This window comes from Leucoraja erinacea, chromosome 1, assembly GCF_028641065.1.
Source record: "Leucoraja erinacea ecotype New England chromosome 1, Leri_hhj_1, whole genome shotgun sequence".
Lineage (NCBI taxonomy): Eukaryota > Metazoa > Chordata > Chondrichthyes > Rajiformes > Rajidae > Leucoraja > Leucoraja erinaceus.
Window position 1 is genome coordinate 31,367,013 of NC_073377.1, and position 144,179 is coordinate 31,511,191.

The following is a 144,179-nucleotide window of genomic DNA, read 5'->3' on the forward strand; positions in this document are numbered from 1 at the left end:
GCACTGCTTGTGTTCATCTACTGTAAATAAACTGGCTGTGCTTTGTGAGAAAATTTATATTTATTTTTGTATTTATATCTATCACTTTCATCTGCAAATTTGTTTTCTCTTCTCTCTGGTCCACTTTTCACAAAGACCGACACACGCCAAAACAAAATATCTGGTTGGTCCCGTTATACTGTCCTATATAGGATGTCAATACATAGCCTGAATGATGGTTGCTGCACACAACATATTGAAGTGTGACTACAATAAAAGCTCTTTGCCAATTCATTTGATGCATCTAAAAAGTAGAATGTAAATTTCTAAAATGCTTTTAGAGTCATACAGCATGGAAACAGACCCTTTGGCCCATCTAGCCTCTGCTGACCCACGTGCCCCATCTACTGTATATTAATGCCATAAGATCATGTGATAGGAGCCAAATTAGGTCATTCGTCTCATCGTCTACTCTGCCATTCATTCAAGGGTGATCTGTCTCCCCCTCCCAACCCCATTCTCCTGCCTTCTCTCCATAACCTCTGACACCCGTGCTAATCAAGAATCTATCTATCTCTGCCTTAAATATATCCACTGACTTTGCCTCCACAGCCTTCTGTGGCAAAGAATTCCACAAATTCACCACCCCCTGATTAAATAAATTCTTCCTCATCTCCTTCCTAAAAGAACTCCCTTTAATTCCCACTAGCCTGAGTTTGGCCCATATCACTCTAAACATTTTTATTGACGTAAATGTAAGGGATTAGAATAATTTTGTTGAACTTCTGTTACTATACTGAATACAGTTATTTTTTATGTTTCAGCCAGAAGCAGCGAGAGTGAGTATTTGCTGGAAGTAGGTGAGTCAGAGAGAAAGAAGATTTAAAAAGAGTGCCAAAGGCCCAGGTTCGAGTAATTTACAAATTAGTCTTAAAGTAGTTGATTAGGTTAGAGGTAAAGAAGTGCACATGTAGCGGAGCAGCCTTGTTGGGAGCTGCCTTGTTGTGGTGAAGTGCCTTGGTGAGTAGAGCGTGAGTCTTTGGCTCGAGAGTCGTCAGCGAGGAGGCTGAGGCGAGGAGGCTACACTTGATCAAAATTTGTGATTTGTGATTTTTGCCCACTGATGAAATGGCAGGCAAGTTGGTACAGTGTGTTTCCTGCAGCATGTGGGAAGTCAGGGACACCGCTGGTGCTTCTGAAAACGACACCTGTAGAAATTGCGTCCAGGTGCAGCTCCTGAAATAATGTTTTAGGGAACTGGAGAAGCAGCTGGATGACCTCAGGGCTATCTGGGAAAATGAGAGTTTCCTGGACAAGACTTTCAGTGAGGTTGTCACACCAAGGATACCAGAGGAGCGAAGGTGGGTGACTATGAGAAAGAGGAGTAAACGTGGAGTGCAGGAGACCCCGGTTGCTGTACCTAATGAAAACAGGTAGACCCTCTTGGGAGCTGTCGGGGCAGAGGACAGTTCCAGACCGAGCGGCGGACAGGTCGGTGGCTCTAATCCTGGCGATGAGACTCGACCGGTGAGACTGACGTCAGGCAGTGCCATAGTGGTGGGTGACTGGGTTCCATTCCTGAGATCTGTTTGTACCCATAATGTAGCTGTTTGCTGTGAACCGAGTTCTCACATGGCTAAAAAATGCCTGTATCCCTGCAACAGACCACACATCCACCCTGCCAGTCTCCCAAACATCTGTTCCTATGTCTGGGCTGTACATAAGTTGGGCATTCATAAGCTATGTTCAAAAATATCATATTTCATGGTGTGCTTAACCATGTCACTCCCATGCTGGATGGTAAAATGCCACTTATTATGGTCTGAGTAATGGCCTGTCTCACTTACGCGACTTTGTAGATGCCTACAGGAAACTATGAGGTCGCCACAAAGATGCCACATGTTCGCTGGAGGTTGCCGGGGTGTCATCTGCAAAATGGTGAGTAGTTCCCGAATTCTCGTAACTAGTCGCCGCTTCATTCTGGTCGCCATGTTGAAAAATTAGTGGCAACCAGAATTTTGGTGCCATGGAGAGTAGCAAGAATTCTCGTGACGTAGGTGCAGTGGTGGTGGGTCACCAGGAGGTCATAGATTGTCGTAGGCTGTCGCCGGGGCTGACCGGTGAATTTCATTGGCTCATTGTGAAAAAAAACATAAACAGTTGTTTTTAGAACCAAAGATAACCGACCAGTAATGTTAATGTCGGCCGAGCTTCACAGCCATGTATCTCTGGCTGCTTAAAAGTTGTCACCACTCCCTTCCTTCTCTCCCCTTCTCCCCACTTCTCCCCCCCCCTCCCCCCCTCCCCCCCCTCTTTTAAAGGAATTAAATGAACCTTCCCGTTCACTGTGTTTTCACCGTCTTTATTACAGCGCCAACCTTCCTGTTCATCGTGGTGTCTATATCACATTTGCTTTGCACCATGTGAATGCTCCCCCCGCTTGCCCTGTCCCCCACCTGCATAACTGGCTGGTGAAAGAAGCCTTGTGTGTATTATGTGTGTGTGTGTGTTCCACTCTGATAGTCACTGTTCCAGTCGCCGTTCCAGTCGCCGGTTTTTCAGCGACGTGCTACGACTTGACAGTCATCGGAAGCCGCCTGAAAAATCGCCTTAGTGGGATAGACCCATTAGATAAAACTTCACATGTGAAGCCAAAAGCAAACGTTATTGCATTGGGACGATACAGACAAATTAATAGGGAGACAGAGTCAGAAAAGGGGTCCTGAATTGAAATGTTATCTCTCCATTTCCGTCCATAGATTTAATGGAAGGAAAGGCAAAAGGTTTTTAATCCATAACTTTAAGGACTCTATATCCTCCATTTAGTCACTGCCAGCTGTTTCATCAATTACAAGTCTGCTTGTCAAACATTATAAGCCTTGTTTGTCGTCAACTAAAGGAATATTATGATGGGAAACACGTAGATTGGTATAATGCCATGGTCTGTTGCCATGAGCTGATGGTCAAGTTAATTTATCATTCCTTTCAAAACCTCACAACACAATCCATTGCACGTATTATCATGATGCTGCCATGCTGCAGTGCAGTAGGATAAAATGGATTAAGTTTTCTAGGTTTGCCAATTGAACTTCCAATCCATCTCTCATCTACACAGTCTCAAAGTTCAGGTCAAATTGCTTTCAGATCAATGGCAAGACTTTATAAAGGTGGTTCAATTAAATTCTAATTGCAATAAAAATTGAATAAGAAAATTAGAGTAAAATGAGCAAAGGAGATTAAACATGTCCATTTCTATTGTTCTATCTACAATCAAGGCAGTATCACAGAAAGCATACTCCCAAGAAACTAAATATAATGAAGGGTTTCATTGTATACTCAATATATATACACACGTGACACATGTAAGGAATAAACAAAATACACATGTTTTAGCAATTGTCTGTTTCTTATAGATTCATTACAATTTTCGTTTTACTCAAATTTGCAATGGAGATGTGAAGAATGAAGCTCACTGGTAAAGAAAAGGAGTATCAATGTTGTGTCAAGCAAAAATGCTTCCGTGTGAGCCTGCTGCAATTGTGACCAAAGGAGTAGTTTGAAGTGTCAACAGACAATTCTTCAGAGAAAATAAAAAGAGAAGCAATTGAGACCAAAAGCAATTGTAAAATGTATTTGTTAATAACATCTAACACATTTGAAATTAATGAACCAGATGTTTGAATGATAGTAAAGCTGAGGAATGAGATATTTTGTGAATATTCATTAGAATTAGAAGTGTATATTGCTTAATTCCTGCAAGAGATAGACAAGACCAATGTGATTATGAGTGTATTCTATAAGTGACACGTGATTCTGGTGAGAGCAGACACCCTCCACAGAAGTGGATATAAAGCACAAAGAAAAAGAAAACCAAAAGGCTTAGGAGACCTCCAGAGATAAAACCTCTAAATTAAACTGGAAAGAGTGCAGAGAAGATACAGTATATGAGGATGTTGCCAGAACTTGAAGGCCTGAGCTACAAGGAGATGTTGGGCACTAGAACACAAGTGGATGAGGGATGATCTTATAGAGGTGATAGGGTGAGTGCACAGTGTATTTTACCCAGAGTAGGGGGATCAAGAACCAGGACACATAGGTTGAAGGTGAGAAGGGAAAGATTTAATAGGAACTTGAGAAAAACTTCTTCACACAGAAGGTGGTGGATATATGAAACAAGCTGCCTGAGGAGGTCATTAAGGCAGGTACTATAACAACATATAAAAGTCATCAGGAAAGTACATAGCTAGGAGAGGTTTAGAGGGATATAGGCCATGTGGGGGTAGGTAAGACTAGTGTAGATGGGCTATCTAGATCAGCATTGGCAAATTGAACCGGTGACGAAGAGCCTGGTTTCATGTTGTATGACTCCATGACTCTAAGGAGAGTTTAAACAAAATGTTTGCAGTTTATTAAACCGGATCTTCTCAACTTGTGGAGCCCAAGAGACCTGGAGGCAATTGTTGTGCACCGCAGACATCAACAAATCCCACAATCCATTCCCCAAAGGGATGGCAGCTTTGAAGTAACAATTACAGTCCGCAGCCTTTATTATATATTAATTGAATTACTCCCAGACTCTAAATAATGTGAACAAGCAAATCAGTCTTATTTACTTAAAAAAGAAAATAGTGCAGGTCAGGAAAATATGTAAATCAGCAAAGAAACAAATATTCCAAGGATGCTGAAGTTAAAAACAAAACATCAGTTAGCAAGCTTTGGTAAATTACAGAATATTTCTCCTACTCATCCACCATTTCAATGTAGTTTCATTTAGTTGTTTAGACAGGCCTTGAGTTGAACAGGTACTTTGGATCTGTTTTCACTAAGGAGGGCACAAACAATCTTCCTGATATAGTAGTGGCCAGAAGATTTGGGGTGACAGAGGAACTGAAGGAAATCCACATTAGGCAGGAAATGGTGTTGGATAGACTGATGGGACTGAAGGCTGATAAATCCCCAGGGCCTGATGGTCTGCATCCCAAGGTACTTAAGTAAGTGGCTCTAGAAATCGTGGATGCATTGGTGATAATTTTCCAATGTTCTCTAGACTCAGGATCAGTTCCTTTTGATTGGAGGGTAGCTAATGTTATCCCACTTTTTAAGAAAGATGGGAGAGAGAAAACGGGGAATTATAGACCAGTTTGCCTGACTTCAGTGGTGGGGAAGATGCTGGAATCAATTATAAAAGATAAGATAGTCGCACATTTGGATGGCAGTAACAGGATCGGTCCGAGTCAGCATGGATTTACGAAGAGGAAATCATGCTTGACTAATCTTCTGGAATTTTTTGAAGATGTCACTAGGAAAATGGGCAAGGGAGAGCCAGTGGATATAGTATACCTGGACTTTCAGAAAGCATTTGATAAGGTCCCACATCAGAGATTAGTGGTCAAAATTAGGGCACATGGCATTGGGGGTAGAGTGCTGACATAGATAGAGAAGTGGTTGGCAGACAGGAAACAAAGAGTAGGGATTAACGGGTCCCTTTCCGAATGGCAGGCAGTGACTAGTGGGTTACCACAAGGCTCGGTGCTGGGACCTCAGCTATTTACAATATACATCAATGATTTGGATGAAGGATTCAAAGTAACATTAGCAAATTTGCAGAGACACAAAGCCGGGTGGCAGTGTGAACTGTGAGGAGGATGCTATGAGAATGCAGGGTGACTTGGATAGGTTGGGGGAGTGGGCAGATGCATGGCAGATTAAGTTTAATGTGGATAAAAGTGAGGTTATCCACTTTGGTAGCAAAAACAGGAAGGCAGGATACTATCTAAATGGCATCAAGTTGGGAAAAGGGGAAGTACAACGGGATCTGGTGGTCCTTGTACATCAGTCTATGAAAGTAAGCATGCAGGTACAGCAGGCAGTGAAGAAAGCGAATGGCATGTTGGCCTTTATCACAAGAGGAATCGAATATAGGAGCAAAGAGGTCCTTCTGCAGTTGTACAGAGCCCTAGTGAGAGCACACCTATGTGCAGTTTTGGCCCCCTAATTTGAGGAAGGGCATTCTTGCTATTGAGGGAGTGCAGCGTAGAGTACAAGGTTAATTCCTGGGATGGCGGGACTGTCATATGCTGAAAAAATGGAGCAGCTGGGCTTGTACACTCTGGAGTTTAGAAGGATGAGTGGGGTTCTCAGTGAAATATATAAGATTGGTAAGGGCTTGGACACACTAAAGGCAGGAAACATGTCCCTGATGTTGGGGGAGTCCAGAACCAGGGGCCACAGTTTAAGAATAAGGAGTAAGCCATTTAGAACGAAGATGAGGAAACACTTTTTATCACAGATAGTGGTGAGTCTGCAGAATTCTCTGCCTCAAAGGGCGGTGGAGGCCGGTTCTCTGGATGCTTTCAAGAGAGAGCTAGATAGGGCTCTTAAAGATAGCAGAGTCAGGGGATATGGGGAGAAGGCAGGAACGGGGTACTGATTGGGGATGATCAGCCATGATCGCATTGAAGGGCCAAATGGCCTACTCCTGCACCTATTGTCTATTGTCTATTTCGGCCCACAGAGTCCATACTGACCAACGATCCCCACACATTAACACTATCCTACCCACATTAGGAACAATTCTTTACATTTATACCCAGCCACTTAACCTACAAAGCTGTAGCTCTTTGGAAACTGAAGATCTTGTAGAAAACCCCGGTCATGGGGAGAACGTGAAAACTCCATACAGACACCACCCGTAGTCGGGATCGAACCTGTGTCTCTGATGCTATAAGCTCTGTAAGGCAGCAACTCTACTGCTTCGCCACTGTGTGATGTGAATAGTATGAAATAAACAAGGTGCATATGTTTTAATTTCTCTGTATCTGGTGTGATTCATTATGTTCCTGACACTATATGCAGTTAGAATAAGAACTCACACAATACCGTAATAGAATTTAAAAGTCTGAGCAATAATCTCACCCTGTGGTATAAGGCAGTGACATCAATGAAGTGGGTCTTTCTTCTTCTGATGGAGATGCTGTACCCTACGAGACATTAGCTGAAGTAATATTTTAGTTAGAATATCATTAAAGGCCAAACAGAATTACTGCAGAGAACTTTATTTATCAGGAAGAAATTAATGATTCTAAAACAATTTCTTAGTCCCAAGATACCTCTACTATACTGATCTCTTGTTGGAAAATTACTTTCCTTCATCATCACCGTGAAAATGAACATTGGAGTGTTCATCTGGGAAAAGAGCTATCCATGAGATAATTAGAAGCATAATGTAAAACATGTTGTGTATTGCATCTTTGTTAAACTGAGGGAAAAAGGGAAATTAAACTAAACAAAAGAATCCAGAGGAAGAAAATAAAACGTTTGGCCCATCATTATCTTTGCATAAGGCTGTCCCAATTCTTTTGTTCCACTGTGAATGACATTGTTCTAGTCTGAAGAAGGGCCCTGATCCAACTAGCATCTGCAGTTCCTTGTTTCTACATTTTAACTGCTCCACTGTGAAATCTTCTCAAGGTATGTCCACTACAAGGTATGTCCACTTCTCAAAGTATGTCCACTTTTCAAGGTATGCCCACTCAAGGTATGTCCACTCAAGGTGTTTACGAAGGAACTGCAGATGCTGGAAAATCGAAGGTACACAAAAATGCTGGAGGAACTCAGCGGGTGCAGCAGCATCTATGGAGCGAAGGAAACTCAAGGTATGTCCATTCAAGGTATGTCCACTCAAGGTTTGTCCACTGTGAAATCTTCTCAATGCATGTCCACTTTGCTGTGAAACCCTCTCTCACTGCAGCCCTTCTGTGATTCTGCTGCTGCTAGGTTGTCTGAAGAAGGGTCCCGACCCAAAACATTGTCTCTCCAGGGATGCTGTCTGACCCATTGATTTAATCCAACATTTTGTGTTCTCCCTTGTTCCAATGCATTATACTAAGACAAACTGGCAACCTGAATTTTCAGGGAAGGACTTTTGTATCTCCATTCAAAGTTTTCAGCAACACTAGAGAAATCTGGAAAAATAAATGGAGCCTATCTACAGAGGTATGCTGAAGGTTTTGTTTGTAAGTAGTTCCAATTTATGTGTGTCCAGCACTGCATTGGTGGCATTATATATCATAGGCGTTGTTCATTATTCAGTTGGGTGATGATTTATTATAGTTTGAACAATTTATGCAATGCTTGCATTTGCAAAATTATTACACAAATTATTTAATGCTTGCATCGTTACTTCGTATTCCATCATAATCTGACATAATCCAAAATGGAAGTATAATGCTGGAAGGATAAGGGGTGAAATAGAATTGAAAATTATCCTGATACTCCGTTATTCCCAATTCTGATCCATGTTAAAATGATGATGTATAAAATGTGCTTGATCATAGCTACATTAATGTGTCTGTGCTGTAAGTTACAGGAGGGTGATTGTAATAATATCTCTGTAATATCTCTGTAGTGAGACAAAAAAATAGATTGAAGAGCAACATTAAGTTTTTTCAGGGATCAAGCATAAAAAAGAAGCACCTTTTTAATGTTCTGTCTTCCCTAATTTATCTGCAGTGGAAGCTTGGCTAATTTATGAGTGATTTATTTTCCTTAAACCATGTTATATATTATTTACACCATGATACACAATGTAATGCTATGTGGTGCTTTAGACATTTGAAAGTTGTTTGAAGCATTTTAAAATATTTTCAAGCAATTGCATCCCTGACACTGTTATGCATGGAGGTAGTGTACTTTTTGCACATTTTTCAGTGCCAATTGGCAATGGAGGCATGAAGTGCAAGACTTGAATGGATGGCAAATGAAACTTTGTTGCATTGTGCATTTTAATAAAGCAGCATATTTTTCAAAATGTCCTTTTCTTTGCAAACAAGGAACTTTAAGCATCTCCAAGGTAAGCAAAATGCATTGAGACATCCTGCATCAGTTTTGAGACTTCAGTGACTTTAGTCAACTCCTCTCTACAACTTTGTGGGACTTTAACATTCCATAGAAAATATCTACTTCTTGAGATAATGTACTGTGGCTGTGTCAAAATGTTATTACATTTGCAACGTTATACACTTACACATTATTATTTCTGCCACATTTGCCAGTCTCTTAACATTATTGTCTCATGCTAAAATGCCAAAATAATGCTGGGAGTTGCTTATGTGCATCTTAAATTATAAGCATCAGTGAGTTGCAAATTCCATTTCAAAATGCATTAAAAACTCCTCAGTGGAAAATGCATTACAAAAGATTCCACATTAACCTGCAGTACCTTTAAAAAATAAAAATTTAATGCCTCTCATATAATATTAGACACAAAGCCCTCTCTCCTGGCACCCAGCAGTGTTATTCTCTATCCAGAGAAACCTGTTAAAATAAATAATTCTTAACTATGGCATTATTATTAAATTTGTGTCCTTGGGCCAGAATGATAACTATGAAGGAATCCACACTTTAATCCAGCAGAACAAAAGTTATTCATAGTTATAGGGGGGGGAGGAGGTGACCTGAAAAGGGTTGATGATATGCAGGAGGCAGGAAGTGAAAGAGGGCACAGGAGTTGGTTCACAGGGGGTTGGGGGGTTGGGGTTGCAAGGCCTAGGTGTGGAAAGAAGTGCGTGCATGAGAAGATCTGGGGAGATCAGTAGTAGAGGGTTGTGTTGAGACCCTACTTCATACTGAGAGGCAGGGGAGAGGGGAACAAGAGATATGGAAGGGTAAGGTGTGAAAATGAGAGATCAAAGGGGACATTAATCCAGGAAAATGTAGAATAGATCATTGTTAGACAGGGGAAGCTGACAACGAGGCACACAACGTAAAATTTAATCAGGACAATCAAACCAGTCAGAGAACTAGGATAGGAGAGGGATGTTGTAGTGGCGGTTTTTACAACTTCTCAAAGTTCAACCTTTGATAGCCACTAATTTGTCGGAGATGATTAGAAAAGTAGTCTCACCGACTCCACGACACATTCAAAACAGCAAAGATGAATCTACCAGAAGTAGTTTCTTGATTAATAGCTTCTTTATTGTAGTAATACAAAACAATGAAATAACTCAAAAGTTTCTGTTCTTAATCGTCATTCCATTCATGTCATATAAATCATAAAAACCTCTTCTTGTAAAAGTACATTGTCTGATAACATATATATGCCCCAATCATGCTCGTGGTCATGGTAGAAAACTTTCATCCCATGGTCCCGACATCAAAGTGAAACTAATCCTCTGAGAGCCTGCGCCTGACTCATCTAGCCAAATATACACCCCAGACCACGTATGAAATCCCGCCTACGTGCGATGTTTGGTGGACTGTGTGGGGTGGGAGGACCTGTTGCTCCACCCGTGCAGCAGGTGGCTCCGCACAGGACAAAGGGAGATGTTTTGTATGTAGTTGATCCTGTCTGTAGACAGTGTGAGTGTGCAGTCAGATTCTGTGTTGTCAGCCATTTTGAGTTGCTGCCAGCATTGAGTAAAGCATTAAAGACTTCTGTTGTAAATTGAAGACTCTCATGTTTTGTGCAGACCTAGAAAACGAACACGGAAATGGTGTCATAAGTGGGATACTTCAGATTGCGTCCAAAGACCCAGATAAGAGCCTTTTTTTTTTTTGATTGAAAAAAAACCAGAAACTAACATGTCTCGGCAATTCGACCGTTTCAATCCCGAGGGAGAAAGGTGGTCATCGTATGTAATGCACGCTGAGTTTTATTTTGAAAGGATGGCAATTATGACTGACCAAAGGAAGTAGGCTCTCTTGTGTTCATCAATGTCTCCAGGAATTGTTGCATTGCTTCAAAATTTACTTACAGAAGAAATAACTGAAGCCTCATATGCTGAAATCACAACGGCTTTGTAGCTGCATTTCAAAGAAAGTCAAAATTTCCACGCAGCTCGCCTTGATTTCTACAGGACTGTGCAACAGGAGGAGCAACGGGAGTTCCCACCCCACACAGTCCACCAAACATCGCACAGATAAAGCAAATACTGATATCTCTTCAAAAGAGAACACTGAGGAAAACTCTGTTGATTCTGAGCCTTTAGCAAGAGTTGTGAAACGCTTGAAAAAAAAGAGTGAAGCGAGGGCCAGCTAAATGAAGTTGTTCAAACTGGAAAGGGGGAATGTGATGTTTGGTGGACAGTGTGGGGTGGGAGGACCCGTTGCTCCTCCCATGCCGCAGGTGGTGCTACACAGGACAAAGGGAGATGTTTTGTATATAGTTTATCCTGTTTGTAGACAGTGTGTGTGTGCAGTCATTTTGACTTGTCTTGCTGCCATCATTGAGTAAAGCATTAAAGACTTCTGTTGTAAATTGAAGACTCAAGTTTTGTGTAGACCTAGAAAACAAGCACAAAACCACGTTAACACAGGCAGATAATAACTAAAGGTAACTAGACATGACTATAATAAACTTACTTTAGCAATGTTACAAAATTTTGAGATTTAAAAAATCAAGTCTGCAATTTATCCCATCAGATAAAGCATAACAATAAGTTTAATTTGACACCTAATTCACTTTCATATCTCAAGTATTAAAAAAGTTATGACCATTTTCATACTCGGAAATTAGCATCTTGTTCCCTATTGATTTTCAATGGGCATTACAAAAAAGCTGTGATCTTGGATAGTCAAAAGCACATTTCTTAAGGAAAGATTAACATTTTTAAATAGCCTAAGTGTCCAAAGATTATTCACAAATAATTCACAATATAACATGACTTTTATATCTAATTTACATTAATTTATAGGCCAAATGGAAGGAATTTAGTGTTCAATTGCTGTAAATAAATGCCCATTTAAATCGGTTTTCTAGTGGGTTTCTGTGAACGCGCAGGTTTAGAATGTTGACAGCGCACTAGATTAGTGCCCTCAAATGCCGAGAAAAATACTGCGGGATATAAAAAGCCCAAAATGAGCTACTCGCTATAGAAAATTATAATTATAGGGTTATATACATGCCCCATTTAATGTAAAAATAAGGTACATACCTTTAATTGTTTGCTTTATAAAACCCTGGGGCTGCGAAAGCTTGCGAACTGAACGAGAGCTTTTAAATTTATTATATCTACTATTCGAGGCCTATAAAACTAATAATAGCTTTTGGGACCGGGTCTTGCAGCGATTATCCGTTAATGATTTACTAGGCTGAACATCTGCGATTGGAACAGCCTAGTAAAAATCGGGTTTTAAACCCGCCCCCTCCAAACAGCTCCAAAATCACACACAAGGGGTGGGGCAGATGCTCAGCCACGATTCAGGTAGGTTTTGTAACATACCTACTTACTTAAGCTTAATATCTCCAACAGATGTTTCTCTAATCTAAACTATACTAAAACTTAACTGAACTGAACTTAAGTTCGTTTTTTTCCCCATGGTAGGAAACAGATACTGAGGTACTAAATGTGATTGGAATTGTTGGTAAAAATCAAATATTTTACTTTATATTTTTTCAAACTTTCTAAACTAAAATAGTAAGATTAAACAAGAACTTACCAGTTTGAAGTTTGATCTGTATTTTATGAGGAGTTACAATGAGGGATTACGTGAAGAACCCGTTCAGCACGCATGCGCGGCATACTTCAAAGCAGCGGTGTGGAATCACAGATAGACACAGTTATTGAAGTAAACATAGTAAAGATAAGGAGACATCAGTTTATGAATTTGACCCATATTATTGAGGGTGGGAGCGGAGGGCACATAATCCCTCATCGTAACTCCTCATAAAATACAGATCAAACTTCAAACTGGTAAGTTCTCGTTTAATCTTACTATTTTACTTCGGAGTCACGTGAGTGATTCCGTGAAGATTTCAAAGCTCTGTGATTTCAAACCGTGTAACAGTTATTACTACATCACTGCCGAAGTCTTTGAGGGAGGAAGTGTGTTATCGTAACCAACCAATGAATCTGTTTGTAGAAAAACACAATGGTATTTTTTAACAATAACAACAAAGAAATTAAATTGTTCCCCTGGGCTTAAATTAAATATTTGCAGTCTGTAAAATCATTCCTGCAAATAAAACAGCTTTTGCCAACGGCTTATTATAAAATTTCTGAACGGTCTTACCCCCCACCATCCTGCTGTAGCCAGGATGTGGTTTATAGGCACGTACATTCTTTTAGCCATCGACGTGGATGCTGCCCTGGTGGAATGAACTTTGTACATGTTATTTTTTATCCCAGCAGCTTTTAGCACCTGCTTGAGCCATCTCGAAATGGCTCGTCACCCGACCATAAGGATTTTTATGACTGACCCACAAGGCTTTTCATCTTCCTCGAATATTTTGGTTGTGTCTCTGTAGGATAGTAGGGTCATGGCACATAACCATGTTTCTAGCGGGTAAGCCCGGAATTCCACGACTGGATTAGGTGTTCCTGGTCTGCTCTGTTTGATCATTCCCTGGATAACTACAGAGATCTGATCTGGAGCTGTGAGCATGGTGTCCAGTCGCAATAGGTGTAGTGACTGGACCCTCTGTGCAGCTACAAGTGCCATCAACATGAGTATTTTGAGCATAGATGGTTTCAGGTTGAGGGACCTGGCTGGTGGGCATCCCCTGAGGTATGTCAGGACCACACTGACATCCCATGTATGGGTGTACCTTGGTCTGGGGGGTTAGAGTTGTAAATACCCTTCATTAGTTTGACCACCAGCTGGTGGGACCCCATGGCTTGTTGTCCTGGAGCTGGTTTTAAATAGACAGGCAGGGCAATTCTAGCTGTTTTAATGGCTCTGTACCTGAAGCCCTTCATCGTGGTGAAGGTTCGCCAGGAATTCCAGTACGTTGGCAACTGTAGCGGTTGAGTAGGTGGTCCCTGTATCCAAGCAGTACTTCTCCCATTTTTTGATGCTGGACAAGTGCTGTTTTTTAGTGGATGTTCAGAGGGATGCTGACATGGTGTCGACAGTTTGTTATGATAATTCCAGTCCCAGAAGTGGTTTGTGCAGCATCTGCAACCCAGGAGTTTGATTTTCTCATGGCACGGGTGGCTTGTGCCCAAACTGGGTGTTAATAACTCTGGGTCACTGGGGAATACCATTGGAGTTCCAACAACCATGTCATGGAGTATTGGGAACCATGGCTGTGTAGGCCAGTCGGGTACTATCAAAATACCTGAAGCAGAGTCCATTTGTACTGTGCGTAGCCCCCGGCTGATGAGGCAGAAGGGAGGAAATGAATAGAAGAAAAATTTCCCCAATCCAGCACGAACCTGGTGATTTAGTCTAGATGCAAATAAATCGACATCTAGCGTGCCATATTGCTTGATAACTTTTGTGAAAATATATATTTTTGGGGTTTTAACATCCATTCGATGTTGTTATTAGATTTACGTGATCTGGTGTCTGCCACTGTATTTAGCTTACCTGGTAGGTAAGTTACTGATAGCCAAATATGTCTTTGGACACACCATTGCCAAATTGTATTGACCAACTTGTCGCATGATACCGATTTTATGCCGCCCATATGGTTAATGTAGGCCACCACCGTAGTATTATCTATTTATAACCGTACATGCAAGTGATGCATGTTTATGCATATGCTTTTAAACCATTAAAAGTCACCCAAACATCTCTAGATAATTAATGCCCAGTATAAGTGGTAATGATGATTCTGGGTTAGTCCATCTACTACTTGTGCTGGATATAAAGTTAGGTGCTCCCCAGTCTTGAGCACTGGCATCTGTTTGGATAACTGATGTAGGTTTAGTGATGATAATAGGCTGAACCTATGTCAAACGTTTTTTGCCCACCACTGTAGTTCTGATATTACTTCAGTGGGTAACTTCATGAAACAACCATAATGACCTGTATGTCGTTTTTGGTACAAAGGTCCAAATTATGTAGCTGGAAATGCTGCTACCATTATTCCAATTACTCTGTTACTTGTCGAGTAGTTGGTAGTTTGTTGACCATTAAATTGTTGTACGATTGTGCCAATTCAAGTATGTGTCTCTTGGCAATGTTACAGTCATGCAGACTGAATTAATTGTGAAGCCCAAGTAGTCCATGATAGAGGATGGCTTCAACTTAGATTTATCTGGATGTAAGACAACCCCAGGGTTTCGAATAACTGTTTGATAGCTGAACAGCTAACATAGTCAAATTCATGGTCTTGCCTACCATTTAGGATATCATCAAGATATGCCATGACAATATGTTTTTGTCTTCTGAATATTGCCAGAGCTGGTTTTAGTGTCTGGGTGACACTCTTGGGCTGATGTGAGCCCATTAGGTAACGCTTTAAACTGTTATAGCTGCCCCATCCAGTTAAATTTCAGGTATCTGCGATGATCCTTGAGAATGGTACTAAATGGTAAACGTCTTTAAGATGAATGCTTGCCATGAAGTATCCTTTGGAATTTAGTTGTTTGGCAGTAACAACTGGTTCCATTTTGAAATGTATATACTTAACAAACATATTTAGTGAAGTTAAGCCAATGATGATGGGACATCCGCCATCTGTGCGTTAGGCGGCGCGACTCTCGTCAGCAGCGGCCTCTGCAGCCCGTCCGTGTTTTTTATTATTTTTTGTCTATGTTTCTATGTAGTTTTTTGGTATTTTTTGTTGGGGTGTGTGTGTGGGGGGGGGCGGGTGGGGTGGGAGGAAGGGGGTAACTTTTAAATCTCTCCCTGCACGGGAGACCCGACCTTTTCTTGTCTCCGTTGTCGTTGGGGCTGCAACGAGGAGCGGCCTCCAACAGGAGAAGACCGGGGACTCTGGTGCCGACGACTCACCTCACCGTCGCGGAGCTGGCCGAGTCCAGAGTGGGTGGAGCGGTGGTGGAGCGCTGCTGCTGCTGCGGCCCGACCTCTGGAGATTCGGAGGCTGCAACTGCGGGTCTGGCGGACGGCGGCACCGGGAGCCCACGGGTCCCTGGATGGAGACCGCTTTTCAGGGCAATCGCCATCGCCAGCCGGGGGCTTTGACTTTGACTCCGGGGGGGGGGGGGGGGTGGGGGGGGGGGGGGGGGGGGGGGGGGGGGGGGGTGGAGAGTGCAGTGGAGAGATAAGTTTTTTTGGCCTTCCATCACAGCGATGTGATGGATGTTTATGTAAATTATGTTGTGTCTTGGGTCTATTTGTTTGTAATGTATGGCTGCAGAAACGGTATTTTGTTTGGACCTCAAGGGGTCCAAATGACAATTAAATTGAATCTTGAATCTTGATCTTGAATCTTTTTAGGGTTTAGTGAATATATTTGATACGAATTGCAAGGGTTCAGGTTTCCCCATGACACCCTTTGTAATTGGTCTCACCAGTTTAGCTTGTCCCTCTTGTTTCTTTAACGGAGAGAGTAAAAATATCCTCTGGGGTGAATGTTGACCTGGTGGCAATTTTTCTAGTATCAATTGTATTCACTAATGCCATTGAGTATATACTGATCACTCGTGATAGACTCCCATGTGTTGGTATGCTCTATATACTGGTAGGAACCAGACCCACCTACCTCCATGGTTATGGGTATTCTTCTGTTTCCTGCCGGTCCAACAAGTGTTGCACGTCGTCTGACGTGGCGGTGACGTTGGGAGGTGGCACATTTTCCATGGGGTCCACTCTGGGCCCTGGTCTAAAGAAGACTTTCGGTGATAGATGCGGACCCCGAGCTTTCATCAGTCCGATATGATAGACGTTGACTGATGGATGCGATGGGGTGCTGCTGCGTAGGAATTACTGTTTTTGGTTACTCGTCCCAGCCCTGCCCTCATGAGCCGAAAGTTTTGTAAAACCTCTTGCATGTCCTTCATATGCTTTGTGAGGTTTTTGCCACAGAGCAGTGGGTCTGGCTCAGTGGCTGGGGTCTTATGACTTGTTTACGAAGGTTGTGGTCATCTCCGTATTTGTCCATGGAACGAGGAAAAAACGATGTGATGGCTGTTGTCAGGCTTTTAACACCTCCTGCACATGGGGTTTCCACGTAGCTGTCCACCACACACCACACCTAGCAGCTCTTCCTGTTCCTCCACCCCTTGCATACTCCCGCGATCTTCAGCCATTGCCCCTGTTCTTGACCAGCCCAGTCCTGGTCACCAAAGCTATCCTCTGGAAAGGAGGAAGCAATGGATAGTGCACAAGGCACTGTGGAGGGAGAGCCTGACCCCCTCTGCGAGAGTGCCCCTCCTGGGGTGCACCTCGCTGGAGCTCCTGCTCCAAGAGCCGCTCCATGCCGCTCAGGCGACTGTCTCTCCCCCGCCTGGGTGGAGAGACGTCCCCGTCCGATAAGTCAGAGCCACCGGCCGGAAAGCCTCTTCCTTGGCTTTTACATCTAGCCCACTGCTCAGGCGCTAGCGGGGCTGTGCTCGGTCATGGTGTCGGGATAGCAGACCGCACGGTAAGCGGTCCTACCGCCTTGTTGCTGCCCCCGCGAGATGAAACGCTCCTCCGTGTAGTCGAGCGGGGGCAGGTCTGTGCCGGCGGCTGTCTCTCCTCCCGGGCGGGTGGAAAGGCGTCCCGTCCGATAAGTCGGAGCCATCGGCCGGACGCCTCCGTGGCGTTACTTCCAGCCCGCTGCTTAGGCGCTAGCGGGGCTGGACTCGGCGCGGTGTCGGGATAGCGGAGCGCCGGGTAAGCGGTCCTACCGCCTTGTTGCTGCCCCCCTCCAGATGGAACGCTCCTCCGTTGAGTTGAGCGGGGGACAGGTCTGTTCTGTTGCTGCCCCCGCGATGGAAACGCTCCTCCGTGGAGTCGAGCGGGGACAGGTCTGTTCTGTTGCTGCCTCCCCCAGATGGACGTACCTCCGTGGAGTCGAGCGGGGGACAGGTTTGTTGCAGAGCCTTTCTTCTCTGCCGGGCAGCAGAAGGCTCCCTGTGAAGGAAACCGACGTCAGCTTACCTGATGGTCCGTTCTTTCACCTCCATAGCGGGAGAGCCGGACTCCCGCTGTGTTGCTGTTGCTCTGCTGCACATAATGCCGCGCATGCGTGCTGAACGGGTTCTTCACGGAACCACTCACGTGACTCCGAAGTAAAATCTGGTTGGCAAAATACCACACTCCGTCCATGAAATATAATTATCTCACCTTCGCAGGTGAGTAAAATTCTATAATGTAATAACAATTTTGGCAATTTTACTATCTTGGCAGTAGAAATGCAAAGTTTATTAGGAACAGGTGCAAATAATCATTTGTGGCATCTTATTTTGTTACAGCAGGAACACAATTTCTGGACTTTGTAGTGAGAATATAGTGTGGTTTCCAAGTAGGAAACTGCCTGATAGAAAAAAAAAGATAAATCCCCAATGAGGAAATGTTACTGTTATTTGTCTTTAACAATTATATACCGGGCATGGTGGCGCAGCAGTAGAATTGCTGCTTTACAGCACCAGGGACCCAGGTTCAATCCTAATTACAGGTGCTGTCGGCACAGAGTTTGTACGTTCTCCCCGTAAGTTACATGGGTTTTCTCCAGGATCACCGGGTTCCTCCCACACTCCAAGGTTTGTAGTTTATTTGGCTTGGTACAATTGTAAATTGTTCCTAGTGTGTGCAGGATAGTGCTAGTGTGCGAGGATTGTTAGTCGGTGCGGACTCGGTAGGATGGAGGTCCTGTTTCCGCGCTATATCTTTAAAATTACAAACTAGCGAGCTGAAACATGACTTTGGAAGTTGCTAACTTATAAGAAAGAAGTAACTCCTGTCTCCAGTTAACTTTTCTGTCTCCTGAAGTGGCATTGCATACTGCATGGCTGATTCAAATGGGCCCACCATCATCTTCCAAGAGCTAATGGAGGCACCAAATGTGGATACCACAAGGATAGCAAATGGTCTCATACTAATTTTGTCACATCTCAAAGACAAATAAAAAGGAGATAAAAACTGAAAATGTTAGGGAAATAAATCAGCAGTTCAGGCAGCATTGGTGGAAAGTGAAACAAATGATTCAATGATTCCATGATACTTCATTGTCACATGTACCTAGGTACAGTGAAATGCTTTGTTTTGCATACAATCCTGTAAAACCATGTAGTAGACCTCACCTAGGCAATACACAAGTGTCGCCACAGTTCTGGTATCGAAAAGTTACAAAAGTTCACCGTAGAATCCTATTCTGCTGCTTGCTGCCGCTCGGTCTTGAGCATTGCTTTTCCAACACCCTTTCCAAATAATTAGTTTTGTTGGATGTGTGAAATCAGTTCTAAAGTCCCCTCAGATTTTCACAACTTTTGGTCAACCCGTGCATAACCCCTCATTAAAATTAAAATGTCACCCTTTCTCAAAATACTATCTATCTGCCAATGCATAGATGATTATAATCTGGCCTTCAATATTTTGTTCATCTGTTCAAATTGAACTTTCACCATTTTGGACAGATATCCAACCATTGTGAACTTTTCCTTCTGGTGAAGATGTTCTGATTTTTATGCTATTTCGTTCAGTTCTCTCACACTTCTGGGTTGAGTGGTGCCAACTTGATTATTGCTGCTGGTTACTCAGGGATCAGGTTGCCTTGGAGTTATATAACACTGATCCATTCTTGTTTATCAAATGAAACCCTACAGTCTTGATATTGATTTTTGGACCAATTTTATTGCAAAAAAAAATTGCAATATCCTTATAATGTTGGCCATGCCTGCTGTGAATCATTCATTGGAGCAACTTCCACAACATCAATGAAGGAAGCAGTCATAACTTTTAGTTTCTATCAATGTGAGTATCCTTCACAAGATTTCTGCCTCAATTTAACAAAAATAAAATCAAGAACAATGTAAGTCACATCTTTAATTTTAATTAGATTACTTTCAGATTTCTCCACCTCATTCACTAACTTTGTATCAAAAATGGATTGTAAACGTGAGTTGTGAAATAATTTAAGATTTTTCTTATGCATTAACTGCCCATTTTTCTGCCCTCCTCAACCTACTGCTCACCGCGTATTGAAAATGTCTATCAATGAGAACCATTGAGACTCCTTTTTGCCCAACTTAATGATTTTGTAAACAAAAAATTCCTGGAATCATCATTATTGATATAATCTGTCTTGAGTACAGATGCATATCAAAGCCATTGGCAAAGTAGAAATGAATCCGAATTAATCATCATGAAAGCAGTGAAGGCAGGAAATACTCACAGGGGTAGTATTCATAGAGACAGGACAGAGTTAATATTTCTAGACCATGATCCTTCATAAAAATGGAACGTGAGAGGCAAGTGTATTTAAGTAGCGGAGAAGGATACAGCAAATAAAATGGATATCAATGATAGGATAGAGATCTACACTGGCTCATTAAGAGGAAGAGGAGGAAAGAGAGAGAGAGGGGACAGTGAGGGGGAGGGAGAGAGGGAGAAGGAGGGAAAGGGACAAGGAGGCGAGGGAGAAGCGGAAGGAATGGGAGAGAAAGGGAGGGGGAAAGAGAGGGGGAGAGGGATATTGTAAATAAAATGGATATCTTGGAGGATAGAGACTTAAAGCCCTGTCCCATTGTAAGAGCTAAATCAGTTCTCCTGAGATTCCCCAGATTCGAACTCGGAGAATTACGGTAATAGCCGCTCGTAGGTACTCGGGGTTCTTGTGGACATTTCTCAACATATTGAAAAATCTTCACGAGTTTTCATGAGCTTACCACATTTCCCGAGTACCTGCCGTCAGCGTTATGAGCAGCTAAGAGACGTCCCGAGCTCCGACGTACCCACTACGTACATTCTACGTGCTTAACTTGAGTTCGATTTTTTTTTAAACTCGGGAGAGCTCTTGAATTACCTCGCACAGTGGGACAGGCCCTTTATGGTGGCTTGTTAAGAGGAGAGGGAAAGAGAGAGGGAGTGAAAGAGAAAGGGAGCGATAGAGAGGGGTGAAAGAGAAGGCAAGGGAGAAAGGAAAGGGAGGATGAGGGAAGGGAAGGGGAAGGGGAAAGGGGAGGGAGATGAGAGAGGAGGATGGCAGGGGGATGGGGAGAGGAAGGAGGTATCGGAGGGGGAGTGGGAGGAGGGAAGAGGGAACATTGAACATAGAACAGAACATATAACAGAGCAGCACAGGAACAGGCACTGGCTCACAATGTCCATACTGAATATGTTGCCAAGTGTTGTTACACTAACCACCACTGCTTGTGCGTGATCTATATCCCTCTATTCCCCGCCTATTCATGTGCCTATCTGAACAATGTTTAAATGCTGCTATCGTATCTGCCTCCCACCACCACCCCTGACAAAACGTTCCAGGTACCCACCACACAGTGTAAAAAAAACTTGTCACGCACATCTTTAAACTTTGGCTGTTTTACCTTAAAGCTGTGCCCTTTAGCCTTTCACATTTTCACTCTGGAAAAACGGTTCTCACAGTCTACCCAATCTGTGCTTCTCATAATTTTATATTCTTTTCTATATACACCGTGTATTTTTACATTATGGGAACAAAAGAGCACACTGGAATTGTGAGAGATAAGGGATGCAGCACTCATCATTTTACCTCATTACTACACACCATCCAGGGACCCAAAATGTCCTTGCAACTGAAACTGTACTTCTTCCATTCTGGTGTATTGCATTTAACACTATCACTGTGCTTTCTTCTGTACTGGCGATGCATAAGAAAAATTGTGTGACTGTTTTCAACAAGGCTGACCTTGATCTTTCTGTCTGTGTGATTAGTACAGGTATCAGAGGTTATGGGGTGAAGGCAGGAGAATGGGGTTAGGAGGGAGAGATAGATCAGCCATGATGGGTCGAAATACCTAATTCTACTCCTATAATTTATGACCTTATGACCTTATCTCTTTCATGCTCCATTCCATTCCCATCTAATCTTTCTGATTTTGTCTGTCTTGCTGCTCCAACATGCCTAATGTAAGCTTGAGAACAACATTACATCTTTTATCCGGTACATTGTTAAATATGTTAATTTCAGATACCCTGCCTTTCCTGTTTCTGAAAGAACTATGATTTGGCCTGTTTTTTTTTTCTTCTTTATTGAAGCTACTTGACCTGCTGAGGTTTCCCAACGCTCCTTTTGTTTCAGATTTTCAACAACTGATGTTTTCTATACCCCACAGTTTGCTCATGCTATTTTGTTCCTTTGTATTCTCTCTTTCTCTATTCTCTATTTTTCTTGAGTCATCTATTAACTAGATGGCATGGAAAACATTGGGTTACCTGGATAGTTCTGATCTCCGCCCTGTCACAGATATTCCCATAGTTGACCGCTCCTTTCCTCCTCTTAAACGTAAAGCATTCTTGTTTGCTAATTTTTCTAGTTATGAATTAGGCTAATTGATTGAAATATTTCTCTGTCACAGATGCCAGCTGACCTGCTGTTTTTTATTGGCACTTTCTTCTTTAATTTAGATTTCTCAATCATAATTTTCAATAATTAACGATTAGGTTATTGATGCTTCTGTTCATTGTGACAACATTCAATCTATTCAAACATCGACCAAAAGCTACAAACAATATGTAGTACTTTGCATATTCCATTTGTACTTTGTACATTTATCCACTGAAGGATAATGTTATCGATCATAAGATCATTGTGATAGGACTAGAATTAGGCCATTTGTCTACTCAAGTCTACTCTGCCATTCAATCATGGCTGATCTATCTCTCCCTCCTAATCCCATTCTCCTGCCTTCTCTCCATAACCTCTGACACACGTACTTATCAAGAATCTATTTATCTCTGCCTTAAATTTATCCACTGACTTTGCCTCCACAGCCTTCTGAGGCAAAGAATTCCACAGATTCACCATTATCTTTTCAAAATATGAGGTTCTCCCAGGCCTCAAGGTCCTGTCTTGATAAAAATATTTTAAACTGCTTCTCGTGTGCATTTATGAGGGCTTGACTTGTTAGATTATTGGGACCCATCCTATGTTATGCATTGAAACCGGAGGAGAAGTAGAAGCATCAAGGTGGGTTTGCAACCTTCCAATAAGATTTGTGTGATTTAGGTTCAGTCTCAAGCAATGGATATTGCCATGCCCAATGTTGTCTGAAATAAATAAACTACCACTCCAAAGGTCTGAGATTCTGAAACAGAAATCACCATTTCAGGTTTTCAAACAGGTTAGTTAACCGTGTCCCTTGCAGGATCCCATCTCTATGCTTCATGCCTGAATGAGTATTACCGCAACTTACACTGAAGAAGTTCAATGCCACGCAGCACATAGCATCCCTTCTGATAAACACCTCAACCTCCAACTAAAACATTAATTCAAGGAAACCTGTGGCTGCTGTACCTCCACAAGGAGGAATGTTCTCCAGAGATCCTGTCTGATCTGCTGAGTTACTCCGGCATCTTGTGTTCCATCCTATTTTATATATATATATATAGAGAGAGTACAGAGGAGATTTACTAGAATGTCGCCTGGGTTTCAACAACTAAGTTACAGAGATAGGTTGAATAAGTTAGGTCTTTATTCTCTGGAGCGCAGAAGGTTAAGGGGGGACTTGATAGAGGTCTTTAAAATGATGAGAGGGATAGACAGAGTTGATGTGGACAAGCTTTTCCCTTTGAGAATAGGGAAGATTCAAACAAGAGGACATGACTTCAGAATTAAGGGACAGACGTTTAGGGGTAATATGAGGGGGAACTTCTTTACTCAGAGAGTGGTAGCGGTGTGGAATGAGCTTCCAGTGGAAGTGGTGGAGGCAGGTTCATTGGCATCATTTAAAAATAAATTGGATAGGCATATGGATGAGAAGGGAATGGAGGGTTATGGTATGAGTGCAGGCAGGTGGGACTAAGGGGAAAAAAAGTTGTTCGGCACGGACTTGTAGGGCCGAGATGGCCTGTTTCCGTGCTGTATATGGTTATATGGTTATATGGTTATATATATATATATATATATATATATATATATATATATATATGTGTATATATATATATATGTGTGTGTGTGTATACTGTGTGTCTATATAAATATATACTCTATATAGAACCATAGAGTCATAGTGATAGATACAGTGTTGAAACAGGCCCTTTGGCCCAACTTGCTCACTCCTCATCCTCCTGCACACCTAGGAATAGAGACCCAGCCTACTCCACCCCTCCTTATAGCTCTGACTCTCTAGTCCTGGCAACATCCTCTTAAATCTTCTCTGAAACTTTTCAAGCTTGATAATATCTTTCCTATAACATGGTGCCCAGAACTGAACATAATATTCTAAATACGGTCTCACCAACATCTCATACAACAGCAACATTTTTCGTCTTCCATCATAGTGAGGAATGTGGAGGTGTCACTGTGGTGGATGTTTCTTAAAATGTATTTTGTGTGTTTTGTTACTTTTTATTGGTATGACTGTATGGCAAATCAAATTCCTCATATATGGTGCAAAACATACCTGGCTAATAAAGTATGATTATGATTATGACATGACCTTACAACTTCTATAGTTAGTTAAAACAAATGTAGGTCCCTTGCAGTCAGAAACAGGGGAGTTGATCATGGGGAACAAGGATATGGCGGACCAATTGAATAACTACTTTGGTTCCGTCTTCACTAAGGAAGACATAAATAATTTGCCGGAAATAGCAGGGGACCGCGGGTCAAAGGAGTTGGAGGAATTGAGTGAAATCCAGGTTAGCCGGGAAGTGGTGTTGGGTAAATTGAATGGATTAAAGACCGATAAATCCCCAGGGCCAGATAGGCTGCATCCCAGAGTACTTAAGGAATAAACTCCAGAAATAGTGGATGCATTAGTAATAATCTTTCAAAACTCTTTACATTCTGGAGTAGTTCCTGAAGATTGGCGGGTAGCAAACGTAACCCCACTTTTTAAGAAGGGAGCGAGAGAGAAAATGGGGAATTACAGACCAGTTAGTCTAACATCGGTAGTGGGGAAACTGCTAGAGTCAGTTATTAAAGATGGGATAGCAGCACATTTGGAAAGTGGTGAAATCATTGGACAAAGTCAGCATGGATTTACGAAAGGTAAATCATGTCTGACGAATCTTATAGAATTTTTCGAGGATGCAACTAGTAGCGTGGATAGGGGAGAACCAGTGGATGTGGTGTATCTGGACTTCCAGAAGGCTTTCGACAAGGTCCCACATAAGAAATTAGTATACAAACTTAAAGCACAAGGCATTGGGGGTTCAGTATTGATGTGGATAGAGAACTGGCTGGCAAACAGGAAGCAAAGAGTAGGAGTATACGGGTCCTTTTCACAATGGCAGGCAGTGACTAGTGGGATACCCCAAGGCTCAGTACTGGGACCCCAGCTATTTACAATATATATTAATGATCTGGATGAGGGAATTGAAGGCAATATCTCCAAGTTTGCGGATGACACTAAGCTGGGGGGCAGTGTTAGCTGTGAGGAGGATGCTAGGAGACTGCAGGGTGACTTGGATATAGGCTGGGTGAGTGGGCAAATGTTTGGCAGATGCAGTATAATGTGGATAAATGTGAGGTTATCCATTTTGGTGGCAAAAATAGGAAAGCAGACTATTATCTAAATGGTAGCCGATTGGGAAAGGGGGAGATGCAGCGAGACCTGGTATGTTAGCTTTCATTGCAAAAGGATTTGAGTATAGGAGCAGAGAGGTTCTACTGCAGTTGTACAGGGTCTTGGTGAGACCACACCTGGAGTACTGCGTACAGTTTTGGTCTCCAAATCTGAGGAAGGACATTATTGCCATAGAGGGAGTGCAGAGACGGTTCACCAGACTGATTCCTGGGATGTCAGGACTGTCTTATGAAGAAAGACTGGATAGACTTGGTTTATACTCTCTAAAATTTAGAAGATTGAGAGGGGATCTTATAGAAACTTACAAAATTCTTAAGGGGTTGGACAGGCTGGATGCAGGAAGATTGTTCCCGATGTTAGGGAAGTCCAGGACAAGGGGTCACAGCTTAAGGATAAAGGGGAAATCCTTTAAAACCGAGATGAGAAGAACTTTTTTCACGCAGAGAGTGGTGAATCTCTGGAACTCTCTGCCACAGAGGGTAGTTGAGGCCAGTTCATTGGCTATATTTAAGATGGAGTTAGATGTGGCCCTTGTGGCTAAGGGGATCAGGGGGTATGGAGAGAAGGCAGGTACGGGATACTGAGTTGGATGATCAGCCATGATCATATTGAATGGCGGTGCAGGCTCGAAGGGCCGAATGGCCTACTCCTGCACCTAATTTCTATGTTTCTATGTTTCTATACTCAATACTCTTACTGATGAAGGCCAGTATGGAAAAATCCTTTTTGATCACCTTATCTACCTGTAACTTGACCTTCAAGAAACCATGCAAATGCACTCCTAGATCCCTCTGCTCTTCAACACTCCCCAGAGGCCTACCATTCACTGTGTAAATCCTGCCCTTGTTAGACGTCCCAAAATGCAACATTTCACATTTCTCTATATTAAATCAACCATTCCTCAGCCCACCTGGCCAATTGATCAAGATCCTGCTGCAATTTTTCACAACCATCTTCACTACCTGCAAAACCAGCCACTTTTGTATCATCAACAAACTAGCTAATCTTACCCTGTATGTTTGCATCCAAATGATTGATGTAGATGACAAACAGTAAAGGGCCTAGCACCGACCCTGAGACGCACCACCATTCACACTACCCCTGAGTTGCTGCCTGTCTCGCTGAGTTAATTCAGCTTTTAATTCAGTGGTTTAAATCAGCATATACAGTTCCTTCTTACACTAGAAAAGTGCTTATTGCCAAACAAGGATCTTGCAACAATTCTCTGGACATTAGTTCCAGATAATAAAAATGTGTGGTACACTAAAAAGCTGGAGAAACTCAGCGGGTGCAGCAGCATCTATGGAGCGAAGGAGAAAGGCAACGTTTCGGGCTGAAACCCTTCTTCAGACATAAAAATGTGTGTATTGTTTTGAATGAGAATACACCAAATCCACCAATAAATGACATGAATGAGGTGGCTTCACTTCACCTGCCATGGCATATTATTTATCATGTGGTCTATAGCTTTCTAAACCTTAAAGAAAAGAAAATAGGTTTTAAGAGATGCTGGAGACAAGGAGATAAATACACTGAATTTCTATATAACTATATTGGTCAAACTCAGAGCCATTCAACTATTTAGAGTGAACTCGTGCTCACTGCACAGGGTAACTTAATTCCAAAAATTAACATTGCCTGATGAAAGGAAACATTTCCTCACCTGTAGCCTAATTCTATTTATTGGCACATGATGTTCATGCAATCAAGTCGTTGTTGGTACCATATGGACCAGATGAAATTCTTTAAAATTTGTTTAAGGACAATGTTCTACTTGCATAAAGTTGCTACATTGTTCAAAGTCTATGATGGGACCAACAAATCTTTAAATAGAACACCAATGTTGTGCCTCTCCTATTAGGCAGCTCATACTATACTCATATTATACCTACAAATTTTGATTCTATTGACTTCAGCATCTTTTATTACACTCCAAATTTCCATCTGACCATGAATATATTTCTCCCCTGGTACTTTCGACATGACCTGAAGTTTTAGCTTCTCAAAGAAACAATATTGCTTTTCAATATTGCTTTGCAGACAGAATCTCTGGAGAGTCTATCGATGTTCTCCAAAGATACCGCCTTTCCCGTTGAGTTACTCCAGCATTTTGTTTCTTTTTTTGTAAACAAGTATCTGCAGTTCCTTGTGTCTAAGTACTGCATTGCATTATTTGTCTTTCATTTTCCTGACAATACAACCAAACATTTTGTTACTTCTATTGCTAAAACTTCATGACACTGGTGATTGGATATCCACATGCTTAAACTCCTAAAGTCATTCTCATAAGAGCTTTGGGCAGTCAGTCCAATGCACTAAACATGTACTTGGTATTTCCCTAGCTTAGTTAAAAATGTAATTAGAGATACTTAAAGACAGTTGACACATTTAAGTGGATAGGTCGATCATTTAAATCTGTCATAGAGTCATACGGCGCAGAAACAGGCCCTTCAGCCCAACATGTTCATGCCAACCAAGATGCCAACTGGTCCAATTTGCCTAGATGGGGTATCTTAGTCAACATGGATGTTGGGCCGAAGGCCTGTTTCTGTGCTGTATGACTGTATGTTTATGTTGGCCTAAAATAGGACACCTTGATAGTGTCCTCTGGGATGTTCAAAGGAAAGACTCTGAAATCTCTGACTATGAATAAAATGATGGGGAAATACATTAAAATATGTTGGCAGTCCAGAATTTATTTTGCACCTCCTCCACCCTCACACAACTCACTAACTTCATCAACCACCACTAACTTCCATCCGGCACTCAAATACACAAGGACCATTTCCGACACTTCCCTACCATTTCTTGACCTCACTATCTCCATCGCAGGTGATAGACATTTGACCGACATCCACTATAAACCCACTGACTCCCATGGCTATATAGACTATGCTTCTTCCCACCCTGCTTCTTGTAAGAACTCCAACCCTGCCTCCCAATTCCTCCGTCTATGCCGCATCTGCTCCCAGGATGAGGTGTTCCACACCAGAACATCGAAATGTTCTAATTCTTCAGGGAATTCCTCTCCCCTACCATAGTTGAGGCTCTCACCAGGGTCTCTTCAATACCTCGCAACACTGCTCTCTCTCCCCATCCCCCCCACCCAGAACAAGGACAGAGTCCCCCTAGTCCTCACCTTCAACCCCACTAGCCGTCACATACAAAAAATAATCCTCCGTCATTTTCGCCACCTCCAACGTGACCCCACCACTCGCCACATATTCCCATCTCCCCCCCTGTCTGCTTTCCGCAAAGATCGCTCCCTCTGTAACTCCCTGGTCAATTCTTACCTTCCCACCCGCACCTCCTCCTCCCCGGGCATTTTCCCTTGCAACCGCAAGAAATGCAACACGTGTCACTTTACCTCCCCCCTCGACTCCATTCAAGGACCCAAGCAGTCGGTCCAGATGCGACAGAGGTTCACCTGCACCTCATCCAACCTCATCTATTGCACCCGCTGCTCTAGATGTCTGCTGATCAACATCGGTGAGATCAAGCATAGGCTTGGCGATCGTTTCGCCCAACACCTCAGCTCGGTCCACATTAACCAACCTGATCTCCTTTTGGCTCAGCACTTCAACTCCTCCTCCCATTCCAAATCCGACCTCTCTCTCCTGGGCCTCCTCCATGGCCAAAGTGAGCACCACCGGAAACTGGAGGAGCGGCACTTCATATTCTGCTTGGGCAATCTGCATCCCAGTGGTCTGAACATTGACTTCTCCAATTTCAGGTAGCCCTTGGTGTCTCCTCCCCTTCTCAGCTCTCCCTCAGCCCTCTGGCTCCTCCTCTTCCGTTCTTCTTCCCCCCCGCACCCTGCATCAGTCTGAAGAAGGGTTTTCGCCCGAAAAGTTGCCTATTTCCTTCGCTCCTTAGATGCTGCTGCACCCGCTGAGTTTCTCCAGCATTTTTGTCTACCTTCAATTTCCCAGCATATGCGGTTTCTTCTTCACCAGAATTTATTCTCCTCATCTGAGATCCCTAGAGTCACACAAATTTGAATCATTCACAAATCTGTGACTAATTCCTCAGATATCAGTATAAAAGTTATTAAAAATATAACTCCTAACTTTGTAACTTTTAACACCAATAGTACTGAAACCATATATTACACAATGTATTCTAAGTTAATAAAAGAACCACAATGACCACAATCTTTAAAGAAATGTCATCACAACTTTGCAGCAAAATGTTCCCAGGATACATGATAATTTCACTATATACTCTGTTTGCTTGTACCAGGAGTGACCATCAGGTTAATAGAAACATAGAAACATAGAAAATAGTTGCAGGAGTAGGCCATTCAGCCCTTCGAGCCTGCACCGCCATTCAATATGATCATGGCTGATCATCCAACTCAGTATCCTGTACCTGCCTTCTCTCCATACCCCCTGATCCATTTAGCCACAAGGGCCACATCTAACTCCCTCTTAAATATAGCCAATGAACTGGCCTCAACTACCTTCTGTGGCAGAGAATTCCAGAGATTCACTACTCTCTGTGTAAAAAATGTTTTTCTCATCTCAGTCCTAAAAGATGATTTTATCAAGGATATAAAATTCAAATGTGGGTGACCATCAATTCCACACCCTGGAGGTGTAGCTGGTGGGTTTCTAGTCTTCTCATTAATTAACCCAAAGCTGGATTAGGTATTATGAAGCGAGAATGAAAACAAAAAAACAATGCTTTTTCTCAGCATTGATGTTGGATATCATTCAGTTCCCACCACACAACACATTTACATCCATGTAGCTCTGACGTACATAGGGCATACTCCATCTGTTATTTACCTTGAAAACACACTCAAATTAACTTCAGAATTAACTAGCAGTGGTGCAGCAGTAGAGCTACTGCCGTACAGTGCCAGAGGCCTAGGTTTGATCATAACAAATCCTGTCTGTACAACATTTATATGTCCCCCCCTGTGACCACATGGGTTTTCTCTGGGTGCTTCGGTTTCCTCCCACATGGGTCTATGTGGACTCGTGGGTCTGAGCTACAGTGAGAGGTTGAGTAGGTTGGGACTCTATGCCTTGGAGTGCAGGAGGCTGAGCGGTGATCTTTGAAAAGTGTATAAAATCATGAGAGGAATAGATCAGGTAGATGCACAAAGTCACCCGCACAGAGTAGGGGAATCAAGGACCAAAGGGTGTAGATTTAAGGTGAAGTGGAAAAGGATTTATTTTGAATCTGAGGGGTAACTTTCTTTGCACACAGGGTGGTGGGTTTATAGAACAAGCTGCCAGAGGAGGTAGTTGAGGCAGGAACTATCGCAACATTTAAGAAACAGTTAGACAGGTATCTGGATAGGACAGGTTTGGAGGAATATGGTTAAAATGCAGTCAGGACAAGTATAGGCCTTGTCCAGGTCTTGCACACCGCTCTCTCCCATCTGGACAGCCAGAAGGGGGGCTACGTGAGGATGCTGTTCATAGGCTACAGTTCAGCCTTCAACACGATAGTCCCCACCAGTCTGGCCGGGAAGCTACTGGAATTGGGGCTCAACACCCCCCTGTGTGCCTGGGTCCTGGACTTTCTCACCGCCAGGCCCCAGGTAGTCAAGATGGGAGGGAATACATCAAAGTCCCTCACCCTGAGCACAGGATCGCCCCAGGGTTGCGTCCTCAGCCCCCTATTGTACTCCCTGTACACACATGACTGTGTGGCTAGGTTCAGCTCCAATTCAATAATTAAGTTTGCTGATGACACTGTGGTGGTGGGCCTGATCTCAGACAATGATGAGAAGACCTACCGGGAGGAGGTGGCTGATCTAGCACTCTGATGCCAGGAGAACAGCCTCCTCTTGAACATCAAAAAAACGAAGGAGCTGATCATGGACTTTAGGAGGGCACATCATCCGAGGACGTACACTCCATTGAGTATAAATGGGGATCTTGTGGATAGGGTGAACTGTTTTAAATATCTGGGAGTCCACATCTCTGAGGATATGACATGGTCATCACACGCCTCAGCACTGGTGAGTAAGGCAAGGCAGCGTCTTTACCACCTCAGGCAATTGAGGAAATTCAGAGTGTCTCCGAGGATCCTACAGTGCTTCTACGCAGCGGCGGTGGAAAGCATCTTGTCCGGGAACATTACCATCTGGTTCGGGAATTGCTCTGCCAAGGACAAGAAGGCTATGCAGAGAGTAGTGCGTTCGGCCGAACGCACTATGGGAACTTCACTCACCCCCCTGCAGGAACTATACAACAGGAGGTGCAACTCCAGAGCAAACAAAATCATGAGAGACCTCTTCCACCCCTGCAACGGACTGTTCCAGCCGCTACGGTCAGGCAAACGCCTCCGTTGCCATGCAGTGAGAACGGAGAGGTTGAGAAGGAGTTTCTTCCCAGAGGCAATTCGGACTGTAAACGCCTTTCTCACCAGGGACTAACTCTACAGAACGTTTTTCCTTCTATTATTTATTATGTAAAAGAATATGTGTGTTATGATTGTGTTTATAATTTGTTTGGTTGTTTTGTTGTTTGTCTTTTGCACAAAAGTCCGCGAGCATTGTCACTTTCATTTCACTGCACATCTCGTATGTGTATGTGACAAATAAACTTGACTTGACTTGACTTGACTATAGCTGGGTCATGTTGGCCAGTGTGAGCGTTGGGCCGAAGGGCCTGTTTCCACACTATATGACTCTATCCATGTCTATAATGCCTAGTTTATTTTAACTGAATGGTGCAAAGTTCCCTTCCAGTGAAAATAATTTCCAAAGATCATCTGCATCATAATCCAGAAATCCTCTAAGAAAAGGACATTGCAATAGGCTATGAGCCCACAAATAGTGTTACATAGAAACATAGAAACATAGAAAATAGGTGCAGTAGGCTATATGGCCCTTCCAGCCAGCACCACCATTCAAATATGATCATGGCTGATTATCTTAAATCAGTACCCCTATTCCTGCTTTTTTCCCCATCTCCCTTGATTCCTTTAGCCCCAAGAGCTAAATCTAACTTTCTCTAGAAAACATCCTGTGAATTGGCCTCCACTGCCCTCTGTGGCAGAGAATTCCACAGATTCACAACTAACTGGGTGAATATGTTTTTCCTCATCTCAGTCCTAAATGGCCTACCCCTTAGTTTTAAACTGTGACCCCTGGTTCTGGACTCCCCCAACATGGGAAACAATTTCCCTGCACCCAGCCTGTCTAATCCTTTAAGAATTTTATACGTTACCAATTAGTGGGACATTTCAAGCTAAACCGTACAGAAGTGTCATAAACAATAATTGAGTTCAGAAAGTCATAGTCACCTCTGTCATTGGTTAGTATGCTTTAAGAATGCAGTTTCCTGCAGTTGTTAGTTGGCTATATCAAAGTTAAGTAAATTCATTGGGATTGATTACCAGATAAGTATATTTATTGAGACTAGTATAGGGAGAATAGCACACTGAAACATACAGTTTGCCTCAGACAACACATGCCACACCTTTGATGGAATTTGGTGAGTGAAGTTCCCATATAGCATTCCATGAAAATGGTGACTAATTAACTGCTAAAAGCAAAGCTGGTATGTATATTTTTTAGAACCTCCAGGCAAATTCCAATTGTGTTCATTGGTAATTAGAAACACATTTGTGTGTTAAAACCAGTGTTAAAACAGGTGTGTCTGTCTTATTAACACAACAATCTTTTAATGCTTGTTTTAAACTGAAATTATCCCCTGACAATTCCAACATTTAGTACATAGGGTTAAATTGCAAAGATCATTAACAAAGGCCTTTCAGCTATAACACAGCACTAATTGCCTTGTTGATTGTAAATTTAGACTTGAAAAAGATATCTGATATTAATAATAGAAAATAAAACAGGCATATTCATATAGTGATTAAACACCTTAGAAAGCAGACAAGCCAACAGGTTAAGGAAGCAGTCTACTGAATAGATGAAAGTTTATGTCCTTGCAGTTAGCAATATTTCTGGAACTTATTTATATGTGTTGGCATAGTTGAGCTAATTGCCTCACCTTCTACTTGGATTATGAGGCTAACATTAAACTGTCTTCTTTAAAGGAGAGGATCATTACTCTTTAATCCGTGGCTGCTGGACAAATCCAGTAGTAAAATGTTTCAAAGAACTGTGCAGATAAGCTATCCATCAAAATTTGACATTTATTATCTTGAAAAAGATAAGATAGGTATAGTTTGTTTGAAGAAATAAGTTTTTTTAAATGTCTTATCGGAGATGAAGCAAAGAGGTAGAATAATTTTGGGAGAAAATTCTCAAATTCAGAGTTTAGACTGTTTCAGTACAGTAACTCAGCACTTAAACAAGGGTGTGCAGGCTCGTACTTTATTCCTTCGTGAGCAGAAGGCTGAGGTGATATAATAGAACAACATATTATATTCAAGAACAGCATTTAAAAGACATCTGGACAGCTACATGGATTGGAAAAGTTCAGAGGGATATGGATCAAATGTGAGCAAATTGGACTTGCATAGATGAGGAATGCTGATTGGTATGGACAAATTGGGCTAGATGGCCTGGTTCCATCCTGTACAACTCTATGACTATATCTCTGCTGAATACCTCTGGACACCTGATCATTGAAGCAACCGTATCTAGAACATATTTAGGCTCTACTGCCCAACCTGCGTGCCATCCCCCACATCCCCCCTCCTCTCCAAACCCACCACACTGCTTTCTATATTCTTGCCAAAAAATACCTCACATCATTTCAGATATAAATGAAAAAATATATATTACTGTAGTGACTTCCATGACCTTAAGACACCATAAAGCACCTTATAGATAATGATGTACTTCTGGAAGTATAATCGTGGGCAGCCGGGGCTATAAGCGGGCTGGGAGGCTGTGTGATCTGGGGCCAGGATCAGCAGCTGTCGTTAGGTCTGTCCACTATAACCAAAATCTGTAATAAAGAGGTCTGTTAAACTTAAGGTTTATTGCAATGTGAACGAGTGATCAATAGTCGGCATGGACTCAATGGGCCAAAAGGACTGTTTCCATGCTGTATCTCTAAACTAAACTAATCTAATATCCCACAAGGGCAGGATTCTCCATCACTGCAGTGTAATATTAGCCCGAACAACCGCGGTCAACCTTCTCTGCTGGTACGACCTTGGCAAGGCCATCAAAAAGGCAAAGAATGCTATCTGTGTGGAGTTTGCACGTTCTCCCTGTGACCCCGTGGATTGCCTCTTGGTGTTCCGGTTTCCTCCCACATCGCAAAGGTTTGTAGGTTAATCGGCCTCTGTAAATCACCCCTGGTGTTTAGGGAGTGAACGAGAAAGTGGGATAACATATTACAGTAAATCCTCTTTACAATGTACCATTGGAGGGGATATCAGTTACTACCTATTGTTCGCTATAACTGAGCAAGGTATTATTGTACATGTGCAGAGAAACATTAGCTCTAACATCTGCAGTCAAACTTCTCCGCTAGCACAACCTCAATGAGGACATCAAAAATACAAAGAGACACTTTACCTCCAAATTGGAGAGTGAGGACAGCCGTTCAGCAGCTATGGCAACTCATCACTTCTTACAAGGTGAAACAAGTTGTGCAGCAGCTCAAATAACAGCGAGGCATCACTCCCAGATCAGCTCAATGCATTCCACGCATGTCTCAAAAGGAACAACACTTGTGCCTTCTGGCATCCCCACAGTACTAAATGGCATGGTAACCTCAGTCACCGAGGCCTGAGCAGAGACCCAGTAGTACCTTGATAACAGGTTTGGTGGGGATAATAATGTTGAACGTTGAGCTGCGATGGTCCATTGCAGAGTAGAAAACCAATGAGAACGCATCATCCGTTGATCTGTTGTGGAGGTGGGAAAATTGTACTGGGTCCAGGTTCCTGCTGAGGTAAGAGTTAACATGCACCATAATCAACCTCCAAATGTATTTGATCACCACAGAGTCATTGAGGCATTTCATCTTGCTCTTCTGAGGCATCACTGTTATTGATGTCCTTTTAAACCAAGTGGGAACCTCAGAACTTAGTAATGGGAAGTTGTTGGCAATGCCAACGCCATTTAGTTCATGCAGGTTGTCAGAATGCGGCCAGGTACATCATCAGGTCCAGACACACTCTGAGGGCTTAGCCTCATAATAATAATAATAATAAATTTTATTTACGGGCGCCTTTCAAGAGTCTCAAGGACACCTTACAAAAATTTTGCAGGTAGAGGAAAAATATGTAAGGGGAATGAAATAAATAGTAGAGACATGACTAGTACACAAAGCAAAGACAGAATTCAATAAAAAACACAATAATAAGGCAATTAATGCACAGATGAAAAGGGAGGGAGATGTGGGGCTAAGGATAGGCAGAGGTGAAGAGATGGGTCTTGAGGCGGGACTGGAAGATGGTGAGGGACAAGGAATTGCGGATCAGTTGGGGGAGGGAGTTCCAGAGCCTGGGAGCTGCCCTGGAGAAGGCTCTGTCCCCTAAACTGCGGAAGTTGGACTTGTGGATGGAGAGGAGACCGGCTGATGTGGATCTGAGGGACCGTGAGGGTTGGTAGGGGGAGAGGAGGTCAGTGAGATATGGGGGGGGCAGATGGTGGAGGGCTTTGTAGGTGAGGATCAGGATTTTGTAGGTGATCCAGTGGGAGATGGGAAGCCAGTGAAGTTGTTTGAGGACTGGAGTGATGTGATGCCAGGATTTGGTGTGGGTGATGAGTCGGGCGGCTGCGTTCTGGACCAGTTGGAGTTGGTTGATGTAGGTGGAGCTGATGCCAAGGAGAAGTGAGTTGCAATAGTCCAGTCGGGAGGAGATGAAGGCATGGAGGAGTCTTTCAGCAGTGGGCGGTGTGAGAGAGGGTCTGAGTTTGGCGATGTTGCGGAGATGAAAGTAGGAGGTTTTAATGACATGGCGGATGTGAGGCTCAAGGGAGAGGGTGGAATCAAAGATCACGCCAAGGTTGCGGGCCTGGGGAGATGGGGAGACAGTGGTGCCGTCTTATCGCTGTTGAGTTTGAGGAAATGATGTTGCATCCAGGTTTTTATAGCTGACAAACAGGAGTTGATATGGGGAGGGGGGGGGGGGGGGGGGGGGGGGGGGGGGGGCGGGGGGATTTGGTGCCAAGGTAGATCTGGGTGTCATTAGCGTAACAGTGGAAGTCCAGGTTCAAGTGGCGGAGTATCTGACCAAGGGGGAGGATGTAGATGATGAAGAGGAGGGGGCCAAGTACGGAGCCTTGGGGAACGCCTTGAGTGACTGTGGCTGTAGCAGAGGTGTGGTTATGGAGAGAGATGAAGTGGGATCTGTTGGAAAGGTAGGAACGGAGCCAGCTGAGTGCAGAGTCTTCAATGCAGAGGTCTTTGAGTCTGGTGAGCAGGATGTTATGGAGGAGGAAGAGGATGTTGAGGGAACCAGTGTCAGCAGAGGTGAGGAGGTCGTTGAGGACTTTGAGGAGAGCAGTTTCTGTGCTATGGAGGGGGCGAAAGCCAGATTTGAGGGGTTCAAGTAGGTTATCCTCATGTCTACCTACCAATCAAAACTCCACACCTCCACCTATTACTCACCATGCATTGTTCCACCCCCATCTCTCTTACACCTTTCTCTCCCTACAACAATCAGTCTGAAGAAGCATCCCAACCCAAAATGTCTCTATTCATTCGATCCAGACGTGCTGCCTGACCCGTTGAGTACCTCCAACACTTTGTATCTTTCTCTGCATATAACCATTGGTTCTATGCTGCCATCTCTTAATAAACGTAATGCATTATTGGTGTAGTATTGGTCAAAGCTTAAAGAACATCCTTGCATAAGAAGTTCCAGCCAATAAATAAATATACCGTGTCATGGAGTGTATGAATTCCTACAATAAATAAACAAGAAAACAGGAAATTCTGGAAATGCCCAGCCATACAGGAAATACAGCATATTCATTTTTCTTTCCTTTAAATAGACAATAGACAATAGGCAATTGGTGCATGAGTAGACAATTCAGCCCTTCAAGCCAGCACAGCCATTCAATGTAATCATGGCTGATCATCCACAAACAATACCCCATTCCTACCTTCTCCCCATATCCCCTGACTCCGCAATCTTCGAGCCCTATCTAGCTCTCACTTGAAATTCTGCAGACTCACAACTTTCTGTGTGAAAAAGTGTTTCCTCATCTCCGTTCTAAATGCCTTACCCCTTATTATTAAACTGTGGCCCCTGGTTCTGGTCCCTCAACATCGGGAACATGTTTCCTGCCTCTCGCGTATCCAAACCCTTAATAATCTTATATGTTTCAATAATATCCCTCTCATCCTCACAAAGCCCAGCCGCTACATTTTCTTAGCATATGACAGTCCCGTCATCCCGGGAATCAACCTTGCGAACCTACGCTGCACACCCTCAATAGCACGAATGTCCTTCCTTAAATTTGGAGACCAAAATTGCACACAATATTCCAGGTGTGGTCTCACTAGGGCCCTGTACAACTGCAGAAGGACCTCTTTGCTCCTATGTTCATATCCTTTTGTTTTGAAGGCCAACATGCCATTTGCTTTGTTCACTGCCTGCTGTACTTGCATGATTATTTTCATTGACTGAAGAACAAGGACCCCCAGATCCCATTGCACTTCCCATTATCCCAACTTGACACAATACAATACAAAACAATACAATAAAATTTATTTGTCGTTTGGACCCCGTTGAGGTCCAAACGAAATGTTGTTTCTGCAGTCATACATACAAAACGAAAAAGACCCAAGACACAACACAATTTACACAAACATCCTTCACAGCGCATCTTCTCCTCGCTGTGAAGGAAGGCAAAAAAAACCATATCTCTCCCATGCACTCCCCTCTCCCCCCCATGTCAGAGTCAAAGACAGAGTCAAAGCCCCCAGCGGGCGATGTTAAATGTCCCACAGCCATTATAGCCACGCCAGGTGATGCAAGGCCAAGCACCGGGTCTTGGCGTTGGAGCCCCGGCGGGCTCTTGGTGTTGGAGCCCCCGGCGGGCGCTCACAAAGTCCCGCGGCAATTCTAATCCGCACGGGGCAGGGATGTAAGGCCCCGCTCCAGGTAATCTTCAATCCCGCAACTCGGGCGGGAGAAGTCGCCGTTGCGGAAGCCCCGAAAAGCGGTCTCCAACCAGGTACCCGCGGGCTCCCGGTATTTCAGTCCCCAGACCTGCGGTAGGAGCTTCCGAAACCCCGGGGGTCGGGCCACAGCAGCGTTCCACCACAGCTCCACCCGCTCCGGACTCGGCCAGCTCCGTGAACACCATTTACATAATAATCTTCCTTTCTGTTTTTGCCACCAAAAAGTGGATAACCTCACATTTATCCACATTAAACTGCATCTGCCATGCATCTGCCCACTCATCCAACCTGTCCAAGTCACCCTGCATTCTCACAGCATCCTCCTCACAGTTCACACTGCCATGCAGCTTTGTGTCATCTGCAAATTTGCTAATGTTACATAATCCCTTCATCTATATTGTGAATATATCTTGTAAATAGCTGCGGTCTCAGCACCGAGCCTTGCGGTACCCCACTAGTCACTGCCTGCCATTCTGAAAGGGACCCGTTCTTTGCTTCCTGTCTGCCAACCAATTTTGCCAACAAAAAATCTCACAGGGCTTGGTTTCATTATGTTTGGATAGAGATATGGTGGCCAAATGTTGCTTAATAAACAAATTAACCAGATCAGAGAAAAGTTAATTGATCTAGCGAAGGCTCTAAACGTTATTCCCTTATCATATATCTATGCACTGGACTGCAATCATGTATTGTCTTTCCACTAACTGGTTAGCACACAACAAAAGCTTTTCACTGTAACTCGGCACACGTGACAATAAACTAAACTGAACTGTAGGGCAGATAAGGTCAATGCAGGTTCATATTAGGTCGCAAGGTGCAAAGGACAGGGAGATACATTCATATTTTGTCACAAATATTAAACTAATGTGAGAATAATTGTTTCAAATAAATGATGTTGGAATGCGAGTAGAAACTGGCAGACAATACTGGAAGCACTTGACGAAAAACAAGTTTTTCCTCACTTCATTTCCAAAAAGTACAACTTGGCATGGATAAATTTATGAAAACACCAATAGCATTCGGCACTTTTATCATAGAGAACATGAAGTATAAGAGTAAAAATAATTAAAAAACATACACATCAATGCAAAAACACTGCAGGAGTGTTCTCAAAACTTAGAAATAAAAGTTACAATGAGGTTTAGTTGCTTAGCTTTAGGGAAAGATCATATCTTGGTATGGTTTGAATGTCTATATTCTATATTATCCAATTTATTTGCTATAAATTTTGAATGGTTTGTTTCTCAGTGTTATTGATACACAAGTTAGCAATAGGAGTATATCAATCAGCCTCCAGTGTACTCGGGTATTTAATAAGATTATCTAATATTTGTGTTGGTTTATTATTTTTACGTGTACGGAAATATAGTGAAAAGCTTTGTTTTGATCCAAACAAATCATAAGTTCATCAAGATAGGACAAGAGAGAAGAGGAAGCAGGATGCAAAATATAGTGTTGCAGCTACAGCAAAAAATAAGTTCAGGAACTGCAGTGAAGTAGATAGGGAAATCAGAAATTCATCCTGTGCACATGAGAGGTCCATTCAAGAGTCAGCAGGTCCATTTCAATATCACCAGGAAAGGAGCTGTTCTTAAATCTGGTGAAACATGCTTGCAAGTTTTGTATCTTCTTCCTGCTGGGGGAGGGGAGAAGAGAGAATGACTGGGTTGTGAGTGGTCCTGGTTTATGGTTGGCTGTTTTCCCAAGGCACCATGAAGTATGGATGGAGTAGATGCGGGAAAGCAATTTGCAACCCTCTGCAATTTGTTGCTGACTTGGGCAGATTAGTTGCTATATCAAACTATATTTCAGTACATGAAAAAATAATAAACTATATCAAACTATTGTGCATCTGTAGACATTGTCAAGAGTCATTGGAGATATGCCTGTATTTCCGTAGCCTTCTGAAGAAATAATGGGGTGGTAACTGTGGCATAGCAGTAGTGTTGCTCCCTGGCAGTGCCAGAGACCCAGGTTTGATTCTGATTCCAGGTGCTGTCTGTACAGAGTTTGTACGTTCTCCCCGTGACTGTGGGCTTTCTCCAGGACCTCCGGTTTCCTCCCACATTTCAAAGACATCCAGGTTTGTAGGTTGGTTGGCTTCAGTAAATATGTAAATTGACCTTAATGTGTAGGACAGTGTTGGTGTATGAGGATTTCTGGTCAGTGTGGACTCGGTTGGCCGAAGGGCCTGTTTTCCTACTGTATCTCTAAACTAAACTAAATATGCTTTCTTGGCCATGACATAATTATTGATAGACCAGGACAAATTGTTGGTGCCATTTACACCTCAGAACTTGAAGCTCTTGACAATCTCCACTACAATAGACAATAGACAATAGACAATAGGTGCAGGAGTAGGCCATTCAACCCTTCGAGCTAGCATCGCCATTCAATGTGATCATGGCTGATCATCCCCAATCTGTACCCCGTTCCTGTCTTCTCCCGATATCCCCTGACTCCACTATTTTTAAGAGCCCTATCTAGCTCTCTCTTGAAAGCATCCAGAGAACCTCCCTCCACTGCCCTCTGAGGCAGAGAATTCCACAGACTCACCACTCTCTGTGAGAAAAAGTGTCACCTCATCTCCGTTGTAAATGGCTTACTCCTTATTCTTAAATTGTGACCCCTGATTCTAGACTCTCCCAACATCCCCCAATAGTACCATTGATACTGACAGGGAAGTGAACTCCAGCCCAATTCCAGACTCAATGACCAGTTCATTTGTTTTGCTTAGGTTGATCGAGAAGTTGTTGTCTTGACATTTTAACCCCTGTTCCCATTTCCATAATGACCTTTCTGGCCTTGGTCTCTACCATTGCAAAAATGAGACCACACAAAACTGTAAGAACAGAGCATCATATTCCATTTGGGAAGTTTACAACCCAAAGTACAAATATTCAATTCTCCAGTTTCAAATAATAGCCTCCTACTTCTTCTCTCTTTTCCATGCCCCCCCCACCCCCCACGTTATTGTGCACCTATTTCAGCCAACATCTACCCTATGCAGTACACAGACCACAGTCTGTCCGTATCGGTGGAAATGTGTCAGCCTCGATAACCAATCAGCATGGGAGCACCTCAAGGCTGCATGCTCAGCCCCCTGCTGTACTCACTCTATACTCATGAATGCGTAGCTGGTCATAGTGCAAACTTCATCATCAAGTTCGCTGACGACACCACTGTTGTGGAATGTATCATTGATGGAGATGAGTCAGTGTATAATAGTGAGATCGACCGTTTGACCAAATGGTGCCAGCGCAATAACCTGGCTCTCAACACCAGCACAACCAAGGAACTGATTGTACACTTTGAAAGGGGTTGGATGGGGACCCATAGACTCATTTATATCAATGGGGCGATGGTGGAGAGGGTCAAGAGCTTCAAATTCCTGGGCGTGCACATCTCTGAAGATCTCTCCTGGTCCGAGAACACGGATGCAATTATAAAGAAAGCACGTCAGCGCCTCTACTTCCTGATAAGATTACGGAGAGTCGGTATGTCAAGGAGGACTCTCTTGAACTTCTACAGGTGCACAGTAGAGGTTGCATCATGGCTTGGTTTGGTAACTTGAGTGCCCAGGAGCAGAAAAGACCACAAAAAGTTGTAAACACTGCCCAGTCAATCATCGGCTCTGACCTCCCTACCATTGAGGGGATCTATCGCAGTCGCTGTCTGTGAGTCCTCCTGGTCAGGTGAATTTCTTTTGCTCTCCTTCCAGCACAAGCATATCCTCCTCTCCCTTTATACGCTATTTATTCAAAGGTATCAAAGGTATTTTATTAGTCACATTCACATACACCGAGGTGTAGTGAAGTGAAATGCTTTTTGCCATTTTGCAGCACACAAAAAAAGAATACAGACATAACACCAATGAGAGTCTTAAACACAAAGAACATCCCCCCACAATGGCTCCCACCATGAGGGAAGGCACAAAGTCCAGTCCCTAACCCCAGTTCACCCATAGTCAGGCCTATCCATCTTTCTTGCAATAACTGATTATATTTCACTAGCTTTCCTTATTATTTGCTGTGCCAACATACTTGCCTTCCGTGAATCACATTGTTTGGCCATGCAAATCCCTCTGCATCTCAGAGTTCAGTCATTACTGGACATTTTTCTGGAGGTATGGTGTGTGGTGTGGCACAGGAATGGTGCTAGGAACTGAGTTCTTCACAATTTGTTTAAATGACTTGAATGAAGGTGCCAAGATATTGTTTCTGAGATTGCTGATAACATGAAGATAGAAAGGAAATAAACCAAGTTGTGAAGAGAACATAAGAATACTACAATAGAACATACAGAGAGAGACATCAACTGGCAAATAGAACATGGAAGAGGAGAATGTAAACATTGCCATTTTGGCAAGAACATAAAGGTATCTCAATTGTGAATGATATGAGATGCAAAAGATTCTGGCTATTCTGGTTCATGACATGCAAAACAACTTTTATGTTGCCACCAAAATAAATTAGTAACGCAAATTGAAGTACTGACACTTTTGAAAAATATAAAAGTGGATAAGTCTCCAGGTTCAGACAGGATATTCCCTAGGACATTGAGGGAAGTTAGTGTAGAAATAGCCGGGGCTATGACAGAAATATCTCAAATGTCATTAGAAACGGGAATAGTCCCCGAGGATTGGCGTACTGCGCATGTTGTTCCATTGTTTAAAAAGGATTCTTAGAGTAAACCTAGCAATTATAGACCGGTTAGTTTGACTTCAGTGGTGGGCAAATTAATGGAAAAGATACTTGGAGATAATATATATAAGCATCTAGATAAACAGGGTCTGATTAAGAACAGTCAACATGGATTTGTGCCTGGAAGGTCATGTTTAACTAATCTTCTTGAATTTTTTGAAGAGGTTACTAGGGAAATTGACGAGGGTAAAGCAGTGGATGTTGTCTATATGGACTTTAGTAAGGCCTTTGACAAGGTTCCTCATGGAAGGTTGGTTAAGAAGGTTCAACTGTTGGGTGTAAATGCAGGAATAGCAAGATGGATTCAACAGTGGCTGAATGGGAGAAGCCAGAGGGTAATGGTGGATGGCTGTTTATCGGGTTGGAGGCAGGTGACTAGTGGGGTGCCTCAGGGATCTGTGTTGGGTCCTTTGTTGTTTGTCATGTACATCAATGATCTGGATGAAGGTGTGGTAAATTGGATTAGTAAGAATGCAGATGATACCAAGATAGGGGGTGTTGTGGATAATGAGGAGGATTTCCAAAGTCTACAGAGTGATTTAGGCCATTTGGAAAAATGGGCTGAAAGATGGCAGATGGAGTTTAATGCTGATAAATGTGAGGTGCTACACCTTGGCAGGACAAATCAAAATAGGACGTACATCGTAAATGGTAGGGAATTGAAGAATACAGTTGAACAGAGGGATCTGGGTATAACCGTGCATAGTTCCTTGAAGGTGGAATCTCATATAGATAGGGTGGTAAAGAAAGCTTTTGGTATGCTAGCCTTTATAAATCAGAGCATTGAGTATAGAAGCTGGGATGTAATGTTAAAATTGTACAAGGCATTAGTGAGACCAAATCTGGAGTATGGTGTACAATTTTGGTCGCCCAATTATAGGAAGGATGTCAACAAAATAGAGAGAGTACAGAAGAGATTTACTAGAATGTTGCCTAGGTTTCAACAACTAAGTTACAGAGATAGGTTGAATAAGTTAGGTCTTTATTCTCTGGAGCGCAGAACGTTAAGGGGGGACTTGATAGAGGTCATTAAAATGATGAGAGGGATAGACAGAGTTGATGTGGACAAGCTTTTCCCTTTGAGAATAGGGAAGATTCAAACGAGAGGACATGACTTCAGAATTAAGGGACAGAAGTTTAGGGGTAACATGAGGGGGAACTTCTTTACTCAGAGAGTGGTAGCGGTGTGGAATGAGCTTCCAGTGGAAGTGGTGGAGGCAGGTTCATTGGTATCATTTAAAAATAAATTGGATAGGCATATGGATGAGAAGGGAATGGAGGGTTATGGTATGAGTGCAGGCAGGTGGGACTAAGGGGAAAAAAAGTTGTTCGGCACGGACCTGTAGAGCCGAGATGGCCTGTTTCCGTGCTGTAATTGTTATATGGTAACCATATAACCATATAACAATTAAACAGGATATTTTAATTTATTGCAATTGGAATTGAATACTTAAATAAGACGGCAATGTGTTAGTTATAAAACATACCATAAAACAGGACAGCATAGGAATAGACCCTCTGATCCACAAAGTCTGTGCCAAACAAAATGCCAAGAAAAACTTTCAAGCTCTCTGCCAATCTACCTGAGGAGGGAACTGATCCCTGTATTTAGGACTTCAAGCAACATCACTAAAATGAATAATCTCGTCTTGACCAACTTGCTGATAGTGAAAGTCTGCTCATTACAACACAGAAAAGTAACGCACAGAAACACGATGAGGAGATAAACTAATTTAATCTGCCATTACATGATCCATCTCCCCCCTTTCCCTGCATATCCATTTTCTGATCTAAAAGCTTCTCAAATACCACTTTTACATCTGCCTCCAGCACCATCCCTGGCAGCGCATTCTAGGCACCCACCACATTCTGTGTAAAAAGCCTACATGTAAATCTCCTTTAAACTTTGCCCCTCTCAGCTTAAAGCTATGCCCTCTAGTCTTTGACATTTTCACCACCCAGGGATCCTTTGTAGTTCTGTATGCAGTTTTGAAGTCTTTAATTAGGGAAGGATGTTAATGCATTGGAAACAATTTAGAGAAGGTTGACAAGAATAATACAAAAAGGGTAGTCTTGTGAGGAAAGTTTGGACAGTCTAGAGCTTAGACCCACTGGAGCTTGGTAGAGTGAAAAGAGACCTGATTGAACCATACGAGATCCTGATCCTGAGGGATAAAACATCATCTTTTCATGATGGAGATGAGATAATGTTTTTTTCCTGGAGGAATTCATGAGTCTTTGGAACACTCATCCTCAAACAGCGGTGGATGTGGTTTGAAGATTTTCATAGCAGAAGTAAATCTGCTTGAAAGCATCATCTATCAAGCAGAGGAAACTCTGATCCTTGCATGTTTGCTCTTTGCATCTTCCCATATTTCCAACCTCCTTTAGACCTTTGTTCCAGGATCCATGTATTCCCCAAATATGCATCTCCTTATTTTTATGTTTAATTCCACAAACTACTTTGGGAGATTAAAAGTTTTTCATAAATGTAAGTTACGACATATGTTTCAGGTCTTCATGGTTTTCTTAAAATTGATGATTACTTCCCAAGCTTCTTCGTGGCCACAGTTTGGAAAGGAAAACAAATGATGCAAAACTTTTTGTGGAGTTAGTTTTGATTCAGCCACCCATGTTTTCCAGGATGGCCTTCGAGTCTTTCCAAAAAAGGTGATCACTCAATTTGGCATGGCTGCCCAATTTACCACTTTTATATATCAAAGACCAAAATAGTTGATTTCATATAGGAGTTGAAATATTGCTTGCATAAATATAAAATTATAGAACTGTTACATTACAGATGGCGGTCATTCAGTCCATTCAGTATGCTAGCTCCCTGTAGAATAATCATGTTTCCTCATTGTCCTGTTCTTTCTCCATATCTTTAAAAATTATTCCTACTCGTGCCTATCCATTCCATCATGAATGCCCTCATTGATTTTGCCTCCACCACCTCTACAAAATATGAATTCTAGATAATATCTACTCTCTGAGTTAAAAAATAAAATCCTTAACTTTATTTCCTAAAATGTTAAACGTGTCCCTTCCTTCATATCCTTTCCCAACCTGTGAAACAAGAAGAGCTTTCCTTTATGTACATTATCCTTAAATAAACAAATTATAATACATTGCATTGAGGAAGTAAAGACAGTGACTATTTAAATTACAGCTTGTAATATTTATCATTCATATTAATGTGCCAGTTTTCTGTATCTTGCACCACACAGGTAGTTATGCATGATAAGTTAATTCCATCAGTTTCCGCGCAGTGCTAACAATTAATCTGCATTCAAACCACTTCTGAAACGCAAATGGGAATACCTTGACATAATTGACACTGCACCTACCTGCGTTATTAACATTGATAGAAAGGCTTTTAATTAAAACATGCAAGATATCTGTTTTTCTTCATCATTAACAATGGCAAATTAGATTGTAAGAGAACATTGCTCTGAAGTACATGATTTTGTTATACAATTATTTTCGTGAGAAGAAGACATTTCATCCCTTTAGTTTTAAACTGATTTTCCACAATATACAATATATTAGACAATAAGAAAAACAAAACTGGGATTTACAGAGATATATTTTATTGCACAAAATCTCTCCTCTAGCCAGGAAGAAAGTGGAAGTGAGTGGTAAGTAATATACCTATACTGTTTTGGAAAGGTTTTGCAAACCACCAGCCGGCCAAAGATTATTAGTAAGAGTTACCATTTTTACTTGTTTTTCCAATTTGCTTTAATCCAATTTAGTGAAACACATAGACACTGAAAAACGAAAATGATGCATTAAAACATTGTTTAAAATACTTTGATTCTATGGTCAGATATCCTTCTTCATAGTAGTAGATAGCTAATCATTATTGGCTTTCTTGGACAATGTGACTTGCTTTGCAACAATGGGCAAAGATTTAATGAGGAGATGTGATGGTAGTTGGGTGCATGTATATACATGTGCATAAATATACATAAATATACATTAAATATAAATATACATGTTCACAAATAGCCATTCAGCCCCTTAAACTTGCTCCCCATTTCAAATGAATGACAGTAAATATACACAACACAACTCATTCATCACCTTCATTCCTTGGTGCATCTACACAACAGCCTTGAACATTTCTACCGTTTACAGTTTTTTGGCAGATCTCGTTCCAGCCTAGTGCAAAAAAAATACCTGCAGATTTAATTAAAAAAACGTTACTCTAATTTAAAAACCTTTAGTTCTTGTTCACGATTAACCCCCCTCCCCCGGAGGAAAACAACTCCCTTTATCCAATTGAATTGAGACTATTTATCACTTGAGTTGCCTTTGGCCATCTAAACTCAATGGAATACAAGCCACTTTTGAGGAACCTATTTCATAATTTAACCATTTAAATGCTTAATTTGTTTTGGTGGGTTCCAGACTCTAATCCTTCCAAGAGTAAATATGTTTGTAGAGTCTGATGCCTGAGACTGAATGCAATTCTCCAAATAGGTCTAATTGGGAATCTGTATACTTTTTTGTTCCTTCTCGTGCCTATCCAATCCATCATGAATAAAATAAAAACATATTTTTTATTTTCTCATAGATGAAGGTAACCCTTCCCATAAATTGGCCCATTGAGCCCTTCCCAGCTCTGATTTCTCACCATAGGTGAACTTTTCCAACAGTCCAATAAGGCCAACAGAGGAAGCACTCTCTCCTTTGAGTTAGAAAATCACAGAAATTCAAACCCTACTTCCTGGGGAACTTTTTTTTTTCGTCTCTTACCTTGTCGGATCGTATATCTTCCTTTTTCAGATCGTATCGCCGGTCGCTCTGCAGCCTAACATCGTGGAGTTGGAGGCCTCCTCGGACAGAGTTTGAGCCACACCACGGGACGTGGATTTAACATCGGAGCCGATCCCTTGCCTGGCATCGCTCCAACCGCGGCCTGCGAACTTTAAATCGAGAGCTCGCAGTCTCGAGAGTGGCAGAGTCAGGAGCTCCAATGACGCAGAGGTTCGACAAGCCCAAACCCTGAGTCCGATCGCCCGGCGCAGGGGAGCTGACATCCACCCCCCCCGATGCGGAAGCTGATTGCCCAGATGCGGGGAGCCCAAACGCCGCCGGCTACGGGAGTCAGGATCGTCCCGTCAATGGAAGGCTCGAGGCCCCCGATTGCGGGAGAACAAAGAAGGGAAGAGATTTAACTTTTTTTTCACCTTCCATCACAGTGAGAAATGTGGAGGAGTCATTGTGGTGGATGTTCATGTTAAAATTTATTTTGTGTGTTCCATTGCTTTTTATTTGTATGACTGGCTTGGCAAATGAAATTCCTTGTATGTTGAATAACATACTTGGCTAATAAAATATTGTTGTATTGTATTGTATTGACAAAGGCAAAGCCTTTTAGATGAATCACCAGTCCAAAGCCTGGTTTATGCTTTCAGTTGATGTAAACTATTCCATTCCATAACTCACAGATCTATCTCCAGGGAACCAGCTATCGTCTATCTGTCAAACTGTATTACTTGGGTTCTACTGTAAATCATTGCAGGTAAATCATTGATGGGGTGAAGGAAATAGGAGTGAGCACAGGAAGCCAAAGTTAGAGGAACTTGGAGAAGTGTTTTGAACAGAGAAAAAATCTGTGCATGAGAGACAAACTGTGGAGCAGAGGGTGACTGAAGAAAGGCAACGTTAATTAAATTGTACCATTTTAAATGTGTGCAGAACAGAGACATATGGAGTTATGCTAATGTATATTCTGGAAGGAAGCAAGCTAGCTTGCAAAAGCTATCAACAAAAACATAGCATTCTTGTGTTATTGAAAGCGCAAAATAGGTATTGCCTGAAAATGGTCACAGTCATAAATCCATGCTGTTTGATCTAATGTAAGGCAGCTGCATTGTTGAGAGGCTGCATGATATATTGTGAGTGAATAGCATCACTCATCAGCATGGGCAAAGTCAACAAATGCATTTCCACCAATTGCATTGCCAGAATCAGGCATGGTTCAATGTAACTCTCCTACCAAACTCAATCATTTGGATCTGGGACATAATCTTCATATATATACACACAATTTCGAATCTGATTTAGACTTATGCATAAGTCAGTTCAGTTCAATTTCAGTTTAGTTTATTGTCATGTGTACCGAGTTACAGTGAAAAGCTTTGAAAAGCTTTTGTTGCATGCTAACCAGTTAGCAGAAAGACAATACACGATTACAATCGACCCATTCACACTATATAAATTCACAGATTTGCATGCTCACACCTGTATCCCATTGATACTACAAATTATTGACTATAGAACTTGTGACATTATGTTACAAACATAGAACATACTACAGAGTACAACATAGGAACAGGCCCTTTGGTCAAAAGTTTCTGTGCCGAACATGATGCCCAGTTAAATTGATCTCATCTGCCTGTACATGATCCATACCCCTCCATTCCATGTACTTCCATGTGTCTATCCAAAACCTTATTTAATGCCACTATCGTGTCTACCTCGGCCATCGTCAATGGCACTGCATTCCAGGCCAAGTCAAGAACCTTGCATTTATAACAACGTTGCGATTTGGATCTTCAAAATTGGCGCCAAAACACGATGACCCTTGTGTGCAGTCTCAGTGTACTATTCCTATACACTTGTACTTAACTTGTACTTTACTGAACTGTATGCAAAAAAGGCATTTCACTGTACCTCGGTACATGTGGCAATAAAGTACCATTGGATCTGGAAAATTTGAGATTATCAAGATTAAGGATGTTAGAGGTGGGGTGTAAAGCACACATTTTCATTTAAATCCCTTTTGTCAATTGCCTGTGCAATCTCCCAGAGTCTACTTGATTGCCTTCAAGTGCCAGGTGTATATCTGGGCACATTTTCTGCATTGGCCAATGTCATATCCTCTTTTACACGCTTCAGTGTTGATGTGGAAGTAAATAATTGAGACATGGAGTTATTGATCCCAGTCACCACAACAGGCATCAGGTGTATATGGGGAACCGAAGTGAACAATGCAACTGGAATGGAATATGAGTCAAGCAGAGAGTCAAGAGTGTTTTATTGTCAATGGAACAATGTAATTTTTACTTGGCCCAGGCCATACTTTATAATAAGGATGTTTGTTGCATACCCAATGCTGGCAGGAACATTTGTCAATGCTGCTGAGCTGGAACAAGAATCATCCAGGTATAGGCTGTGAAAACCTAAGGCACAGGTCTCAGCATAAGGCAAATTATAGAACACATGCTGGCCAGGGAAAGTGAAAGGAAATATCAAGGCTGTGATGGCCTATAGAAGGCATGCTTGGCCAACAGCAATTATATCCAAAAATTAAAATGCTTCATTTAGCCCCTTCTGGCCATTCTACTGCCTGTTGCCAAATTTCTCTGGCAGCTTTGCCAGAGGGCAGACCTCCCCTTTAGTCAAAGTGAATAAAGTGATGTGGTGCAAGTGATGACATTGGCAATGACTTTCACAATTCAATTAGGCACCCATCTGTCATTGGGAAAGCTTTCCCCAACTTGAAAAGGAGAGAAGAGGGAATGGTACAGACTAAGAATGGCACACGTCAATAAGTCGACCGTAAACCTGCCCATAAATCATTCACACCTTGAGGAGAGTCAGATGATCAAAAGTGATTTTCACTGCTTTTGGAGAAATTCTGATTTGATTTCTCAATATCTTTATCTGTGTTTAATCCACTAAGGCCAGTAAAACATAGCTGGACATAAAGTACTGTTGCCTCAACTCTTATATATATCTTTTTAATTTAGTGAGTTCAAACCCCAACCATATTGAAACACTGACAGAGATTTATTATCTGATAACGTACAGATATTACACTCAAGTTATAAAGCATGATCTCAACAATGCCTCCGTCATGGAGTTCCCAGACCAGTCAGTATAGATAGTATGGGCTGTTATTTCTTCTCCGTTCCTTTGATGTTTGATGTCCTTTCAAAACCTTATACCCGTTGGGCTGATCAAAACATTAAACAGCAGTCAGTATAGATTTATTGGATTGATTGCAAAAATACAAACTCCCTTCCATTGACTCAATTTACACCTCAAGCTGTCTCGGCACGGCCACCAGCATTATCAAGGATGAGTCTCACTCTGTCCATTCCCTCCTCTTCCCTCTCCCATCAGGCAAGAGGAGTGGAAGTGCAAAAACATGCATGTCCAGATTCAAGAACAGTTTCTTCCCAGTTGCTATTGGGAAACTGAACCATCCTACCAACAACTAGAGAGCAGTCCTGAGCTTTTATCTGCCTCATTGGACTATCTTTAATCAGTCTTTACTGGACTTTATCTTGCACTAAACGTTATTCCCTTTATCATGTGTCTGTACACTGTGGATGGCTCGATTGTAATCATGTGTTGTCTTTTCGCTGATAGGTTAGCACGCACCAAAAACTTTTTCACTGTACCTCGGTAAACGTGATAATAAATTATACCAAAATAAAATAAACTAAGCTAAACTTTAATGAGGGTATTGATGAGGGTAAAGCAGTGGATGTTGTGTATATGGACTTCAGTAATGCCTTTGACAAGGTTCCTCATGGAAGGTTGGCTAAGAAGGTTCAATGGTTGGGTATTAATGGTGGAGTAGCAAGATGGATTCAACAGTGGCTGAATGGGAGATGCCAGAGAGTAATGGTGGATGGTTGTTTGTTAGGTTGGAGGCCAGTGACGAGTGGGGTGCCACAGGGATCTGTGTTGGGTCCACTGTTGTTTGTCATGTACATCAATGATCTGGATGATGGTGTGGTAAATTGGATTAGTAAGTATGCAGATGATACTAGGATAGGTGGGGTTGTGGATAATGAAGTAGATTTTCAAAGTCTACAGAGAGATTTATGCCAGTTGGAAGAGTGGGCTGAAAGATGGCAGATGGAGTTTAATGCTGATAAGTGTGAGGTGCTACATCTTGGCAGGACAAATCAAAATAGGACGTACATGGTAAATGGTAGGGAATTGAAGAATGTAGGTGAACAGAGGGATCTGGGAATAACTGTGCACAGTTCCCTGAAAGTGGAATCTCATGTAGATAGGGTGGTAAGGAAAGCTTTTGGTGTGCTGGCCTTTATAAATCAGAGCATTGAGTATAGAAGTTGGGATGTAATGTTAAAATTGTACAAGGCATTGGTGAGGCCAATTCTGGAGTATGGTGTACAATTTTGGTCGCCTAATTATAGGAAGGATGTCAACAAAATAGAGAGAGTACAGAGGAGATTTACTAGAATGTTGCCTGGGTTTCAGCAACTAAGTTACAGAGAAAGGTTGAACAAGATAGGGCTTTATTCTTTGGAGCGCAGAAGGTTAAGGGGGGACTTGATAGAGGTTTTTAAAATGATGAGAGGGATAGACAGAGTTGACGTGGAAAAGCTTTTCCCACTGAGAGTAGGGAAGATTCAAACAAGGGGACATGACTTGAGAATTAAGGGACTGAAGTTTAGGGGTAACATAAGGGGGAACTTCTTTACTCAGAGAGTGGTAGCTGTGTAGAATGAGCTTCCAGTGAAGGTGGTGGAGGCAGGTTCGTTTTTATAATTTAAACATAAATTGGATAGTTATATGGATGGGAAGGGAATGGAGGGTTATGGTCTGAGCGCAGGTATATGGGACTAGGGGAGATTATGTGTTCGGCAGGGACTAGAAGGGTCGAGATGGCCTGTTTCCGTGCTGTAATTGTTATATGGTTTTTGTTATATGGTTAAACTAAACTAATCTCCCTCCAAGTTGGCTGAAGCTAATTAGCTGCTTTCTATACAGATTGAGTTGAATCAGGATGCCTGGGGAAGTCAAGTGGCTGGGTGTAGTGTGGAGGTCTGCACACTTTTTATCATTAATGTGAGCTCTCAGGATGATCAACTATCTCAGTAATTTCTGTCTGTCTGTTTACCTTGGAGATGATTCGAGACTTGGCACATGTTTTGCAAAACATATGTTTCTTGTTTCAGCTGTTCCTTTCCACTGTAAGCATTCCATGGTTATGCAGTACCCAGCTGCTGCAACCTTGCAATAACAGGAAAGTGGGCATGCGAGCCCATTAACCCTTTAACTCAAATACCAACAATTTGACAGAAAATCTCATTCTTTGTCAAACTGCAAATGTATGTACCACGGCCCATTAATTTGAAGGAGATCCTGATTTTGCAATGTACACCTCCAAAGCATGCCACACTACTGTTAAAAGTTTTAACCTAATGTACTTTAACCTCAACTACATTGCAGGACTCATCTGTGAAGCAGTGGGCTACATTGAACACTGTTATGGAAAGAATGGAACTGTGCATATTATTGACATTTTTAAAGCAGATTTCCAAAAATTTGAAAGGCCTTGAAATTATCATGTTCATAGCGCATATGGGATAAGAATAGAATTAGGCCATTTGGCCCATCAGGTCTTCTCCGCCTTTCAATTATGGCTGATCTGTCTCTCCCTCCTAACCCCATTTTTCTGCCTTCTCCCCCTAACCTCTGACACCCGTACTAATCAAGAAACACCTGTACTAATCAATAATGTCTTGGAATTCAGGTGGCTGGGGTGCAGTACGGAGGTCTGCATACTTTTATCTGATGCTCCCTCTCAAGATGATCAACTATCTCAGTCATTTCTGCCTATCTGTTTACCTTGGAGATGATTCATACCTTTGCACACGTTTTGCAACTTTATATATTGGGCTGTGTTAGGACAAGATTTTCTGAACAGCAATATTGTTCAGTTTCAATGTTAGAAACAGACTAATAGTCGATGCCTCACAATCCCAGGAGGCTTATGCTGTTGTTTAGTTTCATACCTAAGGATCCGGAGATTTGTGATGTTATACTAGTCGGGGAACTTACAGAGATGCACAGAAAACAGCAGATATTAGATACACTAATGGAGGGGAATGTAACCACCTTCAAGTAGCTCAAGTTTCTCAAGCAGTGAAAAGTGAGTCTTGGTCTGTGTGTAGGAAGGAATTACAGAATCTGGTTTAAATCAAAGGTGGACACAAAAAGCTGGAATAACTCAGCGGATCAGGCAGCATTTCTGGAGAAATGGAATAGGTGACTTTTCGTGTTCTTCAGACTGAGAGTCAAGGGAAAGGGAACCGAGAGATATGGACAGTGATATAGAGAGATATAGAACAAATGAATGAAAGATTTCTCTGTAGCAGGAATGGTAAAGTAACTGGGGTGAGATAATGTCGTCCAGTTGCAAAAATCTCGAATAAAACTCTCCTGACATTTCAGGCTGAAGAAATCCTCACCTCACCAACGAGCTGGCAGAAACACAAAGAGCTAAATGGCCTGTTTTAGTATTGTAATGAATCTATGATCTGATGATTCCGGCTGGCATAAGTTCAAACTAAATTATGTAAAGAGTGTTAGAATTTTAAAAGCACAGCAATGGTCTTTAATGCTTTGCTGGGCATTCTCTACACTTCTTGGCATGTCAGAATAAGTTGCCCTCTTCATTATTTACATATTTGCATAAGTGTAATCAATTGGCACAAGTTGACAGATCCTTGGAACAACCAAAATCTTGAAGGAAACTCAAGTGTAAATTCTGCCATTGGAAAATCAAACAGACTTTTGCTTCTTTCCAATCTTCCTGCATCAATGGTTTATACGCCACAAATATGAAAACAACACCAGTACAATTTAAATTTAGATATATTCAGAATCCTCTTTGTTCATTGAAATTAGTGATTCACTGGTAGCTCAAAACCTTTAGGATAATTGTTTACTTGGCACATGTTCAAATGTGGCTTGTGGCTTAGCATGGTCAAATTGTACTGAGATCACATATTTCACAGATCCCTGTTACTCAGTACTGAAAACCACCATCCACATATATTCATATGTATTCAACTCCTGGGACTTTTGGGTCATAGTGTCCACTCCTCATAGAAAATGGATCTTCAAGATTTATTTTATATGGTCATATACAGGTGTCAGGGGTTATGTCAGGGGAGAAGGCAGGAGAATGGGGTTAGGAGGCAGAGATAGATCAGCCATGATTGAATGGCAGAGTAGACGATGGGTTGAATGGCCTAATTCTGCCCTTTTTACTTATAACCTTATGATATGGTGACTGAACATTTGTACACCTATTCCTTCATTCCATAGATGCTGCCTCACCCGCTGAGTTTCTCCAGCATTTTTGTCTACCTTTTATAAAACACTTGATCATTTGCATTTTTGTGATGTTTTCAGTAGCCATAGGAATGGTTGAAGAGAGAACATTAAAGATGTATAATGATTCTAAAATATGGTGCAAGTTTGAAACATAAATATAAATAGACTATTAATAAAGAGAGAGTATGGTAACTAATGGTTTAACTAATTTTATTAGACCAATTTAAGGAACATCTGATCATGCTTGCTGAAACATGTTGAGTTGCCACAAAGTGCTGAAGTAACTCAGCGGCTCATGTAGCATCTCAGGGGACCAAGGATAGGTGATGTTTTGAGTTCGGACTCTTCTTCATAATGGACCAGGCAGTGTCTACTACTCTCTGCACGGTGGAACTTTGAGCGTCCAGTCCTGCTCTTCATGCAACCATGATTCTGTCCAGTTTAGTTTAGTTTAGAGATACAGCTTGGGAGGAGGCCCTTCGGCCCATCATCCGTACGCTAGTTCCATGTTATCCCAGTTTCGCATCCCAAACTAGGATCTATTTACAGAAGCCAATTAACCTACAAACCTGCATGTATTTGGAATGTGGGAGGTAACCAGAGCAGCCAGACAGAATGTACAAACTCCGCACAGACAGCACGAAAAAGTCAAGATTGAAGCTGGGTCTCTAGCGCTATAACGCAGCAACTCAACTGTTTAGCACTACGGCATCTGTTATGACTGTAATGTCCCAATCTCCCCCACCCATCCTATTGTTTAGTTTAGAGATACAGCATGGAAACAGGCCCTTCGGCCCACCAAGTCCACGCCAACCAGCGATCCCCGCACATTAACATTATTCTACACCCACTAGGGACAATTTTTACATTTACCAAGCCAATGTACGTCTTTGGAGTGTGGGAGCAAACCGAAGATCTCGGAGAAAACCCACGCAGGTCATGGGGAGCTTACACACTTCGTACAGACAGAACCCGTATTCGGGATCGAATCCGGGTCTCCTGTGCTGCATTTGTTGTACTTTACTGCTGCGCCACCATGCCACGCCAAACATCCACCCTGAATTCCTCTATCTTATCTGTTAAGCCCAGTCGAAGGAGAACTGGACCCCCATTAAAGTGGTGCTGGCTGGATAACTGAACCTTCAGTCACTAAATGATTGTCAGGTCATTCTACCCATCCCATCCATTATTATTATTATTATTATTATTATTATTATTATTATTATTATTATTATTATTATTATTATTATTATTATTATTATTATTATCTTCCTTCACATATCTACTGTATGTTCTCCAGGGATGCATCCTGACCTGTCGAGTTACCTCAGCACTTTGTGTCCTTTTTTGTAAACCATCATCTTCTGCTCCTTGTTTCTATACATTGAATTGATTGTCTTTACATGTTAATGTCATAACTGCAAATGGAATTATTCTTAATCTTCTTACCATAAGTGAAGGCTATTGTAATATGTTGTAAGATTGCATTAATGCCCTGTATCGTATGTCAGGTCGCTTTATTTGTAGCATTTTTGTTAAAAGAACACGATCATTTTAAGTTAGAGTCAAGTTGTTACATAGAGATCCTAAAATCAAGTTGTTTGTGGAAAACAATTAAAACTGTAGTTAAATACCAAAGCGTTAATAATTAGATAATAGGGTGATTTTGGATTCTAACATCTAGGTACTATCCATTAATATACCCAATGCTAAATGTCAATTACAGACAGTAAATCCAGATATACTTGGAACCCTTTTGAAACGACAGTGTGTCACTGTAAATCATTTGGCTGCACAAAGTGATTTAGAAATAACACTCTGGGGTGGCACCGAGATAGATGATGATATTTCTGATGATGTGTTTTCTGGAGGTGCAAATTTGCACCTGATGTTTGCTCAAGAAATCTTGGTGCTAATATTAAAGAAAACATACTCCCTTCATCTGGCAATTCTATATCAACACAACCTTAAATAGGCTCTGGAACATATGACAAGGACATTAAACACACAACATGAAAATTCCTGTGTGGGATTTATCATTTACAATTTGTCTTTTCTACTTGCTTGATTTATGGCGTGATTACACTCATATGTTATTTTTTTTTAACGAGATGGGACAAATTACTTAACATTGTTTCTTCTGACAATCCCCAATACAATTGGTAAACATTGTAATGTTGCATTTAGAATATTGAGTACAGTGTGATGTTCTGATCACCACTCTATAGCAAGGAGGTGATTGCATTAAAGTGCAGAGATTCACAAGGATGTTGCCTGGATTGAATAACTTTAGTTATGGAAAGATATTTGATTAACTGGGCTTGTTTTCTCTGGAGCAAAGAAAGCTGAGAAAATGACTTGATTGAGATACTTAAAATTATAGGATATAGCTGGAGGCACAAGAAACTGGATATGTTGGATTCTTGAGCAAAAGTCAAAGCTGGAGAAACTCAATAAATCAGGCAGTAGGGCAAAGTTTTGGGTCAGTTCCCTTCTTCAGACTCAACAGATGGTGTTTTGGGTTGGGATCCTTCTTTATAGGACCTAGTTTTAAGGTGAGAGGCAAGAATTTTAATGAAGATGTGAATTGGAGTGGCACTGTGGCACAGCGGTAGAGTTGCTGCATTACAGTGCCAGAAAATCGGGATCGATCCTGACTACAGGAGCTGTCTGTGCAGAGTTTGTATATTCTCCCCATGACCGGCGGGGTTTTTTTCCCGAAATATTTTGTTTACTCCCACTCTCTAAAGACGTACAGGTTTGTAGGTTAATTGGTTTGGTTATAAATGTAAAATTGTCCCTAGTGTGTGTAGGGTAGTGTTAATGTGCTGGTCGATGTGGACTCGGTGTTTCCGCACTGTATCTCTAAAATTAAAAACTAAAACTAAAACTAAAGAGTTTGAGGGGAGAGTTTTAACAGGGTTTATACTCAGCGCTCACTGCCAGAGGAGATGGTAGAATCAGATACATTTAAGAGACAAGATTTAGAAGCAAAGAACGACAGATGCTGGTAATTCAGAAAAGTACACCAAGTGCTGAAAAAACTCAGCAGGACATGCAGCATCTCTGGAGAACATGGATAGGTGACATTTCTGGTCACAGTCAAGACCCTTCAGATATTTAAACAAACATTTAGACAATTAAGAGACATTTAGACAGATACTTAAAAAGGTAAGGCATAGAAGGGTACGGACCTAATGGGATTAGATGAGCAATACCTTTACAATATCTGTACTAATCTGAAGGTCACAATCTGTATCTGATGTAGGAAAAAAGAAAATTAAATTAAATAATACACGACAAAATCGGCCTTTTGGCTCAACTGGTCCAACATAATTTTAAAAACAATAATATATTGGTTACTAACCAAGGAGCAATAGTGTTAAACATACATAGAGTCTAAGTGTTTGAAAATACATTCTGTGTAATTATTAACCTCCATTGCCGATGTCATAATATTCTGACGTTATAAATGTAGTTCAGAACAGTGAGTCTGGATCTGTAACGTTTGAAACAGTGGTATGATTATATCAACAAGACTGAGATAATATCAGGTCAATAAAGGCCACAAGGTCAGTCAATGTGGTCGTGGTTAGATATCAGTACTGTACAAGCATGTCATTCAGGATACGATTCTCATGCTAAACTGATTAATCAGGCTACAGCAGAGAGATGATGTTATCTGTGGCATAGTGGCCAATTGGCTTGTTTTGTGTGTCATTAATGATGGCATGTATCTTTAAATTTTAGACTGCCCGTTATATCGTGGGTGGGATTTATGACGCATTTTAGGGTGTGTTTGGAGCTAGGTTTCTTGTCTAGAAGCTTAGGTTTTAGTTTAGTTTTGGAACAGCATGGGGAAGGTATACCCTTTGACCATGTGAAGCGTATCGGAGACATGAGGAGTTTTCTAAACTTTAAAGCGATAAGCTGGAGTTCGATGAAGATTATAGCATACGGGTCGGATGTACCTTATAGCTTTTCATCATCAATAAATAATTTATTAATCAAAGCACTGTGTTATGAAGATTTATCTGTGAAGAAGCTCTGAAGGTCCCTGACAGAAGCTCGCACGTATATAACAACATTCCCCATAACCATGTAGTCCACTTAGCGGCTAGATGGAATAATCTCTTGAACAATATAAAAATCTGCCGCTACATGTGGTAAAGCCTTCCACTTGTAACAACATACTTTAAAAGTGCACAGAGTGAATTGTATCTATGCCACAAATGAGAGGAGTAGGAATGCCATGGATAAACATGGTTCAGCCTCTGGACTACCCTCCACATGCCCCATTCCTATGTTGGATGCAGAAGGCTAATCACAATATATCACAGCAATGTCTCAACAATGACCAAACCTCAGATGCCATGGCTCTGTGGCCCACCCTGGAACACTCTGATAGGCTTTGACACAAGGCAAAGCTGGTGCTGAGTTCTGCCAGGATTAAACCTATAAGTGCTGGAGTAACTCAGTGGTTCCTCAGACTATCCTTGATTGGACTCTGTTGACTTTACCTTGAACTAAATGTTATTCACTTATCATTTATCAGTACACTGCAAAATGGCTTGATTGTAATCATGTATTGTCTTTCCACTGACTGAATAGCATGCAACAAAAGGTTTTCACTGTACCTCGGTACACGTGACAATAAAATAAACTGAACTGAGATTAGGCAGTGTCTGCGGAGAGAATGGATCGGTGACGTCTTAGGTCGTGATCATTCTTTAGTTATCCCCTTTCCCTGCACAAGATTTGAGTATCTGCAGTTCCTTGTGTCCACATTGATTTTATGATATTTTTAAATGTTTTTCTTTCATACTAGAACTTGATAAGATTTATTTTTATAGATTAAACACATTAAGTTATTTTATAAAAATGTGATATTCAAGAAACATATTCAACATATGTAAATATTTTTTAAAACAAAATGAAATAAAATATTCTTTAAAATATTTTTTCTTCCAAATTGCTTTTAAATAATTTTGTTCAGAAAACAATTCTGCAGAGATTCTGCCTTTGGATGCTATATAGAGTTCAAAGATAAAACAAGTGACAATTGTGGCAACATCTGTCTCTCGGCAAGTCTCTAAATTTCATTGCAGATCTTTGATCTATCTTTAATCAGACTTTATTGAACTTTATATTGCTTAATATTGGATCCTTTATCGGTACAGTGTGGGCTTCTTCATTGTAATCATGTGTAGTCTTTTTGACTGTGTAGCATGCAGTAAAAGCACTTTGGTACAAGGGACAATAATAAACCAAATTACTTTTAGAACTAATGGCCACAGGCAGGATGATCCACTCCATCATTATTCAAAAATATGATTTAATATTATGACTTTTGAGATTTCTTATAGAACAGAGAACATAGAACATGTAACAGTACCACGCAGAAACAAGCCCTCACCCAGACCATGTTCCTCTATTCCCTGCATTTTCATACATTTGCACCTGCCTCACACCTCTCCTTTAAACCATATACATCTCACTCAAATCTATGGCCTCTAGTAGTTAACTTCCACCCTGAGGAAAAAATAACATGACTATCCAGCCTATCTATGCCTCTCATAAGTATATAGACTTCGATCAGGTTGCCCTTCAGCATCCAATGCTCAGCGAAAATAATCCAAGTTTGGCCAACCTCTCCTTACTGCTAATATAGATCAATCTAGTAACATCATGGTTCATCTCTTCTGCACTCTCACAACATCTTTCCTATAGTGTGACCACCTGAACTCCACATAATATTCCAATGGTAGCCTAACCAAAATGTTAAACAGCTGCAAAATGACTTGTCAACTTTTATTAATTCTATGCCTTCAGTGGTGAAGGCATGCATGCTGTATGCCTTCTTTAACTCCTTATCCACTTTCAGGGAGCTATAAACTTGCACTTCAAGATCCCTCTGTACATCAATGCCCCTAAGTGTTCTGCATTTACTGTAAATGTTCTTCTTGCATTTGACCTCCTCAAAATCATTACCACACAATTATTCTGTTACCACACAATTAATATAAAACTCCATCTGCCATTTTTATATAAACATTTTTCAACTTATCTATAATCTTGTTGTGTCATGCGATAATCTTCCTCACCATCCTCAACTCTACCAATTTTCTTATCATCTGCAAACTTACCCATTAGACCAACTGCATTTTCATCCAAATCATGAACATGCATATCTTTACATAAGAAACGATAGTCAAAGGATTTATTGCAGTTTCTAAATACACTCTTTCAGAAATGTTAGCAACATTTTTTTTCCTTTTCTGAATGGTTTTGCCAACACTGGGCTTCCTTAAAAATGATGATTATTATTGACACTCCAAAAGATTTGATGGTTCACTCATTTTTCTTGTTTTGTTCCGGTTTCCATATTTCGATTTTATATAAATTGTTCAAATAACATTTGAATTTCGAAAAAAAATCAAATATTATAGAACTGTAAGAATAATAGTCTGCTGCCATTGTGCACAATTGCATAGCCAAGACAGATTATGAATGGCAATATATAAGAAATGCAATACTGCAAATTGTTATTGAAAATAGATGTGAAGATATTCATATAATAAATCAATCCCAAATGGTCAAAATAAACCTCTAGGAAACGTAAATTGATATTTATTTGGAAGAGTCAGCTAATGTATCTAATTATTCACTTACAAATTCAAAATGAGTGGACCTAGTTATGAAATAATGCAACATTATGGCATCATGAACTGTCACTCAGTGTATTTATAAATTCTGCCTACTGAGCATACTGTCAAAAAAATGTAGGCTTTGGGGAGCTTATTCAAGTGTTAATTCAGTTTACGTTTTAGATTCTCTCAACCTTATGGTTCTGGTGCCAAGTAAATAAGAGGTAAATTAGTAACACAAAGTGGAAAATAACTAGGTGGTACCTTGCCAGGTACCCAGTTAGCATTTGCGAACTGAGCTAACCAGCTTCAGAACCAAGTGAAACTGGAATATAAGTCTCTGGAATCTATGAAGATATCAACAGTTTTAGCATAGTTTAGCATGAAGAGGCCTGCACTTCATCCTCCAGCACCCAGACTGCCAGGGGACCTATGTGAGGATTTAGTTTAGTGTTTTAACCTCAGCATTCAACACCATTGTAATAGAGCTACTACACTCCAAACTTTCCGAGTTGACCGTGCCTGAACCCCTCTGTCGGTGGATTACCAGCTTCCTGACAGACAGGAAGCAGCATGTGAGGCTGGGAAACTAAATCTCGGACCCGCAAACCCTCAGCATAGGAGCACCGCAAGCCTGTGTACTCTCCCCTCTCCTCTATTCTCTCTACACCAATGACTGCCCCTCCACTGACTCCTCTGTCAAGCTTCTCAAGTTTGTGGATGACACAACACTGATTGGACTGATCCAGGATGGGGAGAAATCTGTCTACAGACAGGAAGTGACACTGCTGGCATCCTGGTGCCATCGCACCAACCTGGAGCTCAATGCTCTTAAGACAGTGGAATTGAATGTAGACTTTAGGAGAGCTTCCCCTCCCCTCACCCCACTCACCATCAACAACACCACAGTCACATCTGTGGAGTCCTAAGTTCTGGTAACCATCATCTCCAAGGACCTTAAATGGGGGCCACCATCGACTCCACAGTTAAAAAGGCACAACAGGGGTTGTACTTCCTGTGGCAGCTGAGGAAGCACAATCTGCCACAGGCAATGATGGTCCAATTCGATACAGCCATCGTAAAGTCGGAGCGCTGGTTGAAATTTACGTGTCGTCCTTAAATACAGGAGAGGTGCCGGAAGACTGGAGGGTGACAAATGTTGTACCTCTTTTTAAGAAGGGCTGCAGGGAAAATGTTGGGATCTATAGGCCGGTAAGCTTAACATCTGTATTTGGTAAGTTACTGGAGAGTATTCTGAGGGATAGGATTTACAGCGATTTGGATGGGCAAGGGCTGATTATGGATAGTCAGCATGGCTTTGTACGTGGGAGGTCGTGTCTCACAAATCTGATTGATTTTTGTGAAGATGTGACCAAAAACATTGATGAGGGCAGAGCTATAGATGTTGTGTACATGGACTTCAGTAAAACGCTCAACAAAGTTCCACATGGTAGACTGCTCTGGAATGTTAGATCGCATTGGATCCAAGGAGAGATAGCTGGATGGATACCAAATTGACTCCATGGAAGGAAGCAGAGAGTAATGGTGGAAGATTGCTTCTCAGACTGAATGCCTGTGACTAGTGGTGTGCCACAGGGTTCAGTGCTGGGCTCGTTACTGTTTGTCATCTACATCAATGATTTGGATGAGAACATACAGGGCAAGATTAGCAAGTTTGCTGATGATACAAAAGTTAGTGGTTTTGCAGAGACTGAAGATGATTGTGAACGATTGCAGCAGGATTTTGATCAATTGGCCAGGTGGGCGGAAGAAAGGATGATGGAATTTAATACAGAGAAGTGTGAGGTGTTGCATTTTGGGACGTTGAACAAGGGCAGGTCCTACACAGTAAATGGTAGGCCTCTGTGTAGTGTTGTAGTGCAGGGGGATCTAGGAATACATGATTCCTTGAAGGTCGAATCACAGGTATATAAGGTGGTCAAAAAGGCTTTTCGCACTTTGGCCTTCATCAGTCAGAGTATTGAGTATAGAAGTTGGGAGGTCATATTGCAGTTGTAAAATATGTTGGTGAGAACGCATTTAGAATATTGTGTTCAGTTCTGGGCACCATGTTATAGGAAAGATATTGTCAAGCTTGAAAGGGTTCAGAAAAGATTTATGAAGATATTGCCTGGACTAGAGGGTGTGAGCTATAGGGAGAGGTTGAGTAGGCTGGGTCTCTATTCCATGGAGTGCAGGAGGATGAGGGGAGATCTTATAGAGGTATACAAAATCATGAGAGGAATATATCAGGTATTTTGCCCAGAGTAGGGGAATTGAGGACCAGAGGACATAGGTTCAAGGTGAAAGGGAAAAGATTTAATAAGAATCCAAAGGATAACTTTTCCACACAAAGGGTGGTGTGTTATGGAACAAGCTGCCAGAGGAGGTAGTTGAGGCTGGGACTATCCCATTGTTTAAGAAACAGTTAGACAGGTACATGGATAGGACAGGTTTGGAAGGATATGGTTAAAGCGCAGACAAGTGGGGCTAGTGTAGCTGGGATATTGTTGCGAGCAAGTGTGAGCAAGTTGGGCTGAAGGGCCTGTTTCCACACTGTTTCACTCTATGACTCTATGAGATGCTGGTTCATACCGAAGATAGATACAAAGTGCTGGAGTCACTCAGTGGGTCAGGCAACATCACTGGGTAAAAGGGATGGGTTTGTTTGGGTCAGAACTCTATACGAAGAAGGGTTCCGACCCAAAGTGTCACCCATCTCCTTTCTCAGAGATGCTGCTTGATCTGCTGAGTTATTCCAGCATTTTGTGTCTATCTGTGGCCCTTAATTATGCTGGCTGCTTTCCTGAGTCAGCATGAGGTATTGATGGATTTGATCGAAGGAAGGCTGGTGGTGCAATGCTGTGGGCTGCGTTCACAACTCTCTGCAATTTCTTGCGGTCTTAGGCACTGCAAAAAAATATTTTGTACCTCTGGTTGTTCAGAATTAATTTCAATTTTATTATTGAGGGAATCAAAAGAATTATATCAAAATTGCTGATTATACAAATCCGAGTCACCATATTGGTTGTGAGGAGGCTACTAAAAAGCTTTGGAGGATAGAGTCAAAGTGAGTGGACATTGAAATAACAGACTACAATATGGAAATATGTGAGATTATCCACCTCAAGAGCAGAAAGGAAAAGAAAGATACTATTTTTGAAGACTGAGAGATTGAAAGGTTTGGTATTCTATTGTTCTTGTACGTAAATCACAGTAAATTAATCTGAGAATACATCAACATTTAGGATGTTAAATTAAGAAATTAAGGAACATTTGAAGGCTCGGGCCTGTACTCCTGAAAATGTAAAATTAGAATGCAGGTAGTATTTATCTCTAATGCAAGAAGATTTCAGAACACATTTTGCTATGAATTGTTTGGGTCATTCTAAAACTTCCTCTGTCATATTATGTACAGGCTTAGTCTTCCTTCTTATGTGAGTGCAATCAAGAGTTTGTTTATTGAATAGAATCTTGAAATATGGAGTCTATCATTTGAAAGGAAGCTTGTCTTATGCTGCCTTAAGCTTAAAAAATTGAGGGGGGATATCAATGAGATGTACAATAGTTTGACATGGCTTCATGGGGTAAATGCAGGGAGGATATTTCTTATGGCAGTGGTGTTTAGAAGAAGGACTGACAATCATTAAAGAAGGTGACAGAAATTCAGGATTGAAAAAAGAGGGGGTTTCCTCGCCAATAGTATAATCAGTCTTTAAAATTCTCAATCCCAAAAGGCTCATTCACAAAGTATATTCAAGGCAATGCTGAAAATACGTTTTCTTTTAAATATTATGGGAATTAAGGGATTTGGGTTAGTGTAAGAATAAAGAGCTGAGGTAGCAGATCAACCATAACCGAATGACAGACTTAGCATAATGGGCCAAATAGCCTAATCACCTACTCATGTTTTTATTTCTCATATTCACATAGAGACCGCTGAAGAATTGGAATGAGCTATTGTTCGTACTTCTGATGGGCAAATAATTGCACATCTCAACAAAATAACGGGAACATCACAAGAAACAAAGTGGCTGCTTTACCATTCAGAAAGATTATACTGTAATTCACATTTTTTTCAAAAACTCCCCACTTAGGGTCATAGAATGATATTGTGTGGAAACAGGCCCTTCGGCCCAACTTGACCACACCTGCCAACATATCCCAGCTACACTAGTCAATATCCCTCCAAACCTGTCCTGCCCATGTAAACCTGTCCTGTTTAACTTGAATATATTCTCAACTGTGTTTCCACAGCATATGTGAGATAAAGATTCACATCCCTTTGTGTGAAGCAATAGCTCTTCATCAGAGTTTAAATGGTTGAGCCTATTTGTTGTGATTGTGCTCTGTTCTGCACTTTCCAGTCAGTAGATAATCTATTTTAATTTTCTATGAGATTATCACTGATTCTTTGAAACACTATTCTTTAAACACTAAAGCTCTCCTCTTAGTGAAACCTACTCTTTTCGGGACAGGTTCATGAACATGCATTTCCCTCCCTCTTAGACAGGTTGCTCTGGCATTGTTTCCCTGGACCCTGTTTAATTGTATTGAAATTTACTATTGTTGTGTAATCTCTTTGCAACCCAGGTTAACCTTTCCTACATTTTACACATTTAAAAACATAAATTAATTTTTATTCCCAACAGATTGGACAACCATATTTCTCCAGGTCATATTTCCTCCATGCTTATTTATTTTACCCTGTATAACTCTGGTTAACAAGTGATACTTGGGGTAATAACCTAACTAAGCCTTTATGCGTCTCCCGGTAGCCCAATAGACCACAAGACATAGGAGCAGAATTAATCCATGCAGCCTTTTGAGTCTATTTCATCATCCAATCATGACTGATCTATTTTTTCCCTCTCAACCCCATTATCTTGTCTTTTTCACTTCACCACCATCTGGCTAAGGACATTCCTCCTCATCTCTGATTTAAAGGTATGTCCTTTTATTCTGTGACTGTGGCCTTTGGTTCTAGACTCTCCCACCAGTGGAACATCCTTTTCACGTCCACTCTCTCTAGGCCTTTCATTGTCCGGTAGGCTTCAATGAAATCCCCTCATCCTTCTAAATTCCAGCAAATACAGGCCCAGAGGCTTCAAATGCTTCCAATCTTGAATAGAATACTTTTGATCCTCCATACTGTTAGAAATGTAACTTGTTCCAAGTTATTTCACGCTCAACCTTACCATTTCTTGCTGCTCCATTCAAAACCATGCTCTGTCTAGTGCTCTATTCAGAGCTTATGCTTTTGGACAAACCCCATCATCACCTCCTTTACTCTTCCTTTTCATGTTTATCTATCTTTCCTGTCAAAGCATGTATACAATCTTGGCTAAAAAGGTTTCTTAGGAATTCTCATTGAATTAATGAGTGATTTAATGGCCTTAAACATTGTGCAATGGAGGAGTCAAATCGTTATCAGAGCAATGATAACACTTTATGCGACTGTAAGGTGATGCTAAAATACATGACTACCAAATGTGTGTAAGGTTTTTGCTTTAAATAAAACTAATGCAAAAGAGGAACTGGGCTGTGGATTCCCTGTTGTGATGGTCTGCTTTGAAAAATTACATGTGAAAAATAACTAACACTACTTAAAGAGGGAAAGGACTGTGGGAAACCACTTGAAGTCAGCTTCAGGGCATAACAATTGTTTTGATGACTGAGATTAACAATGAGAGGGAATACATAAATGTTTCAAGAAATCACCTGCAGTTTTGGAACAGGAGGGTGTAAGAATCCCGCCTGCCTGTTTCTATTTACAAATCTTTTTTGTTCCTTCTCCAAACAGAGAAACAGTATATACATTAGCATGTTGATCAGGCCTGCTGGGTAGACGTAATACCAATAATAATTTGCACTCAAGAAGAACCTTTAATATCTCAAAAAATGTCATCTATCAAAATGTAGTTCTCAGTCAGTAAGAGATATCAGATTAAGTTAGGCTCCATTTAATGAGAAACTTCAATAAATGAAAAGAGATAAAGTTTCATAGAAGTTTTAGGGAGGAAACCTTGGAGTATATTGCCAGTAGTGGTAACATTGTGGATAGGTAGGATACCTTTTATGTAGAGGGCAGACTTAGTTTAGTTATGTTAGTTTAGAGTTACAGCGCCGACATAGGCCCTTTGGCACACTGAGTCTGCGCCAACCATTGCCATACACTGGCATTATCCCAGACACATTCTGGTGACAATTTACAATTTTCCCATGGCCGAATAACCTACAAACCGGTATGTCTTTGGAATGTGGGAAGAAGCCGGAGAAAACCCACGTGATCATATGGAGAATGTACAAACTCCGTACAGACAACACCCATAGTCAGGATCGAACCCGGGTGTCTTGTGCTGTAAGCAACAATCCTACCACTGTGGCTCTGTGCCGCCCTCAACTTCTTGAAGGTTTAGAGGACTGGAGATGAGTATAGAGATTAGACGGGTTAGGCCGTGACGAGATTTGAACACAAAGATGGGAATTAGAAGACTGAGGCTCTGTTGGCTGTGAAGCAATGTAAGGTAGTGAGACCAACATGAAGAGATGGACAGCACTATTGTAAGTTGGGTAGGACCATAAAGATTTTGATTGAGTATAAATACATGGAGATCAGAAAAGGAGTATAGGAACAATTAAGTCATGATTAAGTCACAAAGTGATGGAGTAACTCAGCAAGTCAGGCAGCATCTCAGCATGAGATGAATAGGCAACATTTTGTACCAGGACCCTTCTCAACAGTAGATGAACTGATCCAGAATCAAATAAATGTGACGATGCAGAGATATCATCATAATTTCATGGCAGAAAAAATATTTTGCTGACTCAGATTAACAGTGGGAGGGAGTATATAATTGTACTAAAATATGGAGTTTAGGTATGCAGCAGGAGTGTGTAAAAATACAGAGAGGCTGGCAGAAACAGTCTACCTATTTTCACCTGGATCAAAACAGCTACTGACCAACTGCCCTGCTGGTATGAGTTCAATCCTATTCTCTGAAGCAGCCTGTGTGGGAGTTTTTGCATTCTTCTTGTGACTGGGTCGAGTTCTTCTGGCTGCTCCAATATCCCCATCCCAAAGATAATCTGGATTGGATGATGACTATTGTAGGGCAGTGGCAGAATAGACAATTAATGTGCATGACACAGAGAATAGGCAAGTTGCGAGGATTGAGTGTGAGAGTCAGATTGATGGGAGAGCCAACGTGATGTGTAGTATGGCTTCCTTCTATACCTTGAGAATGAAATCTAGATGGGTTTGGAGGCAGAGTAGCTGTCAGATGCAAAGAGCATCCCAAGGTCAAGCAGGATGATAAATGTTGACATGTGATGGCCATAGAATGCATAACTTTATTGGTATTTTATTGGTACACATCATCATGATCATGTTGGATAATTTATCGCAATCATAGTCACTTAGGATGTTCAGTACAGATCATTTTCAGTTTAGTTGTTGTTAATGACCTTGACATGGACTTTTCAGCGTTGAGGCAGGGGCAGAAACTTGAAGGAAGAGACTCAACCATGGATCTTTGTGAAGTTAGGTATTGATTTAAGAAGCTACAGCACATTCAAGGAGAAGGCTTGTTTGTCCTTTTCCTGGCATTGGGTCTCACCAATTCTGCACATGGCTGAAAATAATCCAAAAGCAAAACACAGCAGATGCAGGAAATCCAAAGCAGAAGTACCACATTTTGAAGCATAGATGGGGGTCGGCACAGAACCTTTCTACTAGGGTGGAAATGTTTGTTTAAGGGAGATGTGCGGGGCAGGTTTTTGTTACACAGAGTACTGGGTGCCTGGAAGATGCTGAGACGGATTGTGGAGGCAGATATGACATTGACATTTAAGAGGATTTTAGATAGGCACATGAATATGCATGGAATAGTGGGATATAGATCATGTGCAAACAGAGAAGATTAGTTTATCTTGGCATCATGACCAGCACAGTCATTGTGAGCTGATCCGTTTCCTGTGCTGTAGAAGGGTGCCGACCTGAAACATCACCTATCCATATTCTCCAGAGGTGCTACCCGATGCATTGATTTATTCCAGTACTTTGTGTCTTTTTTTTGTAAACGAACATCCGCAGTTCATTGTTTCTACATCCAGTGCTGTATTGTTCTATATTCTATGTGCTATGCTAGTGAAAGGAACATTGTTTCTTTATATCATTACTTTTACTTCAATTTAGTGGGCAAATCATTTCTTCTAAAATTTATTTATAATTTATTTGAGGAAAATGGATATTACTTTAAAAGATGATGACTAACTGCTACATAATTTACTATGACTGTTAACTTCTACAAACTCTATCCATCTACTCTATGGATCACTAAAGGAAAAAAAAATGCAATATTTAAAGAAAGATCTATGTGGTACACTTGTCATGTCTTTCAGCTGAACTGATACTACAAAATGGTTTATGACGGCAATCACTGAGGTATGTTGTTCAAAGCAAAAAGTAGGCTTGGGGAATGTGGTAAATGTACAGGATTGTGGTAAATGTAAAATTAGGCAGATAGGTTAAATTTGAGGACAGATCACATCATTTATTTCTTCTGAATGATCCTTATATCCATACCGTTAGAAATAAATACTTTTACAAATTATCCCCACATGTAACATTTGCTTGAGATACATTGTCACAAACTAATAAAATGAGATATTTGCATGAACCTATTATAAAACTATGGGACTTTTGCCTTTTGTGGGATTTTTAAACTTTTTACAGCTTGTTGCAGTCAAGGAAATGTACATCTTGTGCTAATCAGTTTATATTTTGGAGACTTTCACAGTGATTCAAAGGTAAACTGATGGCAGAGCTGTGAAATTCTCCGATATCCACAACTAGATTATAATATTGCTACATTCTGCAAATGTTGCATTTAAATAGAAGTCTGAACCCTGTTATCATAAGTTGCCTGCTCCCGACTAATTCTTTTCCTTTATCTTTCCTATTTACCCTAATCTTTTTTATAATAAAAATATTTTTGGACCTGTTACTTTTCATTATCGGTTCAATCTAAAAAGGGAAACAAATTTCTAAAGTCTTATTTTGGAAGACAAGAAATTTAAAGCCCACAGTTTCTTGAACAAACAAAAAGCTCAGGCATAATAAAGTGCAAGCCTAGAAATCTACACAATAGTTGAGACATTTTGGCCTACTGCACCCATGCCAATAGAAGAAGCTACAAACTAATTATTTCCCAGGCTTGAATATACTGATGTGCAGATTACCACTCACTGTCTTGTTATTTAATTTCCCTTTTGTGTATGAAGAGGGCTTCTGCTCACTTCAAGTAGTCAGTTCCAAGTCCCCACCTTTTTTTTAAATAAAAACAAATGCCCTCTCTGAGGAAAGGACAGAAATTTCAAATGTTAACTGTGTTTCTATGTCCATAGCTGTTGTCTGACCTACTCAATGATTCTTGCAATTCCTTTTTTTAATTTCAGATTTCCATAATTTTGTTTTTCCTCTATGCCCCTTCCCATGTACCCCTCTAGTTATCATCTGCATCGAAACAATAAATAGGTACTTCTTATTCCTCTTTTTCAAGTTAGTTCATGTTCACATTTATTGTCACATGCACCAATTGGTACAGTGACATTTTTAGTTAACATAAAGCCATACGAATACAAGAACACAATACACAATTGAATTTAATATAACCATCCACCACAGCGGAATCAACATTTCTCACTGTGACGGAAGGCATCTTCCGTCATCTTCCTTTTTGTTCACCTAGAACTCTCCGCAGTCGCCGCTACAGACGGCCCGATGTACAGGCCCTCTCGCTGGGATGATTGAAATACTGGCGTAGGAAGGATCAGAAAATACTCTTCGGCTTGGAGTTTCCGAATCGGCCGCTTCTTACAGAGACCGCTGCTTCCGAAGTCCACAGGCCGAGCTGGGTGGAGCTCTAACACTGGTGATTCTCGGCAAAAGATCCCAGGCCTCCGCGATGTTAAAGTCGGTGCTGCACCCGCGTCTAGAAGCTCCGCAGACCACAGCTCCACGATGTTAAAGTCAACAGGCCCCGCTGGTCGGAGCTCCAACACTGACGATCCTTGACACAGATCCCAGACTCCGCGATGGTAATTCAGTGCTGCTGCTGCTGCTGAAGCTCTGGGCTGGTCTCTGGTAGGAAAGTCCACACCAATCCAGTTGGTCAAGAGAGTCAAGAGTCAATTTAATTGTCATTTGGACCCCTAGAGGTCCAAACGAAATGCCGTTTCTGCAGCCATACATTACACACAAATAGACCCAGACACAACATAATTACAATTTTACATAAACATCCATCACATAGCTGTGATGGAAGGCCAAAAAAAAACTTATCTCTCCACTGCACTCTCCCCCCCCCCGATGTCAGAGTCAAAGTCAAAGCCCCCGGCTGGCGATGGCGATTGTCCCGCGGCCATTGAAGCCACGCCGGGTGGTGCGAGGTCGCACACCGGGTCTTGGTGTTGGAGCCCCCGGTGTGCGCTCGTAAAGTCCCGCAGCCGTTCCAGCCGCGCGGGGCAATGGTGTTAGGCCCCGCTCCAGGAGCTCTTCGACCCCGCAACTCGGGCGGGAGAATTCGCCGTTGCAGGAGCCCCGAAAAGCGGTCTCTCTCCAGGGAGCCGCGGGCTCCCGGCGCCACTATCCGCAGACCCGCAGCAGCAGCCCCCGACTCAGCAGCAGCCTCCGACTCAGCAGCAGCCTCCGACTCAGCAGCAGCAGCAGCAGCAGCAACCCGCTCCGGACTCGGCCAGCCCCACGACAGCGACGGTGAGTAGCACCTGAGTCCCCGGCTTCCTCCTGTTGGAGGCCGCTCCTCGTTACGGCCTCAACGACAACGGAAACCCGACGAGAAAAAGGTCGGGTCTCCAGTGCAGGGAGAGATTTGGTATGCGCGCGAGGGGGGTGAAGATGCGGAGAAAAGACACATCTCCATTCTTCGACCCACTGTGTCCACACTGACCAGCAATCACCCTGTACACTAACACTATCCTACACACACTAAGGTCAGTTTTTACTGAAGCCAATTAACCTACAAACCTGCACATCTTTGGAATGTGGGAGGAAACTGGGACAACTGTAGGAAGCCCACGTGGTCACAGGGAGAACGTGCCAACATTCTTTCAGGTCTCCCTGAAACCTCTGGCATTCGGGAGAAGACAGTCCAAGTCTGTCCAACCATATTTCTCATCGAGAAGCCAGTGAAGATTAGCAAAGAAAACTATATTTGCTACCTTTAAGTACTACTCTCTCTACTTCCCTTTTTAAATAAAGGAACAACATTAGCTACTCTCCAGTCCTCCAGGACTTCACCTGTGGTTAGAGAAGATGCAAAGATCTTTGTCATTGCTTACATAATATCCTCTCTTGTCTCTCATTAAGGTGGGATACATCCCATCAGGTCTTGGGGATTTATTTACCTTAATGCTCTACAAGAGCCCCAACACATCCTTCTTCTTAAACTGCCATTGAATTGCCTATTTTGGTTTAAGACACAAAATTCTGGAGTAATTAGCAGGTCAGGTAGCATACCTGGAGATCATGGATTGATGACTTTTCGGGTTGAAAATCGAACCTATGCAGGTTCTCCAAGAATGCTGCCTGACCTGCTGAGTTAATCCAGCATTTTGTTTCTTTGCTCAGTAAACCAACATCTGCAGTTCCTTGTTTCTACAGTGTTTACACTGATGAAGTCATTCATGAAAAAATGATGTATAGGAAGGAACTGCCGATGGTGTTTTACTCATTGGGTCAGACTGCATCACTGGAGTTTAAGTTTCGGGTTGAGATGCTTCTCCAGTCATGAAAATATGATGTATTTTTTCATCAACGTTGAGGAGTTTAAGTTACTCTCCGAACCAGTGCTCTTACACTCGTGTACAGCACCGCCGAGTACGCCGGCCCAGCATGGTGCCACAACGCTCATACTAGCAAGCTTGACGCCATCCTCAACGACACCATGCAGATTATCACCGGCTGCCTACACCCTATGGATATTCTGCTGGTGCTCGCAGATATTGCACCTGCCAAGCTTCACAGAGAGTACTTCACTCACAGGCTGGTGTGCAAGGTCTCATCGGATGCCAAACATCCTTTGCACCACCTCGCCCAGGACTCACAGCAACTGGGACCTCAACGCTTGTCATCTCATAGCTACTTATAAAATAGGTGCAGGAGGAGGCCATTCGACCCTTCAAGGGCAGCACCGCCTTTCATTGTGATCATGACTGATCGTCCCCAGTCAATAACCCGTGCCTGCCTTCTCCCCATATCCCTTGATCCCACTAGTCCCTAGAGCTCTATCTAACTCGGTATTAAATCCATTCAGTGACTAGGCCTCTACTGCCCTCTGTGGCAGGGATTTTCCACAAATTTACAACTCTCTGGGTGAATGGCTTCCCCTTTATTCTAAGACAGTGGCCCCTGGTTCTGGACTCGCCCAACATTGGGAACATTTGTCCTGCATCTAGCTTGTCCAGTCCTTTTATAATTTTATATGTTTCTATAGATCCCCCCTCTTCCCAATAAACTCTCGTCGCTCCTTCTCCCATCACGCAGCAACCCTCTGTGGCTCCGGTTTCAACACACTGGGAGCATGGAGAACCAGCTGGGAACAGGCTTCACGACCTCCGCAATTCACTGTTGCACCGAACACCACAGCCTCACCCTGCTCGTACCTGCCCCGCAAAGAGTGGGTCGCCCTGAACGGACTCCGTACAGGGATCGGCTGTTTCAACACCAACGTGCATCGCAGGGGGCTGCATTCATCAGCAGCCTGCATCTGTGGAGCAGACCAGCAAACAGCGCAGTGTGTCATTTGCGGCTGCGCTGTCCTCCACCCCCGTGGTGGAGGGATAGACCTCATGGCCCTCGACAACAGCACATTCAACTGGCTACAGCGTCTGGAGGGCATTACATAACTTCTGCTGGCCTACAGCGTCTGGAGGGCTTTTTTCACACAGAGAGTGGTGAATCTCTGGAACTCTCGGCCACTCAAACGCAAGAGGGAGAAGATGTGGCCCTTGTGGCTAAGGGAAGGGGGGTATGGAGAGAAGGCAGGTACGGGATACTGAAGATAAGCCATGATCAGGTTGAAAGTAGGTCGAGGGCCGAAACTCCTGCAAATTTCTATGTTTCTATGTTTCTAGATTATGAAGTAGTGACCTTAGTTCTGCTAATTAAAGTATGATTAGTTAAAAAGTGATACCTTTTTGGTTAGGTAGTAATAAAGGAACACATAAAGTAGCCACAAAGGATTAACAGAGGGTCCAGAAGAAATGTGTGTTTATATATGTGTGAGTATGGGGAAACGCAATTTCAATCCTCTGTGTAACTACTTGTTGCATTATTTGAATTGACAATAAAGTTTACTTTGACTTTGATATGCAGCAATATTAGAAAATGTAATGCATTCACAAAATATTGCTGATATTGTTCATAATTTATTTGAAAGGGGAATTTATTGGTTGAATATAAAGATTACGAAGGTGTGTGGGAGGAATGTACGAGACAGTTTTAGTGTAGACTAGATGTCTTGCGCATACAAAAAAACCTATATAGACATGATGGTCAAAATGGTCTGTTTTTTGTGATCTATCACTCAATGACAATATATCTCCATACTTAATGTATTCATGTATCCAAGATTTCAATGATTCATTGGTCTCTCTCATCATGGCTCAGTTATAAATTTGCATAATGCTAACAAATTAATGAGCTACAGTTAAGCTACTTTCTTCATGATCGCATAATCATGACATCGGTTGCTCTCACTCTTCTGCTAACAGGCATGATTCTCAACTTACAACTATTAGTGACTTAAAGATTGGTGTGAGGGAACGTAGTTCACATTCATGAGCCACAATCACCAATATCGGAGAAAGGGGAAGCTATTCTATTGGATTCACTTTAATCATGCTGAAAGTAATATGGAACGTGTAGAACTGTAGTTAAGACAGCTAACTAAGTTGTAAGGGAGATAATTCTGGTGAATTTTAAAGTTTAAGAGAAAGCTCTGAATTGGGGCAGGGTCAACTTTGATGGCAATCAACAAGAACTTGCCTAAGTTTATTGGAACAGGCTGTTTATGGGTAAAGGGTTTACTGGAAAGCGAGATGCTTTTAAAATGTAATAGTGAGAGTTCAATGCATGCAAGGTTTTGTTAGAGTGAGGGGTGAGGCAGGTGGGAGTTACGAAGTCTAGATGACAAGGGAAATTGAGGCCCTGGTCAGGAAAAAAAGAGGCATGGGACAGGTATCGGCAGCTGGAATCAAGAGTATTCCTGAAGGAGTTTAGGAGGCTGACAAGCATGCTTAAAAAGAAAGTTAGGAAAGCAAAAGGTGGACAGGAGATAGCTTTGGCAGATAAGATTAAGGTGAATCTAAAGCAATTTTTGTTATATACCTTAGCCCTGGCATTAGCCCTGGCTAAGGTATATAAATCATTGTTTGGCACAGGTGTGCCATATGGCAGGAATGCGGCTAATGTCATGCCTCTTTTTAGGAAGAGCTGCAAGGAAAAGCTAGATGAGTGGGAGGTGTTGCGTTTTCAGACAGCAATATGGGGCAGGACCTTTACGGTGATTGGTAGGTTCCCAGGGAAGTGTTGTAGAGCCGAAAGATCAGGGAGCACACATATATAGTTTCCTGTAAGTGGTATCACAGGTAGATAGGGTGGTAAGGACACTTTTGTTATATTGGCCTGCACCTCTCATGGTATGGAGCCTCGAAGCTAGGACATTATGTTACAATTGTACAAGATGCTGGCAAGGCTGCATTTGGAGCACAGTGTTCAGTTTAGGTCACCCTGCTACAGGAAGGATATCATTAAGCTGGAAAGAGGACAGAGAAGATTTACAATGATGTTGCAGCTAATCGAGCCCCTCAGTTACAACAAGAAGAGCAAGCTACTACTTTATTCTTTGGAGAGCAGGAGGCAGTGTTGGCCCTTCGAGCCAGCACCGCCATTCATTGTGATCATGGCTGATCGCCCCAATCAATAACCCATGCCTGCCTGCCTGCCTTCTCCCCCTATCCCCACATTTTGATAGCCACAGTGAAGGAGGATCTTCTGTGGCATTCCACCCTGCATCTTGGTAGAACCAGTCTGTTGCTGATGATACTCCTCGGGTTGACCAGCGTGTCATGGAGGGGGCGAGCTGTATTGTCCAGGATGCTCCATAATTTAACTAGGGGTCGCAGGTGAGCAGGCACATGCCGTCAGGATAGGCAAGGTGGGCACTGCCTACCCTGACTAAAATTATAAAATGGTAATAACTAAATATAATTAGTAAAGGCATGGGAGAGTTAAGCCTATCTAAGAGATCGATCTCATAGGTAGGCATAATTCTCCGTGCCTTTCATCCGCAGCACATGTAACACGCAAAAGATCTGTGCAGCCCACGTGCCATCAGTGCTGCTTCAAGCTGTCAATTTCAAGCGGGACTGAAGGCAGCTGAAATTCTGCCTTTGCAGCACTGCGCATGCGCAGCATTGGTTTCTTAACGGGGTTTTCAAATATGGATTGTCATTATTTTAAATATATCTTAGGAAACAAAGAGAGAAGAATGGAGTTAGTGTACCAATAATGTGGTAAGTACATTTTGTGCTTGTTTATAAATACCGTATTTCCCGGGGTGTGGGGGTGGGGGAAGACCTCCTTTCACAGCGTTTGGGGAGTCTGGCCTGGGGTAAAGTTGCGGGGAGGGCACGAATGTTGTTAAGAAGGGGATCGGGATTATGCCACTTGCGATGCTCCTTGCACGGAGCCACCGCATTGAGGCGGGGGGGGGAAAGAAATAGCTCGTGTGGCTGCCGGGAGCCAACAGCGGAACTGGCCGCCACCTCAGCACCTTCTGCCAGCCCCCGCTCTCCTCTGGCTGCTCTCCATCTAAAAACCTCTCTCCTGCCGCTTGCTGGCCTCACTTATGTCCTTAAATTCCGACAGCGCGATTGAGGTTACACGGCAGTGAGAATTTAAGGATTTGTGGGAAGGGGCTGACATGAGTGATGTCGGATGAGAGGTGTTCAGATGGAGAGCACTGCCAAAGGTGAGCGGGCCGGCAGAAGGCGCTGAAGTGGCGGCCTGTTCCGCTGTCGGCTCCCGGCGGCTGCTCGCAGCCACTCAAGCTGCTTCTATTCCCGGCTACAATGCGGTGGCTCCACGCCCGGAGCGCCGTGGCAGCGGTGAGTTACTGGCATTATCCCCGACCCCCTCCTTCTCAACACTCCTGCCCTCCCCACAACTTCACCCCTGGCACATGCGCATGCGCGGTTTAATTTTTTTTTTAAAAAGCCGACTGACTGCCTACCCTGAGTAATTACTCACGGCACGTGCCTGCAGGTGAGTGAGCACTAGCCTTTCCAGGGACTTCAAGATGTGTGAAGTCAGCACCACCGATCTGTAGTCATTGGTGGAGCTGGGGCGCATCCTCTTTGATGCAGCAACCAGGCAGGACGTCTTCCACATCACAGGGATCCTCTCCAGGCTCAGGCTCAGGTTGAAGATATACTGGAGTACTCCGCACTACTGGCTGGCACACGCCTATGGGTGACACCATCAGGACCCGTGGCTTTGCCTGGGCAGAGCTCCTTCCTCACCTACTCAGCCTTGATGGTAAGGTGTGACAAAGGAAGGGCAGAGGAAGTGGACCAAGGGGATTGATGGGGAGAGTCTGTCGGCGAGCAGCATGGAGGATGGGCAGAGGACATAGGTTTAAGGTGAATGGGAAAGATTTAGTAGGAACCAGAGGGGCAACTATTATGCTCAAAATAGAGTCATACAGCGTGGAATCAGGTCCTTCGGCCCAACATGCCCAGACCGACCACATGTCACAACTACACTAGTCCAAACTGCCTATGTTTGGCCCCCATCCCTCTCAATATTTTAATTGAACTGAATACAATAAATTGGCTCCATGTGGAATAAACTTAGAGCTACACTGTCAGAGGATTTCATGAATATGATTGTTTTGTATCTTGAGGTAGCTTCTGCTCAAAGGAAAATGGGACATGCTTTCATGGAGGTTAAAATTAGAATTAATTAATGCTAAATTGTTAAGTTTGAATGGTTCAATATAGTCGTTTTTCAGCTGTTTGGTGCACATATGCATTTCTGGGATTTTTAGTTTGCATCCAATTCTAATATACGCTAGTGGTATTCACGTAGTAATAATAGACAGATTATCAGATAGATAGACAGTCAGGTATCAAGAAACATAGATAGCTAAGCATATAAATAGAGAGACAAATAATCATCAAGGCTGCCAGGCAGGCAGGTAGACAGCTAGATAGATCAACAGAAAGCAGGAAACAAATAGGTAGGTGGGTAGGTAGGTAGGTGGTTGAATAGGTGGATAGGTAGGTGATTGGATGGATAGACAGCTATGTAGGTAAATGGGTAGGTAGTTAGACACATGTTTGGTAGGTAGTTAGATACGTAGGTAGGTAGGTAGGTAGGTAGGTAGGTAGGTAGGTAGGTAGGTAGGTAGGTAGGTAGGTAGGTAGGTAGGTAGGTAGGTAGGTAGGTAGGTAGGTAGGTAGGTAGGTAGGTAAATGAATGGATAACTTGGATAAAATGAATGGATATGTGCTGTCAGGCAAGCTCCACAAAATAATGCTCTCAATTTTTATGTCCACATGTATTTGGCAGATAAAAAACAGTTCTCTTTAAAAAAAAACTTAATAAATAGAAAATGTTTTCTTCTCTATAAAACTCGCCAATTATGATGAAAATACAGTTGTGCATAATTTAATAATTGCAGTTATAGATCAAAGTCCGCAGACCCATCACTTAAATCAGCATCAGCCTATCTTTCTACCCAGTTCCTGAGGGTTTCTGCTCCTTTTGGCTGTGCTTTATTGTTCAGACATCAAACAGAATGGAAGTGCCTCTGTATCTTTCGACAACGTTTTATTTACTTTCATATAACATTTTATTTTCTTCCCCTATCCATTACTGGAGCTCTATATCATATCATACTGCAAATGGAATAGAGGCTTCACACCATTTCCTTTTGTTTACTACACCGCGGTTATCAAAGATAGATATCAAACAATTGTGACTGCAAAGTTCACTGAGGCAAATGGGGAAGACTACAGGTTTGTGAAGATAATGAAGAGAGCAGTGAACCTGGCTGGGAGAAGGACTATTAACTTCTGGACTGAATCTGGCTTGGTTGTGAACGGGCTACTGAACTTAGCCTGGCATGGAGAGTTGTAATTAGAAGAGATTTGATAGCCTCGATGTATTCCTACTAAAATGTAAGAGGCTGAGAAATGACTTTATAGAAGTGCATAGATGGGAGAGCCAGGGATTTTTTTTCCTCCTGAGCAGGGGAGTCTAGAACTAGAGGGCACTAAAGTTAAACAAAGGTACAGTAAAAAGTTTTATTTTGCTCGCTATCCAAACAAGTCAGATAATATTATACATAGATGCAATAAAGCAGAAAAGAAGAAGGAGAAGGAGAAGGAGATGAAGAACTATTGTACTGCAGTCCAGCTTTATTGTATCCATGTATAATATTATCTGACTTGATTGGATAGCGAGCAAAATAAAACTTTTACCTGTACCTTTGTTTAACTGTTTGGTACATGTCACAATAATAAACCAAAATCAAAAGCCGAACGAGTATAGTACAGGAACAGGCCCATCAGCCCACAATATCTGTTTAGTTTAGTTTATTGTCAGTGCCTGAATATGATGCCAAGATAAACTAATCACATCTGCCTGCACAAAATATGTAGCCCTCCTTCACTTGCAAACCCTGTGCCTATCTAAAAGCCTTTTATACATCACAATCAAATCTAAGAAAACATAATTAATTTCCCTTAGGATTGAAAGCATCCTCTTCCCATTTTAATATGTGTTTTCTCTCGTGTGCCCTTGCATTGTTGGGTTTCTTCTCCTCCCACATTGCACAAGTTGTCAGGTGCCTGGCTGATGATAAGCAAAGGAACTTCAGGAACATTATGCAATGGGTCCTTCCCAGTGTTTGGGGCTGAATTTCCCATTGATAAATATTGAGGTCCAAAGCAAATGTTGGCGAGTCTAATAGAGATAACCTTCCCAATGAATCACCTAATCATCATGCTGTCATAGAAGTTGGCCCACACTCCCCTGCATCAACCTTTGCAATAGCATAAATCAATGTATAACAAGCATATATTTGTACATAATGGATGTCTGTTCTTTGCACGATGTTACTTCAGACAGTGCATTTGGTAAGACAAGTTGTTTTCTGTTTTGGACATTTCCCCATGTCAGGATGTCATCAATACCAATTCATAACCTTCTCATCAAAGTGTTCCATTACTTTCCCTTCTCTTCCTTTAGCCTGACTCGTGATTCTCAGGGTTTATTCAAATTGACTCTTCTTCAAATAATAACAAACAAAAATGTAAATTCTCGATGACCCAAGCTGAATTCAAATGAATTAAGTTGTTGCAGCAGCAATGGGGGTGAAAGATCTCCAGATGTGAAACCATCTTTCAATGTCATTAATGTCCCAGTTGGGTGCCAAATCTCAATTTTAATCTAGACCTGCCATCTTTTCTCCTTGTGAATGTAATCCCTTAAGAGAAAAGTGCCTTGGTAGAATACTTTTATGTGCCATATTTAGCATTATGAAACACAATGAATTTCCAAACAAAAATAAGTTCAGCCATAGCATTTTTGACAATTTACATCAGGCCACTTCTGTGGTGGAATACTTAGTAATCCTAAGATGTATTTCATTCTGGAACCATAAGCATTCTTGTTAAGCCCAACTTTTAATATCCATCCCTACGTGTTCTTGAAATGTTCTTGTACCAATGCATCCAAGGTGATGCTATTCCTTCAGTTATGTTCAGTTGGTGATGATGAATCAATGGCAAATTATAAGTTACTTGAAGGAGAAGCTGCAGGGAGTGTTATTCTGATATGCTTACTAATTGCATACTAACTGGTGGCAAGATGGACACCCAACCTTGGCGACTATTTGTGTGCTAGCCACAGAACTAGATCTACAATCACATATTACAATCACTCCACACTCTCAAATCTCTATTCCTACAGCAACATTTCTTACTTTACTGGCTTTACCTTGCACTAAACGTTATTCTCTTATTATTTATCTATACACTGTAAATTGCTTGATTGCAATCAAGCATTGTCTTTCCGTTGACTGGATAGCGCGCAACAAAAGCTATTAACTGTACCTCGGTACCATTTGGCCCTTCGAGCCAGCACCGCCATTCAATATAATCATGGCTGATCATCTAAAATCAGTACCCCATACCTGCTTTGTCCCCATATCCCTTGATTCCTTTAGATGTAACAGCTAAATCTAAATCTCTTTTGAAAACATCCAGTGAATTGGCCTCCTCTGCCTTCTGTGGCAGAGCATTCCACAGATTCACAACTCTCTGGGTGAAGAAGGTTTTCCTCATCTCAGTCCTAAATGGCCTATGCCTTATTCTTAAACTGTGACCCCTGGTTCTGGACTCCCCCAACATCAGGTACATTTTTCCTGCATCAAGCCTGTCCAATCCCAAACATTTTTTCAAAAAATTAGACTCAGACATTACAAACTTTATATGGGATTATACATCCCACAGAATACAAAGAGCACACTTTAGTAAACCAAAAGAGATGGGTGGTCTAGCGCTCCCTAACTTGATGAACTATAATTGGGCAGTAAATATTAAAAATATGATTCACCTGCTGGACAACTCTGCCCAGCAGGTGGATTGGATTGTAATGGAGAGAGAGGACTGCGCTCCGTGTAATACAGGAGCGACTCTCCTCTCACCAACGAATCTGAATAACACAAATTATAATAAAAATCCAATGATACATAGTACAATTAGAACTTGGAAACAAATAAAACAGAACTTAAAATTAAGAAATCGATCTCTGCTAATGCCAATAGTCAATAACCCATCGTTTAAACCCTTCAATTATAGATAAATCATTTACACAATGGGAAAGAACGGGAATCAAAACGCTCGGAGACTTGTATGAATTAGGAAAATTATTATCATTTCAACAATTACAACTGAAATATAATTTGAAAAATAATCAATATTTTAAATATCTTCAAATCCGTGATTATCTGAAAAAATCCTCAAAAGACTATCATAACATGTCCCCAGACATATTGGATGAAGCCATGAAGACAAAGGCTGAATCAGCAAATCTAATATCATATTTATACAACATTATTTTAAATATAGAAATACCTACAACCGATAATATTAGAAGAGACTAGGAACAAGAACTAGCTATAAAATTTTCAAAAGAGAGCTGGGATAAACACTTACTATATGTGCATAAATGCTCGATCAACGTACGACATACTCTAATTCAATACAAAACATTACATAGACAATAATATAGACTATATTATTCAAAAACTAAAATAAATAAACTTTTCCCCAATGTCTCACCCATTTGTGATAAATGTCAGTCACAAGAAGCTAACATAGCGCACGCTTTTGTTTTCTGTATAAAAATTCAAAAATTCTGGAACGAAATATTTGAAATCTTCACAAAATTATTTAAAACAAAACTGCTACCAAAAGCAGAATGGATCATTTTTGGAATATAGGAAGGTAACCCAGGATTAAATATGTTTCAAAAGAACTTACTTAATTTTGGGCTAATAATGGGAAAAAAGCTTATACTCCAATTTTGGAAAAATGCTCCAATACCAACAATAATAATGTGGATTTCAAACATGTTCGAAACATTACACTTGGAAGAGATGAGACTCCTCCTAGCAGGCAAAGCAGATCACTTCCAAAAGACGTGGTCTGCATTTATGGAACTTTTACAAGCATAAGGTGCAATAGTATGTTAAAACACAAAGGGTACCAGGATCTGGTAACGGGGGGTATAAAATAAATTTAAAATAAAAACATGGTTGGTAGATCCTTTTTTGTAGAGTTTTGTGTTACAATAGAGCGATTGATTTTCCTTTCTTCTCTTTTTTTCCCTGTTCTTTCTAGGGTTTTATATCCTTTCTTTACTTCCTTTTCTAATTCCTTCCCTAAGGGGCTTTCTTCTCCTAACACTTTCCTGCACCTTCACGATTCTTGCTTACTTTCCTTACTCTTTTATTTCTATCTTTTTTAATGCTCAAAAAATGAAGTGGTACAACATAATGTAATAAGATATATGTGATGTATTAATGTAATTTACTGTACTGCTAATAAAAATAAAAAATAAAAATAAAAAAAAAGCCTGTCCAATCATTTAAGATCCCCTTTCATCTTTCTAATTTACAGTGAATTCAATCCGAGTAGACCCATTCTTTCGTCTTTTGTCAGTCCTGCCATCCCGGGAATTAACCTGGTGAATTTACACTGCACTCCCTCAATAGCAATGATGTCCTTCCTCAAATTAGGAGACCAAAATTGCACACAATACTCCAGTTGTGGTCTCATCAGGGCACCGTACAACAGCAATAGGATTGCCCTGCTCCTAAACTCAAATCCACTCGCAATGAAGGCCAACATGCCATTAGCTTTCTATACTGCCAGTTGTACCTGCATGCTTATTTTCAGTAACTGATGTACAAGCACACCCAGGACTCGTTACATCCCATTTTTCTTATCTGACACCATTCAGATAATAATCTGCCTTCCTCTTCTTGCCACCAAAGTGGATAACCACACATTTATCCACATTCTGCTGCATCTGCCATGCATTTGCCCATTTACCCAAGTCACCCTGCAGCCTCATAGCATCCTCATCCAGAGCCGGATTTACCATTAGGCTTCATAGGCTGAAGCCTAGGGCCTCAAAATCTAGGGGGTCTCCGGCCAAGGCAGGACTCGAAATTAACTGTTGCCCGGGTGCCAATGGCCACCTAACTTCCCGCCTGGGAAACCTAAAACTTATGTCATTTTGCCTGGCTATGCAAGCACCCGGGACACCTACCGTTCAACTCTGAGCGGGCCCCCCTCTCTATCTCTCACTCTCTGTCACTCTCCGTCTCCACCCGCCATCCGTATCTATGTCCGGGCCGCCGGGTCTCCGCTCTCTGCTCGCTTCACATCCGTCGGCACGGCCGGCCGCCTTACACTTGCACACTGCAACGGCCAGCACATCCTCCCCCTGCACATGTGCACAACCACGGCCAGCACATCATCAGCCGCCCTGCACATGTGCACTGCCACAGTAACTGGTCGGCGCTGGGCACTTTCTCCCTCACTTCGAATTGTGGGAGATCTGGCCGCCATTGTTGTCTGGTCGCCGCCTCGCTGCGACCGCCGAAAACCAATGCAGAATAACTCCCTGTAGCCTGTGTGACTCCTGGTCCTCCAAAATTATTCTTAATGGAATTTAAACTGGAGGTGTTGGAGGGTCCATCACCAAACTCCAAACTCTGAACAATAACAACCTATTGCATTTAATCTGTTTATTTATTATGTATATATATGGTCTATGGTATATAAACACAACTTTTATCTCCTGTTCCGTATTATGTTTACATATTCTGTTGTGCTGCAGCAAGCAAAAATGTCATTGTCCTATCTGTGACACATGACAATAAAACTCTCTTGGACTTAAGCAAAAAAGGGTTCTTGGGGAAAAAAGAGCTACCTTAAATTTAGTTGCGTCTTGTTGGGTAACTATGGTAGGGTGAAGACTACCCCATGCTTTAATTGTGTGGGGGATCTCTATGGAGCAGCCAGCAACTCTGGATAGACGAAATTGGGTGACGTTTCAGGTAGAGACCCTTCTTTAGACTCCCTCTGGTTTTGGTGTTTTTAGTTTAATTTAAAGATACAGCATGGAAACAGGTCCTTCGGCCCACCGAGTCCACGACGACCACTGATCACCCATATACTAGTTCTATCCCACACATTTGAGACGTAAGTCAAGAGTCAAGAGTGTTTTATTCTCATATCCCAGTTAGAATAATGAAATCCTTACTTGCAGCAGCACAACAGAATATGTAAACATAGTACTCTGTAAACAATGTTGTAAATGAGAAAACAAAACGGTGTATATTTATATATGAATATATAACTATATAAATATATGTGTGTGTGTGTGTGTGTATAATATAGCAATGTTACAAAATTTTGAGATTTTAAAAATCAAGTCTGCAATTTATCCCATCAGATAAAGCATAAAAATAAGTTTAATTTAACACCTAATTCACTTTCATATCTCAAGTATTTAAAAAGTTATGGCCATTTTCATACTTGGAAATTAGCATCCTGTTCCCTATTGATTTTCCATGGACATAACAAAAAAGCTGAGATCGTGGACAGTTAAAAGCCCATAACTTTCTTAAAAATTAAGAGAACTGAATGAAATTTTCTGTTATCATAGATTGAAGCATTCTGAAACAAATATAAAATAATCTTACTTGGATGACCTGAAATTAAAGCATATAATTAGTTAGTTACCCAATTGTAGCTAATTTCAGACTTCAATTACTAGATCTAAACATCTATCCATTTCTTAATAAATGATTAATATTTTTAAATAGCCTAAGTGTCCAAATAATATTCACAAATAATTCACAATAAAACATGATTTTTAAGTCTCATTTACATTCATTTATAGGCCAAATGGAAGGAATTTAGTGTTCAATTGCTGTAAATTAAAGTCAATTTAAATCAGCTTTTTAGTGGGATCCTGTGAACGCGCTGGTTTAGAACGTTCACATTGCGCTAGATTTGTGCCCTCAAATGCTCAGAAAAATATTGCGGGATATAATGGGCCCAAAATTAGCTACTCCAACTTTAAACTTTGTATAAAGGGATCTTAAGAAGCCCTTTTTAAGGTAAAAATAAACAGCCTACCTTCTGTTGTCCGCAGTATGAGATCCGGCCGGTTGCCGGCGGTCGGGGGTTTAGAGGTTAATTTTTACAAGTATAGAAAGCCCTTAAAACTAAACATAGTAACAGCTACGGAATCTTCCAGCGATTTTTCGTTAATAATTAACTAGGCTGAACATCCTCGATTTGAACAGCCTAGTGCAAAATCGCGTTTTAAACCCGCCCCCCTCTAAACGGCGCCGAAATCACGCACACGGGCTGGGACAGATTTTCAGCGATGCTTCAGGCAGGCTTTGCAACATACCTATATAATATATATACCCACACATACACACACACAATTTCCCTCCTGGGATTAATAAAGTTCTATCGTATAGTATTGTGTGTATAGGAAGGAACTGCAGATGCTGGTTTAAACTGAAAATAGACACAAAAAGCTGGAGTAACTCAACAGGCCAGTCAGAATCTCTGCACAAAAGAAAAATATTACGTTTTGGATTGTGTCTGAAAAAGGGTCTTGCACACCTTTGGAATGTGGAAGGAAAGAAGAGCACCCAGAGAAAACCCATGCGATCAAAGGGAAAAGGAGCAAACTCCATACAGACAGCACCCATATTCAGGATCAATTCCGGGTCTCTGGCACTTTCAGGCAGCAACTTTATGGCCAATGTATTGGCCCATAGTCTTGAACTGAATTAAAACACAGAGTAGCTGTAAAGGGGGACATAGCATCACTTGGACATTTAAGATTGAAAATTGATATTTTCATTTTTTTAGTAACCAAATTGATCATAATTTTTTGTGTTGGAAAACAGCTGGTAGACTTTCTGCCTCACACACCAGATATCCTGTCCTCGAGCACTGTCTGTGTTGAATTTGCACATTCTCCCTGTAAGCGTGTGGGTTTTCTCCCACATCCCAAAGACGCATTGGCTTTGTATGTTAACTTGTAACTGTAAAATTGCCCCTAATGTGTAGGGAGTGGGTGAGGAAAGTGGGATAACAGAACCTGTGTGAATGGGTAGACAAAAATGCTGGAGAAACTTAGCCGATGAGGCAGCATCTATGAAGCGAAGGAAATAGGTGACGTTTTGGGTCGAGACCCTTCTTCAGACTGATGTGAGGGTGGGGGGGACGGGAAAAAGAAAGGAAGATGCAGAGACAGTGGGCTGAGGGAGAGCTCGGAAGGGGAGGAGAAAGCTGAAATTGGAGAAGTCAATGTTCATACAGCTGAGGTGTAAATTGCCCAAGCGAAATATGACATGCTGCTCCTCCAATTTACAGTGGGCCTCACTCTGGCCATGGAAGAGTCCCAAGACAGAAAGGTCGGAATGGGAGGGGGAGTTGAAGTGCTGAGCCACCGGGAGATCAGGTTGGTTATTGCGAATCGAGCGGAGGTGTTGGACGAAGCGACCGCCAAGCCTGCGCTTGGTCTCACCGAGGTTGATCATACGCTGAATAATCCAACCACTTTTTGGTTTGGAAGTGGAAAGAAATAATAGAAATTGCATTAATTGCAACATGTAAAAAGAGTTGAGATACTGTATTATAATTATGTTGTATGTCATTGTGGTATATATCATGTCTTGATTGGTGAATATGTTTAGTTTGTGACTTTATTTGAAGCAAAAATAATACGTGAATGCTTCATTGAGCATAATTCTGACTGGTAACTACGCACTTCACCTGAGCACATTGTTACACGCGTCATGCAAGCCGTCTTAAATGACCACCTAAACTGTCATTTGGCAACTTAAAAAGTTGCCAAGTTGCCCTGCTGACAACAGAGGAAAAAAGTTAAGTGAGGCCCCTGCAAGGTGTATAATATTTTTGACACTGTCATAGTCCTTTCTTACATATGCTGCCAAAATGCACTGTAGTCTCTAAACAACCCTTCAGTAATTTTCCTTGCCCTCCATTTCAGAATGCCGGTGGGGGCACTGCAAGCCGGCGCCCTGTCAGCAGCGTGTTAGTTTTTTTCAACTTTTGTTTATTTTTTTTGTATGTTTTAAAGTGTGTTGTTTATGTGTGTCTTGTGTGGGATGGTGTGGGGGAGTAAGGGGGAAACCGCTTTGGTCACCTCCTCCACGAAGAGGCGACTTTTTCCATGTCACCTCCCACGTGGCCTAACAGCAAGGATCGGCGTGGCCTTTCCCGGAGACGCGCCCGGGGCTTCAGCAGTGGGCGCAGCGTGGAGTCTCGGCGTGGAGCGGGCGAGCCCTCTCTGGGGCTTGCCGGAAGGGAGTGCTCCGTTTCGCTGGCCTGCGGCAGCCGGCAGCCTGAAGCCGCGGTCTGCAGAGCTCAAGTGGGCGCGGCGTCTATAGCCCAGGATCCCTCGTGGAGTACACGGAGGGAAGAAGAAGCCACCACTGCTGGCCCGCGGCCTACTTCTACCGCGGGCGCGGCATGGACTTACCATCACCCCTGGAGAGGAGCTTCGACTGCCGGCCCTGTGGTCTACGGTGCTTCTGGCTGCGGCGCGGCGGGGACTTTAAATCTTCTACCGCCGTCCTGCGGCCTACACCAACCTAAAGCCGCGGTCTCCGGTGGGGAAGAGCCGACTCTGGACTTACCTGGACTTTTATCTGCCTGCACATCTGGACGCCCGTAGTGACGGCTGCGGAGGGTTGAGGTCCAGACCACGGAGGAAAATGGAGGAGGACTGGCCAAATTGTGTGCCTTCCACCATAGTGATGAATGCAGTGGTGGATATTTGTGCGAAATGTTTATTGTGTATTGTGTGTTCTTTATCATTGTACCGCTGCTGGCAAATTCATTTCACTTGCACTTTATGTGCAATGTGACGAATAAAACCGTATTGTATTGTATTGTATTGTAGAATAATATTGTTTTAAGCCGATAACTCGACACTAGCACTGGCAATAAATAAATCAATAAAAAGTGCAGGTTTCCAGCCCCTTAACTCATTGGCCATGCTCGGCTTCAAATCGGTGTCAACCTGGTGAACTCTTCCATCTTCCTCTAGTCGTGGGGGTGGGGGATTGGGAGGGGCCTCACTTGGAACAGCTTAGGGCCTCTCTTCATCTAAATTCAGCACTGTCCTCATCGCAGTTGACACTGTCACCCAGCTTTGTGTCATCTGCAAACTTGGAGATTCCACATTTAATTCCATCATCTAAATCGTGAATATATATTGTAAATAACTGGGGTCCCAGCACCGAGATGTGCGGCACCCCACTAGTCACTGCCTGTCATTCTGATAGGGACCCGTTAATTCCTACTCTTTGCTTTCTGTCTGCCAACCAGTTCTCTATCCATGTCAATACCCTTCCCCCATTACCATGTCCTCTAATTTTGCACACTAATCACCTAGTAGGACCTGTTCAAAGGCTTTTTGAAAGTCCAGATACACCACATCCGCTGGCTCTCTCTTATCCATTCTATGTTACATCCTCAAAAATGTTCAGGAGATTAGTCAAGCATGATTTCCCCTTCATAAATCTATGCTGACTTTGACAGATGCTGTCACTTCTTTCCAAATGAGAATGGCCTACTCCTGCACCTATTGTCTATTGTTTAATCTTTTCCAGTTTTACATGGTAAAAAAGCTTTTACAGTCAGTTTTTATATTTCCCGCAAGATTTCTTTCATGCTTTTTTCCCCCCTCTTAATTTATCGCTTTGTCCACCTCTGTTGTGTTCTAAATTTCTCCAGTGCTCCGGTTTGCTGCTTCCTCTGGACAATTTATATGTCTTTTCCTTGGATTTAACACTAGTCTTGATTTCCCTTGTTAGGCACGGTTTAGCCGCCTACGCGTTTTGTTATTTTTCCAGACAGGGATGAACAATTTTTGTAGTTCATCCATGCAGTCTTTAAACCTTTGCCATTGCATCTCCACCGTCAACCCTTTAAGTATAATTTGCCAGTTTATCCAAGCCGATCTCTATCTCATACATTATAACGGACCATGAGGAAATGGTGTATTTATTGCCGATTGTCCACTATAACAGTAAGGGATTGTCAATTAATGGAGTATTATTGTATTAGTTGTAGAAACAAAGAACTGTAGATGCTGGTAATATACAAAAAGGATATGAAGTGCTGGAGTAACTCAGCAGGTCCAGCAGCATCTCTGGAGAACATGGATAGGTGATGTTTCGGGTCAAGACCCTTCTTCAGATTCTCGGTCTGAAACTGGGTCTGGAATCCATGTGTGTCAATGGCCCTGGCCTGCTGGCAGGGGGAGAGGCGAGGAGGATTGGTGGAGCTATTGGTCATGGCCCACGGACGGCCAGAGTGCAGGTAAGGGTCAGAGGTGGCAACGCCAGTTGTGGCTGCCAGCAGGGCCAAAAAAACTGCATGGGCCAACAGTGGTGGTAGTACATCTGGCCTGGAAATAGCCGGGATGTCGGTGCAGGCAAAGAGTAGCTTCGGCAGCCCGGCCGGGCAGTATGTTTGATCGCTCCAACTGATATCCGTCATAATAAGGTCCATAATAACAAGGGTTTACTTGGGACAACACTCTCATTCCAAAATGTAGCCAAATAAATTTATTTTGCACTGCCTACAATGCCAATATAACCTTTCTTAAACAAAATGGACTAAAACTGTGATAGACACAAAATGCTGGAGTAACTTAGCAGAACAGGCAGCATCTCTGGTGAGAAGGAATGGGTGATGTTTTGGGTCGAGAATCTTCAGACTAAAACTGTGCACAGTACTCCAGGTATGTGTTCACCATGTACAATATCATCAACACTTCCCTATTTCTAAACCCCAACCATTTTGCTCAAGCCATTGGGACCCAGTGATGTATCTGCCTGAAATCCCATTAGCGTTACTAATATCTTATCCTTATCCTTCATGATAGATTCAAGATTCAAGATTCAATTTAATTGTCATTTGACCCCTTGAGTCCAAACAAAAATGCCGTTTCTGCAGGATTCATTACACACAAATTAGACCCAAGACACAACATAATTTTTAAACTTCTGTCATCGCTGTGATGGAAGGCCTTTCTATTACTCTCTCCACTGCACTTTAACCCCCCCCCCCCAGTGTCCGAGTCAAAGTCGAAAGCCCCCGGCTGGCGATGGCGATTGTCCCACGGCCATTAAAGCCACACCGGGTGGTGCAAGGTCGCACACCGGGTCTTGGTGTTAGAGCCCCCAGCGTGCACTCGCAGAGTCCCGCGGCCATTCCAAGCCGCGCGGGGCGGTGATGTCAGGCCCCGCTCCAGGAGCTCTTCAACCCCGCAACTCGGGCGGCAGATGTCGCCGTTGCGAGAGCCCTGAAAATATTTCTCCCTCCGGGACCCGCATCCCGGTGCCGCCGTCCGCCAGACCCGAGTTGAGCCTCTGAATCTCCGGAGGTCTGCAGCTTAGTGTTCACCACCGCACCACCCGCTCCAGAATTCGGCCTTCTTTGCGACGGTGAGGTGAGTCATCGGCACCAGTGTCCCCGGTCTTCTCCTGTTGGAGGCCGCTCCTCGTTGCAGCCCCAACGACAACGGAGACCCGACAAAGAAAAGGTCGTGTCTCCCGTGCAGGGAGAGATTTAAAAGTCCCCCACCCCCCCCCCCCCCCAATGTACACAAAAGTACCCATGCAAAAAAAAAAAAAAAACTACATAGAAACATAGACAAAAAATAATAAAAACGCAGACGGGCTGCAGAGGCCGCTGCTGACGAGAGTTGCGCCGCGTATCGGATATATTTTATAGGGATTGATACAGATTCTTCTTTTGTTTTTGACATGAGCCATTCAAAAATATTTGGAATTCTGCAGAAATTAGCAATCTGTTTTACTTCTGTCACCTTGTTTCTCTTTCTATGACATCACCCTTTAACATTTATTTTTCCCAGTAATCCGGTAATTTAAAAAAAACATAACTTTTCCAGTTACTTCATTCCTCCTAAGGCTTTGCATCCGTTCTAAATAATGCAAGTGTTATTAGATTACCCTGCAACATATGGTTTGCAGAAATAAAATCACAGCCCATATGTTTAGATGCCTTCCCTTTTATATTTCTACTTTCGAACACCATATTTAGCAGAGGAGTTTAAATCTTCATCTGAACTTAGTGTTCAATCTTGCAAGGAATTCTCCTTCTTTGTTCTGAGGATTTTACTTATTTTATTGGGACTTATTGGCATGTGCAGATGGGACATCGACGGACGAGAAGCTGAAGTCAAGAAGTGGAAGCCAATGTACCAAAAGTACATCATGCCAAAAAGCCAATATACAAAAATTACATCACGCTGAAAGGACACACGCTGAAAGTGCATCAAGCCGAAAGTGCATCAAGCCGAAAGGATACCAACCCGAACCGACACCATGCCGCAGAGACAAGACACAGAACGGACATGACGTCGAAAAGCCGCCGAACTGACATGACGTCTCCGGAGACGGGATTTGTCCTTGACCTTGTCAGTGATTGCTCCAGACCCCTGCGTCCATCACATCACCGGCCAGGGGGAGACGGGAGGGGAGGGGGGAGCTTAAGCTTGGGTTTGTAAAATGGTGGCAGTGACTCCAAGCTGCTGCGATTGCCACAGAAGCAATGATGTGATGGATGCTGCGGGGGTCTGGTTCAATCACTGACCATTGTCGATGACTGACAAGGTGTCGGACCAATCCCGTCCCGGAGACGTACAGGGTGCAACAATTTAACTATTTCAAAATGTAACAAGGTACAACAATTATTGCAGCAAATATAGATTTTTTAAAGTGTTTCAGTGCTTCATACCTATTTATCATTCCGGCTTCAGGTGCATTCGGCGTCAGATTGTTTTTCGGCATAAAATCTGATGGGGAATGAACATGACGTTGAAAAGCATCTGTGGCAATCACAGCAGCTTGGAGTCAATGCCACCATTTAAAAAACACAACCTCAAGCTCTCCCCCCCCCCACCCGACCCTCCCGTCTTCCCCTTGAGTGTAGGAGGTTTAGGAGTGACCTGAGAAAGATATATAAAAGCATGAGAAGCCTAGATAAGGTGAATGGTCACTGTCTTTTTCCAAGGAGGAGTTCAAAATAAAAGGACACAGATCTAAGATGGCATAGATTTAAATGCATTCGTGGGGCTTTTTGTTTTAAATATAGTGATGGTGGGTATATGGAATGAGCTGCCAGAGGAAGTGGTAGAGGTTGGTCCCCATCCTACGACTATGTCTACGGCAAGCTACGACAACCTACAACCTAGTCGACGTCACGCTACGGCAATCTCCCAACAACCGGCGACCCAATAGTGGCAACTTAGGACGTCCACCTTCGACACACCTCTGACAACACCTACGACAACCAAAGTCAAGCTATGATAAGCTACGACCCTGTAGGCATCAACTGTGAGGCCAATGAACCTCATTTTGACCTCCAAAACAATGACATCATCCTATTTTACTATTAAAAGGTTTGTAGGGTGGGGTTTCCAATCATTCTGAGTCATGACTGCCATGAAGAAACTTTAGCGGAAACTCACAAGAAGAAGAGCCCCTGCTGCTTGCAGAAGCCCTCTTGCTTACAGGTCCGCAAGACAGAAGGACACGAAGAATGGCGAAGAACAAGCCCAAGAAGACATCTGTGTGGGTGAAGCCCTTGTTCCAGAGTAGACCCAGGTTAGGCCAGTATGAAAACCTCATGACTGTGCTCCAGCAAGAAGATCATGCTTCTTTCAAAAACTTCACTAGGCTCCCCCCTGAGCTGTTTCAAGAGCTGAAGACACGGGTGGGCCCTCTCATGGAGAAAAAGGAGACCTTCATGAGGAAACCACTGGACCTAGGCTTGCGCCTAGCCATCACCCTTTGCCACCTGGCATCAGCAGACTCCTACAAGAGCCTCTCCTACATCATCAGCAAGGTTGGCCGAGAGACCTGTGAGGCCATCATCAATGCCAATGAAGATGAAGTCATGGACTGCCCTAGTACACCAGATGAGTGAAAGAGAGTGTCGCAGGGCTTTGATACAAGATGGAACTTCCAGCACACATGTGGGGCAGTTGACGACAAGCATGTGGCCATCAGGTATCCAACCAAGGGAGGTTTAATCTACTTCAACTCCAAGAAGTTCCATTCAATCGTACTCCTAGCTGTGGTGGATGCAAACTACAACTTCCTGTTTGTGGATGTGGGCACACCTGGCAGTGTCGCAGATGGTAGGATCTGGAAAGAGACCTCCATTGGGCAAGCACTGGAAGAAGGAACAGCAGACTTTCCTGATCCAGAACTGCTGCCAGGAGAAGACAACCCTGGCATCCACTACACATTGGTTGGTTTCCAATGCGCCAATCAAATTCACCGGTCAACACCGGCGATAAGCTACCTAACCTGGTGACAACGTACGTCATCCTGGCGACCTACTACCACTGCACCTACATCACGAGAATTCAAGCTACGATCCATGGGGTCAAAACAAATGTCGCCGTTAATTTTTTAACATGTTGAAAAATTTCCATCTTGTATCACGATCATCCAGGCGACACCCCGGCAACCACCGGCGAACATGTGGTGACCATGTGGCAACCGCATAGTTCCCTGTAGTCGCCTAAAAAATCGCATGTGGGACAGGCCCTTTATGATTGCTTTTTTACCTTCCGTGTATGCTTAGAGAAGCTCTTATTTGGTTAATTTTATATATTTTGTGCTTGTTCCACCTCGTAGTTTATTTTCTTCTCCTCCAAAATGAGAGCCACTGTGTCTTTTTTCTGAGCTGATACTCTATTTGTCGAGTCAACTTCATGGAACTCTATCCCAATTCCTTTGTAATTCCTCTTATTTAAGTTGTTTGAGAATCAAGTTTCTCACTTTCAATCTGAATGCAAAATTCCATCCTGCTGTGATCATTACTTCTGAGGGAATCTTTTACTCTGAGATCATTTATTAAACCTGTCTTGATCCAAAATAGCCTGTTCCCTGGTTGCTCCCATAACATATTGCTGCAGGAAACTATCCTGAAAGCACACCATGATTTCATTCTCTGGGCTACCATTTCCAACTTGATTAACCCAATCTACAAGAAGATTAAAGTCATCTATTATTAAAGCACTACCCTTGCTTTACTCTCCCATATTCATTGATTTATACCCGTTCCTGCAATATGCCCTGCACACCCCTCTGACAAGTACTGTATCTTCTCTCTTGCTTTTTTTTGCCTTTGCTCAAATGGATTCTTTGATTTCTGAGGTTAGATTATCTCTCACAATCATATTTATTTCACCACTTATGGATAGAGCTATTCCATTACGATTTCCTTCATTCCTGCATCCACAAAATCAGATATCCCTGAGGTTGGGAATTTCCAGTTTTAATCTCCATGTCTTTGTAATAGCTATTTCATCATAGCCTTTTAACTCTATTTATGTGGCTCGTTCATTGATTCTGTTCAGGATTCAGTTTAGTTCAGTTTAGTTTATTGTCACATGTACCAAGGTACAGTGAAAAGCTTTTGTTACATGCTAACCAGTGCAGAAATACAATACATGATTACAATCGAGCCATTTAGAGTACACAGATACATGATAAGCGAATAACGTTTAATGCAAGGTAAAGTCAGCAGTGCAAGGTAAAGCCAGTTTGGTTAGATATTCGACACATTTAGAAATAGAGCTCAACTTTGAATTTTACCACCTTTTTCTACATTTTCTCTCTTCTGTTAGGTTTACTGTGACTGTTTGTTTCTTGCCCTTATTTCCTTGTCTCATTTTTGCTTTCATTTCTGCCCTCCTTGTTTTCTCTTTCCAAGTCCTCTTCTGTAATGAAATATGAAATGATTTCATAGATTCAGACTATTGATGGATGAAAAATACTCAAACAATATGAAATTACGAGAAATAAACGTTTGTTAAAACAGCAATACAACTGCGATAAAATTACATCTAAACAGCAGCAAAGCAGCAAATACACTTTGAGTCTTACACGTGCTTCATATGCAAAAGCTCACAAAAGCTTGTTGCACAAATTGTCGGGAACTCCTTCTTATGGCATGTTTCTCTTAAGCCTAGGTGTTCTTCTTAATGTTGGAAACAAGGTTATTTATTACATCAATAACTAATCTCCCATATCTCTGGATGAAAAAAGTGTGTCTTATCTTACTTCTATATGACAATAGACAATAGATGCAGGAGTAGGTCATTGGCCCTTCGAACCATTCAATGTGATCATGGCTGATCATCCACAATCAGTACCCCGTTCCTGCCTTCTCCCCATATCCCCTGACTCTGCTATCTTTAAGAGCCCTATCAAGCTCTCTCTTGAAAGTATCCAAGGAACTGGCCTCCACCACCCTCTGAGGCAGAGAATTCCACACTCAAAACTCTCTGTGTGAAAAAGTGTTTCCTCATCTCCATTCTAGATGCCTTACCCCTTATTCTTAAACTGTGGCCACTGGTCTGGCCTTCCCCAATATTAGAAACATGTTTCCTACCTCTAGCGCGTCCAAACCCTTAATAATCTTACATGTTTCAATAAGATATCCTCTCATCCTTCTATATTCCAGAGTATACAAGCCCAGTCGCTCCATTCTCTTAACATATGACAGTCCCGCCATCCTGGGAATTAACCTTGTGAACCTACGCTGCACTCCCTCAATAGCAAGAATGCCCTTCCTCAAATTAGGGGACCAAAACTGCACACAATACTCCAGGTATGGTCTCACTGGGGCCCTATACAACTGCAGAAGGACCTCTTTGCTCCTATACTCAACTCCTCTTATTGTGAAGGCCAACATGCCATTGCATTCTTCACTGCCTACTGTACCTGCATGCTTACTTTCATTGACTGATGAACAAGGACCCCTAGATCCCACTGCACTTAACCCCTTTCCCAACTTGACACCATTTAGATAATAATCCATGTACCCATCATCCTTCATCCATGTATGTACACTACATCCACTGTCTCTCCCTTGTCCATTTTCCTAGTTACATCCTCAAAAAATTCCAGAAGATTAGTCAAGCATGATTTCCCCTCCGTAAATCCATGCTGACTCGGACCGATCCTGTTACTGCTATCCAAATGTGCCGCTATTTCATCTTTTATGATTGACATGGTCAATCGAAGTTGACATGGTCAATCGACATTGACAATCGAAAAGCCTACTCCTGCATGTATTGTTTATTGTCTATTGCCTCATGATTTACTGACTCTTCCAAGTAAGCCCAATTATTTTTCTAAGCTCCTAATTATTTTTCTCCGTGAGCCTGATCACTCAACCTTATTTAAACTTTCCCAAGAGTACCAATGACCACCCCCCCCCCACCCCCCCACATACAGATAATGATCCCAAGCCAGCATGGGTGTAACCTGTGCAAACGTGTATGGTCCCACCTTCCCAGAACCGATCCAAAGGTCTCATTCTCCTCCATCATCTCTCTAACATGCACTCATCTTATCATTCTCTTTGTTCTGTTCTGCCGAAGAACGAAGGAGGCTGCCAAAGGTGGTGGACATTGTCTGGTTTGTCATGTGTACTGCCCTCCTGACTATTGGATCTATAGGAAATGCTGCATTGAGAAGGCAGATAATTGCGTCAAAAACCCACATCACCCTGGCCATGCACTCATCTCTCCTCTACAATGTGAAAGAAGGTACAGGAGCATGGCACCTGCTACTCTCAGGGTCAGGAACAGCTTCGCCCCATTAATCACCAGGCTCTAGAACTACACTGTGCAACCCTAACCGTAACATTAATCCAGCACCAAACTATCATGGACTTTATGCCTACTGTTATCTTGTACAACTGATCATTTATTGTACCATTTTTTTGTATATTTTTTGTTGTGTTGTTGTATTGGTGTGATGATCTTCTTCTTCTTCTTCTTGCGTATGGCGTGCACAGCCTAAAGTCGTAGGCCAGATTGTTCTAGTTGATCTTATTTGATTGTGCACGCCAGGTTGAGATATAGCTGAATGGATAGCAAATTGGCTCCAGGGAAGGAAGCAGAGGGTGATGGTGGAAGGTCGCTTCTTGGACTGGAGGCCTGTGATTAGTGGCGTGCCTCAGTGTTCAGTGCTGAGCCCATTTCTGTTTGTCAACTACATTAATGACCTGGATGAGAACATACAGGGCAAGATTAGAAAGTTGGCTGATGATACAAAAGTGGGTGATTTTGCAGATAATGAAGATGGGTGTGACAGATTGCAGCAGGATCTGGATCGATTGGCCTGGTGGGCTGAGGAATGGTTGATGGAATTTAATACAGAGAAGTGAGTGATGTTACATTTTGGGACATCTAACAAGGGCAGGACTACACAGTGAATGATAGGCCTATGGGGAGTGTTGTAGAGCAGAGGGATCAAGGAGTGCAGGTGCATGGTTCCTTCTTCAGTCAGAGTATATATAGTTGGGAGGTCATGTTACAGTTGTATAAGATGTTGGTGTGACCGCATTTTGAATATTGTGTTCAGTTCTGGGCAAAATCGTATCGGAAAGATATTGTCAAGCTTTAAAGGGTTCAGAGAAGATTCATGAGGATGTTGCCAGGACTAGAGGGTGTGAGCTATAGGGAGAGATTGAGTAGGCTGGGTCTCTATTCCTTGGAGTGCAGGAGGATGAGGGGTGATCTTATAGAGGTGTACAAAATCATGAGAGGAATAGATCGGGTAGATGCACAGTCTGTTGCCCAGTGTAGGGGAATCGAGGACCAGAGGACAGTTCAAGTTGAAGAGGAAAATATTTAATAGGAATCTGAGTAGTAACTTTTTCACACTAAGAGTGGTGGGTGTATGGAACAAATTGCCAGATGATCTAGTTGAGGCTGGGACTATTACAATGTTTAATAAAACAGTTAGACAGTTACATGTATAGGATAGATTTGGAGGGATATGGACCAAGCGTAGGCAGGGTTGGCCAGTGCAGGAAAGTTGGGCTGAAGGGCCTGTTTCCTCACTGTATCACTCTATGTCTATGTTGTACTGCCATGATTTGATCGTAAAACACTCTTTTTACTTTTTCTGAAATTAACGAATATTGATTACATAATGAAATCTATTTCACTCTGATTTCTACTTCCAGTGACTGTGGTATATATATATATATATATATATATATATATAATATATATATATATTATGTGTCTATATAAAATATATGGTGTGTGGGAAGGAACTGCAGATGTTGGTTTAACTAACCTTTAACTATTGAAGCAAAGAAATAGCGAAGTAACTTACCTAATTTGATGTATCAGTCAGCAGCTTCCCCTGCTGCATATTACTTTTGTGTTCAATTTTATAGCTCTTAATTTTTTGGGAAGAACATTAATACGATCGGTTGGATACAAAGGATAATTAATGTTCGGTTATAACGTTGAATGGCCAAGTCCCCGTGATTGCCTCATGGATGAAAGTTGACTGGGAAGAGATCTGAAAGAGTTGTTCAAAATTAAGAATGGAGAAATCCATCTGAGATAATCATCCAAAGAATAAAGTGAAGATGTAGGTGATTGACATTTGTTAAAACTTAGAGTGATTTTCAGAAGCAGGATTTACAATATTATTTTGAAAAAACATGGAAAGAAATTTTGCAAATTCATCACTCCAGGCAGTGGTTAACTAATTTGAGAGCAAAGTTTGGCATAATGGAAGAAATTCTCTTGGATTCCTTGGCAATTGTTTATTGTAAAGGGGATCAAAATTGTCTTCAAAGTTGATATGTCCAAAAAGATAAAGACTGTTGCTTTCTAATGCAAAAAAAAACACAGGTACTATTTATACATCCTGATTAGCGTTGTCCAGATCTTAAGCCACCTGAATTATAATGCAAATCGCTGAACATTGTTCTGCGGAGAAATTAAACAGACAATAAAGTTAATCATCTTTTTAATAATATACTAGACAAAGTGGGATGCGTTGGGTCCCATGTACACACGGAGGGCTGGTCCCCTAACGCAATATTCCACCTCTCCACCAATTTCAATATTGGTGGCCAGTGGGAGTGGAGGGGGGGGGGCTTTCTGGAGCACTAGTATGGGTGTTGTGGGCTGAAGGGACTGGTTTCCAGAGGACAAGTATGGACATTGTGGGCCAAATGGATTCTTGGGGTGGCAGCTCCGCCTGGCGAGTGGGCTTTGGGCGAGCGAGCTGCAGGTGAGCGGGCTGCGAGCGAGTGGGCTCTGGGGCCCATTGTGGGCAGGCGGCAGAGACTCGAGGGAGGCCGCACAAGGGTGCAATCTGAGGACGGTCAAAAGCAGCAGAGGGCCGGCTGATCAAGGCTTCCACGAGGGGAAACCCACCCGCCCGCATGACAGACTATCGGGCGGGGGAGACAGAGAGGAGGTCGTTCCCCGTGGCGACCAGAGATCAGCAGGTGGGATCGGGATCACCAGCGTGGAAAAAAGCATCCCGATTCCCCGAGTCCCTGTCATTGACAGAGGAAATGCAGGTCTCCATAGACGGCCTCTCCCAGAGGGAGTAATGGCCACCGCAGCCACCTTCCCATTGCGCTGCCCCGCACCCTCACTGACATGGCAATAACGACCGCCGCCGCCATGTTCTAGATCTTCAAGGAGCCCAGTGGAGCGTGCAACACAACCTGAACAGCAGTTTAAAAATGCCAAGTGACGAAGTTAAAGAAGTAAAAGTTAAGAAGACAAGAAGTGCAGAAGACAGAACAGGGGTGACGTCACTCACAGCGCGAGCAGAGGCAGGCAATCAGATACATTGTGACATCATCAGCAAGACCATCTCGTTTATTTTCAATGTTATTTGAGATTTATGATTTATTTGAACATTTCATAACTTGAGAAATAATGCGTGACATTTTCAGATAAGGCGATTTATGACATCATGGCGTAAATCTCTATTGAAATATGTAAATATTTCACCATTAGGGCGTTGTGTTTTCGAGGAGATGCAAAATGCACACAAACATCACGCACACACACAAATATACACACATGCAAGATCGGAGTTTTATAAGTATAGAGATAGCACAGTAAATTAGATGTTCATCTAATTTACCTAAACACAAAGCTCCATATTTCGCCTAGACATATACAATGTTCCGAAAGCTAAAAGTTATGGCAACTTTGTGAACTTAAGTGAGAGCCAGCCATGGATTAGATGCTGAATTGTCCATCACATAAAATCTAATTTCTTCATCTTCCATTATAGGTCCATGCAACTTTTCAGAACAAGTTGGTTCTTTTTTGAGTTTAGCGATCTGTGACAACCTGATTCTCCTCTGATTACTCTTGTTTCTTTCTCTTCTTCCTTCAAATGCATATTGTAAAATAGGATTCTTCCTGATACAAACTCAGTACTTCTTTTGAAGTAGAAAACTTTCCATTGGCAGTGTTAAATGTGTGGACGGCTTTTAAAGTGATGCATTTTTTTCACTGCAATTCATTCTAAAATGTGACAATTGACTCCTCACGTGATCTCAGATGAACAATTACTTTTTAACATAGAGTTATTAAAATTACAGTATTGGACATTATACTTCAGTTGGCTTGTGAAGGTGACAATAAGCATTCTCCATGATGATGAAAGACCCACAATAAAGTTTGGGAATGAGTTCAGTGATGATGTTGAGTGTATCCCGTCCAGAGTAATAGGGCTTAACGTCAAGGCGTTAAAATAGAAACACAGAAACAGAAAAAAATAGGTGCAGGAGTAGGCCACTCGGCCCATCGAGCCTGCACCGCCATTCAATATGATCATGGCTGATCATCCAACTCAGTATCCTGTACCTGCTTTCTCTCCATACCCCCTGATCCCTTTAGCCACATCTAACTCCCTCTTAAATATAGCCAATGAACTGGCCACAACTACTTTCTGTGGCAGAGAATTCCAGAGATTCATCACTCACTGTGTGAAAAATGAAATTCTCATCTCAGTCCTAAAAGACTTCCCCCTTATCCTTAAACTGTGACCCCTTGTTCTGGACTTCCCCAACACCGGGAACAATCTTCTTGCATCTAGCCTGTCCAACCCCTTAAGAATTTTGTAAGTTTCTATAAGATCCCCTCTCAATCTTCTAAATTCCAGCGAGTACAAGTCGAGCCTATCCAGTCTTTCTTCATATGAAAGTCCTGCCATCCTAGTCTGGTGAACCTTCTTTGTACTCCCTCTACGGCACTCAAATACACCTGGACCATTTCCTACACTTCCCTACCATTTCTTGATCTCACTATCTCCATCGCAGGTGATAGACTTCTGACCGACATCCGCTATAAACCCACTCTCCCATGGCTCTCTAGACTACTCTTCTTCCCACCCTACTTCCTGTAAGGACTCCATCCCCTACCATTTCCTCCATCTACGCCGCATCTGCTCCCAGGATGAGGCGTTCCACACCAGGGCAGGGAATGTCCTCATTCTTCAGGGAACAGGGGTTCCCCTCCCCTACTATAGACGAGGCTCCCACCAGGGTCTCTTCCATATCCCGTAACACTGCTCTCTCTCCCCATTCCCCCACTCGTAACAAGGGCAGAGCCCCCTGGTCCTCACATTTCACCCCACCAGCCGTCACATACAACAAATAGTCCTCCATCATTTTCGCCACCTCCAACGTGATCCCACCACTCGCCACATCTTCCCATCTCCCCCCTTGTCTGCTTTCCGCAAAGACCGCTCCCTCCGTAACTCCCTTGTCAATTCTTCCCTTCCCTCCCGTACCACCCCCTACCCGGGCACTTTCCCTTGCAACCGCAAGAGATGCTACACTTGTCGCTTTACCTTGGTCCCTGCCTGCTTCAAAAAATCCATCATTGTACCGGTACCAAAAAATGCCTCCCCAGCCTGCCTGAATGACTACCGTCCGGTGGCCCTTACCTCGGTAGTCATGAAATGCTTTGAGAGGCTGGTGAAGAATCACATCTGCGCCTTCCTCCCTCGGAACATGGACCCGTTGCAGTTTGCATACCGTCCGAACAGGTCCACGGACGATGCGGTCTCCCAGGTCTTGCACACCGCTCTCTCCCATCTGGACAGCCAGAAGGGGGGCTACGTGAGGATGCTGTTCATAGACTACAGTTCAGCCTTCAACACGATAGTCCCCACCAGACTGGCCGGGAAGCTACTGGAATTAGGGCTCAACACCTCCCTGTGTGCCTGGGTCTTGGACTTTCTCACCGCCAGGCCCCAAGTAGTCAAGATGGGACGGCATACATCGAAGTCCCTCACCCTGAGCACAGGATCGCCACAGGGTTGCGTCCTCAGCCCCCTATTGTACTCCCTGTACACACATGACTGTGTGGCTAGGTTCAGCTCCAATTCAATAATTAAGTTTGCTGATGACACTGTGGTGGTGGGCCTGATCTCAGACAATGATGAGAGGGCCTACCGGGAGGAGGTGGCTGATCTAGCACTCTGGTGCCAGGATAACAGCCTCCTCTTGAACATCAAAAAAACGAAGGAGCTGATCATGGACTTTAGGAGGGCACATCATCCGAGGACGTACACACCATTGAGTATAAATGCGGATCCTGTGGATAGGGTGAACTGTTTTAAATATCTGGGAGTCCACATCTCTGAGGATATGACATGGTCATCACACGCCTCAGCACTGGTGAGTAAGGCAAGGCAGCGCCTTTACCACCTCAGGCAATTGAGGAAATTCAGAGTGTCTCCGAGGATCCTCCAGTGCTTCTACCCAGCAGCGGTGGAAAGCATCTTGTCCGGGAACATTACCATCTGGTTCGGGAATTGCTCTGCCAAGGGCAAGAAGGCTCTGCAGAGAGTAGTGCGTTCGGCCGAACGCACTATGGGAACTTCACTCACCCCCCTGCAGGAACTATACAACAGGAGGTGCAACTCCAGAGCAAACAAAATCATGAGAGACCTCTCCCGCCCCTGCAACGGACTGTTCCAGCCGCTACGGTCAGGCAAACGCCTCCGTTGCCATGCAGTGAGAACGGAGAGGTTGAGAAGGAGTTTCTTCCCAGAGGCAATTCGGACTGTAAACGCCTTTCTCACCAGGGACTATCTGTACAGAACGTTTTTCCTTCTATTATTTATTATGTAAAATAATATGTGTTATGATTGTGTTTATAATTTGTTTGGTTGTTTTGTTGTTCCGCGAGCATTGCCACTTTCATTTCACTGCACATCTCGTATGTGTATGTGACAAATAAACTTGACTTGACTTGACTTGACTTGACCCTTGACTCCATTCAAGGACCCACCAGTCATTCCAGGTGTGACAGAGGTTCACCTGCATCTCCTCCAACCTCATCTATTGTGTCCGCTGCTCTAGATGTCAGCTGATCTACATCGGTGAGATCAAACGTCGGCTTCGCGATCGTTTCGCCGAACACCTCCGCTTGGTCCGCATTAACCAACCTGACCTCCCGGTGGCTCAGCACTTCAACTCCCCCTCCCATTCCGAATCCGACCTCTCTGTCCTGGGCCTCCTCCATGGCCAGTGAGCACCACCGGAAATTGGAGGGACAGCACCTCATATTCCGCTTGGGCAGTCTGGACCCTAGTGGCATAAACATTGAATTCTCCCATTTCCGGTAGCCCTTGCTGTCTCCTCCCCTTCTCAGCCCCTCGTGGCTCCTCGTCTTCCTTTTTCCTTTCTTCTCCCCGCCCCCAACACCCTCCATCAGGCTGAAGAAGGGTTTCAGCCCGAAACGTTGCCTATTTCCTTCACTCCATAGATGCTGTTGCACCCCTGCTGAGTTTCCCCAGCATTTTTGTCTCCCTCTATGGCAAGAATGTTAAGCCCTATCTGTTATGAATATCCACTTTAAGGAAATTATACCATATCAACCTATATTTAAAGGCTAATTTACTTTGCTATCTTAGTCTATTTTTGGATTGGGTTTATTTCAAATGGTGAGTCCTCCGTCCCAACCAGGGCAGAGGTATTTGCAGTGAACAGAGCAGTTTAAACACAGTCATATTTTTAAATAAAGCACATTTTAATCTGAGCAGTAATTTCTACAGGTTAGATATTTCAAAAGGTTTCTAAAACACAAGTACTTATCACATGAGAAAAATAAACCAATGAGTTGTAGACAAACAAGTCATCTGTTGAGGACAAAGGCTGATGAGTGTTTCTGTGTCTTTTCTCTGTCACTGTTCCACATCAAGAGTCAAGAGTCAAGAGTCAAGAGTCAATTTAATTGTCATTTGGACCCCTGGAGGTCCAAACGAAATGCCGTTTCTGCAGCCATACATTACACACAAATAGACCCCAGACACAACATAATTACATTTAACATAAACATCCATCACATAGCTGTGATGGAAGGCCAAATAAACTTATCTCTCCACTGCACTCTCCCCCCCCCGTTGTCAGAGTCAAAGTCATAGCCCCCGGCTGGCGATGGTGATTGTCCCGCGGCCATTAAAGCCACGCCGGGTGGTGCGAGGTCGCACACCGGGTCTTGGTGTTGGAGCCCCCGGCGTGCGCTCGCAGAGTCCGCGGGGCAGTGATGTAGGCCCCGCTCCAGGAGCTCTTCAACCCCGCAACTCGGGCGGGAGAAGTTGCCGTTGCAGGAGCCCCAAAAAGCGGTCTCCCTCCAGGGACCCGCGGGCTCCCGGTGCCGCCGTCCACAGACCGGTCGTTGGAGCCTCCGACTCTCCGGTAGCAGCAGCAGCAGCAGCAGCGGCAGCAGCAGCAGCATCAGCGCTCCTCCACCGCTCCACCCGCTCCGGACTCGGCCAGCTCCGCGACGGCAACGGTGAGTCGACACCTGAGTCCCCGGCTTCTTCCTGTTGGAGGCCTCTCCTCGTTGCGGCCTCAACGACACCTGAGACCCGACGAGAAAAGGTTGGGTCTCCAGTGCAGCATCATGACTGTATCTAAAGAGTTACACTGTTTTTCATGAAATTGACATTGTCTGTATGTGATAATTACATTGACTGGGCCAAGTGGATGGCATGACTTGATTAAATCAAGGTGGGCCTTATTTTTATTTCACGGACGTCACAATAGTAATAAGCTTACTGTGAAATTCATTTTTCTTTTTATCCTTTCTTGGGACAGGAGGGGCATAATCTTATGGTCATGATTGGCAACATTATTTTCCTTGATAATGTTAAAATGATGGGCAAAATATACTGATCAGAAGCTTATCTTAATCCATAATATGTCTTTGGAGCCTAGGTCAGTTTCTGCAGCAGGAACTATAAAACTGAGGTCAGTAGTAAATCTTTTAGTCCTGGATAGTTTTAATATCCATTACTTTACTAAGTTGCTAACCTAGCAGTAATAAAGAAACAGTATGGTGAAGTAATATGGACATGGAGAAAACAGGAACTGCAGATGTCGAAACAAGGAATTAGGCTTGAGTAACTCAATGGGTCAAGCAGCATCTCTGGAGAACATCGATAGGATTCCGGTTCGTACCCTTCTTCAGACTGATTGTAGGGCGGGTGGAATGCTGGAAGAGAGGAGGAGCAGGACAAAGTCTAGAAATTAATAGGTGGATACATATGAGGGTTTTTTTTGGTAGGCAGATGGATGGGCAGACAAAAGGTGTGTCAAAGGATTGAAGAATTGTGAATTATAAAGTTTGATTAAATAGTGTAGGTGGAAGGGGAGGGGAAGAGGAGAAATAAGTGTGAGTCCAGCAGGGGTTTAGGTTAAGGTGGGGGGGGGGGGGGGGGGGGGGGAGGGATAAGGGGGCTGATCTAAGAAAGGGGAGAGGGTGTGGGGTTTGTACTTACCTATAATTGGAGAATTCTATGTTCATAGCATTGGGGTGGAAGCCACCCAAGTGGAATATGAGGGGCTGTTCCTCCAATTTGCATGTGGCCTCACTCTGGCAATGGAGGAGGCCCAGAATTGAAATGTCAGTATGGGAATGGGAAGAGGAGTTAAAATGTTTGGCAATTGTGAGATCCAGTCGGCTCTGGCAGATCAAATGCAAGTGTTCGGCAAAACAGTTGTCGAGTTAACGTTTGGTCTCGCCGATATAGTGGAGGGCACGTCAGGTTCACCAGGAATATGGACATGGCTTCTTTGAGTTCCTACTTTCCTCTCTAATGCTTGTAAATAATTCCATTCAACTATTTCTAACGGGAATAGAACAAATATTTCTAATACCCTAATCAATATTTATTCTGAAATATTTCCAACAGCTTGATCAATATTTAATCTTCAACCACAAGACAGTAGCATGAATAAAATGTAACTACTCCTGGTCATTGTCACATTGTCACATGCTGTGGATAAATTAATTGTTGTTTTGTGTATTATAACAGAAACTTCAGTTCCGAAGTACTTCCATGGCTGTAAGATATTTTAAGATCTAACGCCACAAGAGATGTTTTATGAGTGCATGTACACATTTATTTCCCTTTTACGTTATTTTTGATTTATTCATTCACTACGTGAATCAAATTCATATTTACTGATTGAATCAGACAAAGAACTGGATACTCGTGCCTTGCAATATTTGGCCATCACCATGTCATGAATTTATGGCAGCAAACTGTGCACATTGCAACTCCACAAGGGGAAAGGACAGCTGGCAGATATCCTACAGGATGCATGAAAGCCCAGTGATGACTTTGTTGTTAATCTAGAATTGACCCTGGAAGAACAGAAAGCAGGTAAACTGATGACTGCTGGACTGCTGAGAGACAGCCTCATTTGGCACACTTTCAGAGGCGAATGGTGCAGTATTATTTGAAAGTTTCAGGCCATCAATTATCTCTTTCTCTTACAAGTCCCTCTGAGGTATAAGGAAAACCCTTCCTCCACAGAGCTTTCCATCACATGCTAATAAATAGCCTCAACATTAGTGCATTAGTTTTTTCCCCAATGTGATTCAAGAGAAACAGATTGTAAGCAATAATTACACCAAATATTCCAGTTATTTAACAGTTGGATTTTACAGTGGAAAATTTTGCCAAATTGTTAATGTTCATTGTCATTACATTGTGAAATCCACAACAACTTTTGGAATGTGCACATGCTGAGTTAATAATGTGCAAACCTGGAAGGGGGGACAGAATAGTGAAAGGCTTGGATAGAGTGGATGTGGAGAGGATGTTTCCACTAGTGGGAGAGTCTAGGATTAGAGGTCATAGCCTCAGAATTAAAAGACGTTCTTTTAGGAAAAAGATGAAGATAAATTTATTTAGTCAGAGCGTGGTGAATCTGTGTGGTCGGATGCAAGCCTGGGCGATGTCTTATGAAGGACAGGCTGTTGCCCATGGAGCACGTCCCCCTTCTCCACTTCGCTGATCGAACCAAAGGAACAGCACGAGTACAAGTAGTCAGCCAATGAGAAGAACCTGCAGATCCTCAGGGCTGCCAGGAGCAAGGTTCAGCAGACTGCCAGACGTTGCACCAATGACTACTGGACACAGTTTAGTGAGGACATCCAGACGGCTGCCATAACAGGGAACATCAGGAGATTGTACGATGGCATTCAGAAGGCACCAGGGCCAATCCAGAGTAAGACAGCTCCGCTCAAATCCTCCACTGAGAAAGTAATCACAGACAAATGCCAGCAGATGGAGAGATGGGTGGAACACTACTCCGGCCTCTACTCGACAGAGAACACTGTGTCCCCCTCAGCCCTTGACACCATCGAGTGCCTGCCGACCATGGATGAGTTAGACAGGGAGCCGACGGTAGAAGAGGTCAGCAAGGCCATTGACAGCCTGGCATCAGGCAAGACCCCAGGCAGCGACGGGATTCACCCTGACCTGATCAAGCATTGCAAAAGTACCTTACTACCTCCTTTGTATGAAGTCCTCTGCCAGTGCTGGCAAGAAGGAGCTGTACCGCAGGCCATAGGGGATGCCACAATCATTACCCATGACAAGATCAAGGGCGAGAGAAGTGACTGCAACAACTACGGAGGCATCTCCTTGCTCAACATCGTCGACAAGGTCTTTGCTCAGGTCATCTTGATGCGCCTGCAGAAGCTGGCAGAACCTGTCTACCCAGAGTCACAGTGCGGTTTCCAAGCTGGAAGGTCTACAGTAGACATGGTCTTCTCCCTTCGCCAGCTCTAGGAGAAGTGCAGAGAATAGCGGATGCCCCTGTATGTTGCTTTCATTGACCTCACCAAGGCGTTCAACCTCGTCAGCAGAGATGGTCTATTCAAGGGTCTGCGAAAGATCGGCTGCCCACCAAAACTGCAGAGCATGATAGAATCCTCCCACATCAACACGAAGGGGACAGTGCAGTTCAATGGAAGTTTCTCGGAGCCCTTCAACATCCGCAGTGGCGTCAAACAAGGCTGCGTACTCGCTCCCACTCTCTTTGGGCTTTTCTTCGCTCTGCTCCCGCAACGTGTCTTCGGCACCGCAACAGAGGAGATCTACCTGTGTACTGGATCAGATGGCAGGCTCTTTAACCTCGCCCGCCTCAGATCAAAGACTAAAGTACATGAAGCTCTCATCAGAGACATGTTGTTTGCCGACGACACCGCAGTTGTGTCCCACACCCAGCAGGAACTACAGTCACTGATGGACCGCTTCTATCGGGCTTGCAAGGACTTTGGGCTGACCATCACCCTGAAGAACATGAATATCCTGGGGCAGGAAACAGAGGCGCCGCTTGTCATCACCATCGACGACTACGAACTCGATGCCGTCCATCAGTTCACGTACCTCGGCTCCACCATCACCGACAACCTCTCCTTGGATACAGAGATTGACAAAAGGATTGTGAAGGCAGCTACAACTCTCGCTTGCCTCACAACTCGAGTGTGGATCAACCCAAAGCTGACAGTGAAGACAAAGATAGCAGTCTATAATGCCTGTGTCATCGGCACGCTGCTGTACGGCAGTGAGACATGGACTACAAATGCCAGACTGGAGAGGAAACTCAACACCTTCCACCTTAGAAGTCCACCATACCTGGGCATATCCTGGCAAGACAGAGTGTCCAACGCTGAAATCCTGTCTCACGCTGGCCTTCCCAGTATGTACTCTTTTCAGGCAGCGCAGATTGTGTGGCTGGGCCATGTCCACCACATGGAGGATGGCCGTATTCCAAAAGACATCCTCTATGGAGAGCTGTCATTTCGGAGGAGAACCATCAGCTGCCCCTGTTATTATTGGCTAATAGACACCATAAAATGGAGGATCCTTGCACTTGTCAGAATTGCTTAACCCTTGTCAACTGAATTTTACAGGCTTTGATAGGTGCCAGCCAGTCGAGGCTCAGACTGGTATGTAGGATGGTGAGGGGTCCAGGTGTTCTCCCTGTTTCTCTGAAATTGATAACATGTAGAGCGGTTTTGCAAACTAACCTTAAATGCATCATTTCTATTGGACCGCTGCAAAAGCATTGTAAATAGTATAAATAGTACCAAGACATTCATCCTGTTAATCGATGATTGGTCGAACTGTTGAGCCTTGGAGAAACTGTTTGAATCTCAGGGCACATGTTTCAATGTTTGTTCTTGTTTGCATCCTTCGAGAGCTTTCTTTCTTATACAATGTATTAGCTGCTGTATTATTCGGTTAGGGAAATGTCTGTTATGTATGGGGTTAATCGATATCTATAATTGGATTATTCAGAGACCACCCTCATGTGGTTTGGCCCCTCAAGGTCCTGGAACCTATAAAAGTCCGCTGCCATGAGGTCCAGCGTTGATCTTCTGGGAGAGCGCTTGGGACTGCGTGACCTTCTGGAGTATCTCTGTTTGAGCGAGGCCTAGAGGGCTTGATCAGGCAAATACAAGGATCAAACCCGCGGTGGCATAGGTACAGTAGTTGAACTGTAATTGTGTTTGGAAAAATAAAGATTAGTTGATCAAGTGCTTGATTCAGTGATGTTTGACTGAAACTAGACTGGGGGGAAGCTTAGATCGAGCAATTTATACCCCCACCGACGTTACAAGGATGTCTGCAAGAGTGATGTGAAGGCTCTCGACATTAATGTGGAGTCCTGGGAGAGCCTTAGAGCTGACCACACGAGGTGGAAAAGTACCCTGAAAAACACCATCTCAAAATGGAGGAAGAGAAACTGATGAACGCAGCTGCAAGGAGCGCAGTGTAGAGGCACAACTTCAACCAGAGACCACACACAAATGTGACCTTTGTGACAGAGACTGTCACTCCCACATTGGTCTCTGCAGCCATAAGCGACGCTGCTCTCGCCGAGGTTTGAAGCGAGCGGCCAGCAACTAGGGTGCATCACCCATGGTTCGTCATGACCGAGGGGGGCCTACTGGTAAATCTGTGGAATTCTTTGCCACAGAAGGCTGTGGAGGCCAAGTCAGGGGATATTTTTAAGGCATTAGATAGATTTTTGATTAGTACAGGTGTCAGAGGTTATGGGGAGAAGGCAGGAGAATGGGGTAAGGAGGGAGAGATAGAATGATTGAATGTTGTAGTAGACTTGATGGGCCGGATGGCCTAATTCTACTATCACTATGACCTATAGGGGGAGGGGGGGCATGATAATTTACTGAAAGAGATCTCACATATGAAACAGTTGAAAAATAACTGAATTTGCATGATGCTTAACTTTTTAGTGCACTATTATCAATATTTGAGACAAGCTCAGCCTTTGTGAATGTTATATTCAGTCATGAGTCTGGATGATATCGAGGTCCATTCATTAAGTCGGCGTGGATAGATGGGCCAAAAGGCCTGTTTCCACACTCTATCTGTAAACTATATCTTTCCTATACTCTAAATACTCTAAATGCGGCCTCACCAACATATATCTGCAACATGTCCTCCCAACTTCTATAATCAATATGGTGAGAAGTTTGCTTACAGCAACACCACAGCAACACACAAAGACATAAGTTATACATATATTGCACATTCGCTCTACTACACAGTGAAAATAAAAAGATTACATAAAAATTCAAGTTGTTTGTGCAAAACACAATGTGAAAGCAAGTTGATGCGAGTGCACATAATGGCCCGAAGTATTCCTTGGCTGAGGTTTGATTAGGGTTGTTCATGTCTGTTCAAGAACCTGATGGATGCAGAAAAATTGCTGTCCCTGATCCAGGTGGTGTGGGACTTTAGGCTTCTGTACATCCTGCCCGATTTTAGCCAGGAGAAGATGAAACCAGTAAGAAGATAAACCTGTAGATAAGGCCAAGTTGAAAATTTATGCTAGTGGAAGTGAAATCCATACCATATGTCAGATCTTTGAGAGAAACACTCTTGGAGACTAGTCACAGCCGCATTGTATTTGACCACAAAACCCAATGCATTTAGAAAATAAACATTTACTGCCATCAATGTGATTACCTATAATATCCATACAAACCTTTGCTCTCCCAGACTAACAACTTAATCTAACACAGGGGTGGGCTGGTAACTCAGATGTTCACTGCAAAATATGAGGTTTGTGAAATGGACCTGACACTCCTTTTACCATTGGTCATAGACGACTTTGCAACCTGGTCCTGGAGCATGATAGCTTTAAGGGGAACTACTGAAATGATTTTCTGGAGGCCATGAGGAAAGCAATTGCTGACATAGGCAACTATCTTCACTACTGGAACTTGTCTGCCTGCATCATGGATACATGGAACTACAGGTACTGGTTTACAAAAAGACACAAAGTACTGGAGTAACTCAGCAGAGCAGGCAACATATCTGGGGGACGGAGAGGCAACTTTTTCATGTCGGAACCCTGAAGAGGGGTCCTGACCCAAAACGTCACATCCATGTTCTCAGAGATGTTGCCTGACACATTGAGTTACTCCAGTGGTTTGTGTCTTTTTCTGTTTGCAGCATTCCAACACAGAGGAATGCAAGAGGTTGCAGACAGTGGTGGACTCAGCCTAGTCTCCCTCCCAACCATCAAAAGCATCTACATGAGACGTTATCTCAAGAAGGTGGTATCCTTCATCAAGAATGTTCACTATTCAAACCAGGCCCTCTTCTCGCTGCTACCATTGGATAGGAGGTGCAGAAGCCTGAAGTCGCAACCACCAGGTATAGGAATAGTTACTTTTCTACAACAACCAATTCTTGAGCAGAGCTACACAACCCTAATCCTATCTTGGCAACAAAACACTGAGGAACATATTTTCACCTACCATGGACTTGTTTTCTAGTTGTTTTACAGTAATGTTCAGTTTGTGTTTCTTCTCTCGTTTCGGTCTTCTATAGTTAATGTGTAATATATGTATAATTTAAGTGTTGTGTATCATCTGAGTCTATGTGGCTGTGATGCTGCAGCAGTCAATTGTTTTCATTCTACCTGTAACTCGCTGTACTTGTGCATATGACAATAAATGTGACTTGACTTAACTTGAGAAGCAGCTCCAATTACCAGAATACACTGAAAGGGCAGACCTTACTACATCAGAAAGATTCTTAAATTCCTGAAAACCAGTCAATCAAATATCTTTGGTTCCTCCGAGATAGTGATCTGTATAGTCTTCAATCTACATTTCCCGTCTGAATCCTATCTAAGACCACTAGAATATAGTTCCCCAACGCTGTTCTCCATCAGCTGTTGTTCATTCGTCTTTTCTTGAACCACTGATTCAATGCTTCCTATCCTAATCTCTTTCAACTTCGAAGGAAAATTACTTTCATCCTCTGACCTTTTTTCCTGCTCTTAATCGGTGTATTATCTCCAATTTTAAGAGGCTTTTAACAGGTGCATGAGGTTTTCAGACACTTGCAGGCAGAGATTAGTTTAACTTGGCATCTTCTTCAGCACGGATATTGTGAGCAGTGTGCCTTGTTTTCTCGCTTTTCCACTGTACCTTGGTAAACATGACAATGAATAAAAACTGAAACTGAATTGAAACAGTTCCTGAGCTGTACTGTTCTATGTTCTCTGGTCGCCGCTGAATTTTCAACAGGTTGAACATTTTCGGCGACCTATGACGGGTGCTGGCAGTCACCGAAAAGGTCGCGCAAGTGGGACAGACCCTTTATGGAGTATTGAAGAACTGAGGGTCCTTGGAGATTTGTCCAAAGACAGTGTCTTCCTAAATAGGTATAAAAGAGAGGTAACTCAGCGGAACAGGCAGCGTCTTTGGATAGAAGGAATGGGTGACCTTTCGGGTCGAGATCCTTCTTCAGACTGAAAAAAGGGTCGAGACCCGTAACGTCACCTATTCCTTCTACCCGGAGATGCTGCATCATTTTGTGTCTATCTTCGGTGTAAACAGCATCTGTAGTTCCTTCTTACCCATGTAAGAGAGGTTGTAGTGATCAACAATTGTAGTTATCTAAATATTTTCTGTTGACTTAGTTACCTATCACAGCCGTGAATTGGGAAAAGATAGCAGACAGAGGGTAATATATTAATATATATATTAATGATTTGGACGAGGGAATTGAATGCAACATCTCCAAGTTTGCGGATGACACGAAGCTGGGGGGCAGTGTTAGCTGTGTGGAGGATGCTAGGAGGCTGCAAGGTGACTTGGATAGGCTGGGTGAGTGGGCAAATGCATGGCAGATGCAGTATAATGTGGATAAATGTGAGGTTATCCACGTTGGTGGCAAAAACAGGAAAGTAGATTATTATCTGAATGGTGTCCGATTAGGAAAGGGGGAGGTGCAACGACCCCTGGGTGTCAATTCAATTCAATTCAATTCCTGGTACACCAGTCATTAAAAGTAGGCATGCAGGTGCAGCAGGCAGTGAAGAAGGCGAATGGTATGTTAGCATTCATAGCAAAAGGATTTGAGTATATGAGCAGGGAGGTTCTACTGCAGTTGTACAGGGTCTTGGTGAGACCACACCTGGAGTATTGCGTACAGTTTTGGTCTCCAAATCTGAGGAAAGACATTCTTGCGATAGAGGGAGTACAGAGAAGATTCACCAGACTGATTCCTGGGATGTCAGGACTTTCATATGAAGAAAGACTGGATAGACGCGGTTTGTACTCGCTAGAATTTAGAAGAGTGAGGGGGGATCTTATAGAAACTTACAAAATTCTTAAATGGTTGGACAGGCTAGATGCAGGAAGATTGTTCCCGATGTTGGGGAAGTCCAGACCAAGGGGTCACAGTTTAAGGATAAAGGGGAAATCTTTTAGGACGGAGATGAGGAAAGCTTTTTTCACACAGAGAGTGGTGAATCTCTGGAATTCTCTGCCGCAGAAGGTAGTTAAAGCCAGTTCATTGGCTATATTTAAGAGGGAGTTAGATGTGGCCCTTGTGGCTAAAGGGATCAGGGGGTATGGAGAGAAGGCAGGTACAGGATACTGAGTTGTATGATCAACCATGATCTTATTGAATGGCGGTGCAGGCTCGAAGGGCCGAATGGCCTACTCCTGCACCTAATTTCTATGTTTCTATGTTTCTATGTTCTAAATATGAGTGGTCTCACCCTGGATCTCCTTAATGCCACTGCATCAAAATTTCCCTGATTATTAAACACTAATGCCACATTGTGGGAGTGAAACAAGCATATTCAATCCCTCAACTTGTCTAAAGCTGAATATTCCAAAGCTAAACTTGTCCTAACTAAAACACTCTTCTGATAGCCCATCATCTAATGTGGCTTCTGGTTCCCAGTGAAGAGATCTTTGATTTTACAATTATTGACCTTCTTCCTAAGTTCCTCCATTGCCTCAATCCTCCTTCCCACTGCATTTTCTTCCAGCTATATAACTCCCAGAGAGATCTGTGTTCTTTAAATTCTGGCAAAGATACCTCCTTGCTGCAGCCGGCTTCCGAAGACATTGTGAGAGTTGATCAGCGTATTTTAAAAACATCGTATTCGCCTTGTGAGAAAAAATGATGGTTAACATTTCAACTCATGGGGTAAGAGAAGTGAGTGATAACAAACACCCATTCAGATTGTATTGGGGATGTTAGATTAAAAATTAATCTTAAGTTTCTATTGTTGGAACAAGGGTATTAGGATCAATTTGTGTAGGAGGAAACTGTAGATGCTGATTTAAACCGAAAATAGACACAAAAACCTGGAGTAAAATTAACGGGACAGGCAGCATCTCTGGAGAGAAGGAACGGCTGATGTTTCAGGTTGAGACCCTTCTTCAGACTAGTTAGGAAAAGGGGGAACAAGAGACATAGACGATGATGTGGAGAGATAAAGAACATTGAATTAAAGATATGCAAAAAAGTAACGATGATAAAGGGAAGAGGTCATTGTTAGCTGTTTGTTAGGTGAAAACGGGAAGCTGGTGTAACTTGGGTGTGGGATGGATAGAGAGAGAGGTAATGCCAGGGTTACTTGAAGTTATATAAATCAAATTATTACCACTGGGCTGTGTACTGCCCAAGCAAAATATGAGATGCTGTTCCTCCAATTTTATGGGTTTCACCCTCCTGCAATAAAATCAGAAATTGGACAATAAGCAATAGATAATAGATAATAGACACTAGATAATAGGTGCAGGAGTAGGCCATTCGGTCCTTCGAGCCAGCACCATGATTCAATATGATCATGGCTGATCATCCACAATTAGTAGCCCGTTCCTGCCTTCTCGCCATATCCCCTGACTCCGCTATCTTTAAGAGCTTTATCTAACTCTCTCTTGAAAGTATCCAGAGCATTTGCCTCCACTGCCTTCTGAGGCAGAGAATTCCACATTCATAACACTCTGGATGAAAATGTTTTTCCTCATCGCCATTCTAAATGGCCTACCCCTAATTCTTAAACTATGGCCCCTGGTTCTGGATTCCCCCAACATTGGGAACATGTATCCTGCCTCATGTGTCCAATCCCTTAATAATCTTATATGTTTCAATAAGATACCCTCTCATCCTTCTAAATTCCAGAGTATACAAGCCCAGCCGCTCCATTCTATCAACATATGACAGGCCAGCCATACCAGGAATTAACCTTGTGAACCTACACTGCACTCCTCAATAGCAGGAATGTCCTTCCTCAAAAGTGAAGAAAGCGAATGGCATGTTGGCCTTTATAACAAGAGGAATCGAATATAGGAGCAAAGAAGACCTTCTGCCGTTGTACAGAGCCCTAGTGAGACCACACCTGGAATATTATGTGCAGTTTTGGTCCCGTAATTTGAGTAAGGACATTCCTGCTATTGAGGGAGTGCCTCAGAGGGCAGTAGAGGCAGGTTCTCTGGATGCTTTCAAGGGAGAGCTAGATAGGGCTCTTAAAAATAGCGGAGTCAGGGGATATGGGGGGAAGGCAGGAACGGGGTACTGATTGGGGATGAACAGCCATGATCACATTGAATGGCGGTGCTGGCTCGAAGAGCCGAATGGCCTACTGCTGCGCCTATTGTCTATTGAATCTATCGAACATTGTAAAATGAACACCAATGCATCCACGGTTTCTAGAGCCACTTCCTTAAGTACACTGGGATGCAGATCATCAGGCCCGTTGGGATTTATCAGCCTTCAGTCCCATCAGTTTACCCAACACCATTTCCTGCCTAATGTGGATTTCCTTCAGTTCCAATGCCACCCCAGATCCTCCGGCCACTAGTACATCAGGAAGATTGTTTGTGTCCTCCTTAGTGAAGACGGATCCAAAGTACCTGTTCAACTCATCTGCCATTTCCTTGTTCCCCATAATAATTAATTCAACTTTATTGATATTGATCATAGACAAGATACCAATTCAAAGTGCACAACTTTTTCACACAGAGGGTGTTGGGTATAAAGAACAAACTGCCAGAGAAGCAAGTTGAATTTGGTACTATCACAACATTAAAAGACATTTGGACAGGCACATGGATAGGAAACGTTTCACGGAATATGGGCCCATTGTAGCTTGGTCAACATGGGCAAGTTGGGCCACAGCGCCTGTTTTCATGCCATATGACTCTATGACATAAGTACAGCAGATAGTACAACAATATAAAGGAAACAAAGTGCAGAATAAAATCCTAAAGCTGCTGAGAAAGCGCAGATTTAAAAAAACTGCAAGTTCAGCAATAAGGTAAATTGGAAGAATGGGAATGCATCCTTAGCATGTGAAATATAACCTTAGCCTATGAACATAGTAGTTCCAATGATAGTCCTACATCTCAGTCAAAGAGTCCAAATGTAGTAACGATTTTGCTTTGCATTTAATTTTACTTACTTGTAACAGACAATGGAAGCAACTGCACAGATGCTAAATTAGCTAAATTCCTCAGAAGGAATAGGATCAAGCACATCCACACAGCTGCATACCGCCCAGTCTCAAAGAGTTTGGGAAATTGACCATTTCAGGTGGTGAAAGATGGACTGACAGTACTGGCAAGAGGAGAAACTGAGATAAAGGTTGTTTGTTTCTTACTTCACTCCTGGAACATCTACAAGAGAGACTCCTGCTGAGTTTGTGATAGGCAGATATCTCAGAATGCACTCAAATTCCAAACAATTGAGTCAGAAGGAACAACATGACAACAGAGCTCATGACTACCATCTCAAAATGAATGATTGTGGGTTTGTACAAGAGATCACACAGGAATCAGGCAATTGGTACTGTGGTATATCTGGATGGTATTGATGGAGAATTATTAAGGTTTCTTATGACGTCCTTTGTGGTAACGATTAGCTAATGTTTCCTCATTTAGAGGTAATGTAACTATGTTACCATCAATCAGTGATTTCCTGCGCAAACAGAATTGAATCACCACCAAAGGCATTAAACCTGCAAACAAGAAAGAATTGGGTTTAGACCTCTGTTGCAACTTGCAACAGCGTATTCATGCATTTTTTTCATGGGTTTAATTTACAACCAAAGCTAGAAGAAATGATGTGAAAATGCTATATGCTGAGGGAACTTTCGGAATGACAGAAACTAGGTTGCAACTATGATGCTATCTACACCCAGGTAGATCTGCTGTTGCCTGATAATACATTAGGTTGAATAAATTCATGTGCCATTGTCAATTGGTTGTCACAGAGATTATAATGCTGATGTACAAATTAGTTAGGCAAAATTAGGCCATATACCTTTATATCTTCAAATTATGAAACCCCTGATGGGGTGCACCACAGCATGGTTTGGGAACAACTCCGTTCATGACAAACAAGAAGTTGCAGAGAATTGTGAACGCAACCCAGACGTAACATCACACAAACCAACGTCCCTTCCATTGACTCCATCTACACTTCACGCTGCCTTGACCAGGCCACCAGCATAATCAAGGATGAGGAAGATTATTCCCGATGTTGGGGAAGTCCAGAACAAGGGGTCACAGTTTTTGGATAAGGGGGAAATCTTTTAGGACCGAGATGAGAAAATCATTTTTTACACAGAGAGTGGTGAATGTGGAATTCTCTGCCACAGAAGATAGTTGAGGCCAGTTCATTGGCTATATATTAAGAGGGAGTTAGATGTGGCCCTTGTGGCTAAAGGGATCAGGGGGTATGGAGAGATGGCAGGTACAGGATACTGAGTTGGATGATCAGCCATGATCATATTGAATGACGGTGCAGGCTCGAAGGGCCGAATGGCCTACTCCTGCACCTATTTTCTATGTTTCTATGTTTCTATGAGTCTCACCTCAGTCACATCCCCTTCTCCCATCAGGCAAGAGGCACAGAAGTGTGAAAATGCATACCTCCGGATTCAGAGACAGTTTCTTACCAGCTTTTATCAGGCAACTGAACCATTCTACTAACAACTGGAGAGCAGTCCCCGAGCTATTATCCACTGCATTGAAGACCCTCAGAATATATTTAATCATATTTTACCGGACTTTATCTCGGCCCTTCTAGTCCGTGCCGAACACTTACTCTCACCTAGTCCCATCTACCTGCACTCAGACCATAACCCTCCATTCCTTTCCCATCCATATACCTATCCAATTCATTTTTAAATGATAAAATCGAACCTGCCTCCACCACTTCCACTGGAAGCTCATTCCACACAACTACCAATCTCTGAGTAAAGAAGTTCCCCCTCATGTTATCCCTAAACTTTGTTCCCTTAATTCTCAAATCATGTCCTCTTGTTTGAATCTTCCCTACTCTCAATGGAAAAAGCTTATCCGTGTCAACTCTGTCTATTCCTCTCATAATTTTAAAGACCTTCATCAAGTCCCCCCTTAACCTTCTGCGCTCCAAAGAATAAAAACCTATCTTGTTCAACCTTTCTCTGTAACTTAGTTGCTGAAAACCAGGCAACATTCTAGTAAATCTCCACTGTCCTCTCTCTATTTTGTTGACATCTTTCCTATAATTTGGGGACCAGAATTGTACACCATATTCCAGAATTTGCCTCACCAATGCCTTGTACAATTTTAACATTACATCCCAACTTCTATACTCAATGCTCTGATTTATAAAGGCCAGCACACCAAAAGCTGCCTTTACCACCCTATCTACATGAGATTCCACCTTCAGGGAACTATGCACAGTTATTCCTAGATCCCTCTGTTCTACTGCATTCCTCAATTCGCTATCATTTACCATGTACGTCCTATTTTGATTTGTCCTACCAAGATGTAGCACCTCACACTTATCAGCATTAAACTCCATCTGCCATCTTTCAGCCCCCTCTTCAAAATGGCGTAAATCTCTCTGTAGACTTTGAAAATCTATTTCATTATCCATAACACCACCTATTTGCTATTGTTATTGCATTGATCACTTATTAAGCATTGTTCCAACAATTCTCTTGATAGAAATGATGAAAACCTGTCGTCATATTTTTCACTCCTCAATAATTGATACAAAAAAGGAATCATAGATAATACTAATACCAAGGACAATGAACTGCTTGTCCTTTGTGACACTAATCCACTAATTAGAGGAAAGGAAAACAAAAGTTTGGTGAATTTTTTTTAAGACAGAACAATATGGTTAATAAATCAGGAGAGCAATTGGTTCCAGGTCAGCTTTGGCCTTAACCATGTCGAGCTAATGGGAAGATTGTGAAATAGCAACAGTTGCGGAGATTCAGGAAAGATAAATAAGGGATTACATATTGAAGTGAGGGGCAGTGAACAACAAATCTGCTCTGCAGGGCGCCTCAGGGTCAGGCATATAAAATAGTTGCAACATTTTCTAATAATTGCACTGCCTTTAGTTACATGATATGCACAGTGAATAAGAGAGAAGATAAGCAGTGCCCATTCCAGTGCATTGTAATATATCTCCCATTATCTGCAGCCTCTCTTGCTCTTTTCCACCCTTTTACTTTTTTTTTCTTTCCTTTCCAAGTTCATTATGATGTATAATATTACCCATCTTGGCTCAGAGTTCCCATTTGCATTCACCATTGGAGGTGTCACGCTTGCATCAGCCAACATGTTATTGCCCATCTATAATTGACCTTGAACTGAATGGATTGGTGGACTGGGTCAGGAGCAGTTAAAAATCAATCACAGTATGGATCTGGGATCATCTATTTTTCAGACTAGTTAAGGATGGTGAATTTCCTTTGCTGATGGGCATTCACGAACAAGGTTGGACTTTACAACAATATAACGTAGTTTCACAGTTATTGTTATCAAAACCGACCAAAATATTTAATCACATGAATCTAAACTCACAATAGATTTTAATTCATGCTTCCAAATCAAAAATCTGGGCCCATAGATTTTTAGTCAAACAACTGAATAAACGTCTTACTCTGAGGTCCCATTTCTTTCTCTACTTTTGATCCTGTTTCAAAGAATTACATACATTTTGATTATTAAAGTTTAAAAAAATTGTAAACAACTAAAAAATATTGTTAAGTTGCATCCATATTAACCACGCATACACTAGTTCTATCCTACACCCTAGGGACACTTTACAGAAGTCAATTAAACCACAAACCTGCACGTCTTTGGAATGTGGAAGGAAACTGGAGCACTGCCCTAGGTATCAATGCCTAATTTTTGAACTTCTGTACTATGTTGAACTATTTTTACCGTGGAAAAAGACATGAGGACCGGGGAACTTGGGGCAGTCAATGAAAGTGTCTTGAAGGCAGCCAGTATTATGGTCGAGGCTGTGCTGAAAGTTCTAACGCTTATGAAAGTTGGCAAATCCTTGAAAGTGGCATCACTAGTAGATGGGGTGGTCAATAAGGCTTTCAGCACATTGGCTTTCATCATTCAAAGCATTGAGAGGCAACGTTTCGGGCCGAAACCCTTCCTCAGACTGTCTGAAGAAGGGTTTCGGCCCGAAACGTTGCCTATTTCCTTCGCTCCATAGATGCTGCTGCACCCGCTGAGTTTCTCCAGCTTTTTTGTGTAACCGTCTTTTACTCAGTGTAGGGGAATTGAGAACCAGAGGACATAGGTTTAAGTTGAGGGGAGAAATATTTAATAGGAACCTGAGGGCCAACATTTTTCATATTGGGTGGTAGGTGTATGGAACGAGCATACAGGAGGAGGTTGTTGAGGCAAGTACTATCACAATGTTTAAGAAAAATGTTGACAAGTACATGGATAGGATATGTTTAGATATGAGTCAAGCATAGGCAGGTTGAACTAGCATAGATGGGGCATGCTGGTTGCGAGGGCATGTGGGGCCGAAGGGCCAGTTTTCATGCTCAATGACTCTATTAAGGACGTGGACTGCATTGGCTCTCAATAAAGTGTTAAACCAAGCTGATTTTTTACATCATTAAATTGGGCTGTTTCTTGCCTCTCCTCGTTGCCATCTATAAATGTGCCCACTGGAGTGGGGCCAACACACATCGAGTCTTCTTACATTTTGCTGCTGCCTTCAATACATTTTGCAATTTGCCCACAACCAGTAGCATCTGCAGTAAAATCAGAAAGTATTGGAAACATTCAACTGGTCAAGCAGCATGTGGGGAAAGAGAACTAGTTTTAAGGTTTCAGGTCAAAGACTATTTGATATATCTGGAAAGCCTTTGACCTGAAAAGATAACTCTGTTTCTCTTTCTACAGATGCTGCCTCCCCTGCTAAGTGGCTCAAACATTTTCTGGGTTAATTCTAGGTTTTTAACAGAGGAAGTTTATTGTTTTATTTATCATCGGTAGTAGCCTCCTCTTTCTGCATAGGTTTAGGTCTAGATTTAGGTTAAAGTTTATTACTGTCATGTATACCAAGATACAGGTGAAAAGATTTGTTTTGCATGCAATCCAAACAGATCAGATATGCTGTACATAAATACAATCAAGTCAAATTCTCGTACCATTGATAGAGCAAAGGGGAAGATAGGGGGTGAAGAATATAGTTCTCAGCATTGTGGCACGTCTGTTCCATAGACAAAGCCCAATGGCTGCAATAGGGTAGAGTTGGATTAGGCAAAACCCTGGCATATGGATTGTCCATTCAGAACCTTAATAACAACGGGACAGGAACTGTTCCTGAGTCTGGTGGTGCATGTTTTAAGCTTCTCAGATTCAGATTCAGATTCAATTTTAATTGTCATTAAAAATGTCAAAAAGCTTCTGTTTTTTGCCTCAGAAAGGAGGAGGGGGAAGTAGGAATGACTTGGGTGGGACAAGTCTTTGATTATGTACCTAAACATTTGCTACAGTGTTATGTGGTGTAATCTGAAGTTTCGAGGTAAATTGGTGTTCTGATCTGTGAGATTTTACCCTTGTTTCAAAGTTATCCTGAATCTGATAGTGAAGCAGATGCCTTGTTGCAATTTCTATGCCCTTCAGGCAGCCTCCTGGAAGTGAAATAAAAACAGCCAAGAGACCATTCTGAAATATTTAATGGAGCTCAAAACAAAAACTTATACATGATCGGATCTCCTGGGCAGAATTGAATAAACCAGATAAAATTATTTATGATTTCCTTTGTTTTGCTGTTGCCTGAACATTTTTTTCCTCATTTTCACTTCACCCACCATCTTATATTTTAAATTCTCTCAAGAGAACAAAATATATCTAGTCAATTGCCACTGTGAGAGGGTCCTGTGGTGACACCACTGTGAGAGGGTCCTGTGGTGAGTACACTGATGGTGTTCACCTACAAGATGCACATTGTGAGTTTGCATTATATTGTACATTAATACTTTGTACCGTGTTTGTCAAATGTTATAGGAATAGATTCACCTAACATAAATTGGTGATACTCGATGTTGCAACTATCACGAGGAATCTGAATATTGAGAACGAGTGTGAGGTGGCAACCCAAGAATTTTGTGAGGCTTTCTGAACCTAAAAATAAAAACCATGTTTGCAAACTCATGAGTAATATATCCGTTCATTTTGGCTACTCTGATGTTGATTAAACAAAAACTTGTTTAATTCTTGAAAATAATGAACTTGATAAGTCTTTTAGATGGACACAAAATGCTGGAGTAACTCAGCGGTTCAGGCAACATCTCTGGAGAAAAGGAATTGATTACATTTTGGGTCAAGACCCTTCTTCACACTAATGGGCCTGTCCCACTTAGGTGGGGATTTTTTCGGCGACTGCCAGTGACTGTCATAGTCGTAGCAGGTCGCCCAAAAACCGGCGACTGGACCCTAGAAAAAAGACTGAACCAGAAAAAAGTTACAACTCTTTGGGCAACTGAGGAGACCATACAAGCGACACCCCGGCAACCATGTGGCAACAGCCTAGTCGCATGTAGTCCCCTACAACAATGTCTACGACAATGTCTACAACAACCAACCACCTAGTCGACAGCAAGCTAGGGCAAGCTACTACAACCGGCGATCCATTAAGAAAGCGAATGGCATGTTGGCCTTCATAACAAGAGGAGTTGAGTATAAAAGCAAAGAGTTCCTTCTGCAGTTGTACAGGACCCTAGTGATAGATAGATAGATATGCCATTTATTGTCACTATACATGTACAGTGAAACTGAAAGCTGCTCGTACTCAGTGCATACATACAATTTTACACAAAAAACAAGAAACAGAAAAACAAAACAGAAGGGAGATGGGGGGGGGGAATAGGTGCACAAATTCTACGGCGCTACATACATATATACATATATACAGATGGAAGTCCGTGTTGGGCGGTGTAGTCAGTGCATGTGTGGATTTGAATTTATGGTAGATATAATTCTCGGGAAGCAGCTATTCCTGAGTCTGTTTGTCCTGGATTTGATGCACCTATAGCGCCTTCCAGAGGGCAGCAGGTCGAACAGTCCAAACGCAGGATGGGAGCTGTCTTTGGTGATCTTCTTTGCCCTGCTAAGGCAGCGGGAGGTGTAGATGTCCATCAGGGAGGGGAGAGGGCAACCAATGATCCTCTGCGCTGTCCTGGTTACCCTCTGAAGCCTCTCCCTGTCTGCCATGGTGCAGCTGCCATACCATGCTGTAATGCAGTATGTCAGCAGGCTCTCGATGGACGAGCGATAGAAGGTCAGCAGCAGGTTAGAGTCCAGGTTGTGCTTCCTGAGGACCCTCAGGAAGTGCAGCCGCTGCTGAGCCTTCTTGATGACCGCTGTCGTGTTGTCCGTCCAGGAGATGTCAGCCGCGATATGGACGCCGAGAAACCGGAAGGTGTTGACCCTCTCCACACACTCGCCGTTAATGTGTAGGGGGACTAAGTCGGTGCTTTGCCTCCTGAAGTCGACAATGAGCTCTTTTTGTTTTCCTGGGTGTTCAGAGCCAGATTGAGCTTTTCTGAGCACCAGGTTGTCAACTTCAGGACTTCCTCTCTGTAGGCTGCCTCGTCTCCCTTTGAAATAAGTCCGACCACAGTAGTGTCGTCAGCAAATTTGACGATGCAGTTGTTGTTGTGGGCCGGACTACAGTCGTAGGTGTAGAGACAGTATAAGAGGGGGCTTAGCACACAGCCCTGTGGGGAACCGGTACTCAACCTGCGAGTGGAGGAGAGGTGGGGGCCAAGTCTCACAGTCTGGGGCCGGTTTGTGAGGAAATCCTTAATCCAGGCACATGTGACAGTGGGGAGGCCGAGAGTGACCAGTTTACCAATGAGGATGTCCGGGATGATTGTGTTAAAGGCTGAACTAAAATCCACAAAGAGCATCCGGACGTAGCTCTGAGACCACAACTGGAGGATTGTGTGCAGCTTTGGTCCCCTAATATGAGGAAGGACATTCTTGCTATTGAAGGAGTGCAGCATTGGTTTACAAGGTTAATTTCCGGGATGGTGGCACTGTCATATGCTAAGAGAATGGAGCGGCAGGGCTTGTAAACTCTGGAATTTAGAAGGATGAGAGGCAATTTTATTGAAACATATGATTATTAAGGGTTTGGACACGCTAGAGGCAGGAAACATGTTCCAGATGTTGGGGGAGTCATAGAACCAGGGGCCACAGTTTAAGAATAAGGGGTAAGCCATTTAGAATGGAGATGAGGAAACACTTTTTCACACAGAGAGTTCTGAATGTGGAATTCTCTGCCCAAATGGTGGTGGTGGCTGGTTCTCTGGATACTTTCAAGAGGGAGCTAGATAGGGCTCTTAAAGATAACGGCGTCAGGGGATGTAGGGAGAAGCCAGGAACGGGGTACAAATTGGGCATGATCAGCCATGATCACATTGAATGGTGGTGCTGGCTCAAAGGGCCTAATGGCCTACTTCTGCACCTATTGTCTATTGACATCCACCTAGACCACACCTACGACAACCTACGTCCACCTGCAACAAGCTACGACAACTGAAGACAACTTAAGACAATTCAGTCGCCGGTACCTGTCGCCAGTTGACGTAGGTTGACGTAGGTAGTCGCCAATGGAATTCACCGAAGTCAGCACCAGCGCCAACCTACGTCATCCTGGCGACAGCACCCACATCAGGCTATGATCGTTGGCTTCAAGCCCATGGGCTGTGACTGTCGCCGAAAAGTTTTGCACATTTCAAACTCCAGCAGCGACCAGAAAAAAGTTACGACTCTTTGGGCAACTGAGGATACCATACAGGCGACACCCCGGCAACCATGTGGCGACAGCCTAGTCGCATGTAGTCCCCTAAAAAATTGCCTAAGTGGGACAGGAGCATGTCTTTTGTTTGAATCACAAACACCTACTCACAAAATCCTACTTCACTTGTATCCATGAAGTAAATCATTTACAGGTATAAGAATTACATAAGAACCATTGAAATATCAGAAACTCCAGCTTCTGACTTGTTCACTGTAATCCAAAGATTCCCCGCTGGTTAAAAGTAAACTCAATCTTGGATATACTGCAGGCAATGATTCAACTTCCTTGGTAGTCAAAGGAAGAGAATCAAAGATTCTCAACCTTCTGGGAAAGTAAGTACCTCCTCATCTCAGACTTAAATGAGTGACCATTTAATCTGAAATTATAGTTCAGGGTTAGCAACTGAAACACAATGAGAGAGCAATCCTGAACTACTATCTACCTTATTGGAGAGCCTTGGACTATCTTTGATCGAACTTTACTGACTTTATCTTGCAATAAATGTTGTTCCCTTATCATGTATCTGTGCACTGTGAATGGATGGATTGTAATCATGCATTGTCTTTCCATTGACTGGTTAGCACGCAACAAAAGCTTTTCACTGTACCTTGGTACATGTGACATAAATTAAACTGACTAGTTAGCTTTATTTAGTAATTTCCTATCACAAAAGAGGCAACATATAATGTTTAGGGAGGAACCGCAGATGCTGGTTTAAGCCGAAGACAGACACAAAAGGCTGGAGTAACTGAACGGGTTCGGCAGCATATCTGGAGAAAAGGAATAGGTAACGTTTCGGGATGAAAACCTGCTTCAGACTGAGAGTCCCCTGACTCTCATACTGAAGAAGGGTCTCAACCCAAAACATCATCTATTCCTTTTCACCAGAGATGCTGCCTAACCTGCTGAGTTACTCCAGCCTTTTGTGTCTGTCTTCGGTTTAAACCAGCATCTGCGGTTATGTGTCTGGCAAAATATAACATAGTGCAATTTAATCCTATATTCACCTTTCATTTTACTGGCAGCTCCTAAATAAGAGTAAGGTAGTATGGCAATTTTAAAATTATGTGAGAAGGTAGAGTTTGCTACCTAAATTTGTAGCCATATCAATTTGTAGCCATATTTGTAGTCATATCACATTTAGTGTTAGCTGTAGAATTTAAATATATTCACATTTCTGGAACCTCAATTACTTACATCAAACACCTCTGCTTAATCATTAGCTTATTAGAGGATTATGAGCTTTCTGGATTTTTGCAGGCCTATTGGGAAGTAAATTTCTTGAGATACTTGTTCATGGATGGATTAGCACAATATTAGTCAGCCACATATCTCGTGCAAAATTTTCTTAAGGTTAAGGTAAATGGGAAGAAAATGAAATCCATTTCATGCTGCTTCATTGAATTAATCTGACTTCTGCAGATGATAAGTGAATAACTACTAGCTCTGGGAGGTGCCTGGTGCAAGTATTACCTTAGACCCCACCATAACTCCACATTCAGAGTGACAGCTGTTCCTTGCTAATAATAACATCCTAAAATTCCATTACCACCTAACAATTTCATTCCAGTTATTAAAAGCATCACAGCTGCAGAGCACTGATGCATTTTGAATGGAAGAGGTGGCAAATAGGTGATTATGTAACGCCTTGCTGTGATTGAAACAACCAATACACTACAGTTGATTTCACTTGAGTGGTTGCTTGATAAATTGGCAAGAGAGAAAAAAATATGAGACTCAACTTCATGGGTAAGTTTTTGTTTTTAACTTACCCCTACAGTCACTTTTAAAAAAAATATCTAAGTTAATTCTGGATTTCCCTCCCTTCTCTGCAGATTACTACTGTTGAGACTGAACTTCACAGAACAGATTTTGTTGTGACTAGTGACATTTTTTCAATGAAATGAAGTGTAATGTTGGCATGTACTTACTTCTGCACTAATCTCGGGCTGGAAACAGACTAAACTCTTCCATATGATTACAGATCCAGAGCCAGCAATATCATGAAGGACCCCTACCACCCCAGCAACGGACTGTTCCAGCTGCTATGGTCAGGCAAGCACCTCTGCTGTCAAGCTGCGAAAACACAGAGGAAGAGATGGAGTTTCTTCCCACAGGCCATCAGGACTGTAAACTCTTATTTCACCAGGGCATAAATACTGTCATGTCTTCTTTTTTTTAAATGTAAATACTGGTTCTGTTCTGTTGTTTTGCAAAATCCCGCAAGTATTGCCACTTTCATTTCACTGTACATCTTGTATGTGCGTGTGACAAATGAAGTTGACTTGACTTGAGATGATGATCAGTCACAGAGTATAGAAGTGAAATCGATTGATTAACTAAATGGTGCAAACACAACAACCTGGCCCTTAATGTCAGTAAGACCAGGAATCTGATTGTGGACTTTGGAAGAGGGAAGATGAGGAGCCACAAACCTGTCTATATCTGAAGAAGGGTTTTGGCCCGAAACGTTGCCTATTTCCTTCGCTCCATAGATGCTGCTGCACCCGCTGAGTTTCTCCAGCTTTTTTGTGTAACCTGTCTATATCGATGGGATGATGGTGGAGAGAGTCAAAAGCTTCAAATTCTTGGGCGTACATATTTCTGAAGATCTTTCCTGGACCCAGCACATTGATGCAATTATAAAGAGAGCCCATCAACGCCTTTACTTCCTGAAAAGATTGTGGAGATTCAGTATGTCAGAGAGGATTCTCTTGAACTTCTACAGATGTGCAGTAGAGCGCATATCGACTGGTTGCATCACGGCCTGGTTCAGCAACCAGGAGCGAAGAAAACTGCAAAAGGTGGTGAACTGCCTAGTCCATCAGGGGGTTCTGATCTCCCCACTTTTTTTCACACAGAGAGTGGTGAATCTCTGGAACTCTCTGCCACAGAGGGTAGTTGAGGCCAGTTCATTGGCTATATTTAAGAGGGAGTTAGATGTGGTCCTTGTGGCTAAGGGGATCAGGGGGTATGGAGAGAAGGCAGGTACGGGATACTGAGTTGGATGATCAGCCATGATCATATTGAATGGCGGTGCAGGCTCGAAGGGCCGAATGGCCTACTCCTGCACCTAATTTCTATGTTTCTATGAAAGGATTTACAGGATCTGCTACCTTAAAAAGGCAGCCAGTCAGAGACCCACACCATTTGACATGATTATATTTGTGTATTATATTGTCCAATCCGATTGCATAGCAAACAAAACAAAACTTTTCACTGTACATTGGTACACGTGACAAGAATAAATCTAACTTTAATCCTAGATCTAACCCTAATGCTCTATCATGGACTTGTTTGAAGAAGGGCCTCGACCCGTAATATCACCTATCCGTGTTCTCCAGAGATGCTGCCTGACTTGTTGGGTTACTCCAGCACCTATGTCCTTTTATAGACTTGTTTATTTTGTGTTTTCTTTTCATTGGCATGAATAATTAAGGAAAATGTATATATAATTATTGTTCTATATCTTGTCTGAGTTTATGCCCCTGTAATGCTGCAGCAAGCAAACTTTTCATTGAACTGGTACTTCATCATAATTTTTGCATATGAAAATGAACACTTGACATGATTTTCTGTCACATCTTCCTCTTACTTGATGTGCACAATGAAGTTGTGACTGAATTAGTCCTGTAAATTAGAACGTCAGAAGGAATATTGTCTGCTCTTGAGGTCAAGCTGTTTTTTCTTGAGGTCAAGCTTTTGATTTTAGACTTTAGACTTTAGAGATTCAGAGCAGAAACAGGCCCGATGGCTCAGCAAGTCCGTGCTGACCAGCGATCACCACGGACACTAACTCTATCCTACACACTAGGGACAATTCTACAACTTACCAAAGCCAATTAACCTATAAATCTGTGCGTCTTTGGAGTGTGGGAGGAAATCGGAGCACCCAGAGAAAACTCAACCATTCACTGCCAACTCAGTAGGGACAGCACCTGTAGTCAGGATCAAACCCAGATTGTTAGCAACTCTACCGCTGCGCCACTATGCCACCCAGTCCATTATTGGTGGTGGCTTAGTCAGTCTGAATAGGTTGTTGTGAGAAGGCGTTATGGGCCCTCACATCAAGGACAAAATCACGGTTGTGGATGCCTAGAGTGTTCCCTCCAACCGGCTGGACGTTTCTTTGACATTGACAAGTTTATCCCCATTTCAGTAGTTTGAAACCTTGGATGTCTGGGCCCTTATGGGTGTGATGTGCGCAATAAATGTCAGCAAATGGCTATGCTTCTTATGCTTTCACCCATGAGCTGTCCTTTAGATCACAGGGTTGCAATGGGTCCTGTTATCAAGATCCTATAGAACTGCTCTTTTTTTACTCGAGGCATTTTTCAGCTAATCAAGCACTAAGGCAGGAATAATTTGCATTAGTGATTAACTGGCTGCTGAATCTCTTGGTCATTCAGATCAAAAACCTGATTCTTTATGGCTGAGAGTGAATAATGCCTTCACCTTATTGTGGCGGACTTCAATGCAGTCCATTCATTGTGCACAGTTTGTCGGGAGTCCATGGTTTGCCTGTCAAGTATTGTCCATGAATAGCTACCCCATTGGAGGTCCTTGATAGCTTCAACGTTTCTGTTGATATTGGTGTTTTGGGCCCAGGCTGATGAAATAACAGAATAGATTAGTCTGTGATCGCTACACAGTCATCAACACAGACCTTAGCATGAGTGACGTGAACATTATTGTAATCTCTTATTCAGACAATAATATAACGTGACAGTGCCATTTAACCCTGATGTGACAGGGTGTTAGTTATGACAGGCCTTATTATTTAGTCAGGAGGGGAGAAGGCAGAGCAATTGGGTTAGGAGGGAGAGATAGATCAACCATGATTGAATGGCAGAGTAGACTTGATGGGCCGAATGGCCTAATTCTACTCCTATCCCTCATGATCTTATGACATGACCTTAACCTGGTGTTGAATTTGCTCAGCTGGATTAATTTGTCTCCTGGATACTGCTGGATACAGATCAGGAATTCTTATCAAGGTAGGAGTGGAATGGCACAGGCGGCACATTTTTAAGGGCGGAACAGTGGCGTAGCAGTAGTGTTGAGGCCTTACCTCTCCTCTGCTCCTCTCCTCTGTCCATCAACCACTGTGCCTATATATGGACTTAAAGCCGCGGTCTCCGGTGGGGAAGAGCCGACTCTGGACTTACCTGGACTTGTACCTTGTCCTTTTACCATCTGGATGCCTGTAGCAACAGGTTGCGGAGGGTTGAGGTCCCGACCACGGGTGAAAATGGAGGAGGACTGGCCAAATTGTGTGCCTTCCACCACAGTGATGAATACTGTGGTGGATGTTTATGTTAAACTTTTATTGTGTTTTTGTGTGTGTTCTTTATAATTGTACCGCTGCTGACATATTCATTTCACTTGCACTTTATGTGCAATGTGACAAATAAACCACATTGTGGATTGTATTGTATTTTTGAAACAATAAATGGACCAGTAAATTAAAGCCTTCTGCATTTAAGTTTGAATGGACTACATTAACAAAGCCTGGTACGATTTTGTTTTTTCACGGGAAAATTATAGAGTGTGAATGTGGGTGAGGGTGTTGATGTTATAGTAACAGACCCTCAGCAATTTCTGCGCTGATAAGTATTCTGCTTGCTAATCACAAGGAAGCAGACCAATAATTGAAGACTGAACTCAATTCAATCTCCTTTCTATAGCTCCTTGTCTTCAGAAAGCAAAGACAAAGCACATTGAAGAATTCTGAATAAAAAGGGAAACAACAGTGACTATTTTTATTTTGAAGTCATTTAACCATGCGACCCACTATTCGTTTTATTGTGTTTTATTCCAGTGCCTTGGGGGACAATAATAATGGGCAAGATTTTTTTTTCTGGAGAATACTTGTCAGGGTATTAGGATTAAAGGATTATGGCTGTGTGATTATTTCCACACTCTATGCTTTCTTTCTCAGCCAAGACAAAAAAAAAAAATTTCTTTCTCCCTAACAATGAATGAAGGTAGAGGGAAAAGTAAAAAAAGAACAAAATGCAGAAGTAATATTTATTCAATGCTTTTCAATTTTTCAAAGTATCCCAAGGCACTTCAAATTCAATAAATTATTTTTCAGCGCACGTTGCGGTTAGTCTGTTTGCAAGCGTATTCCACAAGCAACAAATGACCAACATTGTATTGTTTCCTGATGTGTGTGGCCTCCGGTACATCAACGAGACCAAGTGCAAACTCGGCAATAAATTCACCAAACAGTTATGCTTGATTCACCAAGGCATATTGGATCTCCAGGTTGCTAACAATTTAACTCCCCTCCCCATTCCCATTCTGACCTTTCTGGCCTGGATTTCCTCCATTGCCTCAGTGAGGCCACACACAAACTGGAGGAACAGCCCCTCATATTAAGGTCATAAGGTCATAGGAGCGTAATCAGGCCATTCGGCCCATCAAGTCCACTCTGCCATTCAATCATGGCTGATCTATCTCTCCCTCCTAACCCCATTCTCCTGCCTTCACCCCATAACCCGTCTCTGCACTCCCCCCTCTATGCCAATAATGTCCTTCCTCAGATTTGGAGACCAAACTGTACGCAATACTCCAGGTGTGGTCTCACCAAGACCCTGTACAACTGCAGACACCCGTACTAATTTTCAGAATCTATCTATCTCTGCCTTAAAAATATCTATTGACTTGGCCTCCACAGCCTTCTATGGCAAATAATTCCACAGATTTACCATCCTCAGACTAAAGAAATTCCTCATCATCTCCTTCCTAAAGGAATGTCTTTTAATTCTGAGGCTATGGCCTCTAGTCGTAGACTCTTCCACTGCTTGGGTAGCTTACAACCCAATGGTAAGAACACTGAACTCTCCAATTTCCCTACCTGTAGGACCCGGTGGACTGTTGCCTGGAAGGGGGAGCCCGCTGAGACGGCCCCGACTTGTCCCCTGAAGACCAGAGACCAGTGTAATGGAGCCGGTGATAATAATGGATGTATCGGGTGAGGAGGAAGGCCGGCCGGTATGAGAGCAACCAGAGTATGGCCTACCGCGCCCTCAAGGTCGGCTGCGGGGAGACGACCTGGGAAACAAAGGTGGACGAGTGAGAGGAGGGACAATGGTTCTCCGTTCGATCCACATGTCCAAGAAGGTGACGGGTGGAGGTCCGCAGCAGCTGACCTGGAATGGGCACTGATCATAACAACCAGAGCATGGAATGGACTTTTAAAATGGCGCCAAAACATGGTGCTTCTTGCAAATGGGATCAGTAGTCTATTTCAGTACAATTTGCTAATTGCGGATGTGCTTAGGTAAGGCAATTTGTAGGACTGCTTCTACGGAAAAAAAATTACTGTGCATTTAGACCGGTGACAATTAAAGCATTGAAACATGTGAACAATTTTGGTAACCTTTGACAAAACCTCCTCCCCTTTCTCCCCTCCCTCCCATGCACTCCCTCAATAGCAATAATGTTCTTCCTCAAATTAGGAGACCAAAACTGCACACAATACTCCAGGTGTATTCTCACCAGGGCCCTGTACAACTGCAATAGGACCTCCTTGCTCCGAAACTCAAATCTTCCAATTGGCATGTTGGCCAAATGAAGGCCAACATGCCATTAGCTTTATTCACTGCTGGCTGTACCCACATGCATGGACACAACAGGTCAGACAGCATCTATGGGAAGAGAAGCTGTTTGGTTCTGATGAAGGGCCTGCAAAAGGAGATTAGAATCAGGATAGATTTCTTTATGGATTTTTGTGATAGTCAATGTATTCAGTCTCACAGATCTGAGTAAAGAGAAAACTGTGTTGATTCAAGACAGAATATTGACAAGCAATGTGACATCAAGGACAAATTGAATGGCTGGAAGTTAAGTGAGCCAAAAATTCTAGCGTGCGGTATCAGGCTTTTTAGTTCCATGCATTTGAAACAGCATTTGCATCCTCAACACACAAGACTGGCCAAATAGTTTGCTCTATCCAGCATATCAAATTGCCCCTGCTACTTCTGTGTGCATAATGTTCCAGCTTGTGAATACCCCTGGAGAAAAGGAATTTATATTGATGTAACATGCTGCATGAGCTTGGTGTGCTCTGAAGTGATTTACAACCACAATAAGGCTGGAATGTATGGAAACAGTTTTATTTGACATCAGTGCCTTTGGACTAATATGGGAACAATGAGCTTAGCCTACCTCTAGCACAATGTGTGGTAACATTTGCATTGAGCCTAGTTAAATCGCCCTCCACACTAAAACAGCTAACACTCACAGGCACAAGTACAAATACCATTTGCTCAGGCAAGACACCAGAAGACGTTTTGGTTCACATATATAATTCTTTGAAATTATTAGTGCCAAAAAGGGAGCAAAGATAGAAGGCAGCGAGCAGTGGAGTTGAAGCTGGGAGAGTGAAGTAAGGAAAGGAGAGGATAAGAGAGGAGAAGGAGAAAGAGAAGGAGGACTTGAGTACAGGCAATAGGACATGAGGAGAGGAGAGGGAACAGAAAAATGAGCGAGGAAAGGGGAGGAATTAGAAACAGGGTGGCACAGTGGCGCAGTTGGTGGAGCTGTTGCCTCAGTGTCAGAGACCTGGGTTCAATCATAAGTGTCATAAGTGTCATAAGTGATAGTAGAATTAGGCCATTTGGCCCATTGAGTCTACTCCTCCATTCAATCATGACTGATATATCTCTCATAACCCCATTCTCCAGCCTTCTCCCCATAACCTCTGACACCAGTACTAATCAAGAATCTATCTATCTCTGCCTTAAAAATATCCACTGACTTGGCCTCCACAGCTTTCTGTGGCAAAGAATTCCACAGATTTACCACCTTCTGACTAAAGGAATTTCTCCTCATCTCCTTCCTAAAAGAACAGCCTTTAATTCTGAAGCTATGAGATCTAGTCCTAGATTTTCCCACGAATGGAAACATCCTCCCCCATCCACTCTGCCCAAGCTTTTCACTAATCTGTATGTTTTAATGAGGTCCCCCCCTTCATTCTTCGAAACTCCACATATACAGGCCCAGTGCTGACAAACGTCATCATAGGTTAACCTACTTATTCTTACGATCATTCTTGTAAACTTCCTCTGGATCCTCTCCAGAGCCGGCACATCCTTCCTCAGATATAGTGCCCAAAATTGCTTACAATATTCCAAATGCGGACTTACCAGTGCCGTATAGAGCGTCAACATTTCATCCCTGTTTTTGTATACGCCCAATTGAAATAATTGCTAGCATTGAGTTTGCTTTCCTTACTCAACTTCTCCTCTTTCTTCTTCTCCTCTCTCATCCACTTCTCTCCTTTCCCCACCCTTCCCAGCAATCCTGACCTTGGATGCTATCTGTGTGGAATATAAACATTCTCCCTCTGACCACATGGGTTTTCTCTGGGTGCCCCAGTTTCCTCCCACAGATGTGCTGGGTTGTAGTTTAATTTGTCTTGGTAAATTAAATTGTCCTAATGTTTAGGGAGTGGTTGAGAAAGTTGGAGCGTGAGATGGTTTCAGTGATCGATGGTCATTGGACGGAAGGGCCTATTTCCATGCTGTATCACTAATCTACACCAAGAAGAAAAAAAAAAGATATGAGGTTTAATAGTGAATATGGTTTTGGGAAAATAATTTGTTAATAAAACAGTTTAATTGAAGCAAATGAACATAAAACCATATACAGAGGTGGTGGGGAAAAATGGAGAGAAGAGGAAATGAATGGGTAGATGGTAGAACTTGAAAGATACAGTATACTTGGATAATACTCAGAATACAACCTTCCCTTTTCAGATAGATGAGGGTTTCATCAAATTTGTCAAATCTATTAAATATGAGATTTTTACTCCTGAATTTTTACTCGCAGTATATCACAAATAAAGTTTCCACCAGAATTAACAAACAGTAATGAAAAGATATATAAACACAAGCAGAGTCCATATTCAAAATGTGTTTTCCTTTACTTAAGACATTAAATCAAATTCTGCCTGCAGTAGAAGCAGGAGTATGCAATTTGAGATGGCAAACATTGTTACATTAATCTTGTTACCACGGGCAGAAGATTACAAGATGTTAAAGTTATTTTTGATGGTTGCAGCACAGCATCAACAGTGCTCCACAAGGACAAACTGAAGCTTACATTGTTCCAGTTTTGACAACCATGTGTCAGACCTTTATCAATGTTTGTGCTTTATCGAGATATTCATTCTGCATTTGTCTAATGGTAGGATTTTGAATTGCCTATATAACATCAGTCACTGCATTTTAAAGTAATTTTCCTTGTGTCAATATTTGAGGAGTATGTAAAAGTTATTATTTAAATATAACATTTGTTAATATTGCTTGGTATAAAGCATTTAGTTTGATTGTTATTTATGTTTAATACAATGTTGAGTTTAGTTTAATTCAGATTAGAGCAGGGAAATAGGCCCTTCAGTCCACCGGGTCCGCGCCGACCAACGATCCCCATAAACTAAAGCGCCTGTCCCACTTGCATGTGATTGCATGTGTCTGGCGTGACCAAACGTGGTCGCTTGAGGCGTACGGGCCGGTCCCACTTCGAAGCGCGGAGGCGTATGGAGTTGTGCAGGGCTGGTCCCGACATCGCGCAGGGCTCCGAAAATCCTGCACTGTCCGAAAATTCCGCGCGTCAATTACGTGAAGAAGGCCGTCAGCCCGCATGCGCATCAATCTTCAAAGCAGCGGTGTGAAATCGCAGATAACAGTAGTTGACCTGAACATAGTAATATTGGAGAGAACTGGAAACTACCAGATGACCTTTATAATATGAGGGTTGGGAGCGGTGGGCACGTAATCGCTCATCGTAACTCCTCATAAAATGAAAATCAAACTTCAAATTGGTATGTTCTTGTTTAATCTTACTATTTTACTTTGGAGTCATGTGAGTGACTATGTGAAGACTTCAAAGCTCTGTGATTTCATGCCAGATACGAGTCCAAGCGTCACACACTGCATCAATTGACCATGGATGAGTGAAAAAGATTAATACATTCAGACATGACAAATTTATTAAAAATGCTTTTAATCATCAAAAGAAAATAATAGTGACCCCTCCCATCCTGGGGGGAAACTATAAAAAATAACCTAAAATGGAATTGGCAAAAAAACCCTGTCGGCAATTGGTTTATTGTAAAACCTTTGGAACATTTGTTCTTTGGACCATCCTGAAGCCGCTAGGATGTTGTCAAGAGGGACGTCCATTATGGACCGCACTCTGCTTGAAATGTTATGAAACTGTATGTGGTGGCCCGCACTCTGTGTGAAATGCTATGAAACTGAATGGCCCGCACTCTGTGTGAAATGCTATGAAACTGAATGTGGTGGTCCGCACTCTGCTTGAAATGAAATTTCAAGAAATAGCCGTGGGTGAACTGCCAGCCCACCAGCCCTGAGCAATTGAGCTGCCAGCCCACCAGCTCTGAGTGACTGAGCTGCCAGCCCACCAGTCCTGAATGACTTAGCTGCTAGCCCACCAGTCCTGAGTGACTGAGCTGCCAGCCAAGTATCCATTCGGCCCACAATGTCCATACTAGCCCTCTGGAAACCAGTTCTTTCGTCCCACAACACCCATGCTAGCGTTCCAGAAAGCCCCCCGCCCCCCACTGGCCACCAATATTGGAATAGGTGGACAGGTGGAATATTGCGTTGGGGTCCAACCCTCCCGTGTGAACATGGGACCCAACGGGTCCTACTTAGTCTAGTATATGAATAATGACACAATATGCTGGAGTAACTCGACATGTTAGGCAGCATCCCTTGAGAACATGGATGGTTGACTTTTCGGGTCAGGACTCATCTTCAAGATCTGAATCACGATCAAGGTCTGAGGAGGCATCTTATCTCGGAACATGACTTATTCATATTCTCCATTGATTCTGCCTGACCACTGAGTTACTCCAGCACTTTGTGTTTTTTTCTAATACACCAACATCTGTAGTTTCTTGTTACTGCATGTTGATGAAGTGCAGCTATATGCAGGATCAGCTTTTGACCTTGTGATGTCCCCATGGCCAGGCAGCCCACAAATCTTTAGTAAGCTGGCCAAAACCCATGGAGGAATCTGCAGGGGAAAGAAGAGAGGTGAGAAATTTAGCTGTCAAAATGTATGTAAATAATGACATTTCAGAAGAACAAAGCAAACTTGTCCTAACAATCCATCTCATAACAAATGGCTCACTAAATGATGTTATTTTGCTATCCATCGTAAGTTTTGACAAAACATAAAAGCAAAACTGAGATTTACCAAAATGAAAGAAAAGTTGTGTGCCTAAGGACAGCTGCAGAGATTACTAAATCATCCCTGTAATAAATGTACTTTACCAACCGCACATTTTGGAGTCTTTAGCTTGTTGCTCATGTATCATCTCTTAAAATATAAATTTCAAACTATATACCCAGAAGTGCAATAAAATGTGTGTTGTTACTACTCACACATTTAATCTGGAAAGAAAGTGCCAGGATTTTTTTTCCTGATTCAGACATTTAGGAACTGATGGCAGTATTTTATATTTCTTTTAAAAATTGCTCTGTGATGCAAAGAGATTTCAATGTTTTCTTTTTTAATAAAAATGTCTTCTTTTCAATTAACTATCTTTATTCAGAAATTACGAATCCGCCGTTTTCAAAAGAAAACAGAAAGCCACTGCTGGCTCTTACAATAAATAAAATGTTTACTTTTCGTGAATTTTGACTGAAAATAAATCTATGGACTCTGGCTGTGCAACATACATATTTAATATTTGCTTCATAATGTATAGACAGCTGAGAATAAAACTGTAGCAGCTGGGATGCCTCCAACCACTCTAGGTGGAGTCTGGGCACTGTCTGTGAAGGATTTGAAAAATAGAGTCAAATGATGCATTCATGTGCATTTTTCAGTGGGAAATTAACTGCACCTGCCGTATGGTGATAGCTCAAGCATTAGCTAGAAGCCAAAGCCCATTATATGTTAGGGGAAAGGAGAGAGAAAAAATATGCGTAGAGTATTTTCATATTCACATTTTCAACATTCCATGAATCAGAAACAATTCAACCAAAATAATTCATCTGAAAAAATGCTTTTCTAACTGAATCCTTTGATAATTCAACTGCAGTGATGAGTCCAGAAGCAATTGGGGGGGGGGGGGGGGGGGGGGGGGGGGGGGGGGGGGGAGAGGGGGGGGGGGGAGGGGAAGGAGGAGGAGGAGGAGGTGGTGAATAGCTGTGGAGAACACCGTACTCTAATGCAGAAACTCAATGTGCGTATCATGGTGGTTTTTTTGTTTTAATCAACTGGTGCAGAAACATTTTATTTTCATCAGATAAGAAGATTGTCAGATTTTGGAGTCTTAAGTCGACTGCTTCGCCCAAAACAAAATTCATGGAGCTACAGTATCATTGTGTCATTTGTAGTGACATTAAAATATTAGTTTACTGACGATTCACAAATAACTGAAATATCATTAATGCTGCAATTTTCATGGGAGTATTTTTTGGAATTATAGGGTTCTTTTAGTAGATTTACTGCAGAGAATAGAATTTTATCATGTCATTTTCACAGTTGATATATTGTGTGTATGTGTGCGTTTGAATCCAGCAGGAATTTCAACTTGATCAGAAAGAAATATTTGGGGAAGGAATTAAACAGAACTTCCATCTCTGACCAATCTGTTGTTGGCAGCGGCCTGAAGAACACGATGCATCAAGCAGCATCCACACCAATTTTAAGGTGAAATGGAACAAAGTGCTGGAGTAACTTAGCAGACTGCATCAGTCTGAAAAAGGGTCCCAAGTCACCTACTCCATGTTCTCCAGAGATGCTGCCTGACCCATTGAGTTACTTCAGCACTGTGTCCTTTTGTGTATTAAATTTCATCTGCAGTTCTTTGTTCTAACTACATGCAATGATAATACCTTACTCAGTTGTAGTGGACAATCAGCAATAACAAACACCACTCCCCCTCCTTATGGTCCATTTAAATGCGGGTTTACTGTACAAAGCGAAAAACAAACCCAGGAAATATCTGCTTAATTAGTAAGGACATTCTCAAGTATTTCTTTACATAATGATAGCTGCTTAAAGTTCTGTATGAAATTGGTCTGTAATAATGCAACAATTAAACAAGCAGTATGACGTTGGCTGGAAATTTTTAATCAGGATTGGAAAATAAAGGAAAGTTTTTGACTTAAATTTCTTGTCTATTCAAAAAGGTTTCCAGGGAAAAAAAAACATTCAATGAAGCAGCCCATATAAGATTTAATAATAGTGTGAGACAAATGTACCTAAAAGGTTGTTGTATTAGCATTTATCATATGATAACTATATGATATACATGCAATTTAGGAACAAGGAAGGTATTATTAGGTAGAGGCATTTATTAATATGTCTAGATTTAGATGAGTCGAACTTGAATGTGATATGAAGGAGATTGTCCAGAGCCAGCTTGGATTATCTGTTTATGGATAAAAGGAGATGAGAGATGGTAGCCAGGAAATTATAGATCAGTTAGTCTAACATCTGCTGTCAGGAAATTACCAGAATCTATAATTAAGGACAGGTTACTGAACAGCTTGAAATATTTCAGTTGTTCAGAGAAAGCCAAAACGGACTTGTAAAAGGTAGATCATATTGATGAAGTTGATTGAGAAGATAACTAAAATATTGGACAGGGAATAGATTTTATTTATGTGACTTTTGATAATGTTAATCTTAAGGTGCTGCCAGATAAATTTAACCTCATGGAATTGATGATAAATTATTGACCTGCTTACAAGATTGTTTAAACAGCAGGGAAAATAAAATTGGGGTAATAGGCAGGTATTTAACTTAGCATGATATGACCCTGCTGGAGAGGGATATCCTGCAGGAATCTGTGTCAGAATTGCAATTATTCACTGTGTTTCTTAATAACTACTTACATCATTAAATGAGAAGATATGTAGTCAAGTTTGCCGATTATACAGAGATAGACAGTGTTGTAAGCATTGTTGATGGGAACACTAAATCACAAAAGGGTATTAAAGGATTAAGCAAATGGGAAAAACTGTAGCAAATGGATTTCAACCAATGCTAATGTAAGACCATCCATGATAAATAGATAAGCATCAACTCTAAATGATGGAAAGCTAAAACCAGTAAAGACTGAAAGAGGCTGTAAGCTCTTTTCTCTCTTTCTCCTACTTAAGGTACTGGAGGACAGCCTGTAATTTACACTTTATCTCTTCAAAATGTTTTATAGTAACAAAGTGACCTGCAATGAGGCAAAGAACATTTCTGCTATGTGTTTACTTCCATGCAGGCAGACCAGTCAACATTCAGTTCCACATTGAAACATTTGAGTCAGCATGCGGAAAGTAAAGGGCCTGTCCCACTTACGTGTCGTTGGCATGCAAATTACGTGACCTCGTAGTTGCGTTGAGGCATACAGGCATCCTATGGCCGCACGGGGCCGGTCCCACTTAGAAGCGCAGAGAGGTATGTAGTTGTGCGCGACATCACGCGGGGCTCCGAAATTTTTGTAGCAGGCCGTGTATCTTCACGCGCCATGGCCTGTCGCAGAACTGACGGCCAAAGTAGGACAGGCCCAAGTCCCTGGAGCGATTCCACGTCTCACCTCCAACAGTAGCAGAAGAAGGCAAACGATCGGCAAACTCGACCTGCGGCTCACGGCCGTTGCGGTCCGGATCCGCCCCAATTCTACTCCCAGAGCGGGGCCAAGAAAATTGAAGATAGACACAAAATGCAGGAGTAACTCAGCAGGGCCGGCAGCATCTCTGGAGAGAAACATTTTGGGTCAAGACCCTTCTTTTCAGACTGAAGACGTCTCGACACGAAACGTCATCCTTTGCTTCTCTCCAGAGATGCTGCCTGTCACGCTGAGTTACTGCAGCTTTGTGTCCTTCCACAAATGACATCACGCGCTCCAGACGGCTGTGCGTACGCATGCAATCGCGCCCAACCTTCGCAGGACCATCGCGGCTCAATGCGACCACGAGGTCGCGTAATTTGCATGCCAAGGACACGTAAGTGGGACAAGCCCTTGATTGGTTACATGCATGAGAATGGCACAAAACAATTTTGCATATTTACATTTTGACTGGTTTATTTACCTTCACAAAATCAAAACTGAAATGGAAAATGGAATTTTGGTTTTCATATTGAGGAAAAGGAGTAAAAGTCTTGATGTAACCAAACAAAGGCTTATGGGCCTGTCCCACTGAGGCGATTTTTTGGGTGATTACAGGCGACTACTTCAAAACTTTCAACAAACTGAAAATTCTTCGGGGGACAGTGGCGACAATTTTTGCTGTCGTAGGTTGTCCTAGATTGTCGTAGGTTGACGTAGGTGTTGTCATAGGTTGTCGTAGGTACTGTCGTAGGTTGCGCCAGGTGTCGTAGGTTGTCGTAGGTACTGTCGTAGGTTGCGCCAGGTGTCGTAGGTGAATTCCATTAGAACTAGTCCCTGACAGTCGCCTAAAGAGTCGCCTAAGAGTGACAGACCCATTACTCTCACTTCGCTCACTCTGCAGCACCCGCCATGATAATCAAACAACCTAATCTACTGTATCCGCTCTTCCAGGTGTGGACTCCTGTATATTGGTGAGACCAAGCGCCGGCTCGGTGATCATTTCGCTAAACACCTGCACTAAGTCCGCCTAAACGAACCTGATCTCCCGGTTGCTCAACACTTTAACTCCCCCTCCCATTCCTGCACTGACCACCAACTACCACCAACATGTTGCCTGCAGCACCAGAAGATTATACACCCTTGACCCTTGCTATACAACTATCAAGGATGACTATCCCTCACCATCACTTCGGGAAATCCGACCATTCAGCGGTGCTGCTTCTTCCTGCATACAGGCAGCAACTGATGAACGCACCCCCAGATGTGAGGGCTGCACAGAGCTGGTCTGGGGAGGTAGAGGAGCAACTACAGGACTGCTTGGAGTCAGTAGACTGGGCAATGTTCAAGGACTCGGACCTGAATGAATACGCCACAGTCGTTACAGACTTCATAAGAAAATGTGTGGAGGAATGCGCTCCTACAAAAACCTTCCGAGTGTTGCCTAACCAGAAGCCGTGGATG